Raw genomic sequence first — 144179 nt, 5'->3', positions numbered from 1 at the left:
TTCTACCACCAAACCACTGTGCCCAGTCTTCAGGTCAGGTGGCTCCTCTGGCCTGACCCAAATGGGTATAACGGCAAACAACGCACTAGGACTGTCAAGACCACTGCAGGCTTTGATTTGTAGTTCATAAATTGAGATACAGTTTTTTTCAAGCACGCAGAAGACACTATTCCAGAAAAAGCCAGGTTTACATGTAGCATAATACCCTGTTTAGCTGTCCATGTTACAGCGAGTAGGCCTAAGGTAAATAGCAAGTAATTGTCTAAGAATAATTAGACTATTGTTATGAATACATTCTATCATTATTATTATTATTATTATTATTATTATTATTATTATTATTATTATTATTATTAGTTACTATTATTATGCTTTCAAAGGTGGGCCCGTCTACCACATAAGGAGAACAGTGAGAAATGAATGCATACAACCAAGTAGGCTAGTCTTTCTGGTAGGCCTAGGCTACACACAACGTTTGCCACATGTGTGAAGAACTTTAAAATGTAAAATGAAGTGTAAAAAATACCAATGCACTATCATCAATACATTTGTTTTCTAGGCAGTCGCCTAAGCTTTTGGTTTGATGCTAATAAGATACCTGGGGCACCGCAGTTTGCTCTTTGAAGTTGTATAGGCAGGATACATTGTGACCGCATTCTTTCTCACACTGTGAATACTGGTACACCTGCACACAAGGTGCGAACCGCCTCGGGCGCTGATAGGTCCGCTCCTTCATCGCCAGAGGGAGGGGTCACGTATGGGAATTCGGCATTCGTTGAACAATAAAATACCTGTTGTGTATTAAAAAAAAGGGAAAAGACGGAAAAACGGAAAGGGCTAAACCAAAGTCATCATACCGAGGACGAGAGAAACACCAGCTGGAGAGTAAACTCCTTCGCTCAAGGCAGACAGTCGTCAAGAAATTTGAACCATGGATCCGAAATATTTTAGACTGCTGAAATACATGTTTTTAAGTTTCGGACTGTGTAAGGTAAGAATGTCATCTGATATTGGTGATTCACGGTAGATTTTCAGGAGAAACATTTCTGGAAGAGTATTGTTATGTCGTTGCCTAGACCTTGGGGAAATTGAAAAGAGAGAGAGAGAAGAAGACAGAAAGAATTACGCGAATCATTGCAAAGCATGCATTTTTTTACACAGTCGAGTTCTAAAAAAAATGCATGTAGGGGCCTATGCAATGTGTGCTACATTGTTTAGCATAATTCGGTAGCCTACAAGATGCAGCTCAATGTGTGGTGCATTGGTGTAGGGTGTAGGCTGTGCAACTTTGAACTTGACATTGGCTAAGCTACATTTAGGCCTATTAATTATAGTGGCAGATGGAGATTTCCACGGATTCTGTAAGAATGTATAGTCAGTTCCTGCATACTATTTTAAAAACCTCTATTAGGCCTACAGAATAAAACATAGGCTAGGCCTACCTACAGAATGACAAAATTAAAATTGTTCTCCGTTTAATTTCCAGATATGTGCTGCCCAAAATGGTATGTTGTTGTTCTTATTATTGTTGTTATTATTATTATTGTCATTATTATTATTATGCCTATTATTATTATTATTATTATTATTATTATTATTATTATTATTGTTATTATTATTATTATTATTATTATTATTGTTCTTGTTGTTGTTGTTATAGTGCAATATTATTGTTAGGGATTATTGTAGGATAGTGATAGTTATTGATGGTGGTGGTCTTGGTACTTATTTTCCCAAAACACAATAACATCAACTCTATGGTAAAATAATGACTTAACTTTGCTTCTTTTTAGACTTCACTGTAAGTGTGTTTACGGTCACATCGAGAAGTGTGACTGCACGCTGGAGTACGTACCCTGGAGCCAACTCTTACAAAGTCACAGCCACCCCAAAAAACTCAAACGAGGGACCAGTTTTTGCAACTTTTGGTGGAAATATCGTGATGGGTTCAGTGAGATCACTTCAACCAAACACCATGTATATCGTACGCGTGGATGCCATGGACAACCACAACTTGTTGAACAGCGCAACGCTCGAGACACTGACAGGTGCTTTTTTCCCCCTTTAACTTACATGAAATTCAGTTGGAATTTAACTTGAATCTTAAAGTGGCTTGTTTTCACACCTGTGCCCTTGTGTTTACCCTATGCCCTTGTGCTTGTGTGTTTGGTAGCCCCGGAGGTGCCAACCATTAACCAGGCCTACTCCAAGCACAGCGACAGCATCACAGTGGAGTTTACAGAGGTGACTGGAGCCACCGAGTACGTCCTTCGCGCTCAGACGCTGGACGGACAGTTCTTCAAAGAGATGTCAGTCGGTAGCTCCCCGGGCACCATCATTGGACTCGAACCCTACACCGAGTACTCTCTGAACGTTCTGTCTGTCAACGGGGGAGGGAGAAGCCAGCCATCAGTGCCCCGTGTTGTCAGAACAGGTACGTCTTTATTTTATCAGGATAAACAGATTGTTTCCGTATCTCTATGGGAACGCGTCATCATCACAACTTTTTAAAAATAGTTTGACACGTTTCATAAAGGCTTCATGTACTGCTTTTACATTTTTTAATGGTTCTCCCTTCTAACCTTGCCTTAAATGAAATCATAATACACCAAGGTAGATATGAATCCTCCATCTTTGTCTGAGTGATAAAGAATAAGCAACTTTAGACCTCATGTGAAAGCACGGTATTATGTCTCCTCTCCATTGTGGGCAGGAAGCCTAACACCTTATTGGCCAACAAGGGTAACTTAATCCACAGATGCGCTTTGCACATCACACAATAAGGAAAGATAGACCCTGAGAACTAGGTTGTCTCCTGTCCCCAGGGATGCCTTGATGTAATCTAAGATGGAGATCATTGATTTCATTTCACACCCAATCACTTTTTTCACACTTTTATCTAGAAGCACTGACTGATGTGTGCTGTAAAAACATTCATTTAGTATGCTTAATAATGTATGCATCAATGTTTAATTCACAAGTGTGCTTTTTGTCATCCATAATATCTATTCTGTGTAACCTCAGGTGGTTCATAACATCTGCCTCAGTTTCTATTCAGTCCCTACTAGCATGTCATTTTTTTAAAATCCGCATTTTTTCACCCAACCTGTTTGACTCCACTCTCTCCCAGTGGTGGAAGCCATGGTCATGAACACCACCTCCCCCAGCAACAGCACCATCTTTGTCAGCTGGGAGCCCGTGGACCACGCGGTGCTGTACAGCCTCATCATCATCAGAGAGGGCTCGGATAGCCGCATGAAGGTCAACACCACCAGCACCGACCACACCTTCTCCAACCTGGAGCCCGGCACACGCTACTCCATCAAGGGCAACGGCTGGGACGCGGATGGCAACATGGGTGACGAACGGACCGTGTACCAGATCACACGTAAGGAGGATGTAGTAGTAATATGCACTCCACATACACGAGTGTGCAGAGGTGCAGACAAACGCACAACACACACACACGCACACACACACACACACACACACACACACACACACACACACACACACACACACACACACACACACACAGACACAACACACACACACAACACAAACACACACACACACATTCTACCTGTCAAGCCCAGATACATGATGAGCAAAAGGTAGAACACCTAACATGGCAATTATTCAATGGTTTGAACATTTTTTAAATGCATCATGAATGTGAGTATTCTTTTGCATTCTGGTATTCTTCTATGTTTTTGCATGTCAACAGCATGGTGCAACACTGCCTATTCAAAGGCTTATCTACCATTGTCTTTGTTTGTCAACCGCTCTGTCTCTCTCTCTCTCTCTCTCTCTGTCTCTGTCTCTCTCTCTCTCTGTGTATCTGTCTCTATCTATCTCTGTCTCTGTCCCTCTCTCTCTCTCTCTCTCTCTCTCTCTCTCTGTCTCTCTGTCTCTCTCTCTCTCTCTCTCTTTCTCGCAGGCCCCCTCAGTCCAGATGATGTGAGCTTGTCCCTGACACCTGGTCGCTTCATGGGCATGACGGTGGCCTGGGCGGACGTCCGCGGTGCCGAGATGTACCAGGCCCGCACCTCCATGGAGCAGAACTGCAGCTCCGACAACGAGAACTACTGTGTCATCTCCTCGCTCACCTGCGGCCAGAACCTCACCGTCACCGTCACGGCGGAGAACGACGGCGGCCCCAGCATTCCGTCCGAGCCCGAGGAGTTCATCACCTGTACGTAATCTGGCCCACAATGCATCACCTGCTGTATACATGGGTTCTGAGTGTTATGTTATGAGGAGGGGCAAGACACTGGCAGCCAACCACGTGAGGGAGTTTTTTGACCGACAGCTGTTTCCAACAATCAGAGGTTGAGTTGTGCGCAGCTAGGTTTGTGCAGTAAGGTTATAAACAAAATTTAGAACCCATGTATACAATCCGGGGTGTGTGTCTCGACAACATCGCTGCTAACTAAGTTAGCAACTTACTTGGTTGCATTGCAATTTCCAAGTCAAGTCAGGTGTACTTTATTGTCAAAAATCTATGTAACAGGGTTAGCACAGATATTTGAAATTGCATTTGACCAGTGTCCAATGTGCAGTTGAACTAAACATACAAAAACCACACACACACACACACACACAGACACACACACACACACACACACACACACACACACACACACACACACACACACACACACACACACACACACACACACACACACACACACACACACACAAACACAGACACACACACACACAATGTGGCTGGTGTTCCCATTGGAAACCTAGTAAGTTGCTAACTGGTTAGCAACAATGCTTTCGAGAAACAGGGTCTTGACCTACAATGCATCACCTGTACGTCCCTATCACAATGCATTCTCACTTTCTCTCTTTCTCCCACTTTTCCCCCTCTGTTTCTTCCTCTCTGTCTTTCCTTCTCTTATTGCCTGACTCTCTCTCTGCCCCCCCACTCTCTCTCTGTCTATCTCTCTCACTGTCTTTCTTTCTCTCTCTCTCTGCCTCTCTATCGCTCTCTCTCTCTCTCTCTCTCTCACACACACACACACACACACACACACACACACACACACTTAAAATCCTCACCAGATGGTAAATAATGATGTCACCCCTTGTCATAGTCCCGTGCCCCCCTGACTCCATCTGGGTGGAGGAGCGCGAGGCCGGCGTGTGCTCGGTCATGTGGACTGCGGTGGACTACGCCGACTACTACATGGCCTTTGTGAAGAGCGACGACGGCTCAGAGGAGCGCTGCAACACTACGGGGACCGTCTGCCAGTTCAGCTGCCTGTGCGGCTTCACCTTCTTCCCCACCGTGTTCGCCCACAACCAGGCCGGCGTCAGCGCCCCGGGCCCCGTGCTCACCTACACCACAAGTACAGTACAGGCTCACCTACACCACAAGTGTAGTTCAGGCTCAACGACACTACACATCTGTATAGTACAGTGCTTGCTCAGCTACACACCACAAGTATGTATAGAATAGCACACGCTGAATACCTCAAGTATGTAGTATAGTACACGCTGAATACCTCAAGTATGTAGTATAGTACACGCTGAATACCTCAAGTATGTGTAGTATAGTACACGCTGAATACCTCAAGTATGTAGTATAGCACACGCTCAACTACACCACAAGTATATACTTCAGGCTCAACTACACTACAAATCTGTATAGTACAGTACTTGCTCAGCTACACACCACAAGTATGTATACTATAGTACACACTCAATTAATCCACAAGTATTTATAGCATAGTAAAATCTCAACTACGTTACAAGGATGTATAGTACTGACTCAACGAGGCCTACACCACAGGTATGGTACTACGGTCTGTTGTTGTTGCCGCTGATTTCACGACACAGGAAACCCAAGACCACAGAAACTTCATGTACTGTATACTGCATTTATTTGTAATTGTGTGTATTGATGTCAACATGTGTTTAATACATGTTCCCTGTGTTTTCAACCTGCGGTCCAGTTCCTTGTTGTCCAGAGGACGTGTTTGTGTCCCTGATCTCCACGGAAACGCTGGAAATCCAGTGGTCAGCGGTGCGAGGGGCGGAGCTTTATGAGACGACGGCGGCCGACCAGACGGATCCCATCATCCAGTGCAACGACACGGCGCCGGTGTGCGCGCTGTCCGACCTCACATGCAACAGGCGTTACAGCGTGGTGGTCAGGCCATGCAGCGAGATCCGGGGCTGCAACAACACCTGCAGAGCACATGTACAGGAGACAGGTGACACACACACACACACACACACACACACACACACACACACACACACACACACACACACACACACACACACACACACACACGCACACACACACACACACACGTGTTTGTGTGCGCAAACAGAACATACTTACACACACACACACACACACACACGTGTTTGTGTGCGCAAACAGAACATACTTACACACACACACAAACACCTGCAGACCACATATACAGGAGACAGGTGAAACACAGACACACACACACACACACACACACACACACGTGTTTGTGCGCGCAAACAGAACATGCATGCAGTATACACATTCATGGACACCTGGACATAATGGCATAGACACAGAGGCACAAACACATACACACACTTGACTTCACAATGACAATGGGTTAATGGGTTGTTATGGTTTTAATAGCACACCAGTATCCACATACTCTGCTCCTCACAGATTACTGTGGAATTATACATTTAGACAGTCCATGTGTTGCAAATTACTGGGGGCTTGTGAAAATTCACTTGATTTGAGTCTCTTTCTCTCTCTCTCTCTCTCTCTGTCTCCCCCTCTCTCTCTCTCTCTCTTTCTGTCTCTGTCTCTCTCTCCTTCTCTCTCTCTCACTCTCTCTCTCTGTCTCTCTCTCCTCCAATCTCTCTCTCTTTCTCTTTCTGTCTCTCTCTGTCTCTCTCTGTCTCTCTCTCTCTCTCTCTCTCTCTCTCTCTCTCTCTCTCCTTGCTTTCTCTTTCTGTCTCTGTCTCTGTCTCTCTCTTTTTCTCTCTCTCTCTGTCTCTCTCTCTCTCTCTCCCTCTCTCCGCCCCACCCCCATCAGCTCCTTGTACCCCTGAGATCTTCAACATCACCCAGCTGGGCGTGTCGCAGGTGCGTGTCCACTGGACGGCGTCCAACGCGGAGGCCAACTACACGGTGAGTGCGGTGGGCCGCACGGACACGCACCAGTGCCACGCGTCGTCGGGCTCGTGGTGCGACATCTCCAACCTGCCGTGCGGCACCACCTACGAGGTCAGCGCCTACGCCACCACCTCCGCGGGCCGCAGCCTGCCCAGCTACTCGCAGACACTCGAGACAGGTGGGCAGCACGCACACTTATGGCACAAACACACCAAAAGCAACTAAAGTGACAACGGTGACGGGATGAATTGACTTTAGATGGAGAGGCTGATGACAGAAGAGCTGAAATCGATTTGGGCGACAAGAGGCGATTTGAGCGAGTCGACGACTCGAGCGATAGTTTGTGTTGAACTTCAGCAAATGTTACGCTAATGAGCTATGATGTGGTGCACTTTCACAAACAGTCATATCACATATCACAAAACACTACTCACAGATAAAAGCTACTCACAGATACTGGAGGCAGGTAGGCACCTTTGTGTATAGACACACGCATACACATAAGGTACAGTGTATGCTCAAAGGCACACAGACACACAGAGCTATTCAAAAACACTGTAGATTCCTCACTCCCACACACACACATAAGAAAATAGACCCCCTTAAGTGGACTTAAAGGAGTTACTGTACGTATATTAACAAAGCAATTTTAAATGAAATTAAGTATGACAGTATACAGAGTTGCCACGGCCATGTCATCGGGAATCCAAATATGTAAGTCACAACACACACACTGTACTATGAAGCTGGACACTTCCACAAGTCAGTTTTCACACATCTTTGCAAAGTATTTACCATACACAGTGCTTTTTAACAACAATAGCAAAAAAATGCATCGCGTTACATGACATGCAACAAGAAACCAAATATGTCTACAGCGAATGTGTGACAATAACTGAGAGTGCAAGAACATAAAAGTAACAGCAGCTTGGGCCAAGAAAGCACCTGGGAGCGCTTGTTAGGCATGTCTGATGCACATATCGGATCACCTCAGCCACAATGAGAGTGTGGCCAACCTTTGGAGGAGATGTGTTCCGCCACATGTATGGAGCGTGTTTGAGCAATAAGGACAGGTTTCTGTTGTTGTTGTTGTTGTTGTTGTTGTTGTTGTTGTGTTTGTTGTCGTTGTTGTTCAGGGCCAAATCACATCTTGAGGATTTATCAGGTTAACCATCTTATGCAGAGCCTCTATTATAAGTTTGCTGCCATCGAAATGATAATGGCAAGTCTTACATGTAATCTTGGTAATGTCATAGCGATATAGTTTAGCTTTTCCAGCAAGTCTGATCTCTGAGTATCCCTGCTGTACTACATGTAGTAAAATCTCAATTCAGTGTACAACGAACATACAAATCACACCAAAAGTGCACAACACACCCTCTGCACAACATCTCTGATACCTCTTAGTTGTTCTCCATTAGTAGGTGACAGCTAACTATTCCTCCATGACAAGGAGGAGTGGCTTAGTACCACAGTCAGAGGCACATCTTGTCACCAGGCTAGGCAGGCAGCCGCTTGGGGCCCCCAAGCCTATGGATGGTGAATAACAGCATAGCCAAGACTTTAAACTACAGTAGTGGTGATTTGTTGTGAATGTTCATTCTTTTGAATTTTTGCTTGGGGCCCCAACTTACCCTAGAATCGCCTCTGACCACCGTGCTCAGATGGCAGCGTCTCTAAAGCCACAGCACATTTCCAGTGTTTTTATCTCCACTTCTTTGATTGTTTGTTCATGAGTAGTGTACTGTAGAAAGGAGTATCGACAACCTTTTCCCTCTCTGTCCATCTGCCTGCCCCACCTGCTTACCTGCTTGTGTACCTGTTTCTCCCTCTGTCTCTCTGTCTCTGCCTCTGTCTCTCTGTCTCTCCCTCTGTCTCTCTGTCTGTTTCTCCCTCTGTCTGCTTGTTCCTCCGTCTGTGTCCCCCTCTGTCTTTCCCTCTATCTGTGCGTCTCTCCATCTGTCTGTCTGTGTGTCTGTCCCACTGTCTGTCTCTGCTTCTGTCTGCGTGTCCAGAGCCCTGCTGTCCTAACGATCTGGTGGTGGAGCAGGTGACGCAGGCCATGTCTCGGGTCACCTGGTCGACGGCCACGGGCGCTCGCTCCTACATCACGTCGCTCACCTCGCCCAAGGGCCACGCCAAGTGCCACACCATGAACACAGAGTGCATCATGGGATGCATCACCTGTGGCACCAACTACACGGTCACCCTCGAGGCCATCAGCAAAACGGGCCACAAGAGAGAGTGCCAGTACCAAGGCTTCTCGTCAAGTAAGTGCCCAGTCCTCTTACCTAAGGCACCTCGGGGCATTTGAGACGTTAAGACAAGAACAACACAAAATTGGACTTTGTCCACCTGAACACATTACACAATCACATTACACAATCATCAGTCATTGGTTCATGTATTCATTTATTCATTCAGTCATCTGCTTGTGTATGTGTGTGTGTGTGTGTGTGTGTGCATGTGCATGTGTGTGTGTGTGCGTGTGTGCACATACGTGTGTATGTGTATGTGTGCGTGGGTGTGTGTGTGTGTGTGTGTGTGTGTGCATGTGCATGTGTGTGTGTGTGCGTGTGTGCACATACGTGTGTATGTGTATGTGTGCGTGGGTGTGTGCGTGGGTGTGTGCGTGTGCGTGCGTACACGTGTGTGTGTGTGCATGTGTGTGTGTGCGTGCGTATACGTTTGTGTGTCTGCGCACATACGTGTGCATGTGAGTGATTCTACGATTCCCCTACGCTTTTGGCAAAAGCAAAATGTCAATTATCAGTATTTTTTTTCAACTAAATGACCTAGATGTTAACATAGTGTATATATTTAAGTTTCCAAACAAACAAATTGCCAAGCCAAACATATATAAAAAATACTACAGAGTTGAAACAATATATGTTTGAAAGTGCTTATGTCCCTTAGCAGTAATGTTGTCATTAATCTGTGCAACTGATATAGAAAATGTGATTATTGAGCTTCATAAGTAGGATTTTATGAGTCACTGTGATACAGACTGACACATTTTTCATCATAAATCCCTGTAACGTCTGATTTGAATATAGTCACCCTCCTTACACAAGACTTCCTTCTCCAGAGATAATCCCTAGTGTATGTTCATAGGATTTTTCCAACACATAAGGGATCAATAGCGCAAAAAACACTTTCAAAACAGTCAACCGTGTTACTCAACTGTGTTACGGTCAACAGTGCAGGGAAACAAGTCGGCACTTTTTTAGGAGAAAAAACAGAGCAGACAAACCCATCTCCCTAGAACACAAATTATTTTGTTTGTTTGTCTGTCAATATGGATATAAATTGGCAAAAACATACTCCTCCTCAACTGTCATCTGTGTTGCCAGATTGGGCTGGTTCCCGCCCAATTGGGCTGCTTAGGATGGCCGTGTGCGGGTAAAAATGGCATCTATCAGAAAAACCTTCCCACTGCCATATAAATCAATAGAATTGGGCGGGTTTTTAGGGCGGATTTTGATCATTTTTTGGGCTGGAAATCATCAGCCTCATCTGGCAACCCTGACTGTCATACTTAATTGTAACACCATTGACGGTAACACCGTTGACATTTCAGCCATTTTTATGGTGCTGTGCTAACTGAGGACCTCAGAAGTTCCACCACAACATTTTAATCAATTCATGTATCTGTATGCTTTATCTGTGTTTTTCTACATGTGATTTCTAATTCAGAATCTTATGAATATGTTGATAACACAGTTGACAGGCAATTTTCCCGCTATGAGAACATGAAAAAGAATGGATTAAATTATGGAAGGATGGAGCTCAAAATTTACCAAAAAGTCTTCCCGTATCCTGCCAAAGAGGTTATGACATCACGTGATGTTATTCGTATGGCCTAAGACCAAACCATTACTGATTTATGGAGGAGGTTTCGTGGACACACACAAAATGGCAAATTTCATGTATAATGGAAAGGACAGTGGTCTTTCTGACAGTTTTGTCATATTGTGATGATTACTGTGAATCAACATTTGCAATCGTCTTCGGCAAAACAAGTTTCTTTACATGCTAATATGAAGACAGGACGGCATGAAAACGCCCAAAACCAGTATTAAATATTCATTCTTGCTGAGGGAAATAATGCTATGTCTACACTTTCTGTATTATATGAAAGATAAATGTTTTCTAATGTCCAAAACATCATTGGATGCAGTTAATAGTTAGTGGAATTGCCAAATAAAATCCACGGACTTAAAAGTGTAGGCGAATTAGAGAATCACTCATGTGCGTGTGTGTGTGTGCGTGCGTGCGTACACGTGTGTGTGTGTGTGTGTGTGTGTGTGTGTGTGTGTGCACATACGTGTGCATGTGCGTGTGTGTGTGTGTGTGTTTGTGTGTGTGTGTGTGTGTGTGTGTCCAGAGCCCTGCTGCCCCTCGAGCGTGAAGCTGTACCGCATGGCTAACAACACTCTGCGGGTGTACTGGCGGTCGTCGGGCAGCCTGCACAACCACGTGGCCGACCTGTACGGCACCAGCTCCAACTACACCTGCTCCCCGCCCGCCGGCTCCAACTACTGCGACGTCTCCGAGATCATCTGCGGAGAGGTGTACACCGTGGTGGTCTCCCCGCTCGCCCAGGACGGAAACAAGATCTCCTTCTGTCCCAGGAGGATGTACTCTGGTAGCGTACTTTCAATTCAATTCAGTTCTAATTTGTAACAGACACAAGTGTATGGTCCATATCAGCATAGAAATACAATGTACACAAGTTAAATAAAAGACAGACAAGGGTAAAAGAAATGAAAAGACAAGTACAACCATAGGCACTTTCTCCAGTGTCGCCTGATCTTAGAAAAGAACCTTACAGAGCTCTTGGCTGGGTTTACTAGAGATTATACTATTTTTTGAGCAATTCAGTCCCATGAATTTATACATTAGATTTGTCAGGACTGCATTACACCAATCAATGTCAAAAATCTATGTGACAAGTTAGGGCTAGCAGAGAAGATTTGAAATTGCGGTTCACCATTCTCCAATGTGCAGTTAAACTACAGTAGATTATAAGACATTTACATTAATAACACACATGCGTACTTGCGCGCGCGCGCGCACACACACACACACACACACACACACACACACACACACACACACACACACACACACACACACACACAGGGATTACATAGAATGGGGGGGGGTCACAGAGGTCATAGAGTAGGTAACATACAGTAAACACACACATGCAACTGGATTTAGTAGTTTTTGTGGTTGTGATGGGTAATTCATCAGCAACTGGGCGGGTGAACGAATGGTCATGTGATATAGGTAACAGCTTCTTCCTGTTACCCATATGTTACCTGATGAAGATCCAGGGTAATCAAAACGTTGCTTTTTAAATAATTGAGTTTATTTTTTTGAGTTTATTGGCAGTGTGCAGACCTACATCCTTTAATCATTACATATGGGACCTCTTTTCTCTTATCTATTAGCATTCTTTTGGAGCAGGGCTTGTGATATTCTGAAATCTGTAAAATGTGAACATTTTACAGACTCCAAGTGAAAAAAAAAAGTATTGGGAATGTGGATTCTCACTCAGTTTTCTTTCCTCATGTTTCAGTGTCATGCTCAGGAAATACTCTAGGAATGGGTAAGTGGCGACTAGGAAATACTACATCACACTTTTAAATGAGTCTTGGAAGAGGCATGCAATTCATCCACTATTGTGTTTACAAGAGACAGTACACTGTATGTGGGTCAAAGATGGGTTTTTTTGGGCTCAGACATCAGGGGGCTCAACAGTACCTGATGTGTGCTACTGCTGAAACGCCACTGACCCATGTACGACTTACATGCTGATATATATAACTTCCTCTCTCCTATTGCAGTGATCTATCGAGGAAAGCGGAGTGTGGATTAACCAGAAGTTAAGTGAGTAGTCACTGGTTCAAATGTTTCTTGTAGATCAACAGCGTGCATGAGAGGATGAGGTTAGAATAATAGGGGTAGTAGTTGCTGAAGAAGGCTAGCTATCCACTATTGCCCAAAATCGCCTTTAAAACGCCCATTATCCCCTGCCCATTATGAATAAGGGCCTTGGTTACCCTATAAAGAATTAGTTCTGAAAAAAGGTGTGTGTTTGTGTGTGTGTGTGTGTGTGTGTGTGTGTGTGTGCGTGCGTGCGTGCGTGCGTGCGTGCGTGCGTGCGTGCGTGCGTGCGTGCGTGCGTGCGTGCGTGCGTGCGTGCGTGCGTGCGTGCGTGCGTGCGTGCGTGTAGTGCGGTGGGTGTGTGTAGTGTGGGTGTGTGTGCGTGTAAAACAATCAGGGTCACTGTACTTGAGATGTGTCATAGTGTTGGTTATATTACACCCCCCAAGTGTAAAGAAATCCTGAACACTGTCCATTCCATCATCCAACTTTACATAACGTTTCGGTTGTCCCACCTTCCTGTCCATTCCCCCTACAAACTGGAATGGACAGTGTGCTGGATTTCTTTACACTTGAATGACAACCCCACTGGGATATTATCCTACGCACCTGTCCAACTACAATGGTGTGCAAGAGTGTCATTTTGAACTATATTTACACCCCCACCTGGCACAGCAGATAAAGGAAGATCATATTGGTTGGGTGGGGAATATGCCCATATAAAAATGGCGACTTTTGCAGCGTGTAACAAGAGACAAACAAGACAAAATAAATGGCGTCAGAAGATGGCCAAAAACACTTAAGATGTCTCCTCAGCCATCTGTATGTGACTCCTCATGATGGGGCTTGCATTACCTGGGCCTTTTGTGAACTAAGAACGCAATGAACAGTATCATATCCCATCACAAGCGCCGAGAAATTACGTGGGGTAAAGCCTTCGCAACAATAACATGGCATCCTCTTTCAGAGTCCATGGCCCTGTGTGTGTGTGTGCGAATCTACATTTGTGAGGCTACTGCTAATTGGAGCGCACCAACAAGGTGGGGCCCTTGTCCCATGTGGGCCCAAATCCTGAACCCCACATGTTTTAATCCCTTTTACTGGGGTAGTTTTGTTGTTACCAGTAAAAGTAAAAGTGTAAAACATATCCTCACGCGCAGGTTAGGGTTAAGGATTGTTTTAGTTTGGGCACAGTTTAGCCTTTTTTAGGTATTGTCAGGATTAACCCATTGATGCCTGATGTTGCCTTGCGCAACATTAGCCCTGGCGCCTGGAGCTGCATTACGCAACATTCAGGCTCATGAGATTTGAGACAACTTTATGAAAAATCTCTGTTTGTTTGAGATGAATGAACACATTCTAATGAAAGATGAGGGTCTTAGCGTTTAAATGCAACTTAGTGCATATTTTTATGTGCTTCAGAAGCTGAGATATTTAGGTTTTTATAGGCTGAGGGCAGCTTTTCTTAAAAAGGGCTCAGGCATTCAGCTCCCTCTTTTGCAGGTGCCTTAGGCGTCAATGGATTAATATGAATGGAAGGCCCCCACAAAGATAGGAAGGGCCCCACAAGGGCCCCAGCCCCACAAAGATATAAAGGTTGGGCTGTGTGTGTGCGTGTGTGTGCGTGTGCGTGTGCGTGTGTGTGTGTGTGTGCGTGTGTGTGCATGTGTGTGTGTGTATGAATGTGTTTGCGTGCGTGCATGGTGATGAATATACCGATGTAACATGCAAGCAGGTCATGATGCAGCAGTGAGCGTGGCTGGGAAATCTTTAGAGCTTCACTCTGATTCACATGTAGTGCAGCCCATCCACTGCGTGTGACTGGAGCACAATGGAAACATGACGCAGGTGTTTCAGCAAATTTGATGGATGCCTGCGCAGGTGACAGGTTTATGGGCAGCTGAAGAATTCTGTGTTGTGTTGTGTTGTGTTGTGTCAAGCATTGGCTTGAGGAAACACTAACCCCTCAGAGCAGATGACTAACCAAGGCCAATAGAGGACCAAAGGAGAGGACCACTCTACCACTCTTTCACTTATCAGAGCATACATAAACTCCTTTTAGCAATGCAATGTGAGCACGTCCCTCTTCCAAAAGGAAAAAAAGTCAGACAGTCCATACTTTCATAGAACAGTGCTTTAAGTCATACACCACAAGAGTTTTATAGTGGAAGCCACATATGCTACCATGAGCTATACAGCCTGGGAACAAAAGGCCACGATGTTGTACATTTCCCCCACGTGTTGGGTTTCCCCACACATTCTATGACCTCTTTTGTCTGTGTCTGCTAGGTGTCGTGTAGGGCAATTTTATTGTAATTAGTGGACAGGTAATTACATGAATCATGATGTTCCTGTTGCTTCCCTGCTGGGACAGTAATAGTAATGAATGAAGAAGCTGACCAAGGGTTAATGAGAGCCTTCTGGAAGCCAATCTTGTCAGTAATGAGTGTCTGAGAGGAGCAGTTCATGACTTGCCTAGGATGATGAAAGCCATAGGATAAAGATAAGCCTATATACATACAACATTATATTTTAAAAGTATAAAAGTAAAATAAATATTATAAAATCTTATATAAGAAATGGACCACTTTTACAGTCTGTACCATGTAAGTAGGCACTCAGTCCATTCTACAACGTGTATATGTTTCAGTGCATGGAGTGTGTATGTGGACCCGGAAAATGAGGAATGGACCACTTTTACAGAAGGCTATGTGCCATATAGTCCATATGTGAAGCATGTTGTAATGTCTTTTCCATATGGGAATAGTTTGCACATAAAAGTCCTGACAGAAAAATACCACAATGATCTCAAGACTATTGTGGTGATATGAGCTGTAAACCAAAATGGATTGTGAATAAAACTTTTAAATAATGATAATGATAATATGAGAGTTGTATGCTTTTGTCAACAATCACATGTCCTTTCATTGAATAATAATACTGTTAAATCTCTTCTCTTTTTTTGCTTTAGAATCCAAGGACCTGAATGAAGAAGAAGCAATTATTTTAATAGTCATGGAATCGAATAATCGTTTTTATTGTTTTTAGACACTTCTCCTATTGGACACACTGTAGCCGTTTTGTTTTCTGAAATGAAATATTAATATTGTCTTGTGTTGAATCCTTAACTATTGGATCATCATTGGCATCATGTTCTACATTTTATTTGGAGTCCATGGTAACGTTAGGCTACTATCTTAATGTATCTTTCATCTGAGGATGTCTCTTAAAAACTTTTCAAACAACCTACAAGTGGGCTACAAAGGTTTTTGAAAAGCAATTGTTTATGATGGCCTGTTTAAATAAAATCAGAACTTGGCGAGAGGAGTTTTTTCGCGGAACTGAACTATTTTCTCAGTCTCGGTATCCCCTGCTGCTTTTGCTGGGAAGAATCTCTTCTCAGAATAATCTAATTTCAGATACCAGTTGGATTATGAATTTTGTTGTCAAACTAGCTCTAAATTATGCAACTTTACTTACTATGTGAAAACAAATGTGGCCCAGGTTGTTAGGTAAATTCAGGAGTCAGGATGACCAATTTCATATACATGTATACTGTGGACTAAACAACAACAAATGTTTACCCCAAGTCAAGTGCCTCCTATAGATGATTTGACGTGGTGTCTTTGAGGTGTACTGTGATTCTGAAAAAAAGGTTTGGGTGAACACAAAAACAGCTTGCCTGCCATTTCTGCATCAGTACCAGTTAGCCTGTTGATGCCCATATCTTTAGGATGTCTTCAAATGTATGTTGACTACTGCTCCACAGCAGTCTTATCTAAATAAAACATACACGCTTGCATTAATTACGCTGTGTGACTCGATCCTTCGTCTAATCACTTCTCAAGACTATACAATGTAAAAAGGCGAATAGTTCGTAGAGGTAGTGTAGAGTATGTCATATTTAGTTGTTAACCTCCAGAATTCATGCTGCCCATACACAAATGTTTTTCCACCACCATTAATTTGTAGGTATTCATTATGACTGGGAAAAATATATTTTTCATACACAAAAAGGTGGCTCTTCTGTGTGTCCACGAGTTTGAATTTCTAATAATAGATGGGTAGATGACGTGACGTGTACATTTTGCTGTCGCAGGCTCTTAAAATTAAGTAAATTCATGCTTTCAAAATTGTCAATGCTTTAAATGATTAAACCAATGTCGTTGTTGTGAAAAAGTAATGTGTAATAAATCCAGAGTATACTTAATTTTGAGTCAAATGTCACACTTGTCCTATGGTGTGACTGAGGCAAGCCTGGTTCTCCATATTAAAACATTTTTAAATAAATAATCAAAGCTCAGTCATTTGTCTAAACAACCCTGGCATGTTTTGCAAGGTGTCTATTTTAGCAAGTGGCAATGCTTAATTTTTTTCCTGTTTTTCTGAGACCGTATGGACTTATGAAACTTTGTCGCAGAAAATAATGTCCTGTGGTGTGACATCATTTTTTGGTTAATTCTGTGGATAATTATCTATTGTTGAAGCTCCAGCGGTACATAAATTGTGACTTTAGACCCTTAAGAAGCCAATGGTAAGGGTGGATTTTAGATTTTTCTCTCAGAGTTCTTCAGTCAATCAATTATGTTTTGCTACCACAAGATGTATTAGTTTTGTAGTCCTTTGGTGTGACAGCCATAAAATACATTTTGACAATAGTGTATATTTTTCATATTTTTTTCTTATGTAGATGTATGAAAATGCATCTTACTAAAGGTGAAATTGTATTTCAGTTGGCAACGACATGGCTTTAAATGAACTCAAAAGCTGAAAAGTCCTATGGTGTGATGGTAAAAGTCCTATGGTGTGATGGTAAAAGTCCAATGGTGTGACACTTTGGAGTATCACACCAAAGAACAAACAGGTCACACCAATGGACTAGATATTTGAGAAATAGCTTTTAAAACAACTGGTAGTGCATATTTTTGTTTTGTTTTGTTGTTTGACTAGATACATATTGCGTATTCAAATGAACTTAATCCTTTATTGGCCTTTGGAATTTATACTTTGATGCATTGTTGATGAATATTTGCTGTTGATTTTAGATACTGTCAAATGATATAAAATGTCATCAATGGTGCTTTGAAACCATACAGTAAAATATAACAGTAACAGTGAAGGAAAGATCAGTGAGAGAGTATATAGAGGAGTATAGATGAATAAAGTATGCTGTGGAGAGCTCAATATACAGCATAAATGTGCTGTCCAGCTTGAGATACCAAACAGGCACTGGCCACTACACACTACAGGTTCAATGGTGTGACAGTCATAGCATACCTACAAAAGTGTGATGGTCATGCCAAGGTCACCCTTCAGTATGAGTCTTATGAGCTCTGCAGGTTACATTCAATGACCGCATGGCTGTCATTAAGAGTTACAATAGGCTGATAATCGACAATTCAAAGACGTATAAGTGTAAAGTGTAGGTCCATATTGACTACATTATACTATGATCAAAAGACAAAATAATCATGTTGATATATTTGTTTCTGGCTCAGTTTTGCATTTCTGTCCTTTAGCGTGACATGAATGTCCTACAGTGTGACATGTTTTAAACGCTCAAATATTTGTTTGAGCTAAACAATATGTTTGATAAGCACTGAATATTGCATTAGGGAAGAACAAATTATCGTCCCTGAAAAGTTAGTATAAATTCGGACAATTTTGAACATTTAAAAGAAAGATATCCCTGTTTTTCCTCGAAGGTTTCTAATAATCTCACATCTAATGGGAAAAAAAATACTTAAATGGTAATTTCTCATTAAATTAAGACTTTAAAAAATTGCATAAATTCGAAGAGTGTAACAATGTTCATAAAACTCCATCAAGCCATTTCTACATTACTTAATATATTTATTTCTTAACGTCACACCAAAGGACATATTTTCAGCAAATTGCTTTATCAACGTAAATAAATAATCAATGAATAGACCAACATTGTGACCACTTGGATTTTTTGAAAGATTAATTGCTGCACTACGTAGACATATACTTTTTTCCCTCATAAACAATGTTTTGTGAAAAAAATGTTTTTTGCTGCCTATCCGTCATCTACCCAGATACAAAACTTACTTTGGTCAGACCAGTAGATATGACTTTACTATTTAGTAAATATTAATGAAAAGATCAAATCTGGGAATAGGCAGCATAATTGCAATGCCTTTTATGGCCACAGTCCAACATACTCTATCTTTAAGTTCAATGTTTGTGACAAAAATATCATACATGCTGTCTGAATGCTAACCAGGGCTCTAAATTACTCTGTAATTTACTCTACTCTGTAAATTACTCTAAACACCTGTCAACGAGCCAAATGAAGATGATTTAGTTTGGCTGGTATCAGAAAACTCATTAGCCACTTTAGGCTCTTTTCCACTGCCATTTTTCTGGTAGGCCTACAGCTCGACACAGGCCGCCCCTTTTTGTTTTTTGATTCGGCACGACAAAGCTCAATTGTAAGCAAAAAGTGTCCGCTGAGTCGCACTGTGTCGAGCTGTAGGCCTACCAGAAAATCGTCAGTGGAAAAAAGCCTTTAGACTTACAGTTTAGTGAGTGTATGTGTGGCTAGTAAGATTAACATCTATAAGACAAATTTACTAGTGATGAAAAAAGTTCATCTATAGCCCTGGCTATAACACCATATAATTCAGCATGGTGCATGAGATGAGTAGAGGAAAAGATTAAAGTATAATTTATTAATCCCAGAGGAAATTGTGGTGTCTAGGAGCATATAAATACACAATACAGAAGACATTATACAAATATTTCACAACATATTACCGGTAAACATAAAACGTATTAACACATTAAATGTAAAATAAATAGCACACTTTTACATACATTTGGCCATTGGCAGATCACACACACGCGCACGCACACACACACACACACACACACACACACACACACACACACACACACACACACACACACACACACACACACACACACACACACACACACATACACACACACACACACACACACACACACACACACACAAATCCGTGGTTGGTGATGTACAGTACAATACATAAGCATATACGAGTGGGTCATCACCTGTGCCATAGCTGAGTGGAGCATTAAGTAGCCAAATAGTCCAGTGAAGCACACTGTGCATGGTCCAGAATAAAGCCAGGTCAAGTATCCATTGAAAGAGGCAAGGAGAGAAAAAGACAACGCACAAACACACACACACACACACACACACACACACACACACACACACACACACACACACACACACACACACACACACACACACACACACACACACACACACACACACACACACACACACACACACACACAGCTCTCAGTCAACAGACCCATTGCTAGTGGCATAAAAAGTGATTCTCCTGTATGAGACAACACTCAGTTAACTCAATGAAACAGTAATAACCTGCAACTAAAGGCTCAGTTATGCTTCCTACTTGTGCAGAGTGAGCTTGACGCAGCCATGATGCAGTTAATTCTTGTTTATGCCCTGTTTTGAAGCACGGTCTGCGCGATGTCATTCCACGCTGAAACTGCCTTCAATACAAAGAGTAAACTAGACGTGTCGGTTGTTTTTTAGCATCACAGACTAGACGAGAATGAAAATGAAACATTACATCTTTATATCACGTGCATGTTTGATCGCACTGGCAGCCACAGTAGTAGTTTGGAACAAAGAAGTGGCTCATTTGTCGAGGACGAAGCGGAATGTTTCCTCGACCACGGAACCACTGTTCAACTGTCCAAATAACTTCAGCGTCGTAACTTGCAAGCGCATGTGTTGTGGTTGGTTCGTGTAAATAAATCAAACAACAAAGCACGGGCAACTTATTTAATGAAGAGCTCACAGTCCGTAGACCGACGAAGGTTAGAACAAGGAAGTAGCGCTTGTTCTCGACTCGAGGACAGAGCAGGCTGGTCGAGAGGACCAATCAGAGACCTATTTTCGCCCTTTCACGCCGTCGCTCCCTGCGTCGAGACACAATTTTGGGGAGGTGCCCCAGAGTACCTGCGTGATGGGGGGGGCTTCACTACGTTAACTGCGCGGCTCACTGCATCATGATGCAGTGACGCTGATCTCGAGGCATAAACCACCCTTTAAAGGCTCAGTTATGCTTCCTACTTGTGCCACAGAGTGAGCTTGACGCAGCCATGATGCAGTTAATTCTTGTTTATGCCCTGTTTTGAAGCACGGTCTGCGCGATGTCATTCCACGCTGAAACTGCCTTCAATACAAAGAGTAAACTAGACGTGTCGGTTGTTTTTTAGCATCACAGACTCGACGAGAATGAAAATGAAACATTAAATCTTTATATCACGTGCATGTTTGATCGCACTGGCAGCCACAGTAGTAGTTTGGAACAAAGAAGTGGCTCATTTGTCGAGGACGAAGCGGAATGTTTCCTCGACCTCGGAACCACTGTTCAACTGTCCAAATAACTTCAGCGTCGTAACTTGCAAGCGCATGTGTTGTCGTTGGTTCGTGTAAATAAATCAAACAACAAAGCACGGGCAACTTATTTAATGAAGAGCTCACAGTCCGTAGACCGACGAAGGTTAGAACAAGGAAGTAGCGCTTGTTCTCGACTCGAGGACAGAGCAGGCTGGTCGAGAGGACCAATCAGTGACCTATTTTCGCCCTTTCACGCCGTCGCTCCCTGCGTCGAGACACAATTTTGGGGAGGTGCCCCAGAGTACCTGCGTGATGGGGGGGGCTTCACTACGTTAACTGCGCGGCTCACTGCATCATGATGCAGTGACGCTGATCTCGAGGCATAAACCACCCTTAACACAAACAGACTGATGTTAACTAGCCGTAGGCAACTTCTTTTTATAGTTTACAAAGTTTTCATCTTTTAAACTTTTAGACTTCATCAGCTCTTTCTGCACACTGCTTGCAAAAGACTTAATTTATTGGGAGCAACGTTTCGATCATAGATCTTCTTCAGGCGTCTTGAATTAAGTCTTTTGCAAACAGTGTGCAGATCCTTACCCCGAACTACATAACCTTACTGTCACTAAAATTGTTAAGACCCAGTCTTAATTAAGGCTCTCGCTAATGACAAAGCAAAGTTATTATGTAGTTGAGTCTTTTCAGCAATGACTTATCGGCCCTGACAGGTGGCCCATCTGTGCAGTAGAGGATGACATTTTTCGAGAATTCCTGTGGGAGTTTAAATGTTAAAGATGAACAGGATTGGGAATAAAGATGAATGGTAGCGGGCAGGAGTGGGAATAAAAATGAACGGAAGTGGGAATGCCAAAATTAGATAATAATTTTCAGCATATTTGAAACAACCAACTACACCTGTCCATTGTTACACAGTTTTACCCTGGCGATGAGGTGTGCTATGACAGACGACAGTGTCTTTTAAAAAAAAAAATTAAACAATACAAACAGTAGTGGGAGGGAGTGGGATTGATTTTGAGTGGGAGTGGGCGGGAATGGAGTGTGGACAGGATGGGATTTGTTTTTTTGACTCCAGCCCGGGATGGGACGGGATGGGATTTTCTTTCAGGGACCGGGATGGGACGGGAGTGAAAATCCACCCCTGTGTCATGCTCTACTGTGCAGAGATAGAGTAGTAGAGTAGAGTAGAGTGCTTTTATTGTCACTATATACAGTGAGATTCTGTTTGGTAGCAACCCACAAATGCCCACAAAATAAAAGATATATTAACAGTAAATAAATAATGTATCCATATGCATCTCACAGTATCGATAGTCCTGAAGTATTGAGGGGGGGTAGGTGACGTATTGAGTTCAAAAGTCTAATGGCAGTAGGATAGAAACTGTCCTTCATTCTTGTAGTGCGGGCACGCAGAGTCCTAAAGCGCCTGCCAGATGGTAGCATGGTGAAGAGCCTGTGACCAGGGTGTGTGTGATCTTTAAAGATGTTTAATGCTAGTAGGCCTATGTGTTTTGATGCCTTCTTCATCTGCAGCTGTAGGCTAGTGGGTAAGGAGATGGGCATTAGATCAGAGGGGTGCAGGTTCAAATCTCACTGTTCCACTCCCTATTTTCACTCCACAGCTGAGGTGCCCTTGAGAAAGGCGCAACCGCACTAAACCCACACACTGCTCCTGGGACTGCAATCAATACGCTATACTAAAAAGAACGGTAAGCTGCTTTGGATAAATGTGTAAGCTAAATATATGTAGGCCTAACATAATGCAGGCGTCAATGACTGGACCTCAGCACATTAGTAGTGTGATTTCTTTGAGTGCTGGGGGTTCTAGCCCCCAATGTGTTGGAACAAAAAATTGCAGATTTCGTCTTACAACCACATTTCCACTACAGTATATATTAGTTACAGTCCCTGGGGAAATGTGGGGTATAGGTGCCTTGCTCAAGAGCACTTTAGCTATGGATGGAGATGGAGGGAGAGGTAAGAGTGGGATTTGAACCCGCAACCCTCTGATTTTAAGTCTACTCACTAACCATTAGGCAACAGTGGCCCCATATTACCAGGCACAGAGCAAAATAGTGGATTAACAAGAAGTGGATGCTGAGAGTCCACATATAATATGTTTGAACTATATGTGCTGTCTGCATTCCCAAAACAAATTGTTGAAATAAGTAATTAAATAAATCACAGCGTTTCCTATGCAACTGGACAATTTGCAATCAAGGCTCAAGCAACAGCTAGCAAAGCCGGTCTCAGACTCAGTGCTGGACCACTGAAATGAACTGAACCTGGCTGCTGTACAGCAATCTTTGAAAAAGGAAGAAAAACAGGTTCCAGAGCAGCATCAGAGGACAGAAAGAGTAACTCATAGCCTGAAACTCCTGGAGAGCAGAGCTTGGAGCTCCCCTGAATGTGCCATCTGATACTTGTCGTTCAGGGGTGACAATACAATACCTCATCCAGCTTTTAAGACAAACACCGAGAGGTAAAGAGAAGAGACATGAGGAAGTGGGAAGTCTCTCTCTCTCTCTCTCTCTCTCTCTCTCTCTCTCTCTCTCTCTCTCTCTCTCTCTCTCTCTCTCTCTCTCTCTCTCTCTCTCGCTGTGTGTGTGTGTGTGTGTGTGTGTGTGTGTGTGTGTGTGTGTGTGTGTGTGTGTGTGTGTGTGTGTGTGTGTGTGTGTGTGTGTGTGTACTCAGGGTATGGGTGTGGGAGAGAGAGATAGAGTGTGATAGAGAAGGCACTGGAGGGGCTGTTGGTGCATGAGCACATATTGTGTGAATGATACCTCTTTCCCAAATTCTCTACAAATTGCTGCTACACCTCACCGTATACATTGTTTTCTTAAATATCAGTGAGTGAGTTATGAAGGATGTATAAGCTTGCTGTGTTATTCACTATTATGATTTATGCATCTTCTTGAATCAGTAAAAAAACCTTCTTGAATCAGTAAAAAAAACCCTGTTCCTCCAAACCCAAATTTAACAGTGAAAATTTCTGCTAAACAACCCAACACCACCAACAACCTCTGTGTTCAGTTATTATACCGAACACTATAACCCTATCTAAGAATTCACTGTTAGAAGAAGGAAACATGCTTGTTGCGAAGTCAGTGACTGAATGAAGTGGCGGGCAACTTTGGCAGGAGCCAAATAGCAAAAAACATACTTGAAGAAAATAAGGGGGAAAAGATGTAGGTCTGTTATCAAAACATTGCAAATCTATCCCCCCCAAAAAAACAGTGACTTTGACAAAAAATTAAAGTATAATGGATGTCATGCTAGGCTCCGGCGGCACTTATGGCAATTTTCTTTTTTATTTAGTCGCTGGGTGTGAGAGTGCGTGGGGTGGCTTAGGTTTCAGCTCCTGAATTACAGTGGCATATTCGCTTTCCCAACATGACTTGTTCACGGTGTGTCCTCTTGAAAAAGGCAGACACATTGTGATGCTTTTGTCATGAAACAATGACACTCATCTCATTAATGTCTTTGTGCTCATGACGCAGAGGTAAATAATGTACCTTTACTAAAGCTAAATCCCAGAAACACAAGACATATTCAGACAAATATTATGCCATCCCGACAATTAAAATGGAATGCTTGGACACTTGACACTTGACAGTTACGCCAGCGACCTGGGTTTGATTCTGGCCCGGGTCATTTACCGATCCATTCCCATCTCTTCTCCACTTCTTTCCTGTCTCTTTCCCACTGTCCCATCTACAAAATGGCATAGAAAAAATGAAATGCTTGGCACATGATTTTCATAATTATCATACAAATTACTTTCCTGTCTCTCTCCCACTACAAAATGGAGGCATAGAAGCCAAAATAACATCTTTTAAAAAAAAAAAAATGAAATGCTTGGCACATGATTTTCATAATTATCATACAAATTACATGACATTACATAATTCGCATACGAAATGCTAAATATCACATCATCAGCAGCAGCAGAAAATGTAAATGAATGGCGTATTAAAAAAGATTTCGGCCTGTTTTTGTCCGAGCTTGGTAGCACTCCTGGTGCTGCTCAGTTGATGGCTTGTGATGACTGTAAGTGCAAGAAAGGAAGTTATTAAGTAAGCACTGCATGTACCACACATAATATGTGCTATGCATGTGTTGTGGAATTTTGCATGTCAATAAATCATTCTGAAAACTGACCTCCCTGAATTTGAGCTGAGAATTGCCTAATGCAAAACCATTCAAGTAGCCTATGACTTCTGGTAAAACCTGAAAACAGAAGGACTAGCCCTGCCCCAGCACTGTATTTCCTGCTCAGCTCAAGCTCTTGTTCTTTCCACAGAAGAGCTGTAGCCGGGGGTGCCAGTCAAACCTTTGGTTGGAGCATCTCCCAGCCCCCCAGATACACCCCCCCCCCACACACACACACACACACACACACGCACAACCACCTTCTCGTTATCCCTCCCGTCTCCCCGATGTGTTCATTCTATCTCACAGCCACAGGCACCAGGATTCCACCTGTCCTCATTCTGTGCTAAGCTGTGATTGGCCAGTCCATTATAGACTACCTGTGTTGCTGCTAAAAGATTCCAGAACTGCTCTTCTGCTGGGACCTTTGGCTTATTCTGAATGTAAAGAGCATCACTGCACTCAAAGCCAACAGGATTACCTGTAGCCATGGATTCGTTGAGAGGATTATTTATTTCAGTATTGCTGGCATCCGTAACCCAAGTAATTACACAGATTTTCTTTCTTTAAAAAATGCCATATTATATGTGTTGATATGCAGAAAATATTTTACCATTATTTATAATGCTTATTGGCTCTATCACAATGTTTTTTCACCTGCTTGGTACATAACAGTGACAATTACATATTGCATATACATTTGTTCTTTATTTTCAGATCCAAAATGTTCTTGCAGGTAATCAAAACCTTATTAATTTCTGACAAAATAAATGATTTGATTTGCATTGCAAGTGAATGTCTCATTTCTTATTTTGTTAAAACTTTTGTTGTTGTTTACCTTTCCTTTAGATTGTAATATAGCTTCAGTCACATCACCCTCTGCATCCACCATGAAAGTCAAGTGGATGCCCTATGCGACAGCTACGAAATACATGCTGGATTTACGCATTGTAAATGACAACAGTTTCGCTCCAGTTGTGGTGACGATAAGTGACACAACTACCACTGAGAGGTTGGTTCAGGGACTAAGACCGGGGAGACTCTACACCGTGTCTTTCAAGGTCTGGTACTTTATGACCATGGTGTGCTCTAACAGTACAGAATATTATACAGGTAAGTTAAGACCGACCGACCGACTGACCGACTGACTGGACTGACAGATTGATTGATTGATTGATTGATTGATTGATTGATTGATTGATTGATTGATTGGTGCTGACACATCTCTATTCATTCCACATTCAGTTCCAGCTACACCACAGCTAATAGTTTCTAAAGGAATATCGAGCACGGCAATAAATTTGCAGTGGTCAAATGTGACCGGCGCCACCAGTTATCTAGTAGTGGTAGAGAAACAGGCGGATCCGACAGACCGTCACACCACTACCACCGGGTCACTAAGCGCGCAGGTTGATGGCCTTCAAGATGACACAGCTTACAACTGCTACGTCCAAGCATCCAATCCAGGCGGGAGTGGTGGGGAAAGTACCGTCAGGACTGTTTCAACGCGTAAGTCGGTTATAGGCCTATCTTGGCCTAACATATTCATCATGCGTCAGAATAAATGGCTTGGTCTCCCCTAACTTGACATTTATTTTCTGGTTGTCTTCAGTGATTCCACCGCCAAATGGCGTAAATGTTGTGGCAACGGGAAGAACCTCTGTGCGGATATCATGGACCCTCCGTCCTGGCGTGATAGTGTATGGAGTAACAATTACGCGGAATGGCGACTCAGGAGCAACACCGGTCACCATAGAATCGTTCTTCAGTTATGTGGATTACTCGGGTCTTGAGCCATGCTCTACATACACAATAGGAGTATCATCTAAGAATAACTTTTTGGAGGCTGGCGAACCTTCGGAGTTCAATCACACAACAAGTTGTAAGTGATGCTACACACACCCCTCCCCTCCCCACTCACATGTGTATTTTGTGTTGCATTAGGTAGGCCTAGGCCTAACTGTACAGACCGCTCAGAGCTTTCTGATGAGTTTTTTTCTGTTTCATCCTCACCCCTACTCACAGCGATTGGGTCAGTAACGACAGTATCAGCGAGTTACTCATGCAGCACTGGCATGGCCACGGTATCGTGGGACCTGGTGAGCGAGGCGGACCGCTACAGGGCTACGGCGACGGGCAGCGATGGAAGCGTTCGGACATGCAACTCTACCTCGACCAGCTGCGCGATAAACTCGCTTGCATGCGGCCAGCAGTATGTGGTCACAGTCACAGCCATCACGGATCAATGCGAGAGCATCTCCAACGTAACGCAGTTATTTGAAACAGGTGAGTCAGGCGAACATTTGCGCCTGTGGAATTTCCCTGCCCATTAAGTTCATAGACGCAAATAAACTGTCTGAATCTGTCTCCGGGGACAGGCAATTGTTATTCATCTGGAAGTTGAACTCGGGTTGCCATTCACAGGTAATAGAACACACCCAAGCAGGGCCGCTGACAACTTTGACCGAGCCCGGGACAAAATCAACTCAAATAGTTCCCCTGTAAATAGCCTACCAACAGTGCTATGAGAATCGACCCCCCCCCCTCTTTCTCCCTGGGCCAGGGACAACTGCCCCCCGCCCTCGGCTTCCCTGCACCCAAGCGTTTGTGTGTGGTCAGGGCTGCCCAATGGGATTATGCTCTGTGCGTGTCACACTAGACCATTGGCAGTGTAGAATGGGGAGGATGACTGACTGTAAAGGTCAGCGTTTCAGGTAGCACTTTTTTCCCTCCTTGAAGAACTGACAGCATCTGTTATCTCCCTGTCATTGCAAGGCAAACAGCATTAAAACAAATGCCTGTCAGTTTCAAACGTTTCAAAATTGCAATTGCTCATGCCTTTGTTATAACTATTATTAACTAGCAAATGTAGCCTACTCTCCTGTCTCAAATGTAATCTTAATCTACCTCCATATCTCAACTATTTTAGCCCTGCTCACATGTCTTGGTCTCTTCTGCTCCTGTGCCATGGCCCTTTGTATGTCTTCCTGAATGCATGTTTCCCCCCCTCCTAACAGTGCCTTGCCCCCCTGCTGGACTTTCAACATACCATGAGTGTGCCAGCAATGTCATTGCATTTTCATGGAACGCCACCAACAACACAAACTTCTACGAAGCCATATCGGAAGATGAAAACGGTTTGCAGATAACATGCCGGACAGCAGCGACAGCTTGCTTCTTTACCAGTGCAACCTGTGGTCAGAGCTTCTCGTTCATCGTGCGCTCAGTGACAATATCTGGGACAGAGTTGTGCAGGACACCCTACAGCATCTCCATCGACCAGGAAACAGGTATGGTTGAGTTGCTTGGACCAATGGCAGATGGTAGCGTACTGATATACTGTGTATCGGCTTGTGGCCCTTGGTGATAATAACTGCTGTATACGTGTGCTTGCGGATGACTCCCTATCGTCCTCCTGACCTCATAGTTTCATCACCAGCTCTTTGCTTAGATATGATGTGTATACTGAGAAGGGTGACTAGAGGTTGGAGATCGATGCAATAATCTACCCATGTATGTATTTATGTTTTGTGCGACGGAGCGAACTTTATGTCCATATGCTTTTCTACTGTGAGACCAAAGACAAATTTCATGCTGGCATGACAATAAAGTCAATTCTATTCTGTTCTGTTCTATTCTATTCTATTCTATTCTATTATATTATATTATATTATATTCCAGCTCCCTGCCTGCCTACGAATGTGCAGACACGTAGCGACTGCCAGACGGGCATGCTAGTCAGTACCTGGGACCCCACCCCGGGGGCCGTCTCCCACACAGTGGAGGCCATCGGCAACCTCGGGCAGACCTTCAACTGCTCCTCCACGTCCAGCAACTGCAGCATGCCCGCCGTGCCCTGCGGCGAGGTGCTCAGCATCTACATCACCGCCACTGGCAGCGAGTGCATCACCGAGCGAGTGATTGGAAATCCGGCTGAGACCGGTGAGCTGCAGCTCCTGTCTGCTTGTTTGTGCTCGACTCCTTGCCCCTCTCTCTATCTGTCGGTTCTCTCTCCTCTCCTCGACTGGCCATGAACTAGCAGCAGCAAACAGAGAGAGAGAGAGAGAGAGAGAGAGAGAGAGAGAGAGAGATAGTGCAGACATTGCATTTACATTTAATGAATATCTATCTAATGAAACTGTATTCCTTACATTGGTGCTTCTATCCCGATGCAACCCCAATTATTTTAGTTAAAAGGATACTAGTAGTTCCTGAACTTGCATCAATGGATGAGGGAGAGAGAATTTAAGATACATTTTCAATAGAATGTGATTGAAATGCACAGAGAAAGATAGATCATTAGATAGATAGATAGATAGATAGATAGATAGATAGATAGATAGATAGATAGATAGATAGATAGATAGATATCTGTAGATAGATAGCGAGAGAGAGAAAGAATATTTCACTAAATGCCATTTTGTTACCATTGCCTCTTCCCCTAGTGCCTTGCGCACCCACCAACTTCACGCTGGTCGAAAGCTGCAACGTCGCCGGAGTGTCGCTGGACTGGGAGCCTAGCAACGGCGCCATCTTTTACATAGGCATGGCGGTGGACTCGAGCGGCAACACCCACGACTGCCTCTCCATGTCCAGCGAGTGTGAAATCACTGACCTCCAGTGCGGCACCACCTACGACACCTATGTATTCGCCACCAATGGAGTCTGTAACAGCACGGAGACGCATCGCATTACTGCCACTACAGGTGAGTGTGTGTGTGTTGGGGGTGGGGGAGGGGGGGGGTAGCAAAGGGGTTGAGGGGTTGGTCCTTAAACTAAGCTTCATTTGGGAACCCTTTTCTCCATGTGTCATGAAGTTGAAACTATGGTGTGAAGAAATAAATTGATTGATTGATTGATTATTGATTGATTATTGATTGATTATTGATTGATTGATTGATTCATTCAAAGCATCCAGGGGCCTCCAGGGTACGAAACATGCAGCCATGATGTACTCACAGTGGTGGAATGCACACAGTAAAGAAAATGTTTTTTTTTAAGTAAATGCTCACAGCATTAGTCATGTGCTTGATCTCTATCAACTAACAAGTGCCAGTTCGACAGTTCCGATTAATTTGCAAAGCAGGAGTTTGTTGCTATGATATGAAGCACGAGGAGAACTGTGTCTCAAATTATGTACTTCCATTTTTTTTTTTAAATTTAGATATTTTTCGGGCTTTGAAAATTGACATGTGGAGGCTTGGCTGGGCCTCAGGGCCTCTCTTGGGGGGCCTGGGCCTGGTGGGCCTGTGCGGTAGTCCATCCTTGTGTGCTCTGCGTAACATATGGCCAGTAGCCTCCTGCTGCTGTTTAGCAATGTCTCCTCTCCTGCGTCCCCACCACACCATGCACGTTTACGGCAATGTGCAATAATGTGTAGTAGGTCTGAGTGTACCTGTGAAGCGCGATGCGAAACGCGTTGTTCACCTAAATAAAAAACAGCTAAACTAAGTCCACCAGTGTGCGGTGATCCTTCTTCTTTACTATGGATTACTGATGACTGCACTTCACCAGCACCTGGAAACTGGCTGTGCGTAGGAGTTCCAGATCTTTGAATACTAGGTCTGAGTGTATGTTTTGCATTTGTGTGTGTGTGTGTGTGTGTGTGTGTGTGTGTGTGTGTGTGTGTGTGTGTGTGTGTGTGTGTGTGTGTGTGTGTGTGTGTGTGTGTGTGTGTGTGTGTGCCATTTTTGCTATGTTTACTGCAATGTGCAATAATTATGTCTTTGTGTACTGTATGTCTTGTATTTGTGTATCTATGTAAGCTGTCAGACACCTTAATTTCTCTCAGGATTAATAAAAGTACTCTACTCTACTCTACACCAGCCCCCTGCCCGCCCATCTCTGTGCAGGCGACGCGCGACTGTGCCAACAACGCTGCCCTGGTGTCGTGGCAGGCCCTGGGGGCCGGCAGCACCTACACGGCTGTGTTGGAGGACCAGGAGGGTCAGCTCCTGAACTGCACGGCCCCGGGCACCAGCTGCACCATCTACCATCTGGAGTGCGGGCAGAACTACTCTGTGACCGTGCAGCGCTCAGACGGGACCTGCACCGGCCCGTTCTCCAGTCCCACCTACATGGACTCAGGTAATGAAACAGGAGCAGAGGACAGAGAGATGGCAACCTGCTGGCCCCCTTTGAGAAGTGCATTTGAAGAGTTCAGATGCAAACCCCCCTAACTCCATTTCTGAAGACCTGCACTTCTATATTTTCAGAGAACCCCGTTGTTGGTTTGGTTTACATTCATCTACTTGATAATACATATAAATACTTATATTACATAAATAAAATTAAAAAAATATGCAATTTTCATAGCTTTGTATTAAATAGAAATGAATTAAGATTATTTTCTGAAAAGCCACTTAGGGGGTTTTGCATCTGAACTCTGCATTTGTGCATTGAGAAGGATTCAGCTTCAGCTCATTAGTCAATTAAATTTTTTTAACGCAGTAAGACATGGTCCCTGTTATAAATTACGTGTTACCAGAACGGCAGTGACCAATTTGCATTACTAAAGGCCCTGTGTATTGTCGTAGTGGTGTAGTACTATAGTAGTTACGTTTTTGCAGTCACTATTACAGAGTTCCACTGGTGGAATGGCGTGCATTAAGGGGCTGCTACTAAGGGGGGTGTTCTTGAGGTCAAGGGTGCGTTAGGGGGCTTATGATGAGGGCAAGTGGGCATCTCGTTGCTTATGATGAGTGTAAGGGAGTGCTGGGGGGCTTATGATGAGGACAAGGGGGCATTAGATTGCTTATGATGAGGGTAAGGGGATGTTGGGGGGCTTATGATCAGGTCAAGGTAGCGTGAGGGGACTTATGATGAGGACATCTTGTCAAATAAAGGCAATAAAAAGCCCCAAAAAAACCTATGCGAAGCAGTGCATGCTCTATAATGCTTTCAGGAACAACAGAAAAGTCATGCGGTTGCTGTTGGTGTTGTGGTTGTCGTTTTAGTGCCATGCGCTCCTGAGGGTCTCCTTGGCAACGTGCACTGTGACACCGGCGCCTTGACGGTGAGCTGGAACGCCACGAGCCCCCTGTCGTCGCAGACCTACTCCGCTACGGTATCCACGGCCGGAGGGCAGCCCGTCACCTGCAACTCCACGGCGACGCGGGACTGCACACTGGAGGGCCTGGACTGTGGCCGCTCCTACACGGCATCAGTGCAGGCAGTGCAGGCCGGATGCCACAGCCTGGCCAGCCAACAGATCACAATTGAGCAAGGTGACACTGACACATGCACACACACATAAGGAGGCATGCACACAAACATGCACCCACACGCACAGGCAGAGGCACACGCACAGGCACAGGCACACGCACACACACACACACGCACACACACACACACACACACACACACACACACACACACACACACACACACACACAAACACAGAAACATGGAGGAAAAAAAATGGCACCATGTCCTTAAGAGACACCATCCTGATTCTCATGCAAAAAGGAAATTGTAACATTAGGGCTCTATGGTATATAGTAATTCCAAATTGTTTTGGGGCAGCCGTGGCCTAGTGGTGAGGTAGTTGGTCTTTCAATCTGGGGGTTGTATGGTAGGCCCGAATCCCACCTGACTTCTCCCTACACCTCCATCCATGGTTGAAGTGCCCTTGAGCAATGCACCTAACCCCACATTGCTCCAGGGACTGTAACCAATACCCTGACAGATAGTAAATGTAAGTTGCTCTAGATGAAAGCGTCAGCAAATGTAATGTAGTGTAACTTAGGACACACATACACACACTTCACACTCTTAGAATCTGAAAGGAACATGCATGAATATTACCCATCTCACCAGGCGATGTGACCCCCCAAGTAATCCACGATCCTGTCAAAAGTGTTACACTGATTAGATACACAGTGCACAGCAATGATGAGCTGAGCACACCCCTTTAAAAAAGTAACATTTTGAACAATATGTCAAAAGGGGTGTGCTCATTATCGGTGCGCACTGCACATCTACAATGGGTCTCACAATGGATGTGTCTGCATCCGTCAAGGCAAGTCAAGTGTACTTTAGTGTCAAAAATCTATGTATCTTGTTTAGCACAGAAGTTTGAATTTGCATTTGACCAGTCTCCAATGTGCAGTTAAACTAAACATAAAAATGAGACATTGACAATAATCTCTCTCTCTCTCTCTCTCTCTCTCTCTCTCTCTCTCTCTCTCTCTCTCTCTCTCTCTCTCTCTCTCTCTCTCTCTCTCTCTCTGTCTCTGTGTGTCTCGCTCACACACACGCACACACACAAACACACACACGCATGTCTGTAGCGCCATGTGTTCCCACTGCCGTGAGTGCCACTCCCAACTGTGGGGACAGCTCTGCAGAAGTGACCTGGACGTCCAGCCTGGGGGCCTCGTCGTACCAAGCCCGGGCCACCATGGACGGCCACAGCGCCACACCCTCCTGCACGTCCAGTGGCACCTCCTGCACCCTTCCGGACCTGCTGTGTGGCCAGCGGTACAACGTCAGCGTGTCGGCTGTCAATGATGTCTGTCCCAGCCATCCCAGCTCAGTGGTTGACCTGCAGACAGGTATGGGTCAGTGACAAAAGAGGTTTGTACAATGAGAAATTGTATGATTCAAAACGCAAGTCTAGGCCTTACTGTGGCCCGGTTGGGCACTCTTCTGCCATATGGCTGACCAGGGTTCGATTCCTGGCCCGGGTCATTTGCCGATCCCTCCCCGTCTCTCTCCCCTTTCACTTCGTGTCCACCTCTACTATCCTGTCATTATTAAAGTTGAAAAAGACCAAAAAATATCTTTTAAGAAAAGCATCAGTCTAAATGTTTATATCAGATTTTCTAAATTTTGTATTTTCTATTTTGTTTCATGATATGTGAAATAGCTTTTAAACCTTTATTTTACAAAATCAATGTCTGGTTGCCCTTGAAAATGTTAAATAGCACAACAGCATTGAAACATGTAATATTATTGGCTATTTTCAACTACAGAAATGTGCTTGTCAAAACAGTGTGGAATGGATGAGGTTATTTAATGCTAAATTTATATCTTTTTCTTTACTACATACCTATACAGGTATGTAGCAGAATTGGGATGGCCAGACTGTCTACACATTCATATTTGTATTTACTTTACGATTGCACTCACGGCCGTAAAGTATACCCCCGCAGCCCCCGCGGTGCGGGGGGGGCTCTGCTCAGGTGGGGGCCCCTGGCTGGGGGTAGTTCCGAAGAGATTTAAGGCGGGGCTCCCCTTACGCGAGACAGGGCCATATCTGTGTCGTCAACACTGAGCTGATGGACGCTCCGTGTGAATTAACGCTTTCTGGCATGGTCTCTGTTATTGAACTAATAACTTTTAATTGTAAAATCCGTTAAATAAACGGTCCGCGCACACAACCTCCGCAAAAAAAACTCTCAATTTCGCTAACTGTCCGCGAGCGCCGTAGGGTGGGATTGCACAAGTTATCAATTTAAGATACAGAGGACAGCGTGCGTCTTTTCCCTCAAGCGCAGCTCTGTCATAACATCGTAGCCTAGCCCTGATGAGACCACACGCTGGTTTTTATGGGGTGGAGACTCAAGAACAAGTCAGCAACACATTTTGCAGTATTCAGAAAAAGAGAAACTACCAACCAGTGCGTTGCTGCATAGCTGATTCGGCGACATCTTCTGCCTCGTAATATCCTCACGCTTCTTCATAAACGTGCGATTCAAAGGTTACTCAAAATAATTCTAACCTACTGAATCTTTAGGCCTATCTCTTATACTATCCCAAGAGTCCCAAACCCTACACTCCTTTCACCTTTTTCCTTGATACTGGAAAGTTGTCCGTGTTTACAACACAACACGGCCGGCGTGGAGAATCTGTTCACTCGCATCACGTTTGCAGATCAGTAAAAAGCGTCTTGAAATTACGGTCAGTCGGCCTACATTCATTACAATCGCAAACTTACAGCTGTAACGCAAACGTAGAGCTGGAGAGGCATTCAAATGTGTGAACTCAGGTTTGCTACACGGTGAATGGATTTGATGAGTGAGAAAGTAACTTCACTAATAGCCTAGCCTACTATTTATTGATTGATTGATTTAGCCTATGTATTTATGATTGCAGTGTTGGTTTTTATATTCATATGAATAGGCCTGTGTGTGTGTGTGTGTGTGTGTGTGTGTGTGTGTGTGTGTGTGTGTGTGTGTGTGTGTGTGTGTGTTTAGCCTATATATATTCATATAGTGTAATATCTATATACATAGACCTTTACATAGACCTGTAGGCTAATATATAATATATATTATTAGGCCTACATTATATTATGATAATAAAATACATGGGTAATTATGTAGCCTAGTGGGCACCGGGACACTCTGCCGTGAAAAAAATGGACCTCTACTTGAAAAAGTTAGTGGAGGAGGCCGTGGTGTGTGTGTGTGTGTGTGTGTGTGTGTGTGTGGGTGGGGGAGGGGGGGGGGGGGGGTTGGGGGGTTTGCATGGTTCGGGGGGGCCCACTCTAGTATCTTGCAGGGGGGCCCGAAGTGTTTGTGTTACGCCACTGATTGCACTCAATTCTATGATACACACATTTTCTGTATGTATGTGTCTGTTTGTAAGGTATGTCCTCTACCTTTTGCACAAGTTGTATGTATGATACTGCTGCAACACATGAATTTCCCCACTGTGGGATAATAAAGGGCATACTTATTTACTAACCTTCTTTCTCTCTCTCTCTCTCTCTCTCTCTCTCTCTCTCTCTGCTACAGCACCCTGCCCTCCGGCCAATATCCAGGGCTCGGTGGACTGTGCCAGTGGCTCTGCCTCCCTGACATGGGACGCCACGGCCAGTGCGGTGCAGTACAATGGGACAGCGGTGGGAGATGACGGCCATGTCCTCAGCTGTCAGCCCTCTCACCCCACCTGCCAGCTCCACAACCTGCACTGTGGCACTTACTATAACTTCACTGTGTCAGCCACGGACGGCGTCTGCGCCAGCCCACACAGTTCGCCCCACAGGCTGGACTCAGGTATGGAGATGACCCAAGTGTGGGGACCAGAAGCTGCACTGTACACTGTACCCTGTAAACACGTCGCACATTGTAATTTCACTTGAAATGTAAGAAAAAAACATGAAATGCCATTTGAGACAAGTGTTCGATGGAATAAATAGTGTAGCCAAAAAAATATTTGTAAATATTAAAAGATATATTATTAAACATTTTTTTTATATTTAAATATTATTTGATTGTTTACACAATGCATTTTACATTTATTTATTCATTTTTTCTGATTAAAAGTACCCTTGTAAACGTGGATAATGTCTACTTGTGAAGCTATTGTATATTATAGTGCAAACCAGAGCTAAACCTTATCGACCTGATATCCTGTTAATCTCTGCACCTCAGTTCCCTGCATTCCATCGTCGGTCTCTGCATTGCTGAACTGCAACACCCAACAGGTCATTGTCAACTGGAACCAGGATGACCAGCAAGGCGTCAGCTATATAGCAAATGTCACTGACAGCCTTGGCAACGTTGTGTCCACCTGTTCATCCATCAGCAACACATGCTCTCTCAGTGGCCTGTCATGTGGACCAGAGTACAACGTCACCGTCATGGCACACGCTCATGGCTGCAGCAGTGACCCAAGTCCACCTAAACCAATCAGCCAAGGTCAGATGACATACTAAGTCACTCATGTCAAATACAGTACCCTCTGCCACTCAGACTGCTCCATATAACAAGGTATACAATCTAAAGGAATAGAGCCAGACTGAGTTCCGCCACAGCACCGAAACGCGCTGGTATTTTTTAAATGCATTTGCCCTTTAAATAATGTTTGGTTTTTTTACCACATTAACCAACTGAAGTGCCTGCATCAAGGATTTTTCCCCTCAATCTTTTTTGAGTTCCATGATAGTTTCCATGATAGATTTTACTATTACTATGCCTAAAACCTCAACATGAAAGCAGTTCTCAGGCCGGCATGGTTGTAGTGTGTAGGGTGATCAGCATAACAGTCAAAGTTAAACCAGTGCTGTGGAATGATGTGGTCAAGAAGGAGATTGTGAATAGCAAAATGTTGGGGGCCAAGGGCAGAGCCCTGAAGAACGCCATGCAAGAGAGCAGTTAGTTTACATTTGTACTTTCCAATTGAATCAAGCTTATCCGTTTTTGTAACAGTGTAGTGCTTTTAGTGATCTTTTTTTTTGGCAATAGTTAAAGGAGAACTCCACTTTTTTAACATTAAGGCCATTTTCTGAGTGGTCTGCAATGTTTTAGAGTCCCCCTCACCGTTTATTTCATGTTTGCTGCGGTCTCAGTTATTTGGCTGATTTGGATTTTATCTCAACCAGCTTTAGAATGGCTGTCTATGGGCACCTGCAATTCTGTTCTTAAAATCACCTTAAACATTTGTTTTCCAAAGTCTACAGCTCACAAAGTGGTTAGGGGTGTTCACTAGCAGTCCCTAACAAGTTTCAAGGCGAAATATGGTTTCTGTCATTTTTTATTTGCCATTTTGTGAAAGAAAGTGAAAGTGAAAGTGAAACTTAATTTACAAATCTCTACATAAAACACACATAAAACACGACAGATGCCATATTTCGCTACCAAAATTGTTAAGGAACACCTGTGAAGACTGCTGAACACTTGGTGAGTTGCATATTCTTGACAACAAATGTTAAAGGTGATTTTAAGAACAGAGTTGCAGGTGCCCATAGACGGCCAAGCTGGTTGAGATTAAATCCAAATAAGCCAAATAACAGAGACTGGAGCAAACATGAAATAAACGGTGAGGGGGCCTCTTAAACATTGCAGACCACTCAGAAAATGGCCTTAATGTTCAAAAAAGTGGAGTTCTCCTTTAAGTTCTTGCACCATGTACATTGTTATGATTTGCTGCACTGTATGTGGTCCTGAGGATTGAAGACCTTGCTCTACTTCCTCCTCTACAGCCTCTTGTGCAGTCAACCTGACGCAAGTGGACATTATCTGTCAGTCGAACTCAGCTGATGTCATGTGGACTGCTGCGATCGCTGGAGAATACACAGCAGTGGCAGAGGATAGCGATGGAAACCGCCTGAACTGCAGCTCAACTACCTCTTCCTGTCAGATCAGCAACTTGCCCTGTGGTCGGCAATACACATTCAGTGTCACAGGGACAATCTGTCACAATCAGATAAGCAACATAGTGCGGGAACATTCAGGTGAGACACTTCAATGCTGTTGCAGCAGAGAATATAGTCTTAGATCCTTGGCTGAGGTGTGGAGCCAAGGGGCACAAACTGTTCAAGTATAATTTGGTTATTTTCTTCTTCTGAAGAAAGCCATTCTTGAGTGTATGTCATTTCAGATGATGATAAAAGGAAACAGACTTTACGCAGACCTGAATTGGGTGGCAGGCCTACACTAGTGTTGAGCTGTGATGATGTCAAATTTGAGTCTGTGGTGTCGATACATTTCTCACAGTACACAAGACGTACAGGGACTAAATTCCAAATAACAATGCAAACATAAGACTTTTAACAATGCTAAACTAAGTATTTTAAAACATTTGAAAAGAACCAGTGGAGATGGGGAGAACAGCGTTCAGAAATGAATGAAACAAACCGAGTCTCCATATCTGGGCCAGCTGTTACTGATGTTTCTGTTTAGTCCTTTGGTGTCCTTATTTTATCCTTTGATCTTTTCCAGCTCCCTGTGTCCCGACCAATGTGGCGGTGAGTCCAGCTTGTGTGTCAGGCACAGCCTCCATATCATGGAACCCTGCAGATGGAGCGCTAAGCTACCTGGTCACCATGCAGACCACCAATGGAAGTCCACTCTCCTGCAACAGTAGCAGCACTTCCTGTAGCATCAGTGACCTGCAGTGTGGCACCCTTTACCATGTGTCTGTTACAGCTTTAGGCAACAACTGTAATATCACCGACGGCGCCCTGAATATCTGGACAGGTGAGATGGCTACATGGACTTATTGTAAGGCGTGTATTTAACTGACTAAAGTAACACCACTACATACAGTACATAGGTTTGACTTTGACTCTAAAGCTATTTGCAGCTGTCTGCCTGAATGCATTAGCAGTATAACCCTACTCATACGTTACCCTCATAGCTGTATTATTATGTATGGAATAACGGCCGACGAGGTGTCCCGATATCAAGGGCAATAATGGACGAGACGTGGCGTTCTAACAGCCCGACAGCGCAGCCGAAGGGCTGTTCACTTCGCCAAGTCCATTTTCCCTTGATATCGGGACACCTCGAAGGCCGTTATTCCGCTTATCACCCGGTTACCAGCATTTAAGTATTGATTTATTAATATGTTGATCTAAGGCTTCGTGAGAAATTCAATTAACCACTGCGCTTGGTACGTTGCTATGGGCACCCCTTCCTAATCTAGTGAGACGCGCCTCTCTCGGAGGCATGCAAGGACGCGCGCATTACGTTGGGGTGACCGGACGACCAAATGCGATGGAATTGACGACTGGGTTTTTGACTTGACAACCAAATGCGATAGAAGTAACGACGGGGTCTTGGCTTGACAAACAAAGGCGATAGAATTAACGACGGGGTCTTGGCCATAGCAACCTGCAGTTTAGAATTAGTAACGACACTTCGCCAGAAAGTTAGAAAAGAAGCAACTTAGACGCCGCATGGCAACATAGGTGTCCTGCTCTGGGGGAATAAAGGACACCTGCTCAGCCAATCAGAAGACGTTGCGTCTGCTCACCGGGTGATAAAGTGTCAATAACAGTACAGATGTTAACTTTATGTCCTGTTTATCTCTCAGTTCCCTGCATTCCATCGTCCGTCCATGCATCGCTTGACTGCGACACCCAAGAGGCAGTTGTCAGCTGGAATCAACGTGGGCAGCAAGGGGTCAGCTATATGGCGAATGCCACTAACAGCCAGGGCGCTACTTTGTCCACATGTAATTCCTTCAGCGACAACTGCACTCTCAGTGGCCTGCACTGTGGACCAGAGTACAACGTCACCGTCACAGCCCACGCTCATGGCTGCAGCAGTGACCCAAGTCCACCTAAACCAATCAGCCAAGGTCAGATGACATACTAAGTCACTCATGTCAAATACAGTAGCCTCTGCCGCTCAGGCTGCTCCGTATTAAAGGTGTACAATCTAGAGGAATAGAGCCGGACTGAGTTCCATGATAGTTAGACTCTAATATTACTATGCCTCCAACCTCAACATGAAAGCAGTTCTCAGGCCAGCATGGTTGTAGTGTGTAGGGTGATCAGCATAACAGTCAAAGTTAAACCAGTGCTGTGGAATGATGTGGTCAAGAAGGAGATTGTGAATAACAAAAAGGTTGGGGGCCAATGGCAGAGCCCTGAGGGACGCCATGCAAGAGAGCAGTTAGTTTGCATTTGTACTTTCCAGTGGAATCAAGCTTCTCTTTGTTTGTAACAATGTAGTGCTTTCAGTGATCATTTTTTTTTCCAGTTGACTTTTTTGGTAATAGTTAAGCTATTGCACACCATGTACATTGTTATGGTTTGCTGCACTGTATGTGGTCCTTTTAGTCATGAGGATTGAAGACTTTGCTCTCCTTCCTCCTCTACAGGCTCTTGTGCAGTCAACCTGACGCAAGTGGACATTATCTGTCAGTCGAACTCAGCTGATGTCATGTGGACTGCTGCGATCGCTGGAGAATACACAGCAGTAGCAGAGGATAGCGATGGAAACCGCCTGAACTGCAGCTCAACTACCTCTTCCTGTCAGATCAGCAACTTGCCCTGTGGTCGGCAATACACATTCAGTGTCACAGGGACAATCTGTCACAATCAGATAAGCAACATAGTGCGGGAACATTCAGGTGAGACACTTCAATGCTGTAACAGCAGAGAATATAGTCTTAGATCCTTAACTGAGGTGTGGAGCCAAGGGGCACAAACTGTTCAAGTAGAATTTGGTTATTTTCTTCTTCTGAAGAAAGCCATTCTTGAGTGTATGTCATTACAGATGATGATAAAAGGAAGCAGACTTTACGCAGACCTGAATTGGGTGGCAGGCCTACACTAGTGTTGAGCTGTGATGATGTTGTGGTGTCGATACATTTCTCACAGTACACAAGACGTACAGGGACTAAATTCCAAATAACAATGCAAACATAAGACTTTTAACAATGCTAAACTACCGTATTTTTCGGACTACAAGTCGCACTTTTTTTCATGGTTTGGCTGGACATGCGACATATACTCTGGTGCGACATATATATGTTTTTTTTCTTCACGGGAGAGCACTATGTGCGCAACTAGGCCTATGTTGTGTTGCCTAATACCACTGATAGAAAAAATGTTACAACTTAGCCTACCACAACAAAAAATAGCATTTACAATGACGACTGAATAGAAATATACCACCCAAAAGAAGTTAATATAGCCTACTGCTGAGTTCAAGCTGAAAGTAATTAAATATGCAGCCGAAAATGGCGATAGGGCAGCTGAACGAAAGTTTGGATGCAATGGAAAACTGTTTGGGGACTGGAGAAAAGCGGAGGAAAATGTGCATGTTGTGAAAAAAAACAAAAAAGCTATCTGAAAGTTCAAGGCCCACGTCTAGAAGAAGAGCAGGATAAATGTGTTCTCGAACAACGCGCGCGCTGCGAGTCAACGGTCTTGTTACGGGCTCCATGACATTGCCAAAGAAATGAATAGGACTTTTTGCGGAAGTCAGGGACCTCGTGGATTTATCGCGTTATGCAATGCAATCCCCATACCTGCAAACTCGTCACCTTTTGGTGACACTCACCTTTTTCCCGGCCAATTAGGTCATTCACGTGAATAGAAATAGAACCCCTGCTGTACACTGTCACCTTTTTTTCTTTGACGAGTTTGCAGGTCTGCATCCCCTCTCGTGGATTTATTTGCGCTATGCAACGCAATCGCCTCTCTATCCGAGAACGAGCGTCTGTGTTATTAAAGACAGTCAGCCGACTTCCAGGTGAAAATCGGTCATTTCCTCGAGTTTCTGACAAAAGAGCACAACGTGACACTACCATAGGCTACACAACAAATCCCCCTCACCTTTGATACCGTCATTTGCTGAAGTCTCAGAAAAGGGGGTAAAGAAAGGCGTGCTCTGGAGACGGAACAAAGTTGCCTCGAACCCTCCCACGGTCCAAACGCAAAACAATGCCGAAAATTTAATGTTGTTCTGACTACAGGGCAACATGGCGCGTTATCACTGTTTCTTCTTTTTCTTTTTGTGGTTTTATGGCGGTTGGCAAACCATCTTAGTTGGTGCATTACCACCACCTCTGAATGCGTTGCCACTGCTTCAGATGCTGGTTTATAAAACAATGCCGTCTTTGAGCAGCAGCTTACCATGCGCCAGTTATCACAACATAGATTCCATGGATAGAATAACCTTTCAAAAATGTGCGACGATTAGTCCGGTGCGACGTATATATGTTTTTTTAATCTTCAAAATGCATTTTTGGGCCGTTGCGACTTAAACTCCGGAGCGACATATAGTCCAAAAAATATGGTAAGTATTTTAAAACATTTGAAAAGAACCAGTGGAGATGGGGAGAACAGCGTTCAGAAATGAATGAAACAAACCGAGTCTCCATATCTGGGCCAGCTGTTACTGATGTTTCTGTTTAGTCCTTTGGTGTCCTTATTTTATCCTTTGATCTTTTCCAGCTCCCTGTGTCCCGACCAATGTGGCGGTGAGTCCAGCTTGTGTGTCAGGCACAGCCGCCATATCATGGAACCCTGCAGATGGAGCGCTAAGCTACCTGGTCACCATGCAGACCACCAATGGAAGTCCACTCTCCTGCAACAGTAGCAGCACTTCCTGTAGCATCAGTGACCTGCAGTGTGGCACCCTGTACCATGTGTCTGTTACAGCTATAGGCAACAACTGTAATATCACCGACGGCGCCCTGAATATCTGGACAGGTGAGATGGCTACATGGACTTATTGTAAGCCGTGTATTTAACTGACTAAAGTAACACCACTACATACAGTACATAGGTTTGACTTTGACTCTAAAGCTATTTGCAGCTGTCTGCCTGAATGCATTAGCAGTATAACCCTACTCATACGTTACCCTCATAGCTGTATTATTATGTATGGAATAACGGCCGATGAGGTGTCCCGATATCAAGGGAAATAATGGACGAGACGTGGCGTTCTAACAGCCCGACAGCGCAGCCGAAGGGCTGTTCACTTCGCCAAGTCCATTTTCCCTTGATATCGGGACACCTCGAAGGCCGTTATTCCGCTTATCACCCGGTTACCAGCATTTAAGTATTGATTTATTAATATGTTGATCTAAGGCTTCGTGAGAAATTCAATTAACCACTGCGCTTGGTACGTTGCTATGGGCACCCCTTCCTAATCTAGTGAGACGCGCCTCTCTCGGAGGCATGCAAGGACGCGCGCATTACGTTGGGGTGACCGGACGACCAAATGCGATGGAATTGACGACTGGGTTTTTGACTTGACAACCAAATGCGATAGAAGTAACGACGGGGTCTTGGCTTGACAAACAAAGGCGATAGAATTAACGACGGGGTCTTGGCCATAGCAACCTGCAGTTTAGAATTAGTAACGGCACTTCGCCAGAAAGTTAGAAAAGAAGCAACTTAGACGCCGCATGGCAACATAGGTGTCCTGCTCTGGGGGAATAAAGGACACCTGCTCAGCCAATCAGAAGACGTTGCGTCTGCTCACCGGGTGATAAAGTGTCAATAACAGTACAGATATTAACTTTATGTCCTGTTTATCTCTCAGTTCCCTGCATTCCATCGTCCGTCCATGCATCGCTTGACTGCGACAGCCAAGAGGCAGTTGTCAGCTGGAATCAACATGGGCAGCAAGGGGTCAGCTATATGGCGAATGCCACTAACAGCCAGGGCGCTACTTTGTCCACATGTAATTCCTTCAGCGACAACTGCACTCTCAGTGGCCTGCACTGTGGACCAGAGTACAACGTCACCGTCACAGCCCACGCTCATGGCTGCAGCAGTGACCCAAGTCCACCTAAACCAATCAGCCAAGGTCAGATGACATACTAAGTCACTCATGTCAAATACAGTAGCCTCTGCCGCTCAGGCTGCTCCGTATTAAAGGTGTACAATCTAGAGGAATAGAGCCGGACTGAGTTCCATGATAGTTAGACTCTAATATTACTATGCCTCCAACCTCAACATGAAAGCAGTTCTCAGGCCAGCATGGTTGTAGTGTGTAGGGTGATCAGCATAACAGTCAAAGTTAAACCAGTGCTGTGGAATGATGTGGTCAAGAAGGAGATTGTGAATAACAAAAAGGTTGGGGGCCAATGGCAGAGCCCTGAGGGACGCCATGCAAGAGAGCAGTTAGTTTGCATTTGTACTTTCCAGTGGAATCAAGCTTCTCTTTGTTTGTAACAATGTAGTGCTTTCAGTGATCATTTTTTTTTTCAGTTGACTTTTTTGGTAATAGTTAAGCTATTGCACACCATGTACATTGTTATGGTTTGCTGCACTGTATGTGGTCCTTTTAGTCATGAGGATTGAAGACTTTGCTCTCCTTCCTCCTCTACAGGCTCTTGTGCAGTCAACCTGACGCAAGTGGACATTATCTGTCAGTCGAACTCAGCTGATGTCATGTGGACTGCTGCGATCGCTGGAGAATACACAGCAGTAGCAGAGGATAGCGATGGAAACCGCCTGAACTGCAGCTCAACTACCTCTTCCTGTCAGATCAGCAACTTGCCCTGTGGTCGGCAATACACATTCAGTGTCACAGGGACAATCTGTCACAATCAGATAAGCAACATAGTGCGGGAACATTCAGGTGAGACACTTCAATGCTGTAACAGCAGAGAATATAGTCTTAGATCCTTGGCTGAGGTGTGGAGCCAAGGGGCACAAACTGTTCAAGTATAATTTGGTTATTTTCTTCTTCTGAAGAAAGCCATTCTTGAGTGTATGTCATTTCAGATGATGATAAAAGGAAACAGACTTTACGCAGACCTGAATTGGGTGGCAGGCCTACACTAGTGTTGAGCTGTGATGATGTTGTGGTGTCGATACATTTCTCACAGTACACAAGACGTACAGGGACTAAATTCCAAATAACAATGCAAACATAAGACTTTTAACAATGCTAAACTAAGTATTTTAAAACATTTGAAAAGAACCAGTGGAGATGGGGAGAACAGCGTTCAGAAATGAATGAAACAAACCGAGTCTCCATATCTGGGCCAGCTGTTACTGATGTTTCTGTTTAGTCCTTTGGTGTCCTTATTTTATCCTTTGATCTTTTCCAGCTCCCTGTGTCCCGACCAATGTGGCGGTGAGTCCAGCTTGTGTGTCAGGCACAGCCTCCATATCATGGAACCCTGCAGATGGAGCGCTAAGCTACCTGGTCACCATGCAGACCACCAATGGAAGTCCACTCTCCTGCAACAGTAGCAGCACTTCCTGTAGCATCAGTGGCCTGCAGTGTGGCACCCTTTACCATGTGTCTGTTACAGCTTTAGGCAACAACTGTAATATCACCGACGGCGCCCTGAATATCTGGACAGGTGAGATGGCTACATGGACTTATTGTAAGGCGTGTATTTAACTGACTAAAGTAACACCACTACATACAGTACATAGGTTTGACTTTGACTCTAAAGCTATTTGCAGCTGTCTGCCTGAATGCATTAGCAGTATAACCCTACTCATACGTTACCCTCATAGCTGTATTATTATGTATGGAATAACGGCCGACGAGGTGTCCCGATATCAAGGGCAATAATGGACGAGACGTGGCGTTCTAACAGCCCGACAGCGCAGCCGAAGGGCTGTTCACTTCGCCAAGTCCATTTTCCCTTGATATCGGGACACCTCGAAGGCCGTTATTCCGCTTATCACCCGGTTACCAGCATTTAAGTATTGATTTATTAATATGTTGATCTAAGGCTTCGTGAGAAATTCAATTAACCACTGCGCTTGGTACGTTGCTATGGGCACCCCTTCCTAATCTAGTGAGACGCGCCTCTCTCGGAGGCATGCAAGGACGCGCGCATTACGTTGGGGTGACCGGACGACCAAATGCGATGGAATTGACGACTGGGTTTTTGACTTGACAACCAAATGCGATAGAAGTAACGACGGGGTCTTGGCTTGACAAACAAAGGCGATAGAATTAACGACGGGGTCTTGGCCATAGCAACCTGCAGTTTAGAATTAGTAACGGCACTTCGCCAGAAAGTTAGAAAAGAAGCAACTTAGACGCCCGCATGGCAACATAGGTGTCCTGCTCTGGGGGAATAAAGGACACCTGCTCAGCCAATCAGAAGACGTTGCGTCTGCTCACCGGGTGATAAAGTGTCAATAACAGTACAGATGTTAACTTTATGTCCTGTTTATCTCTCAGTTCCCTGCATTCCATCGTCCGTCCATGCATCGCTTGACTGCGACACCCAAGAGGCAGTTGTCAGCTGGAATCAACGTGGGCAGCAAGGGGTCAGCTATATGGCGAATGCCACTAACAGCCAGGGCGCTACTTTGTCCACATGTAATTCCTTCAGCGACAACTGCACTCTCAGTGGCCTGCACTGTGGACCAGAGTACAACGTCACCGTCACAGCCCACGCTCATGGCTGCAGCAGTGACCCAAGTCCACCTAAACCAATCAGCCAAGGTCAGATGACATACTAAGTCACTCATGTCAAATACAGTAGCCTCTGCCGCTCAGGCTGCTCCGTATTAAAGGTGTACAATCTAGAGGAATAGAGCCGGACTGAGTTCCATGATAGTTAGACTCTAATATTACAATGCCTCCAACCTCAACATGAAAGCAGTTCTCAGGCCAGCATGGTTGTAGTGTGTAGGGTGATCAGCATAACAGTCAAAGTTAAACCAGTGCTGTGGAATGATGTGGTCAAGAAGGAGATTGTGAATAACAAAAAGGTTGGGGGCCAATGGCAGAGCCCTGAGGGACGCCATGCAAGAGAGCAGTTAGTTTGCATTTGTACTTTCCAGTGGAATCAAGCTTCTCTTTGTTTGTAACAATGTAGTGCTTTCAGTGATCATTTTTTTTTCAGTTGACTTTTTTGGTAATAGTTAAGCTATTGCACACCATGTACATTGTTATGGTTTGCTGCACTGTATGTGGTCCTTTTAGTCATGAGGATTGAAGACTTTGCTCTCCTTCCTCCTCTACAGGCTCTTGTGCAGTCAACCTGACGCAAGTGGACATTATCTGTCAGTCGAACTCAGCTGATGTCATGTGGACTGCTGCGATCGCTGGAGAATACACAGCAGTAGCAGAGGATAGCGATGGAAACCGCCTGAACTGCAGCTCAACTACCTCTTCCTGTCAGATCAGCAACTTGCCCTGTGGTCGGCAATACACATTCAGTGTCACAGGGACAATCTGTCACAATCAGATAAGCAACATAGTGCGGGAACATTCAGGTGAGACACTTCAATGCTGTAACAGCAGAGAATATAGTCTTAGATCCTTAACTGAGGTGTGGAGCCAAGGGGCACAAACTGTTCAAGTAGAATTTGGTTATTTTCTTCTTCTGAAGAAAGCCATTCTTGAGTGTATGTCATTACAGATGATGATAAAAGGAAGCAGACTTTACGCAGACCTGAATTGGGTGGCAGGCCTACCCTAGTGTTGAGCTGTGATGATGTAACATTTAAGTCTGTGGTGTCGATACATTTCTCACAGTACACAAGACGTACAGGGACAAAATTCCAAATAACAATGCAAACATAAGACTTTTAACGAGGCTAAACTAAGTATTTTAAAACATTTGAAAAGAACCAGTGGAGATGGGGAGAACAGCGTTCAGAAATGAATGAAACAAACCGAGTCTCCATATCTGGGCCAGCTGTTACTGATGTTTCTGTTTAGTCCTTTGGTGTCCTTATTTTATCCTTTGATCTTTTCCAGCTCCCTGTGCCCCTACAAATGTCGCGGTGAGTCCATCTTGTGTGTCAGGCACAGCCTCCATATCATGGGACCCTGCAGATGGAGCGCTAAGCTACCTGGTCACCATGCAGACCACCAATGGAAGTCCACTCTCCTGCAACAGTAGCAGCACTTCCTGTAGCATCAGTGACCTGCAGTGTGGCACCCTGTACCATGTGTCTGTTACAGCTATAGGCAACAACTGTAATATCACCGACGGCGCCCTGAATATCTGGACAGGTGAGATGGCTACATGGACTTATTGTAAGGCGTGTATTTAACTGACTAAAGTAACACCACTACATACAGTACATAGGTTTGACTTTGACTCTAAAGCTATTTGCAGCTGTCTGCCTGAATGCATTAGCAGTATAACCCTACTCATATGTTACCCTCATAGCTGTATTATTATGTATGGAATAACGGCCGACGAGGTGTCCCGATATCAAGGGAAATAATGGACGAGACGTGGCGTTCTAACAGCCCGACAGCGCAGCCGAAGGGCTGTTCACTTCGCCAAGTCCATTTTCCCTTGATATCGGGACACCTCGAAGGCCGTTATTCCGCTTATCACCCGGTTACCAGCATTTAAGTATTGATTTATTAATATGTTGATCTAAGACTTTTTGAGAAATTCAATTAACCACTGCGCTTGGTACGTTGCTATGGGCACCACTTCCTAATCTAGTGAGGCGCGCCTCTATCGGAGGCATGTAAGGACGCGCGCATTACGTTGGGGTGACCGGACGACCAAATGCGATGGAATTGACGACTGGGTTTTTGACTTGACAACCAAATGCGATAGAAGTAACGACGGGGTCTTGGCTTGACAAACAAAGGCGATAGAATTAACGACGGGGTCTTGGCCATAGCAACCTGCTGTTTAGAATTAGTAACGGCACTTCGCCAGAAAGTTAGAAAAGAAGCAACTTAGACGCCCGCATGGCAACATAGGTGTCCTGCTCTGGGGGAATAAAGGACACCTGCTCAGCCAATCAGAAGACGTTGCGTCTGCTCACCGGGTGATAAAGTGTCAATAACAGTACAGATGTTAACTTTATGTCCTGTTTATCTCTCAGTTCCCTGCATTCCATCGTCCGTCCATGCATCGCTTGACTGCGACACCCAAGAGGCAGTTGTCAGCTGGAATCAACGTGGGCAGCAAGGGGTCAGCTATATGGCGAATGCCACTAACAGCCAGGGCGCTACTTTGTCCACATGTAATTCCTTCAGCGACAACTGCACTCTCAGTGGCCTGCACTGTGGACCAGAGTACAACGTCACCGTCACAGCCCACGCTCATGGCTGCAGCAGTGACCCAAGTCCACCTAAACCAATCAGCCAAGGTCAGATGACATACTAAGTCACTCATGTCAAATACAGTAGCCTCTGCCGCTCAGGCTGCTCCGTATTAAAGGTGTACAATCTAGAGGAATAGAGCCGGACTGAGTTCCATGATAGTTAGACTCTAATATTACTATGCCTCCAACCTCAACATGAAAGCAGTTCTCAGGCCAGCATGGTTGTAGTGTGTAGGGTGATCAGCATAACAGTCAAAGTTAAACCAGTGCTGTGGAATGATGTGGTCAAGAAGGAGATTGTGAATAACAAAAAGGTTGGGGGCCAATGGCAGAGCCCTGAGGGACGCCATGCAAGAGAGCAGTTAGTTTGCATTTGTACTTTCCAGTGGAATCAAGCTTCTCTTTGTTTGTAACAATGTAGTGCTTTCAGTGATCATTTTTTTTTTCAGTTGACTTTTTTGGTAATAGTTAAGCTATTGCACACCATGTACATTGTTATGGTTTGCTGCACTGTATGTGGTCCTTTTAGTCATGAGGATTGAAGACTTTGCTCTCCTTCCTCCTCTACAGGCTCTTGTGCAGTCAACCTGACGCAAGTGGACATTATCTGTCAGTCGAACTCAGCTGATGTCATGTGGACTGCTGCGATCGCTGGAGAATACACAGCAGTAGCAGAGGATAGCGATGGAAACCGCCTGAACTGCAGCTCAACTACCTCTTCCTGTCAGATCAGCAACTTGCCCTGTGGTCGGCAATACACATTCAGTGTCACAGGGACAATCTGTCACAATCAGATAAGCAACATAGTGCGGGAACATTCAGGTGAGACACTTCAATGCTGTTGCAGCAGAGAATATAGTCTTAGATCCTTGACTGAGGTGTGGAGCCAAGGGGCACAAACTGTTCAAGTAGAATTTGGTTATTTTCTTCTTCTGAAGAAAGCCATTCTTGAGTGTATGTCATTTCAGATGATGATAAAAGGAAACAGACTTTACACAGACCTGGATTGGGTGGCAGGCCTACACTAGTGTTGAGCTGTGATGATGTAACATTTAAGTCTGTGGTGTCGATACATTTCTCACAGTACACAAGACGTACAGGGACTAAATTCCAAATAACAATGCAAACATAAGACTTTTAACGAGGCTAAACTAAGTATTTTAAAACATTTGAAAAGAACCAGTGGAGATGGGGAGAACAGCGTTCAGAAATGAATGAATCAAACCGAGTCTCCATATCTGGGCCAGCTGTTACTGATGTTTCTGTTTAGTCCTTTGGTGTCCTTATTTTATCCTTTGACCTTTTCCAGCTCCCTGTGCCCCTACAAATGTGATGGTGACTCCAGCTTGTGTGTCAGACATGGCCACCATATCGTGGAGCCCTGCAGATGGAGCGCTAAGCTACCTGGTCACCATGGAGACCACCAATGGAAGTCCACTCTTCTGCAACGGTAGCAGCACTTCCTGTAGCATCAGTGACCTGCAGTGTGGCACCCTGTACCATGTGTCTGTTACAGCTATAGGCAACAACTGTAATATCACCGACGGCGCCCTGAATATCTGGACAGGTGAGATGGCTACATGGACTTATTGTAAGGCGTGTATTTAACTGACTAAAGTAACACCACTACATACAGTACATAGGTTTGACTTTGACTTTAAAGCTATTTGCAGCTGTCTGCCTGAATGCATTAGCAGTATAACCCTACTCATACGTTACCCTCATAGCTGTATTATTATGTGTGGAATAACGGCCGACGAGGTGTCCCGATATCAAGGGAAATAATGGACGAGACGTGGCGTTCTAACAGCCCGACAGCGCAGCCGAAGGGCTGTTCACTTCGCCAAGTCCATTTTCCCTTGATATCGGGACACCTCGAAGGCCGTTATTCTGCTTATCACCCGGTTACCAGCATTTAAGTATTGATTTATTAATATGTTGATCTAGGGCTTCGTGAGAAAGTAGATTAACCACTGCGCTTGGTACGTTGCTATGGGCACCACTTCCTAATCTAGTGAGGCGCGCCTCTATCGGAGGCATGTAAGGACGCGCGCATTACGTTGGGGTGACCGGACGACCAAATGCGATGGAATTGACGACTGGGTTTTTGACTTGACAACCAAATGCGATAGAAGTAACGACGGGGTCTTGGCTTGACAAACAAAGGCGATAGAATTAACGACGGGGTCTTGGTCATAGCAACCTGCTGTTTAGAATTCGTAACGGCACTTCGCCAGAAAGTTAGAAAAGAAGCAACTTAGACGCCCGCATGGCAACATAGGTGTCCTGCTCTGGGGGAATAAAGGACACCTGCTCAGCCAATCAGAAGACGTTGCGTCTGCTCACCGGGTGATAAAGTGTCAATAACAGTACAGATGTTAACTTTATGTCCTGTTTATCTCTCAGTTCCCTGCATTCCATCGTCCGTCCATGCATCGCTTGACTGCGACACCCAAGAGGCAGTTGTCAGCTGGAATCAACGTGGGCAGCAAGGGGTCAGCTATATGGCGAATGCCACTAACAGCCAGGGCGCTACTTTGTCCACATGTAATTCCTTCAGCGACAACTGCACTCTCAGTGGCCTGCACTGTGGACCAGAGTACAACGTCACCGTCACAGCCCACGCTCATGGCTGCAGCAGTGACCCAAGTCCACCTAAACCAATCAGCCAAGGTCAGATGACATACTAAGTCACTCATGTCAAATACAGTAGCCTCTGCCGCTCAGGCTGCTCCGTATTAAAGGTGTACAATCTAGAGGAATAGAGCCGGACTGAGTTCCATGATAGTTAGACTCTAATATTACTATGCCTCCAACCTCAACATGAAAGCAGTTCTCAGGCCAGCATGGTTGTAGTGTGTAGGGTGATCAGCATAACAGTCAAAGTTAAACCAGTGCTGTGGAATGATGTGGTCAAGAAGGAGATTGTGAATAACAAAAAGGTTGGGGGCCAATGGCAGAGCCCTGAGGGACGCCATGCAAGAGAGCAGTTAGTTTGCATTTGTACTTTCCAGTGGAATCAAGCTTCTCTTTGTTTGTAACAATGTAGTGCTTTCAGTGATCAATTTTTTTTTTCAGTTGACTTTTTTGGTAATAGTTAAGCTATTGCACACCATGTACATTGTTATGGTTTGCTGCACTGTATGTGGTCCTTTTAGTCATGAGGATTGAAGACCTTGCTCTCCTTCCTCCTCTACAGGCTCTTGTGCAGTCAACCTGACGCAAGTGGACATTATCTGTCAGTCGAACTCAGCTGATGTCATGTGGACTGCTGCGATCGCTGGAGAATACACAGCAGTAGCAGAGGATAGCGATGGAAACCGCCTGAACTGCAGCTCAACTACCTCTTCCTGTCAGATCAGCAACTTGCCCTGTGGTCGGCAATACACATTCAGTGTCACAGGGACAATCTGTCACAATCAGATAAGCAACATAGTGCGGGAACATTCAGGTGAGACACTTCAATGCTGTTGCAGCAGAGAATATAGTCTTAGATCCTTGACTGAGGTGTGGAGCCAAGGGGCACAAACTGTTCAAGTAGAATTTGGTTATTTTCTTCTTCTGAAGAAAGCCATTCTTGAGTGTATGTCATTTCAGATGATGATAAAAGGAAACAGACTTTACACAGACCTGGATTGGGTGGCAGGCCTACACTAGTGTTGAGCTGTGATGATGTAACATTTAAGTCTGTGGTGTCGATACATTTCTCACAGTACACAAGACGTACAGGGACTAAATTCCAAATAACAATGCAAACATAAGACTTTTAACAATGCTAAACTAAGTATTTTAAAACATTTGAAAAGAACCAGTGGAGATGGGGAGAACAGCGTTCAGAAATGAATGAAACAAACCGAGTCTCCATATCTGGGCCAGCTGTTACTGATGTTTCTGTTTAGTCCTTTGGTGTCCTTATTTTATCCTTTGATCTTTTCCAGCTCCCTGTGCCCCTACAAATGTGATGGTGAGTCCAGCTTGTGTGTCAGACATGGCCACCATATCATGGGACCCTGCAGATGGAGCGCTAAGCTACCTGGTCACCATGCAGACCACCAATGGAAGTCCACTCTCCTGCAACAGTAGCAGCACTTCCTGTAGCATCAGTGACCTGCAGTGTGGCACCCTGTACCATGTGTCTGTTACAGCTATAGGCAACAACTGTAATATCACCGACGGCGCCCTGAATATCTGGACAGGTGAGATGGCTACATGGACTTATTGTAAGGCGTGTATTTAACTGACTAAAGTAACACCACTACATACAGTACATAGGTTTGACTTTGACTTTAAAGCTATTTGCAGCTGTCTGCCTGAATGCATTAGCAGTATAACCCTACTCATACGTTACCCTCATAGCTGTATTATTATGTGTGGAATAACGGCCGACGAGGTGTCCCGATATCAAGGGAAATAATGGACGAGACGTGGCGTTCTAACAGCCCGACAGCGCAGCCGAAGGGCTGTTCACTTCGCCAAGTCCATTTTCCCTTGATATCGGGACACCTCGAAGGCCGTTATTCCGCTTATCACCCGGTTACCAGCATTTAAGTATTGATTTATTAATATGTTGATCTAAGGCTTTGTGAGAAATTCAATTAACCACTGCGCTTGGTACGTTGCTATGGGCACCACTTCCTAATCTAGTGAGGCGCGCCTCTATCGGAGGCATGTAAGGACGCGCGCATTACGTTGGGGTGACCGGACGACCAAATGCGATGGAATTGACGACTGGGTTTTTGACTTGACAACCAAATGCGATAGAAGTAACGACGGGGTCTTGGCTTGACAAACAAAGGCGATAGAATTAACGACGGGGTCTTGGTCATAGCAACCTGCTGTTTAGAATTCGTAACGGCACTTCGCCAGAAAGTTAGAAAAGAAGCAACTTAGACGCCCGCATGGCAACATAGGTGTCCTGCTCTGGGGGAATAAAGGACACCTGCTCAGCCAATCAGAAGACGTTGCGTCTGCTCACCGGGTGATAAAGTGTCAATAACAGTACAGATGTTAACTTTATGTCCTGTTTATCTCTCAGTTCCCTGCATTCCATCGTCCGTCCATGCATCGCTTGACTGCGACACCCAAGAGGCAGTTGTCAGCTGGAATCAACGTGGGCAGCAAGGGGTCAGCTATATGGCGAATGCCACTAACAGCCAGGGCGCTACTTTGTCCACATGTAATTCCTTCAGCGACAACTGCACTCTCAGTGGCCTGCACTGTGGACCAGAGTACAACGTCACCGTCACAGCCCACGCTCATGGCTGCAGCAGTGACCCAAGTCCACCTAAACCAATCAGCCAAGGTCAGATGACATACTAAGTCACTCATGTCAAATACAGTAGCCTCTGCCGCTCAGGCTGCTCCGTATTAAAGGTGTACAATCTAGAGGAATAGAGCCGGACTGAGTTCCATGATAGTTAGACTCTAATATTACTATGCCTCCAACCTCAACATGAAAGCAGTTCTCAGGCCAGCATGGTTGTAGTGTGTAGGGTGATCAGCATAACAGTCAAAGTTAAACCAGTGCTGTGGAATGATGTGGTCAAGAAGGAGATTGTGAATAACAAAAAGGTTGGGGGCCAATGGCAGAGCCCTGAGGGACGCCATGCAAGAGAGCAGTTAGTTTGCATTTGTACTTTCCAGTGGAATCAAGCTTCTCTTTGTTTGTAACAATGTAGTGCTTTCAGTGATCAATTTTTTTTTTTCAGTTGACTTTTTTGGTAATAGTTAAGCTATTGCACACCATGTACATTGTTATGGTTTGCTGCACTGTATGTGGTCCTTTTAGTCATGAGGATTGAAGACTTTGCTCTCCTTCCTCCTCTACAGGCTCTTGTGCAGTCAACCTGACGCAAGTGGACATTATCTGTCAGTCGAACTCAGCTGATGTCATGTGGACTGCTGCGATCGCTGGAGAATACACAGCAGTAGCAGAGGATAGCGATGGAAACCGCCTGAACTGCAGCTCAACTACCTCTTCCTGTCAGATCAGCAACTTGCCCTGTGGTCGGCAATACACATTCAGTGTCACAGGGACAATCTGTCACAATCAGATAAGCAACATAGTGCGGGAACATTCAGGTGAGACACTTCAATGCTGTTGCAGCAGAGAATATAGTCTTAGATCCTTGACTGAGGTGTGGAGCCAAGGGGCACAAACTGTTCAAGTAGAATTTGGTTATTTTCTTCTTCTGAAGAAAGCCATTCTTGAGTGTATGTCATTTCAGATGATGATAAAAGGAAACAGACTTTACACAAACCTGGATTGGGTGGCAGGCCTACACTAGTGTTGAGCTGTGATGATGTAACATTTAAGTCTGTGGTGTCGATACATTTCTCACAGTACACAAGACGTACAGGGACTAAATTCCAAATAACAATGCAAACATAAGACTTTTAACGAGGCTAAACTAAGTATTTTAAAACATTTGAAAAGAACCAGTGGAGATGGGGAGAACAGCGTTCAGAAATGAATGAATCAAACCGAGTCTCCATATCTGGGCCAGCTGTTACTGATGTTTCTGTTTAGTCCTTTGGTGTCCTTATTTTATCCTTTGATCTTTTCCAGCTCCCTGTGCCCCTACAAATGTGATGGTGAGTCCAGCCTGTGTGTCAGACACGGCCACCATATCATGGAACCCTGCGGATGGAGCGCTAAGCTACCTGGTCACCATGCAGACCACCAATGGAAGTCCACTCTCCTGCAACAGTAGCAGCACTTCCTGTAGCATCAGTGACCTGCAGTGTGGCACCCTGTACCATGTGTCTGTTACAGCTATAGGCAACAACTGTAATATCACCGACGGCGCCCTGAATATCTGGACAGGTGAGATGGCTACATGGACTTATTGTAAGGCGTGTATTTAACTGACTAAAGTAACACCACTACATACAGTACATAGGTTTGACTTTGACTTTAAAGCTATTTGCAGCTGTCTGCCTGAATGCATTAGCAGTATAACCCTACTCATACGTTACCCTCATAGCTGTATTATTATGTGTGGAATAACGGCCGACGAGGTGTCCCGATATCAAGGGAAATAATGGACGAGACGTGGCGTTCTAACAGCCCGACAGCGCAGCCGAAGGGCTGTTCACTTCGCCAAGTCCATTTTCCCTTGATATCGGGACACCTCGAAGGCCGTTATTCCGCTTATCACCCGGTTACCAGCATTTAAGTATTGATTTATTAATATGTTGATCTAAGGCTTCGTGAGAAATTCAATTAACCACTGCGCTTGGTACGTTGCTATGGGCACCACTTCCTAATCTAGTGAGGCGCGCCTCTATCGGAGGCATGTAAGGACGCGCGCATTACGTTGGGGTGACCGGACGACCAAATGCGATGGAATTGACGACTGGGTTTTTGACTTGACAACCAAATGCGATAGAAGTAACGACGGGGTCTTGGCTTGACAAACAAAGGCGATAGAATTAACGACGGGGTCTTGGCCATAGCAACCTGCTGTTTAGAATTAGTAACGGCACTTCGCCAGAAAGATAGAAAAGAAGCAACTTAGACGCCCGCATGGCAACATAGGTGTCCTGCTCTGGGGGAATAAAGGACACCTGCTCAGCCAATCAGAAGACGTTGCGTCTGCTCACCGGGTGATAAAGTGTCAATAACAGTACAGATGTTAACTTTATGTCCTGTTTATCTCTCAGTTCCCTGCATTCCATCGTCCGTCCATGCATCGCTTGACTGCGACACCCAAGAGGCAGTTGTCAGCTGGAATCAACGTGGGCAGCAAGGGGTCAGCTATATGGCGAATGCCACTAACAGCCAGGGCGCTACTTTGTCCACATGTAATTCCTTCAGCGACAACTGCACTCTCAGTGGCCTGCACTGTGGACCAGAGTACAACGTCACCGTCACAGCCCACGCTCATGGCTGCAGCAGTGACCCAAGTCCACCTAAACCAATCAGCCAAGGTCAGATGACATACTAAGTCACTCATGTCAAATACAGTAGCCTCTGCCGCTCAGGCTGCTCCGTATTAAAGGTGTACAATCTAGAGGAATAGAGCCGGACTGAGTTCCATGATAGTTAGACTCTAATATTACTATGCCTCCAACCTCAACATGAAAGCAGTTCTCAGGCCAGCATGGTTGTAGTGTGTAGGGTGATCAGCATAACAGTCAAAGTTAAACCAGTGCTGTGGAATGATGTGGTCAAGAAGGAGATTGTGAATAACAAAAAGGTTGGGGGCCAATGGCAGAGCCCTGAGGGACGCCATGCAAGAGAGCAGTTAGTTTGCATTTGTACTTTCCAGTGGAATCAAGCTTCTCTTTGTTTGTAACAATGTAGTGCTTTCAGTGATCATTTTTTTTTCCAGTTGACTTTTTTGGTAATAGTTAAGCTATTGCACACCATGTACATTGTTATGGTTTGCTGCACTGTATGTGGTCCTTTTAGTCATGAGGATTGAAGACCTTGCTCTCCTTCCTCCTCTACAGGCTCTTGTGCAGTCAACCTGACGCAAGTGGACATTATCTGTCAGTCGAACTCAGCTGATGTCATGTGGACTGCTGCGATCGCTGGAGAATACACAGCAGTAGCAGAGGATAGCGATGGAAACCGCCTGAACTGCAGCTCAACTACCTCTTCCTGTCAGATCAGCAACTTGCCCTGTGGTCGGCAATACACATTCAGTGTCACAGGGACAATCTGTCACAATCAGATAAGCAACATAGTGCGGGAACATTCAGGTGAGACACTTCAATGCTGTTGCAGCAGAGAATATAGTCTTAGATCCTTGACTGAGGTGTGGAGCCAAGGGGCACAAACTGTTCAAGTAGAATTTGGTTATTTTCTTCTTCTGAAGAAAGCCATTCTTGAGTGTATGTCATTTCAGATGATGATAAAAGGAAACAGACTTTACACAAACCTGGATTGGGTGGCAGGCCTACACTAGTGTTGAGCTGTGATGATGTAACATTTAAGTCTGTGGTGTCGATACATTTCTCACAGTACACAAGACGTACAGGGACTAAATTCCAAATAACAATGCAAACATAAGACTTTTAACGAGGCTAAACTAAGTATTTTAAAACATTTGAAAAGAACCAGTGGAGATGGGGAGAACAGCGTTCAGAAATGAATGAATCAAACCGAGTCTCCATATCTGGGCCAGCTGTTACTGATGTTTCTGTTTAGTCCTTTGGTGTCCTTATTTTATCCTTTGATCTTTTCCAGCTCCCTGTGCCCCTACAAATGTGATGGTGAGTCCAGCCTGTGTGTCAGACACGGCCACCATATCATGGAACCCTGCGGATGGAGCGCTAAGCTACCTGGTCACCATGCAGACCACCAATGGAAGTCCACTCTCCTGCAACAGTAGCAGCACTTCCTGTAGCATCGGTGACCTGCAGTGTGGCACCCTGTACCATGTGTCTGTTACAGCTATAGGCAACAACTGTAATATCACCGACGGCGCCCTGAATATCTGGACAGGTGAGATGGCTACATGGACTTATTGTAAGGCGTGTATTTAACTGACTAAAGTAACACCACTACATACAGTACATAGGTTTGACTTTGACTTTAAAGCTATTTGCAGCTGTCTGCCTGAATGCATTAGCAGTATAACCCTACTCATACGTTACCCTCATAGCTGTATTATTATGTGTGGAATAACGGCCGACGAGGTGTCCCGATATCAAGGGAAATAATGGACGAGACGTGGCGTTCTAACAGCCCGACAGCGCAGCCGAAGGGCTGTTCACTTCGCCAAGTCCATTTTCCCTTGATATCGGGACACCTCGAAGGCCGTTATTCCGCTTATCACCCGGTTACCAGCATTTAAGTATTGATTTATTAATATGTTGATCTAAGGCTTCGTGAGAAATTCAATTAACCACTGCGCTTGGTACGTTGCTATGGGCACCACTTCCTAATCTAGTGAGGCGCGCCTCTATCGGAGGCATGTAAGGACGCGCGCATTACGTTGGGGTGACCGGACGACCAAATGCGATGGAATTGACGACTGGGTTTTTGACTTGACAACCAAATGCGATAGAAGTAACGACGGGGTCTTGGCTTGACAACCGAATGCGATAGAATTAACGACAGGGTCTTGGCCATAGCAACCTGCAGTTTAGAATTAGTAACGGCACTTCGCCAGAAAGTTAGAAAAGAAGCAACTAAAGCTGGGCTTACACTGTGCGACTTTTGCCCCGATTTTGCCCCGGTTTGACACTCGCAGGTCAATCGTGAGTCTCGCATCGTGCAGTGTACATGGGGTAACGACAAGCGATTTCGCCTCACGATCGTGCAATCGCAGGGTCGCAAGAAAATCAAAACGGTTTGAAATTCTGGTCGTGGCTCGTGCGTGAATCGCACAGTTAAAGCAGTGCTACGACCCGATTTGACACTTCACATGCACAAATTAATAGGGCCATGCGATTCGCTGTTGAGCGCGACCTCATCTCCACCTCAGGTGCGCATGTTCCCTCCTCTGCAGACCGGGGAAACATGCCTGTCGCGTCGTACGGTGGAAGCATTTCGCTCGCATCCGACTGTCGGCTCGTGTAGTGTGAGGACGTGAGTCTTGAGTTGTGAGCAGTGTGAGCAGAAGCTTAAGACCCACGAGTGAAAATATCGCACAGTGTATGCCCGGCTTTAGACGCCCGCATGGCAACATAGGTGTCCTGTTCTGGGGGAATAAAGGACACCTGCTCAGCCAATCAGAAGACGTTGCGTCTGCTCACCGGGTGATAAAGTGTCAATAACAGTACAGATGTTAACTTTATGTCCTGTTTATCTCTCAGTTCCCTGCATTCCATCGTCCGTCCATGCATCGCTTGACTGCGACACCCAAGAGGCAGTTGTCAGCTGGAATCAACGTGGGCAGCAAGGGGTCAGCTATATGGCGAATGCCACTAACAGCCAGGGCGCTACTTTGTCCACATGTAATTCCTTCAGCGACAACTGCACTCTCAGTGGCCTGCACTGTGGACCAGAGTACAACGTCACCGTCACAGCCCACGCTCATGGCTGCAGCAGTGACCCAAGTCCACCTAAACCAATCAGCCAAGGTCAGATGACATACTAAGTCACTCATGTCAAATACAGTAGCCTCTGCCGCTCAGGCTGCTCCGTATTAAAGGTGTACAATCTAGAGGAATAGAGCCGGACTGAGTTCCATGATAGTTAGACTCTAATATTACTATGCCTCCAACCTCAACATGAAAGCAGTTCTCAGGCCAGCATGGTTGTAGTGTGTAGGGTGATCAGCATAACAGTCAAAGTTAAACCAGTGCTGTGGAATGATGTGGTCAAGAAGGAGATTGTGAATAACAAAATGATGGGGGCCAAGGGCAGAGCCCTGAGGGACGCCATGCAAGAGAGCAGTTAGTTTACATTTGTACTTTCCAATGGAAACAAGCTTCTCTCCAGTTAAAATCTAGTCAAATACCAAAGATGCCATTCAGTGAGTTAGGCATTTAGATTTTAATGAGTGGTAAGATTTTGAGCTTAGTATGATTTTGAGTGCTGACATATTTGCAACAACTAAGTACTTTCAGTGATTTATGAATGAGTGTATATTTTTTAGTTGACTATCTTGGTAATATTTAAGCTAGTGCGCCCCATATACCTTGTTATGGGCTGCTACACTGTAACAGGGTTGCATGTTGTCCTTCTAGTCATAAAGATTGAAGACGTTGCTCTCCTTCCCCCTCTGCAGCCTCTTGTGCTGTCAACCTGACGCAAGTGGACGTTATCTGTCAGTCGAATTCAGCGGATGTCATCTGGGAAGCTGTGATCCCTGGAGAATACACAGCAATAGCCAAGGATGCCGATGGGAACAGTCTGACCTGCAGCTCAAATACCTCTTCCTGTCAGATCAGCAACCTGCGCTGTGGTCAGCTGTACACATTCAGTGTCACAGGGACGATCTGTCACAACCAGACAAGCAATGTAGTGCGGAAACATTCAGGTGAGATAATTCAGTGCTGTTGCAACAGAGAATATAGTCTTAAGGCTCTTTTCCACTGCCCGTTTTCTACCCTGTACAGCTTGAGACAGCATGACTCGGTCACCATTTTTCCCTTTTCGATTAGTCAGATAGAGCATGACACAAACGAAAACCAGCCCTCATTTTTTCGGCCGGCTGACCGAGCTGAGCGGGTCTTTCGCTCCCTACTACCCAGAATCCTTTGCGTCAGCTGGTCGTCACCGGTGAATCAAAAATAATCATGGCGGCCACCAGATCAACTCTGTTGGAGTGCTCTTTAGTTTGACAATGTATTACTTTGATGTTAAAATCGAAGGCAGAAATTAAAATTGTAGTGTCCAAATATGATGTCGCTGAAACTGTTTATAGCCTACTTCGATAGAGGAGCTATCTGACTGTCGTCCTTTACCTTAAGTCAACTAGCTTACATAAAGTAATGCTACGTGACAACCATAAAAAAACATAACTCCAACCATACTTCGAGTAACACGTTACCATGTTACCATTCAAACAAAACGTTTATGTACCTATCATAGAATATTAGCACACAACATTTGGTACAAATCTATCAACCCTTTTTGAAAGTTATCATTTTAACAAGAAATATATGTGGAATGGCAGCAGTGGTTGGGGTAAAGCAATTATATCTCAGATAAACTGTGTTCCAGGATATAATGAAAAGTCATACCGGTATTATAACAACACATACAGTAACAAAGGCTGTTGAATCCCAACAGCAGTGCATATGTGCTGTAGGGAATTCAGTCCATGTGAAACCTGCTTGTGCGTCTACCCCCATTCTTCCTGTGCAGAGCCGTGCACGCCTGTAAACGAGACAGTGGTGTACAGCCCACCGGTGGCAGAGGTCAGCTGGAGTGCCAGCAGGGGGGCCACCTACTACACCGCGGAGGCCCTGACACAACACGGCCATGGGAGCAACTGCAGCACCAACGCCACTTCCTGTGAGCTCCAAGACCTTCTGTGTGGGCAGACCTACGACATCTCCATCACCGCACACAACCAGGTGTGCCCTGAAACCACAGAGCCGTTCCAGTTGGAGACAGGTGAGGGGACAGGAGGCGACACGCCCATGAGATTATTGTTCTAATTATCAGGGTCGGATTAACGCACAGGCTAGATATGGCTGCAGTATAGGGTCCCCCACCTGCCAGAATTGTGACAGGATGCGAAATTGAAAAATTCATCTGTCGTGTTGAGTACAGCTGGTAGACCTGTTATCCTTAAATCCTAGCTCGGAATTATAATACTGTCGACGTCAATTTGTTAAGAAATTTGCCTTCTTGGGGGGCCCACAGCAACCAGTAGCCTTTAACCATGGGTTTTTATTGGTCTTTACTATTACACACCTAATTAAAAAGGGATTGTATTTGGGTGGGGTAACAAATTCTTTTTGTAACATCGGCTTGAAATTCAGTGTGCTTCAAGAATTACTGTGATTTTGAATAGCACGTTTTGTATACATCCACATCACATCAATGTGTGTGACATTCACTGAGATGTCTTGTGGACAGGTGTTAAGAATTTAAAATGACTGTCCTGTAATGTGTTTTCCGCGACAGGAGAAGCTTGAACATCTTTATTTATATAGCACATGCATTGTACACTTGCACTCCACCATAACCTGGCGGCGTATGGTTTACAACAAACTTGAAATCAGACTGTTGAAATCACTGTGTGTGCAAGGCTGGAAAGCTCAAAGATGACCAAGACTGCTGTAAAAAAAAGTTTGAGAACAGCCCATGGTACCACTGAGACTAACTGTCCCTGACTCTAACACAGTGTTTCCCAACCAGGGGTACGTGTACCACTAGGGGTACACAAGCACACTGCAGGGGGTACTTGGAAATATGTAATGTTAACAAATGTATGGAACTTAGTTTCATTGAGATGGAGAAAGCGACATAGAACTTGACTGGGGGGTACTCCTGGCACACCGAAAATGCTTAGGGGGTACACAAGACAAAAAAGGTTGGGAAACACTGCTAACCTGGTGTTTTTCCATCGATCCCCCTTAGAGCCATGTCCGCCACAGAGCGTCCACTCCAGGGTGGACTGCATGACCAACACGGGTCACGTCTCCTGGGAGCGTAGCCTGAATGCAGTGAAATACTCTGTCATCATGGAGGACCTGAATGGGAATGGTGTTCCAGCCGCCTGCGTCACCACGGAGACGTTCTGTGCTGTGAATGGCCTCTTGTGTGGCACAGCGTATACGGTGGCCGTTGTGGCCATTGGATCCCAGTTCAACAGCTCTGTAAGCAATGGAGACAACCTGGAAACAGGTACAGTACAAGGGAGGATCTTACTGGTCAGTGTTGAGATGTAAAGAGTGACGTGAAGTACAAGTACAGTCTGCTTTGTTTTTATTTGTATTGTTTTTATTTTATTTTCAACTGTCAGCATGTTAACTCTTTATGTTCATTTTATGTTCATGTTAACTCTTTTTATGTTTATTTGTTAACATTTTATGTAGAACAGCTAGTTTATTACAGAGAGTGTTTGTGTGCATGTGTATGCTTCTGTGTGTGTGTGTGTGTGCGTGTGTGTGTGTGTGTGTGTGTGTGTGTGTGTGTGTGTGTGTGTGTGTGTGTGTGTGTTTGTGTGTACGTGTGTGTGTGTATGGGCGTGTGTTTTTATGTCTGTGTGCATGCATGTGCGTGTGTGTATTTTCTGCATGTGTTTGTGTGTGTGTGTCTGCATGCGTGTGCTTCTACGTGTGTGTATGCAGTATGCTCACACAGGCATGTGTTTTTTTGTTCTCCACAGCACCCTGTCCACCGCAAAATGCAACCCTCCAGCCAGACTGTGAGCATGCCTCGGCCACGGTGAGCTGGATGAGCAGCGGTGCGGGCATGTGGGCGGTGAACTACACCGTGACAGCACTGGGCGCCGGGGGCCTGCGGGCCTCCTGCACCACCCAGGGAGACCGGTGTGACCTGGAGGGCCTGGCGTGTGACGTGACCTATAACATCTCCATCACCACCGACAATCGCAACTGCGACCTCACCACCGACACGGGACTCACCTACTTCCGTGCGTACTACAGTAGTACTGTGCCACGCACACACACTGATGGACCTACAACGATTTTTTTTGTGCTTTTTTTTGTTTGTTTTTTTGTGTATATGTGTGTACGTGTGTGTGCTTTTTCACAAATACATTTTACATAAAAATATGCACATCACTACCCACATTTCACACAAAGGGAATGTAGGAGGATTTGTTTTCTTGACTATATGTCAAACTCTCTTGACAGTACCAAATAGTGCATTGCAGAATTAATTTCAATAATGCCTATTATTTCTTATGTGCAGGAAATGGTCAAAAAAGGTACTGCAACTATGCTGCTCATTGAAACGGGTGCCTAGTGCCAAATTTGATATTTTCATGGAAGTTTACTAAGCTAATATTTTCTAGTATGGCAAAAGTACAGTCATTTTTGCAGCTAAAAATGGCTATTTTTGGAAATTCAAAATGGCGGACCATGGAGAAGATCCCCCTTTTCATGTATGAAAAGTGCAAATTTTCCAGTCATATTGAATACTTAGAATTTGATGGTGGTGGCAAGTATTCATGAAAAAGGTTACACTAATGGACGGGTAGCATAAATTCTGGAAATAAACGACTAAACATCTTGCACAGTGTACCTTTAAAAATGTCTATATTTCTCGAATGTCCCGTCCACAAGCTATTGTTTCCAAGCTTCTTGACAATGCCCATCAATCTTCATCATCGCATTCATGTGTGTCACTTACCTCATTTCTCTGTTGTTTATATACAGTATGCCTGTGACCTTTGCCCCTCTCCACAGGTGCCTGTGTCCCATCTTCTGTGTCGGTGCATCAGCCATGTGGCTCCCTCAGTGCCACTCTGTCCTGGAGGGCGGAGGGCTTAGACCTGACCTACATGGCGATGGCCACGCGAGTGAGCGATGACCACAAGGACACGTGCTTCTCTAACACCTCCTCGTGTGTGTTCGACGGTCTGGACTGCGGAGAGCTCTACGCGTTTGACGTGTCTGCCCACGGCCAACAGTGCCCAAGTAACGCCAGTGATCCCGTGTACAGCCATACTGGTGAGTCAATTAATGTCTGCATTAACACGCTTGCTATGTTTACATGACGGTTTTAATTCCGATTGAACTCCATTCAATTCTGAATAAAGCTTAATTACGCTTTGAAAACACCATGTAAACATTTCTTAATTCAGAATTAAATGAAAGTAAATTCAACTGAACTATTTAATTCTGTATTATTTATTCGGAATTGAAACCATCATGTAAAGGTAACAATTTATATAATACTGGAAATGTGCTCAGAGAGTGCATGCACCACCGCCATATGGTGGACAGAAACACACACGCACAGCGAACGAATGCGCAAACACATGAACAAACACAAATTGGACGATCACATAACCTCCTTGGCGGAGGTTATTATTACATTTTATTTGTTGTACAAAGCCTTTTCCCATGTGACAAAGACATACAGGTATGTAAAGCCAAACAAAATGTGTTATAAGTGTTAAGTGTCTAAGTTTCTAAGATATGTGAAAGTGGCCCATTCCTCATTGTACGGCTCACACACATTGTATATGGAATATGTGAGAGTGCTTACACAAATACCGTAAATCCTCTAATATTAGCCTGTATTCCATTACTGGCCGGGACTCTAATATTGTCCGATCTCGCTGGCAGAGGAGGTAAATAATGATCGGACTCTCAATGTAATTAGAACCAACGACAGTCTAGTCAATGTCAATGACGTTGCCTCGCATCTCGAGGCCATAAGCACAAGCCGAGGATAGGAGGAAAGCCAAACAGAGGGACACACAGACATTGTAAACAGGTCCTAAAAAGGGACTGATAGTCACCCTAGTCACACCTTACCGTAATGCAATTGTAGCCTACTTTATCAATAAATGAACCAAGTATTTTATAGGTTCAAATAGACACAAAATATTGTTTTTATTCATTCCACTGCTAGTCTGTTTTGCTCAAATAGAAATAGAGGCCTGCCTCTAATTCTGTCTTTCTTCCAATAATGGCCTGGACCAAGATGCACAAGAGTAAAATAAAAGCCCCGGCCTATATTAGAGGATTTACGGTATATTCAGGGCTCTAAATCAGTGTTTCCCAACCTTTTTTGTGCCAAGGCACACTTTTTCCCTTGAAAAAATCTCGCGGCACACCACCAACCAAAAATGATGAAATAATGAAAACAAATTATTCTCTGATAAGAATGACTATATTGTTAATATAGGCGGCTACAAAGTGTCTTGAATAGCAATCAAATAAACACAAAACTGTATATTTTTAGTCATATTTTATATTTCCTCTTTCAAATAAAAAGTGCACTTAATGTTCACTTCTTAAAGAAGCTATAAACTTCAAAGTAGGCCTACAATTTACAAATTGTTATTCTGTCCAAAAGCATTCTATAAGCAGGAATACAGAAAATAATGCTTATTCTGACAGTAGCAACATTTGGGAAATATTTCACTGAAGATGCATAGGCTATGTACAAATATCAATCTCTGTATATTTTACTCCTTTAATCTCAATGTGAAACCTATGCGTCTTTCACCTTTGGCTAAGGCCCGCCCTAAAATGCAGTTTGACCACAATCACAGCGCTGCAAAAGGACGACGAGGAGAAGAAATTGGACAGTTTGACAGCGCTCCATGAACTCAAAGCGGAAATCTCATGTTTTCAAATGCAAGATATTACGGTCATATTATTATTAAAAACTGATTGGAAATTGTGCCTGGGGTGTTTGTGACAAAGGTGCAAGTTTCCCCGCGAGGTAACAGGAGGTAATCGCTTTCCCCTTTCCCTAAAACCGGGCTAATTATGCTTACCAGCAGTTGGATAGTCTGGCTTGAAGGGTCTCTAATTACTCGGCATCCTCACACTCGACTAGAGAGCACGCGGACCAACAAACTACGTTTTGTGCTCAATCATGCCACCACCTCACTCGTTTAACTTTTCAGTAAGGTTGTAAGCAAAACACAAATCTTTCAGGGTAGGATTTTGGTTTTCTGACCTAATTAATGAAGAAACAGCGCTAGCAAAGTTAACTATCAGTCACCTTCAGGAGGATTGTTTTGACTAGCAGCTGATGGACGTTTTTTGTTGGGCAATTCGCTACCTGCTGCCACCTAGTGATAAGGAATTATTTAATGCTTAGGACGCCAGTCAACAGCAGANGCTACTAGAAAATGACATAGGCATTATGTAAGGGTTAACGTTCGGCGAGAAGGTCGCTACGACGCGGAGCGGAGGGGTCTTGTTCTCTCTGAAGTGCTGCTATTCCACAAAGCGACCGACTCGCCGAAAGTTAACCCGCTTATTATATGGATAAGTTATACTTAAATGATTCACACATGGCAGGGACATTTCTTTAGGCCTATTTAATGCTAAGTCTATTATAGTTTTTAATGTCAAAAGATTGTTGCTGCGCAAAACAAAACAGTGCCGTTGTGGAACACCGCTAGGCAACAGCTAGGTAGGCAGGACAACAGGTGTTGTCTATCACAGCAGCTGATTAGAGTCTTGTTGAAAAGTCGCTTTAGCAGTGAAAAGTCTTGTTGCCATTGACAGCGGTCTGTTATAGACCAACCCGTCCGTTATCGAAAAATAACAGACGTGCGAACGTTGGGGAGCCCGTTGAAATGAATGGAGCATTCGACCGATGACGTCACACCATATAATAATTGCTGATAATAACGATGAATGAAAAAAAAAAAAATCCCAAGAATTTTCCACGGCACACCTGACGATCTCTCACGGCACACTAGTGTGCCGCGGCACAGTGGTTGGGAAACACCACTCTGAATGGTAGTGAATGTATGCTTTGCTAGTACCGTACGATTAACATCTACTAGCCAAATTTGGCCAGTGATGAAAAATGTTAATTTATAGCCCTGGTCACATTACTATAAAGTGGCCTGTTTTGTTTATTCCAAATATAAGGTTTGTATGGCATGCAAAACCAAGTTTTTAAATGTGTTTTTCCCCTATGGTGCTGTGAATGTGTACAGCAAGCATAGAGTGCATGCGTGTGAGTAGGTCTCCATCATTTAATAACCTGGTAATCAATCGTGTGGCTTCCGTGTCTCAGCGCCATGCCAGGCTGGTCAGCCGAGAGCCCAGGTGGCCTGTGACAGTGACAATGTGACACTGGACTGGCCCAGCACCAAGGGAGCCATGTGGTACATCCTCACCATCTCTAATCCACAAGGTTAGATTTCCTCAGTCAATACTGAGTTTTTCCCCAAAAATCTTAAATAAAATGAAAATAGAAAATGTATTGGTAACACTTTATAAGAAGGGATGCATAAATAGCATTATGAAGACTTAGTAAACAATTAACCCATGATGAACAAAACATTGAAAAAAATATTTTATTTGTACTGTATGTACATTATGATTATTACTTTAATATTGTTGTTAATCTATCTGTTAAGCACATTGAGCTGCATGTCTTGTATGAATTTTGCTATACAAATACAGTTATTATTATTATTATTATTATTGTTACACTATTATTATTATTATTATTATTATTATTATTATTATTATTATTATTATTATTATTATTAAGGCTACCAGGTAGACTTCAACACTACGGCCTCTCAGATGGAGGTCAGCCTGCCCTGTGGCCACAGCTTCAGAGCCACCATAACCCCGCATGACGCCCGCTGCCCTGGCCCACAAAGTGAAGCCACAGAGTTCAAGACGGGTACTGTACACGTTTACATTACATTCATTGCAGTGCATTTTGGCAGATACTTTTTATCCAAAGCAGTACAACACAAGGACATAATTGTGGCATACAACATTTGCCGCAGAGTCTACCACTGGTATGGCCCATCTAAGGCATCAGTGCAGTAAAAGTCATGAAAGAGAGTCTTTACTTGCTTTTTGAAGGTTGAGAGAGATGACCCTTGTCTCGTCAATTCAGGAAGTTTGTTCCACCACTGAGGGACAATGACAGAGAACAGTTTTGACTGGGATCACTTAGATTGAGCAGGGGAATGGCTAGGTGGTTTGTGTTGGGCAGCTCACTCAGCAACATAAGGCCTTAGTATGTCCATCAGATAAGCTGGGGCTGTTCCTGAGGTTTTGCAGGTAAGGGTCAGGGCCTTGTGCTTGATCCGGGCAGCCACCAGTACTAGCCAGTGAAACTCGATAAATAGAGGAGTAACATGGGACCTTTTGGGTTGAGTGAATATCAAAAGCGCCACTGTGTTCCGAACCATCTGCAGTGGATTTATTGCACAGGCAGGTACCGTAGGCCTGCCAGGGGGGAGTTGCAATAATCCCTGCGGGAGATGACCATGGCCTGAACCAGTTGTTATGCTGCACGCTGGGTCAGGTAGTCAAGTACATGTGAAAATACTTTTTATATGTTCACGTTTCTCTTGAATAGTAATCAAAATACTGTAATATGGTATACGTATCTTCTTTATCTGTAGCATAAATGACAATGGCGTGGACGCCATCCCACTTGTGCAATGTGCAGGTATACATATCCATACAAGTCAATCCACTGGCAGAGTGGCAAAGAGTATGCCTTCTGCCAATGTGAGTAGCCTCTTAGTGGAGATGGGGTCGCCGGCAGGCCTATTCACTATTTGCTGAAAATACTCAACTACATAATAACAACATTGCTATGACAGTACCCAGAGCCCAGTAACCCAGTGCCCAGTAACCCAGTAACAGATTGTGACATAGCCATTACAATTTTCGTGTCAGTAAGGTTATAACATAGGCTCTGCGCTAAGGGGTTAAAGTCTCAAAAACAAAATATTTTTGTAGTGACATTTTAGCTGTGTCTCAGCCTAACTTTTGGCCAATCCCCATAGCCCCATGCGTCCCTGCTGATGTCACCGCCTTCGTGGAGTGTGAGCTTCACGTGGCATCAGTGAGCTGGTCCGAGTCCAGCGGTGACGGAATGTTGATGTATAATGCCACGGCAACGGCAAGCGATGGTCAGATGCTCCCCTGTGTGACGAACGAAACATGGTGCACCTGGGACAACCTTCAGTGTGGCGAGCGCTACACTGTCAGGGTCACAGCTAGCGATGGCAACTGCACCAGCCCACCCAGCAACACCACTACCATACACATGGGTAAGACATACGCATATACATACAGTGTACTGTACTACGGTATGTCTGTGTATGAAGTTGCGGCTGTAGCTTTGTTTTTGTACTCCAAAGTTGCTCTGGATAAACATGCTTGCTAAAAATAAATAAATAAATAAAATAAATAAATAAATAAAAAACAAAAAAAAAACAATTTGATTAGATTATGCGCCTTAGAATATCCCTTTTAAGTAATATTTAATTTTGCATTGCCCACAATTGAATTAGCAGTGCTAAGGCTGAAATCTGGTTTCTGCACAGCACAGTGCTAGTCACTGTAGATTTTCCAACTCTTTCTCCTGCTTTGTCCTCAGCTCCGTGCATCCCTGAGCCTCCTATGGCCACGTTCGATTGCATGTCCAAAACCGCTTCTCTGCACTGGAGCGACAGTGCTGGGGCCCAGACGTACGTTGTGAGGGCCGAGGCTCCATTCGGGCACCCGGTGGCGCTGAGCACCAACGACACGAGCGCCCAGCTCTCCGAGCTCACCTGCGGCCAGAACTACAGCCTCACTGTGTCAGCACTCAACAGCAGGTGCAGAGGCGAGTCTACAAGCGAGCCCACAAGTCTCCAAACAGGTGTGTTCTTGAAAAATTATTTTAGAAAGGTCGGTGGTAACACAACAAACAAAAAAAAGACATGTAAATGACTTCATAGTCTATATGTGTATTCAAACCACAAAAATCCCTGATGAGTTCAGCATGTAGGTGCTGATTGTGAATCATTAGCCTTGGTCTCATTAGCCGCGCTTCAGCGGCCCGGGGCCGCCCGGGGCTCAGGAGAGTGGCCGGCTCGGAGCTGCCGGCCCCGGGCCATTTTTTGCCTGATCGGACTCATAGCCGACCCCAGGCACATTCAGGTACACGCCTTGTTTGTGAAACGTCAGTCGGGCACAGCCCACTTTCGCCCCAAAATGGAGCAAACTCTGCTGGAGCAGGTCGCCGTTTGGCTCGTAGCCTACGGACAAAGACGACAAGAACTGCAAAGAAAATGGCTTGCCTTTCAAGAACAGTTTTATTACATGGCAAAGTTGTCGATTCAGAAGCTGTATGGGACGCAGCGCATGTTAAGAAGACAAAGACGCATGAAAATACGAGCAGCTCGACAACTGAGAGTGAACAGAAGGAGACGTGCGAACATGCCCAGTTAATCCCCCCAATAGCGCACAGAAGCATGAGCCCCGGACATAGCGAGACATGAATGTGCAGGTAATTGAATAAGTTACCATGTGAAAGGAGACCAAATCCCGGAGACATAGCACCTTCATCAGTTGCTATAGAAAATTATGAGCCCCGGACATAGCGACACACCCCCTCGTTGCGGCGTGCCACCTGTCTATTCATGGTGAATGTGCAGGTAATTGAATAAGTTACCATGTGAAAAGAGACCAAATCCCGGAGACATAGCATCTTCATCAGCTGCTATAGAAAATGATGAGCCAGGGGAATAGCGACTATTTATTAAAGTAGCCACGGAAGTAGCGTAGCCTACAAGTCGTTCAATCTGCATAACATCGGTGTGTGTCCTGCAGGGAATTCTAAGTGTGCGCACTATGGCACATGTCTGCAAAACGTATGCCTATGGTTTAGTATGTCTGCAAAACATGAGACACTAGGGCAGCAGAGTGAGGATGATTTTAAATAGGCCTAAGTCAATAACAGCTGTGCTTTACTGTGTAATAATGTGGCTGCATGGGGGACTTATCGCTAAATTCTGGGCAAATTATTTCTTATGGCATAATTTCATAAGATGCAACTTTGGCACTTCTGTTTGTGTTTTTAAAGTTATTTAGCCAACATAACTTTTTTGTTGTTATCAGGGCATCATGGGCACCACTACACTTAAACTTGGGATGTCATAGCTAAGTCATGTCGGCTTTTTTCTGCTTTTAGCCGCCAACTCTTGTGCCATTATCGTGATTTGGCATGCTTTCCACTGGACACCAATAAAAAGTGTCTCACAAATACTCACACATGACATTTATGTCGGCTTATTTAGCTTTTGCGCTATTATCGCCGAAGGTCTGGTAGGCTATATCGCACGTGGGCTATATCGCCCGAGGTTGACCCCGCCTCCGAGCCTCGGCGGTGCTTGCTGGCCCATCGAATTCGACGGGCCAGGGAAAGCGGCCCTTAGCCCCACAACCTGGCCCGGCGGCCATCTTTAGCACCTAGCCCCCTTTTGATGAGATCACCGTCAGCCCCCTTTTGTCCGGGCCAGCCCGGGGCTGGCCCTGCAGTGAGACTAAGGCTATTGTGTGTTTTTTTCTTCATTTTTCAACATTTAGAGCCGTGTGCACCCACACACGTGTCCAGCTCCATAGATTGCCTGAGCAACATTGCTATGGTCAGCTGGGTGGAGAGCAATGGCACAGAGTACTACACAGCCATGCTCGAGGCTGGTGGCGACGTGTACGCTTGCATGTATCCCACCAACGAATGCAGTGTGACGTCGCTGCCGTGTGGACAGAGCTATGCGGTGTCTGTCACGGCTGTCAACAGCCAGTGCAACACCACAGCTACTGGGGCACCTTTGACTGGAGGTAAATTCTGGGAGTTTTGAAGACATAGCTAACATGAGAACGTTGTTTTGGTAATACCTTAGTTAAATCATTTCATTCGTCACTTGTCAATACCACCATACTCATGTATGTTTGTTCTTTGCACACTCACTAATTATCTTAATGTAATTTGTTCACACGTGTTTGAAGCTATTTGAAAAGCTTTTATTTTAACACCAGTATTGATTCGACTTTTAGATGGTTTATTTTGCACTCATGAATGTCCTCCATCTTCCTGCAGTGCCCTGTGTCCCTGAGGATGTGTCTGTGGAGGTGGACTGTACCAACAGCAGTGCCGTTGTGTCATGGGGCCACAGTGAGGGGGCGCAATCGTACCAGGCGTTTGCTATCAGTAGCCAGGGCAACGTCACCTGCCAGGACAATGGGCATGAGCACAGCTGTACTCTCAGAGGTCTCAGCTGTGGAGTGGACTACAGCGTTCAGGTGGTTGCTACGGGCAGCACATGCTCCAGCACTCCCAGCCAGCCAGTGGACTTGGAGCCAGGTAAGGACAGAGGCTGAATGCTGCATCATGTCAGAGATTTCCAGTCTCTGTGATCATGTTCTCCTGAGATTTCTGTAAAGTCATTTGGTGTCCTTATTTAATCTTTGACCTTTTCCAGCTCCCTGTGTCCCTACAAATGTGGTGGTGAGTCCAACTTGTGTGTCAGATACGGTCTCCATTTCATGGAACCCTGCATATGGAGCGCTAAGCTACAGGTACCTGGTCACCATGGAGGCCACCAATGGAAGTCCACTCTTCTGCAACAGTAACAGCACTTCCTGTAGCATCAGTGGCCTGCAGTGTGGTACCATGTACCATGTGTCTGTTACAGCTATAGGCAACAACTGCAGTAGCACCAGTGACACCGAGAATATCTGGACAGGTGAGGTGGCTACATGGTCTTATTGTAAGGCATGTGTTTAACTGAGTAAATTAACAAAACTGCTTATAGTACATATAGATTTGACTTTAACTTTAAAGCTATCAGCAGCTGTCCACCTGAATACATTAGCAGTATACAGGTAACTCTACTCAGGCTGTACCCCAATAGCTATATTATTATAGTGTCAATAACAGTCCAAATGTTGACCTCATGTCCTGTTTATCTCTCAGTTCCCTGCATTCCATCGTCTGTCTATGCATCGCTGAACTGCATCACCCAAGAGGCACTTGTCAGCTGGGATCAACATGGGCAGCAAGGGGTCAGCTATATGGCGAATGCCACTAACAGCCAGGGCGCTACTCTGTCCACATGTAATTCCTTCAGCGAGAACTGCACTCTCAGTGCCCTTCCCTGTGGACATAAGTACAACGTCACCGTCACGGCCCACGCTCATGGCTGCAGCAGTGACCCAAGTCCACCTAAGCCAATCAGCCAAGGTCAGACAGCATGCTAAGACACTCATCTCAAATAGAGCTGCCTCTGCAGCTCAGGCTGCTTCATAGTACAAGAGGTACAATTTAGTGAAATAGAGCCAGACTGAGTTACCTTATTGTTAGATTCTACTATTACTATTCCTCCGACCTCAACATGAAAGCAGTTCTGCATGGTTATAGTGTGTAGGGTGATCAGTAGAATAGTGAAAGTGAAATCAGTGTTGTGGAATGATGTGGTCAAGAAGGAGATTGTGGATAACAAAACGATAGGGGACAAAGACAGAGCCCTGAGGGACGCCATGTCAGAGAGTAGTTAGTTTACATCTGTGCTTTCCAATGGAAACAAGCTTCTCTCCAGTGAAAAACTAGTCAAATACCAATGATACCATGGAGTGAGTTAGGGATTTAGATTTTAATCAGTGCTAAGATTTAGAGCTTAATATGATTTTGAGTGCTGACATGTTTGCAACAACTAAGTACTTTCAGTGATTTATGAATTAGTGTATTTCGAGTTGACTATCTTGGTAATAGTTAAGCTAGTGCGCCCCATATACCTTGTTATGGGCTGCTACACTGTAACAGGGTTGCATGTTGTCCTTTTAGTCATAAAGATTGAAGACGTTGTTGTCCTTCCCCCTCTACAGCCTCTTGTGCAGTCAACCTGACGCAAGTGGACGTTATCTGTCAGTCGAACTCAGCGGATGTCATGTGGGAAGCTGTGATCCCTGGAGAATACGCAGCAATGGCCGAGGATGATGATGGGAACCGTCTGCCATGCAGCTCAAATACCTCTTCCTGTCAGATCAGCAACCTGCGCTGTGGTCAGCTGTACACATTCAGTGTCACAGGGACGATCTGTCACAACCAGACAAGCAATGTAGTGCGGAAACATTCAGGTGAGACACTTCAGTGCTGTTGCAACAGAGAATATAGTCTCAAGGCTCTTTTCCACTGCCCGTTTTCTACCGGTACATGTCGACACAGCACGACTCGGCCGCCATTTTTCTCGTTTCGATCAGTAACGGCACGACACACCATGACACAGCTCGAAAATCAGCCCTCGTTTCTTTGACCGGCTGAACCGAGCTGAGCGGGTCTTTCGCTCCCTACTACCCAGAATCCTGTGCGTCAGCTTGTCCTCACCGGTGAATCAAAAATAATCATGGCGGCCACCAGATCAACTCTCTTGGAATGCTTTTTAGTTTGACACTGTATTACTTTGATGTTAAAATCGAAGGCAGAAATCAACATTGTAGTATCTAAATACGAAGTCACTGAAACTATTCGTAGCCGTTAGATGGGCTATCTGACTGTCGGCCTTACATGAAGTCAACTAGCTTACGTAAAGTAATGCTATGTGACAATGTGAAAAACATAACGCCAACCATACTCCGGGTAACACGATTTGTAATAGAAACAAATCGGGCTGGCTTAACAGCAACATTCAGCTCGACACGACACGGCACTGCACAGCCGTGTTGCATGTGGATAAAAGCCTTTTGATCCCTGACTGAGGTGTGGAGCCAAGACGCACAAACTATTTAAGCAGAATTTAGTTCTTATCTTCTGAAGCTTAAAGCCATTCTTGTGCATGTCATTTCAGATGATGATAAAAGGAAGCAGACTTTACACAAACCTGAATTGGGCGGCATGCCAACGCTAGTTTTGAGCTGTGATGATGTGACATATTAGTCTGTGGTGCATATACAGGTATATCCATAACCCACTAGTGTTGAAACTGAACTAAGTATTTTCGTATATTAAGAACCAATGGAGATGGGGAGAACAGCATTCAGAAATGATTGCAGCAAACAGATCCTCCACATCCGATTCTAGTGCTGTTCTTCTGGTGGTTGTGTTCAAGAGTCAGAGCTGTCACTCTGCATGTGATGGCATATATTTCAAACCTATGTCATGTTCTTCTGAGTTTTCAGTTAAGTCCTTTGGTATCCTTACTTTAAACTTTGACCTTTTCCAGCTCCTTGTGTCCCTACAAATGTGGCGGTGAGTCCAGCTTGTGTGTCAGACACAGCCTCCATTTCATGGGCCCCCGCAGCTGGAGCGCTAAGCTACCTGGTCACCATGGAGACCACCAATGGAAGTCCACTCTTCTGCAACGGTAGCAGCACTTCCTGTAGCATCAGTGGCCTGCAGTGTGGCACCCTGTACCATGTGTCTGTTACAGCTATAGGGAACAACTGCAATAGCACCAGTGGCACCCAGAATATCACGACAGGTGAGAGGCTACATGGACTTATACTTAACTAAGGCAGTAAGCCATAGTATGTGTTAATTGTTTTAGAGCAACAAAGCTTGTGGTTTGAATTTGACATTTCAGCTAGTTTATACCAAACTGCTTCAATTAGGATTGTTATAGTAAAGATGTTTACAGCATGGGTCTAAACAGGTTTTGCTGCAACAACTGTTTTATGCTGAGCCCATCTCTTGCTAATCTTTTAACTTTAGTTTAGGGATGCAAATTATCGATTAATTCATTAATCATTAGTTTATAGTCTTATCGATCGACTTACGATTAATTGATGAGGCGTTTTCCTCCCAAAATCTCAATGTTTCTCGGAAAAAATTGAGACAAAATACCACATTTAAGTTGATTCTATTTCAATTCTTTAATCCAAAGGTGATTTATATATTCCCACTATTCACACCCCTATTCACACACACTCTTCACATGCCCATTTCACCTGGGTCTCTTGTCAGTCTAATTGTTGATTAATTGTGATTAATGTGTTTATTAATGCATTGATCGATTAAAGTCGATTAATCGATTAATCGTTTGCATCCCTACTTTAGTTCCATGCACTCCATTTTCCATCTACCGGTATGGTTCGCCCTTTCAATAATGTGTCAAATGGAAAGTGGTGAATATGTTCTGTGCGTCAGAAACTACGTCTGCAGTCCATTGATGGTCCCTTAAAATACTGAGGTTCAACCCCATCTCATGAATGTCCTCCTCCATCTTCCTGCAGTGCCCTGTGTCCCTGAGGATGTGTCTGTGGAGGTGGACTGTGCCAACAGCAGTGCCGTTGTGTCATGGGGCCACAGTGAGGGGGCGCAATCGTACCAGGCGTGTGCTATCAGTAGCCAGGGCAACGTCACCTGCCAGGACAATGGGCATGAGCACAGCTGTACTCTCAGAGGTCTCAGCTGTGGAGTGGACTACAGCGTTCAGGTGGTTGCTACGGGCAGCACATGCTCCAGCACTCCCAGCCAGCCAGTGGACTTGGAGCCAGGTAAGGACAGAGGCTGAATGCTGCATCATGTCAGAGATTTCCAGTCTCTGTGATCATGTTCTCCTGAGATTAAGGACTGAGGCTGAAGCTAAGCTTAGTCTTTTTGATAAAGAACCACTGGAGATGGAGAAAACGGCATTCAGAAACTAATGAAACAAACTGGATTATCAATATCTGGGTCAGAGCTTTCACTCTGCATGTGAAGGCAGACATGTCAATAGTGCTTCATGTTCTTCTGGGATTTCTATAAAGTCCTTTGGTGTCCTTACTTTACCCTTTGACCTTTTCCAGCTCCCTGTGCCCCTACAAATGTGATGGTGAGTCCAGCTTGTGTGTCAGACATGGCCACCATATCATGGAACCCTACAGATGGAGCGCTAAGCTACCTGGTCACCATGGAGACCACCAATGGAAGTCCACTCTTCTGCGACAGTAGCATCACTTCCTGTGGCATCAGTGGCCTGCAGTGTGGCACCCTGTACCATGTGTCTGTTACAGCTATAGGCAACAACTGCAATATCACCAGTGACATCCAGGATATCTGGACAGGTGAGATGGCTACATGGACTTGTTGTAAGGCGTATGTTTTACTGACTGTAGATACAGTAGCATTAAAACACTTGCTGAGCCCAAGCCCATCTCATGAATGTCCTCCATCTTCCTGCAGTGCCCTGTGTCCCTGAGGATGTCTCTGTGGAGGTGGACTGTGCCAACAGCAGTGCCGTTGTGTCATGGGGCCACAGTGAGGGGGCGGATTCGTACCAGGCGTTTGCTATCAGTAGCCAGGGCAACGTCACCTGCCAGGACAATGGGCATGAGCACAGCTGTACTCTCAGAGGTCTCAGCTGTGGAGTGGACTACAGCGTTCAGGTGGTTGCTACGGGCAGCACATGCTCCAGCACTCCCAGCCAGCCAATGGACTTGGAGCCAGGTAAGGACTGAAGCTTAAGATATGCTAAGTTTTAGATAGAGAACCAGTGGGAGATGGGGGAGAACAGAATTCACAAATGAATGAAACAAATAGATTCTCCATGTCTGGGCCACTTGTCACTCTGCACCTGAAGACATTTGAAATCTGCATCATGTTCTCCTGTGACTTCTGTAAAGTCCTTTGGTGTCCTTACTTTAACCCTTTGACCTTTTCCAGCTCCCTGTGCCCCTACAAATGTGATGGTGAGTCCAGCTTGTGTGTCAGACACGGCCACCATATCATGGAACCCTGCAGATGGAGCGCTAAGCCACCTGGTCACCATGCAGACCACCAATGGAAGTCCACTCTTCTGTGACAGTAACAGCACTTCCTGTAGCATCAGTGGCCTGCAGTGTGGTATCATGTACCATATGTCTGTTACAGCTATAGGCAACAACTGCAATACCACCAGTGACACCCAGGATATCTGGACAGGTGAGATGGCTACATAGACTTGTTGTAAGGTGTATAGTATTTTATTGACATAGAGATTCAACTTTGACTGGTCTTTAAAGTCTTGGCAAGCTTGGTTGATACGTTTTGTGCAGCAGGAAATACTGCATGGGCAGGCCAGGTAATGTTTTAGTAAAAGTCCTGCAATTGACACATTTATAACTGAAGATCTCTGCACTATTAGTTCACTCAGGACCTGCTAATATACCTTATGTTGTGCAAAGTGGAGTATAGATGTGTAACTTGTGTCCTTTCCATCTTGCAGTTCCATGCATTCCATCGTCTGTCAATGCATCCTTGGACTGCGACACCCAAGAGGCACTTGTCAGCTGGAATCAGCAGGGGCAGCAAGGGGTCAGATATATGGCGAATGCCACTAACAGCCAGGGCATGACTGTGTCCACATGCAATTCCTTCAGCAATAACTGTTCTCTCAGTGACCTTCCCTGTGGACCAGAGTACAACGTCACCGTCACGGCCCACGCTCATGGCTGCAGCAGTGACCCAAGTCCACCTACGCCAATCAGCCAAGGTCAGACAGCATGCTAAGACACTCAGCTCAAGTACAGTTACCTCTGCAGCTAGGGCTGCTCCATAGTACAATGTCTACAATTTTTAATTCCTACAACCTCAACATGAAAGCAGATCTCAGACCTGCATTGTTATTGAGTGTAGGGTGATTAGCACAATGGTCAAGTTAAACCAGTGATGTTGAATGATGTGGTCAAGAAGGAGATAGTGAATAACAAAACAATAGGGGCCAAAGGCAGAGGCCTGAAGGACGCCATTTGAGAGTTTAAGTAGTTCACATCTGTGTTTTCCAATGGATCAGTGATCTATAAATTAATCTCAGTTGACTGCTTTGTGGATACTGAAGTCAGTGCACCCCGTACATACTGTTATGGCCTGCTTCATTGTAACAGAGTTTTATGTCATCCTTTTAGTCCTTTAAGTAAAATTGAAGACCTTGCTCTCCTTTCCCCCCTACAGCCTCTTGTGCAGTGAACCTGACACAAGTGGACGTTATCTGTCAGTCGAACTCAGCGAATGTCATGTGGGAAGCTGTGATCCCTGGAGAATACACAGCAATAGCCAAGGATGCCGATGGGAACAGCCTGACCTGCAGCTCAAATACCTCTTCCTGTCAGATCAGCAACCTGCACTGTGGTCAGCTGTACACATTCATTGTCACAGGGATGATTTGTCACAACCAGACAAGCAACATAGTACAGAAACATTCAGGTGAGACACTTCAATGCTGCTGCAGCAGAGAATATAGTCTAGAAAACCACCCTGTCACAGTTTAGAGCTAAAGCGGTGAACTTTTTTAGAAGCATTTTGGCAACTTACTGGTGAAGCTGAAAGTAATTATTAAGAATATACATCTGAATTGGGTGATACAAGCATATGCAAGTGTTGAGCTGTGATGACACTGTTAAAAATAATGGTTCCTCAAAGAACCCTCGTATTCATATCACTTGCCATCGTGGGTGAACCACCAAAGTTTCTTTGATGAACATACTAGGTGCTTGGAAGAACCCCACAATTTTCTAAAGGGTTCCTCGGAGAGTAGAGTAGAGTAGAGAGTAGAGTATCGTTTATTGATCCCAGGGGGAAATTAAGGTGTCAAGTAGCATACACACATAAATAAAGACATAAAGACATTGTCCACAAGACATAACACACATATTTACACATAAAATAAAATAATCATATATAGCTCGCTGTTGCATACTTATTGCCAAGGCATCTCTCTCTCTCTCACACACACACACACACACACACACACACACACACACATACACACACACACACACACACACACACCAAAAATATAAAGTGTAAAGTGTCCAGTGTTCACATGTGCCTTAGCTAAGTGGCACATAGTAGCCAAGACAAGGTGGCCATAAAGTGTCCAGGAGTGTCCATAGTCTCTTTCCTAGAACAATGTCCATTGTATTCCTTAGAAAAAGAGATGGGGGGTTAAACACAAGTCACCCCCTGTGTCACTCCACACACACACACCCACACACACACACACACACACACACACACACACACACACACACACACACACCAAAAATAAAGTGTACATAGTCCAGGAGTATCAGTAGTCAGGGGGGTTACACACATCGCAGACTGAGTAACTACCCACACACACACACACACACACACACACACACACACACACACACACACACACACACACACACACACACACCACACACACACACACACACACACACACACACACTCAGCTGTGCATTCCGCTGAAAAGGAGTCGAAGGGTAGAGAGTCCAGGTAAAAAGAGTATGCAGGAGTGGGATCTGTTTATGCAGTCCAGTCCCCTATGATGATCTCTCTTTGTGTGTCCTTCTGTGCAGTGTTGAAAAGCTGAATGGCCCTGGGTACAAAGGACTTCCGCAGCCTGTCTGTCTTGCAGGAGATGGCGCGCAGTCTGTAGCTGAACAGGCTTCTCTGGTTGTTGAGGACTGGGTACAGTGGGTGCTTGTCGTTGTCCAAAATAGAGTCCAATCTGCCAAGTGTCCTCTTGTCGGCTGTGGTTGTGAGGGCGTCCAGTTCTGTGCCTACAACAGACCCTGCTTTCCTCACCAGCCTGTCGAGCCGTCCAGCATCTCTTTTCCTAATGCTGCCACCCCAGCATGCCACAGCATAGGAGAGCACACTGGCCATGGCAGACTGGTAGAACATCTGCAGGAGTCTGTTGCAGACATTGAAAGATCTCAGCTTTCTCAGAAAGTAGAGTCTGCTCTGGCCTTTCTTGTACAGTGCATGTGAGTTGGCAGACCAGTCCAGTTTAGAGTCCAGGTGAACACCCAGGTACTTGTATGTGGAGACTGTCTCCACAGTCTCCCCCTCGATAGAGACAGGCACCAGGGGTGGGGTGGTTCGCCTGAAGTCAATCACCATTTCTTTGGTTTTGGTGGTGTTCAGCCGCAGCTGGTTGGTTCTGCACCATTTGACAAAGTTCTCCACCAGTCCCCTGTACTCCCCCTCCTGCCCATCTTTGATGCATCCAACAATGGCCGTGTCATCCGAGAACTTTTGCATGTGGCAGGTCTTCGTGTTGTAGTTGAAGTCAGTGGTGTACAGGGTGAACAGCACGGGGGAGAGCACCGTTCCTTGTGGAGCTCCAGTGCTGCTGACTACAGTCTCTGATGTGAGGTCACCTAGTCTGACGAACTGGGGCCTTCCTGTGAGGTAGTCTGTGATCCAGTTCACCAGCCCAGTCTCCACTCCCATCTGCAGTAGTTTGTTTCTCAACAGTAGTGGCTGTATTGTGTTGAAGGCGCTGGAGAAATCAAAGAACATGATTCTAACAGCACTGCTTCCTTTGTCCAGGTGAGAATGCATTCTGTGCAGCAGATACAGAATAGCATCCTCAACTCCCACCTTCTCCTGGTAGGCAAATTGTAGTGGGTCTAGTGCGTGGTGAACTTGGGGTTTCAGTATGTTGAGCAGAAGCGCACGCTCGAATGTCTTCATTATATGGGATGTGAGGGCTACCGGTCTGTAGTCGTTTAGTTCTTTGGGGTGTGGCTTTTTTTTTTAGGGGTTCCTCCACAGTGGTTGTATTACAGACTGAAGCTGGGCACTTTAAGTGCAGATTAGTGATTTTTCCATTAAAAAGCTGATATGCTTTAACACGACAAAGAAGATAGAGCAGCGTAACTCCCCCCCCCCCATCATGTGTCTTCTAACGCCAGTTTTGTCGCTCAACTTTAATTTGCTCACAACAGACGTTTTTTCTAAAGTTTTGTCAATACTAGTTGATGGAAAAAGATTTAAAGCAATATAGAAAAGAGGCGTAGAAGCTATGACTGGACCTGGCTGGAGAGTTCCAGCTCTTACGGTTTGTTTGAACACCTGATGATGACAGTTTATTTTGCGTCTCTCGCAGGATATTCTCTTTCCTACATATTAATCACAAACTGCATTCTACTCCGCTAACATGTTGATGGAAAATCATTTATCAACCCGGTTGATTGTGACGTCATTTATTTGCTGTAGCTATAATCGTCCTGTGTATGGAAAACCAAGCAAAGTCATATGTATTGCTAGAACTTGATGCACTTTAATTTAAAATTCACTTCAGAAACTGATGGGCTATTGACTAACTGGCTCAACCATATAACCTTTATATATATATATATATATATATATATATATATATATATATATACACTGTACATACACACACCTATATTCATATAACCTAAATTAAAAAGTCTTTGTGGTGGTTTTTGGTGCACTGGTCTGACTGATTTTTTGTTTGTTTGTTTTTTGTCCTTGAATCTTTTTACCATTTGCCATGAAATATAAGATCTTTTGGGTACATTTACAGGTCTGATTGTGTAGGCAGGTATCTACAAAATACGAAGGGTACATGGCCGAAGTGTTTCAAGTTTGTTTCAAATATGTGGCGTCCAATTATGTGTTGTCTACTCTTCTTTCGCAAGTTAAAGTTGTTGTAAAATCAGATCTTTTATTATGCTTTTGTTATAACAGTGGGTTATATTCAGTGTCATTCCAACCCAGAGGTTCGGCACGTTGTAGAATCTCAAATTATTTTGCTTCTATTCTTGTTATTCTATTCTATTCCATGTGTGCTTCTCCATGTTCTGTTCTAATGTGGTTTGCATTGTATCTCCGTGTTCAGGGCCGCTGACAGCTTTGGTCAGGCCCGGGACAAAGTTATCTGAAAGGGGCCCTCCCTCAATTCCTACAATGTTATGAGGACCCAATCCTGGGCCCCCGTGCTCCCCTGGGCCTGGGACGGTTGACCCCTTTGCCCCCCCCCCTCTCGGCTTCCATGTCCATGGTCTGTTCTAACTGTGGTCTGTGGTTCTCCATGCTCTGTTCTAACCCTGGCCGGTGTCTTTCCTGTTCCTTTCCTTCAGTGCCCTGCCCACCTGTAAACCTGACTCTGGCTGCGGAGTGCGGGAACAGTACGGCGGTGTTGTCTTGGGCCCCGAGTGTGAGCGCCATTCGCTACTCGGCTCTGGGCCAGGCGGACAACGGCAGCGTGATACCATGTGACAACACGGAGCCCTGGTGCGTGATGGACGGGCTGGTGTGTGGCCTGTTCTACACCTTCAGTGTGCAGGCCTCCGATGGCATGTGCACCTCAGCCCCCAGCCAGCCACTGAACAGCAGTCAAGGTACTCACAAACAACCACACACACACACACACACACACTTGCTGCCAGTACAGCCATCCATCGTGACCTAAAGTAAATCTGCTAAGTGCATTAATGTTGTGTTAATGTCACTGTAAATAAGGGCTGTGACGATAATGTATGGAACCTAAATCAGGATATGCATCGTGGTGCAAGAAGGCGGTATCCCGATACACCCTTTAAAAGTTCTGTTACCCTTCAGTCCAGAACACAAAAGCAAATTAATTAATTAATTACAAAAGATACATTTGAAAAATTGTTGGTTGTATCGAACCGTTTGACAAAAACGTGATACGAACCGAATCGTGAGTTGAGTGGATCATTACAGCCCTAGTGTAAATACATTATTGGTGAGTGACAGAGTTTCAATGTATAGCTTTCTGACCCCCAGATTGCATCAATTATGACAGGGTACTCAGTAGAAAAGTCAATATTTGTTTCAATGTGTCTCCTTTGCAACCTTACCCCTCGCCTTCCCCCCCTCCCCAACCCTACCAGTGCCGTGCGCTCCTGAGTGGCTGCAGGTCAGTCACCTGCCTGCGCAGGCTGACATGCAGATGCTGATGTTTGCGTGGGACCCTGTGGACTGCCCCGGGGCCCAGTATGAGGTGGAGATAACGGGCAGCATAGACGGAGACCCCGCCATGCAGATGGAGGTGTCCTCCTACTGGACCCAAAGGACCTTCTTCGAGCTGCCCTTGCCCTGCAGCTCCACGTACTCCGCCACCGTGTGCGCCAGGAGCTCTCCCAGCAGCGTGGGCCCCAGATCGGCCGCCGTCACTGGCGTCACAGGTTTGGCTGAACCATTGATTGTATATTAGAAACTTCCATTTACACTCAATGGGCTGAACCTTTTGTCACATTCCATGGTCTCTGCGGTACAAAATATACTCTAACTAGAATGTACTGTTTGTACATTCGTGCAGAGCCGTTGACAGTGGTGGCCGGCCCCGAACTAAAGTAATCTGAAAGCTCCCTCCCCAAGGGGAATACGAATACATACAGTACAATGCAATGAGAGCCCAACCCAACACTACTGAATCTTTGCACAAGTGAAAATATGAAAATTTAAAATGTAGCAGTCCATGCATATAAACAGGTTTTGATGCTGATTCATGTGGTATGAAACTTAGTAGGCCTACAGTACAAACACACGTAAAGTGTGTAAAGTCAGCATTAGTACATCTGAAAATGTGTGTGAAAAGTTACTTACGAAGCTTTTATGTGCGCAAGCAAGTTTTGCACATCAGGCCACTGGGGGGGTAGGCTATACTCAGAACATGGTTTAGTGATAAACCAATCTTAGTTGGCCTAAATGGTAAACCTATAGAAAAGCATGCACCTGCAGAATAGAGGACTCAAGGCTCATGAGGACTCAAGGCTCTTCTATTAGATGATTTACCTCTACCATAAGGTGAACTTAACCTAGTTTACCACTGAACCAGCTTCTTAGTATACCCCCCTGGTCCTCCGTAAGTGGTCTGTCATCATCACACTAACTACCTTGCCTTACCTTACTTTGCAGCTCCCTGTCCTACCCCAACGGTGAAGTTCACTGGCTCAAACACGTCCGCTGTGGTGTCCTGGAACGCCTCTGCGTTGGCCACCGAGTACAGTGTCTACGACGTGTCCGGCTCCAACAGGGTGGAGATATGCAACACCACAGAGCTCTCTTGCAGTGTAGCAAGCGTCGCCAGCAATGACATTGCAGTGACGGCCAGCAATGATGGTGGGGAAAGCACCGAGACCAGCGTCACACATGGTGAGGGAGGCACAGCTGCACATTGCAGATGTAAACACACACACACACACACACACACACTGTCGCTATCTCTCTGCTGTGTTTTATGCTTTTTGAAAGTGAATGTATTGTTTAAGTGGTTGATGTGTGTCTTTCGAAAATTCACAAACACAGATGTAACTAATGATCCATTTCTTCGCTATTATTCCTGCAGCAGTCCATCAACGCAGGAAAAGAGATCTAGGTAAGGACTCAGGGATTTCATCATCACTTTACCACATTAAGACGTCGATTTGGTAAAAAATAGAACCCCACCCACATCTATAACTTAAAGGTGTAATATTTTTTAGCAGTTTCTTGACAGAATTCATGTTGCCCTTTCATAAATGTTACCTGTTTCACGAAGTATTCATTATACACTTTTTATGAAAAGGTGGATGTTCTCCATGTCTACCGTTTTGAATTTCTAATAGACATTTTTTTAGCTGCAAAACGTACTATACATTGTCATACTAGTAAATATTAGTTTATAATTTAGTAAATATTCATAAAAAGATCAAATTTGGCAATAGGCATAAGTTTCAATGAGCAGCATAGTTGCAATACCCACTCGAGTCCCCATCCTACACAGTGCACCTTTAATGCAATGGTTCCCAACCTTTTTTGGCTCAAGACCACATTTTGACGCCCCAAATTTCTGGGGATCCCATACACATTACATGACAAACTAACTTGTATGCTATTAAACCTATGGATATTTATTTAAGTCTAAACTTCTATGTGGCATTTCCGTCCAAATATTTACTAGTTATGTTATAATTAGTGAATATTTATCAGTATCCCTTTTCTTTACACCCTAGACCCGATTTGAATTTCAGGTAACTTGTTGAAAAACACTCCTTTAATGCGTGCACTCGTCTCTGGCTGCAGGTGTGCTGCTGGTCCCTGAGCTGACCATCACGCGTGTGGGCACAGACTCCGTGCGGGTGGAGTGGACGCCCGTGCCAGGGGCGTCATACTACACGGTGCGAGTCAGAGAGCAGCTGAACGCCCGCCCGCTGTGGTCCGACGTGGCAACCGTCTACGGCAAGGAATCGGACGTCACTGGCCTGAAGCCTGCCACGTCCTACTGCTTCAGTGTGTCGGCGGTGGTAAACGCCTTCAGCAGCGGCGTTTACTCCGAGCCGACCTGCGCCACCACTGGGGCCAGCATCTAGGATCCTCGTCTACTGCACGCACGCACGACTGCTCCTTGCTCTTAACCAGTGATGGGTTACCTAAAGACATACCTTATACAATCCAGTGCCACATATTCCAAATGACTTGACTTTTGCCTGTCCATTTCCACCAGGTGACTGACCCCCCACTATTTATCCCTGCACCCCTTTCATAACCATAGTCTGGAGTCACTGAAGTGAGTCCAGTGCCGCACAGGGATATATAAAATAAAGATAATAGTAGTAATATTCAGAGATGCAGTAGATTATACAGTAATAATAATAGTTATTAACTAAAGGGAATATTGTTTAGCTTATTTTGGGTTTATTTTGGCATACTAAGTTATTCAATTTATTAAATTAGTTTTTCCTGCCAAGGCTCCCCGCCCGGCACTCACTTTGAAAACCACTGATCTAGGGCAACCACCTGGTTGAACTGGACTGCTGAACAAGGTCATTCGGAAAATGTGGCACTGGATTATAAATGGGATGGATCCAGGTTTCCCATCAAGGCACACACTGGAGAACAACCTCTTGTAGTGTACCAAAACATACTATTTTCTGGGGCAGGGTCAGTGTAGCCTGAAATATCTCTCGAAACTGCTTTGTCAGGGTCATTTAGCCTACTAATAGGGTTGCGGGTGAAAACTGTTTAAGGCCCAGTCATTTTGTGACAAAGGGTTTTGCCATTATGTACAAATGTATCCAGAACGGGGGCTCCACCCCTCTCCCATTATCATACAGATTCATGATTTATGATAATTAAACTTTTATTTGCAATACCTGAATATCCTGATGTATTTTTTTTTTTTATTGAAGATGGAATCATTCCCTTGTAAATGAACAGACTTATGAACATTTCTAATATTCAGCATCATGTGTATTTTATGAGAAAATTACTAAGTTTTATATTGTTAACCTGGCACACGTACCAGGGTTTGTCAGCTGATATTTTTTGCAGAAGGGTTCTCTTAATGTAACACTGAATACAGCATGTAATGTCTCCAGGTTTGTAAATCAACCACTAATGTTGAAATGTGAATGATTCTATATTAAATAAACCCTTCTACTCAACACATACAAATAAGCCAGAGCTGTGCAGCCTGTCTACCTGTGCCTCATGGAATACAGGTCCTGGCCATATAGAATATCACGAAAAAGTTGATCTAATTCCATTAATGTTAAACTTTCACGGCTTGTAGATACATTGCGTATATTTTGAAATATTCCAATCATTCATTTACATATTTTGGCCATCCAACTCCCAAAAACAATGACTTGAGGAATTCACATTATTAGAATAGTGATAAAATCAGCATTATCTTCAGGAAAAAAAAAAAAAGAAATTCGGGTCACATCAATTCAGTTGAAATTTGGTACTTTCTACATAACAGGTCATGTTCAATAGTTGGTTAGGACTGTCTTTGTTTTTAATCACTGCCATGATGCGTTTAATATTGAAGTCAATGGCAGAGGCATTGCATGGGCATTATGGAAGCCCAGAATATAAACTTTTTCATGATGTTCTAATTATATGGCCAGGACCTGTACATCAACATCTATTAATACAATAACAACGAAAACAGAATTTCCCCTTTCACAAAAGTATTTTTTTTATTAGAAAAAAGAATGCAACAGAGCAATGAACCAAACAACACAATATCAGAACAGCTCAGTGCATGGTATAAATTTGCTGTTGCTCAGAACTTTCTGTACAAAGCATTTTGAAAGACTCAAAACAGCGTCATAACAATTAAAAACAGGGTGGGAAATAAACAAGAAAAAAATGAGAAGCTGTTTATTTTCGCCAGTCATAGCTCTTGTGTAGGGGAGGAGACTAGGGGGGGTGCAGATATGTATCTACAGAGGCAGAGCAATGGGGGAACCAGGAAAACAAGGCCCCATGCTACAACACGTAGCCTTCATTTGTCCCTCTCTTTACACTACCATCTCTGGACACCAGGAACGAGACAGGATGATTGACGTTGGGCGGGAAAGGGACAGGATTTTGAGAGGACGTCTGGGACGAAAGCTAACTGAATCGTGGCGAGATGAGGGAGGTGCAAGGTTAGGGTAATCAGCTGTGGTCTGGTCGGAAGAGTGGAAGGGTGGAGGATGGGCGTGGTTGGAGCGGAGAGTTCTGTCATCAAGGAGAGCCGTCATGGCGATGGTCTGGGCTTTGGCTGCGTCTGCTGCGCTCGCGTTCTGGGCTGCGACTGCGTTTGTGAGCACGCTCTCGGTCCCGCTCGCGACTCTGGCTACCCTCCTTCTTCCTGCCACGATCCCGATCCCTGTCCTCTGGCTGCTCATGCCGGCCGCGACTGTGGCTACGCGACCGCTTCTTGCTGGAGCGCTCGGACTTGTGCCTGCGCTCTTTGCTGCGGCTCCGACTTGAGCGCTTGCTCTTCTTCTCCTCCCTGTGGCGTTTGTCCTCGCGGTCGTCTCGATGCCTACGCTCCTCCCCGTCTCCACCTTTGGCCCTCTTGTCCTTCGACCGCTCCCTCTCCCTCTCTTTGTCCTTGTCTCTGTCCCTGTCGCGCTCGTGGTGGTGGTCCCTCTCCTTCCGCCGGCTGCGCTCATTCTCTCCGTCACGTTCCCGCTCTCGCTCCTTCTCCTTGCGATGCTCCCTGCTGGTGCTTCGTCTGCTCCGCTTCTCTGCGCTCCGCTCGTATTCTCCCCTTTCCCCCCGGTCACGGTCTCGGTCGCGATCCCGCTCACCTCTGTCCCGCTCACCCCGGTCCCTTGCCTCGCCCTTGCCCTCGCGCTCCTTGCGTTGGCGGTCTCGCTCACGTTCCAGCTCGCGGTCAAAGCTGGCACCACGACGTTCTCTGTGGTGGCTGCGGGAGCGAGAGCGGTCGGGAGAGCGGCGGGGACTGGGGGTTCTTCGTGGGCTCCTGTTGAAGGAGAGACAGGAAAGCAGGACATATGTCAGATATGTTACTTAACATGCATTTAAAAGCCTAGCTCTTACAACATCGCAGTATCAACGCATGCATTACAGTATACATGCCGTCATTATATCGCATTGCACAAGCCTAATACTTGGTGTACTTATCATATGCAATAAAATAAAGTAAAATAAAAAAGAAGTACAAGAAGTACCACACAAGTAGTACCATACAAGATCAAAAGTCATTTTTAATCATACAACCTCAGATTAATAAGGTACATATTTTGTGCTAAATCCCAATTTGTTTCATGACCAATACACAATCAGTCACTCACACTCAGACTCCTAAACTCATCATTTCCCAACTGTGTCTCAAGCCACCCACCGTCTGCGTTCGCCCTGGTGTGCAGGCTCTGGTGCGGGTTCCTCTTCCTTCTCCTCCTTCTCCGGAACTTTTCGAGGCCTTGCCTTCATCTGCTGATCGATCATTTTCTGTACGGGTACGGGGATACGCGGGAAGAGTGTGGAGAACCACTCCAGCTTGGTCAGGAAAGAACGCAGCATCTCGCCAATGGACATGACGCAACCACCGCCTGCCTTCACGTCCAGCTCCTGCCAAGGGGAAAGCCAAGGGAAAGCCTTCAGTGATTTGGGTCACATAAAATAAAAACCAATACAAAACTGAATGGCTAAGCCCTTGTTATGAAGCTTGTCCTAAAACAGAATTTATTGTGAGATATAAGTATTTGTGATGACCAAGTACTGACACTTCACCTCTGTCTTCATCTAGCTTAATATGGACACAAAAGCAACATTTATAATGGCTGGATAAATTGGGATTGAGAACATAGGCTGAATTAACATTTTTTTTTTAATTCAACTAAACTCAATCCTCTTTCAGATGTGCTTACACTGCAGGTTTTCAAAAAGACAAAAAAAATATCAACCCACCCAAAGAAAGAGAAACCAATCACATAAAAAAGAATTCTTAACATGTCCCCTCCATCTCCTTTAAGCCAATCGGGTCCACAAAATTGTAGTTGAAAATCAAGGTGGGGGTTTGGCCTGGAAAGTGGCAGGGGCATTAATAGGGCTTAATAGTCCTGGTGCGCTACTTTTGCATTGTGTTTGTGAAAACGTGGTGGGGACAAGCTAGGTTTATCTCAAAAGTGGTATGGGCATGTCCCCGAAATCCACAGCTAAAATTACGCCCGTGGTTGAAAAGGAGATTTGAGGGGGCGAGAGGGGAAGGAGGCTGGTCAGAGTGTGGGGGCTCCTGCAGTGCAAGCAATCTAAGAAGAGGAAGTGAGGCGTACACCACCAGCAACATGGAGACCAAGTCTGAAACCACTTTGCACTCACACACGCAAACCGACTGTGTTGAGATACAATATCCAATTCAACTGCTGCGCAACGGCCATCTAAAGGAGAAAACATTGGAAATTAGCCAGGTGGGTGTGGGTTTCATGGGATTAAAGGAAAACAAAAATAAATTAATTTATTAAAAAACTAAAAAAATATGATAATAGGGAAAAAATATATATAAAAAATGCAATTGTGAGTAGGCCTGGTTGCACCACGAGCCAAAGAAACAAAATAAAAGTTGATAGATGGGACAGGTTAGAAATCCTATCACAAGGATTTGGTTATTACTTGTGTTGATGCATATTAGGGAGCATAATATTAAATACGGTTTGTACTTTTTTGAAAACAAGATTCCAGTATGGTTGGCAAAGCTGCTAAATAGGGCAGTCCCGCTCTCCTAACGAGACTGTTCAACAATCACCAGACCGCAGCGATGCCTTTCTAACAAATAAAAATTTACAGTCACACCTTTCTATAATTCAATTGATGTGCCCCATTGTCTCAAATGAAAAGGCCATTCAAGTGTTTATACAGGGCAAGTAGCAGAAATTAAATAATTGTATTAATGGTAAAAATATTGGGGAAATATTGTTTTTTAACCAAAACATATAGGTATACTTATTTACTTGTCGTGCAACAAGTCCTATATACATCTCAATTGAGACAATGATTTCAGCAAAAAAAAATCATGGCATGCCCTTTAAAATTACACGTAACATTCTACATATACTTACCCTGATAAACCTGGATCAGTGCAGCCTTTTATCTATTCCAGTTGCGACAAACTCATTAGGCCAAATGAATGCAAAGGTGAATATCAGCTATGTGCATCACAATACAATACACTACAGTGAATTTATATCCCCATGCGCTACATCCAAAATAAACAGAGAAAAATCTGTAAAACATTACCCGTGTCCACATACCTCCTCATCATCCAGAAAACCATCATACCAGTCGACTAGGTCACTAGGAGGCTGTGTGTACCTGTGGCAAGACAAAAAAACAGATATACTTACACACTGAACCACTGAATCATTTTTAAATTACAAAATGTACTACATAACATCACACCCTGCCTTTACGACATGTGTTCAAAGTGTAAGTGGGTACGAGTTAAGCAGATGCACACCTTATGTACATGAAGCCAAGAGCCCTGATGTAGGGCGAGTCAGTGTGTGTTATCAGGCCCATCACCTGCTTGCGGGTCAGCTTCAGTGTGAACAGCTTGTACAGCAGGCAGAAGGCCGTGGACACGATGCCTCCAGTGCCAACGCCACGGACCTGCAGGACAGGAAGGAGTGCACAAAGATCCTCCTATTAGAGTAAGATACATCAAGCCCCGGCTTTTTCCTGGATCCCTGTGTCGTCAGGCGAGCGCTGGTTAGGAGGCCGAGACTTTAGGCTGAGAATAAATGGAGTTCCCTTAGCGCTGTAGATGGCGGTAGCACATATCTTATGCAAGCCATCAAAAAACACCTCAAAAAGGGAAGACGACGGAGGGGACAACACCCGTTTAGGAGACGAAACTTGATCACACTCCTTTGCATTGTATAGGCGTGGTTAGGGGCATCTTATTCTAATAGACAATTATTTGGAGTGAATCAGAGCTCTACTGCGAGACAGATGCCACGCAAGTCAAACCACTACCTCCCGTACCTTACCTGTAGGCATCTGGCCCTGTAACATGAGGCTCGACGTCACTAATGATTACAGATTTTATTCAATATCTCGCAAAAACACAATTCAATGGTCACTTTCTCATTAGCAATGGGTATATGTTAGAAAGCTTCTCAAATTAATCTGCACAGGTAGACAGAAGGAAAACTTTTATTTAACTTTTTATTCCCCACTGAGGCGGGACCGAGACAAGAGGCCCCAAGTCACAGGAAATGATGGGAAGAAGTACGTCCGACTTGCACCCAAGAACCCGATACACAAGGCAAGTATTTAACTAGGACAGTGTGTATTAAGAACTTGACACACAAGCCATGCATTTAACTGGGACAGCGTGTATCTGCATTCTAACCCAGGGCTGACAGAAAGTTTAAAAAAAAGCTGGTCGATGCACAGCGCACATTGTATAAAATTGCTACATTAAGCTATTAAAAAAATCTACAGTGACCCTGGTTTTAATACAGACATTTTCAATTTGGAAAACCAAAAATTCACACGTGTGCCTGGTGGACGCTGCCATCCGTTACTACCTGACAATGCAAAAATTACATACACAGTTACAAAATTTTGGTTACCATTTTTTTTTTTGTCGTTGGCTAAAAGATGCACACGGAGGTGATGAATGAGGGGTTCTGAGGCACGTACTTCTACTTACCCCGCCGCACATGCCAGTTTGGCCTGCGGTCTTTCTGCTGCCTTTCTCCCAGGGCTCCACATGTGTGACCTGCACAAGACATAACATGGTGATTGTTTAAGATCAGGCATCATGAGAGGCCAAAGCCACATCACCACACACATCCATTTTGTAGGTCAATGCCAGAAACCGATGACACAGTGATGGTTTAAGATCAGGCATCATCATGTAAGTCGCTTCGGATAAAACCGGCTGCCTATTGTTATGTAATGCAATAACGATGGGCCAAAGCCACTCGCAGATCCTTTTGTAGTTCCATGCTAGATGTCACCAGTAGCAAGTCGAAGCTTAACTTCAGCCGGGGTCAAATGACCCAGCAATGCCATACTGAGCCCCGGTGAACACAACAGGTGGCGAAACTGCCATAGACATCACAAGTCATCATGATGAAAAACTTAGATGCACTGTGATTGCTGTCAAGAACTTAAACTCATTTGATAGATTGATAGCATTGGTAGGTCATAATAAAAACAAAATCCAATAAATAACTTTTAAAAATGACAAGTCAACATTAACAGGTCAAGCTAAACCTTGACAGCCACTTTCTGTGCTACACAATTGTAACAGAATTTCTTTGCAGGACGTGAGAATAGCGTTCAAGACCTGCTGCTCAGTTCTTAACCGCCTCCCCTCATTAGATCTTGTGTATGGGGTCGCTCTTAATATACAGTATTGGGAGAAAGGTAGCCGCATCATGAGTTACTCTTCTTTTATGACAACAGCAGCCAAGACTAGGTATTTATGCAGCATAATGGTGTATCATCATGCATGAAAATTGTTTTGTTGGCCTTGGCCCTTCAGTGACCAAACGGTGGGGCAATAGGTTACTACACCAGCGACCCGGGTTCGATTCCAACCTGGGTCATTTGCTCTCTCCCCACTTGTTTCCTGTCCCTCAGTCACTGTCCACTCATTAATAAAGCACAAAATACACCCACAAAATCTTTACAAGAATGACAATTATTTTTGTTATGAAAAGCATGGTTATTCTCTATCTAGCACACCTTGGTGACACCTGTGTGCGCTCTGAAACTGCAACAAACCTGGTAATGTAAATGGACCCGTAAGATCTCCGAAATGGCTTTGTATTTCAGAACTATGACCTAGTGATGCTTCCAATTTAAAATTTCGACCACGTTACATTAGCCTTCCTACCTCAGTGCTCGATTGGGTGACTAGAAGTAGCAACATCTGTACGGTGATATTTGAAAGGGATGCTTATATGCGTCCCTGTCTGCTCTGACACATGTAGGAAATCGTGCAATCATTACCCTGAAAAATGTCTTTGCTTGGCTTCATGGGAATATGGATATATTTAATTTCAAGTGGCATACTTCTATGGCTGGAAAGGGATAAAAGCAATATGACGACGCTAATTGAGCTCGTTAAGATGAGCAAGATAGCCAAGTCAATGACAAGCTGAAGCTGTTGCCGCAGTCCACATCATAGCAACATGGCATGTCGGGCAAAACGTTATAGTTACGTTAGCATGCCGCTAATTTCTTCCGACATAAACCTACTAACCATTGTTCATTTCAAAAACTTGATGTTTCACCATCGATAAACTATACTGTTTAACGAGTCACAAAATATTCAGACAAGAGTCGCATGTATCACACTGTAAGGCAAAAGAGTTAACACTGTTACAAACATTTCAAGTCGGCACATATGTGCTAGGCCGAGCTACTAAGAACAAGTCTTATGTCAAGTATAACATGGTTGGTTCCGTGCTATTTGACCCGAAATGTCTCCTTAAATGGAAAACCAAACATAAGTAAAAACACATTAAGATAATTTACACACTAAAATACAACATGTTAGCATTAGTAAGTTCTATTAGCGCCAAACTAGAGCGTAGACTAGTTTCAATTTGCAAGCTAAAATCGTCGTTAGCCAACTACTGTTTGCCATTTTTCATTCGTTACCTTGAAGTAGATTTCGTCCACAACCTCATGGTATGTCTTTAGCTCATACAACTGAACCTTAAAATATGGCGAAGAAAGTACATTCGTAAGAATCATAGGGTTCAAGTTCATCGTTTTCTCGTTGCCCCAGAGCGGTAAATTATTCCCATGTTTCCCTGAGGCGGGTTTATTCACGGCCTGTTGTTGTTGCTGATTCCCGGCAATTGCGTTGTTAGCCATAGCTGTAGCTATAGCTTTCTCCGTCAAAAGGCAATATTCGGGAAATTAGCAGGGTAGCTAGCAAGCTTGGAAGCTTACACAATCGAAAATTTACGACTCGGACGCCATTTGATTACATTAAAACAAACATATTGTAGCGTTTACGTAAACGAATGGGAGGAAAGACGTGTTCTTCCCTGTAAACGATAGCATCGGTTGTTTTACAACGTGGTGAGGATTGAATTTGTTCCTTCGATGCGCAAGTGGCGGTCGGACAAGATGGCCTAAAACGCGCTGCGCGCACTCGTTTAAGAGAAACGGAAAAGGATGTTGCGTCTGTGTCGAATGCGTCACTGTTCAGGTCAGAGGACAGGATCTGACTGCAAAACAATTCATTTTGTACACCTACATAACGACATAATAATAGCGTAGCTTCAGATGTATTATAATTATTAGTTTGGTTATTGTATTTCATATAGCTCACGGCCTGAGATTATGGAAATTATTTCCAATATCATAGCATTGCTTATTAGGCCTATAAATTGTTAATACAAGTGGGATTGGTGACTATCATACAGAAACCAGGGAGTGTTTGGAGCGTAGAGTTTCCACAAGATATTGTACCTCCTTCACCAGACTGCACATTTCCCGGAATATATAGTCAGGCAAATGATGTAGGGTGCATCCCAATATGTGACCTTGCCTCCTCCACTTGCCTCCTCCACTTGCTTCTCGTCATGATGACATCACTGACAACAGCATTATATTTCAATATCTTGCAAAAGCTCAATTGTAAAGTCTTTTTCTCATTTGCAATTGGGATGGTGAATGAAAAACAGTCCCTCAAAAGTTGTTGTGGCGAGGCTGACAGCTGGGAAACTTTATCGTTTTCTCCACGGAGGAGGGGCCAGGAGGTGGGACGAGGAGACAAGCGCAAGTGGAGGAGGCAAGGACACATATTGGGATGCACCCGTAGTCAACTAGCCTGGTCCTGACCATCCCATAATACTAGTAGTGGAGCCAATCCTTTGGCGGAAGTACGTAGGATGGCTCGCGAGGCCAGTAGTCAACCACCAGCAGTTAAGATGCAGTAGTTGCACCTCAACTATGAGGGACAGAAAGGGGTGGTGTTCAGGTGACCCCATTTGAATTCCAGACGAATGGGGTCCGGACCCCGGTGTGGAAAAACGCTGCACCACGAATAATATTTTTTTGCCCTGAAATATTAATATTCAGTTCAAAGCTAGAAATAACTAGAAGCACTCAGAGAGCGCAGACCTCCGCCAAGGAAGCTGCTTGATACATTTGACCATGTTACACCCTAGGTCTTTTTGCCTTGTTATTGCGCTGTACCCGCAATTCAATTTCTGGTCTCTAAGGGGCGTCTAGATGGTGAAGAATCTTTTGAAAAGTCCTGGTTCCGGTTCGTGATCCAGATCACCACCAGAATTTAATCACTTGTTCCTTGGGTCATTACTAACAGCTCCACAAAGTTTGTCCAAATCAGTTGATTAGTTTTCGAGTTATCTTGCTGTCAGTATGGGGGTTAGGTGCCTTGCTTAGGCGCACTACCGCCATGGAGTGATGTAGGGAGAGGTAAGGCTGGGACATTTGAACCTGCAACCCTCTGATCTTAATGTCACAGGTGGGAGGTGCGCGGTTACAAGTGGCACCCCCTCTTAACCAACGCTACCCTGAGGAACGAACTGAACACCACCAAACAGACCAGGACAAAGAGATGTATTATAAAGTCCTATTCATTAACAGTCTTGATTAAAATAGCCCCATGACGGGTAAGAATCCCAAGATCAGCCCAACCTCCCACCCCACCTTAACCCCTCACGTGAAGTCCATCATCGCAGCCATCCACAACACCCATCCAGGGCCCGGAGTGAGGTTTCACAGTCAAACTCTGACAGTCCAACGGTGACCAGCAAGTGTTTGGGGTGGCTATATGACAGCAGCAGCATTACTAAAAATGGCTACAGTATTGTAAACACACAGATAGTGGGGGACTTCTGTGACACTCATTGATTCGGCACTGCACACCTGAGAGAGAGAGAGAGAGAGAGAGAGAGAGAGAGAGAGAGGGAGAGAGACTTTCACAGCAGGGAGGTACGAATTCCCTATTGGAAGGCCATGGGCTAGGCGTGTAGTAGACACTTCTTCTCCAGGGTGCGCGTTCCACCCGTTTCTCTTCTCCAGGGTGCGCATCCCACCCAGTTCTCTCCAACGTTGCAAACTGCCTGCAGCTCTGTTCGCGGGCCGTCAGTCGGCAGAATGCCATCACGCTTCTTCCAGATCACCGCCAGGTTGCACGGGCCCGGATCCTTAGGATCGTGCATCTTCCCATCTCCCGCCTGCCCATCCGGTTACAGGTGTGGCAACCTCCTGCAGCTGCCATCTCTCCGCAGCGGCCAGTTCTCTAGCGTGGCTCTCTCTTTGCGGCGGACGTCTCTCCTCAGTGTCTCTCACGCCACGCAGTTTCCCCGCCTCCCCAATCTGCAAAAGCTTGTGTAACGGAGGCTAACTAGCACAGAGTTGGCGTGGAACGCTGGTAAACCTCCCTCCGATAGCTTCATACAGTCTCGTGCCGTTGGGCCGAGAGACTAGTCTCTTGGCCCAGCGGTATCGTACTGTGTCTCCCATTGCCGAACCGTTGTAGTTGACGAGGTCGCACGTTCGATCCCCGAGGGGGGTGAACAGGTGCAAGATGACCTCCGTCACACTTGGCTTCTCACTCCTTATGGACCAAACTCCCAACCCTGTGCACCAATCACATTTCCCAAACTGTTCCACTTCTCACCTGAAGTCATTCTCATAATCAGGCCTTGGGCGAGTGCAACTGCATTTGGTAAAAACAGTCAGAGCTGCCTCGTTTAGAAGGCGTAGTCCTTCATTAAAATCTAATCAACACCAAAGGTTTCTTTTCTCTCTTTTTTTCAGATCATTGTCACCCTGTGGCATTAAGACCACTTCCCTAACCATTAGGCCACAGCTGCCCATGTTATTCTTAGTGCGTTCATAATTCACGGCCTGTTATTCACTGTGAATTCACCTACACAGTATGTCTGGGAGCAGTAATCCTACTGAAACAGTAATCCTACTGATGGTGTAGCGCACACAAGACATAACACTTTCATTCCACATGGGGGCACCGCTTGACCTCAAGGCCTGTGGCTCCTATAAGAGGTCTCATGTGGGGGGTCAAGGGGGCGAGACCTTTCAAGGTCATAGGTCAATGACGCTAACGCGAGTTGCCCATGAGCATTGCCAGGTTTTGGATACCATCGGCTGTGAACTCTTTCTGGAATAAGCACAAGGTAGGCCTACAGTGGACTTTGTCAGAGTTCCGAAGGTGCACCGGGGTTTTTACCCTGTCTTTGAAAGTGTGAGGAGAGCCCCAGAGGAAAGGAGAAAAAACATCTGCGCTGGCCCTCTCTGGAATGGACGGAGGAAGCCAGGATGCTACGTTGGGTGAGGTAAAGCGGCGTCCTTCAACACGCATCCATCAATTAGTTCTCATACATGCTGCCAAACACGTTAATGCACACATGATGTGTTCGGATTTAGGGAGTGAGGGGGGGGGGGGGTCGCCTAACTTCCTAATAACACTAATAGAGCAGCACTCTATGGAGTATTAGTGCAGATGAGGACAGAACAAACTCATCCACAGATGTACAACAGGGAACTCCCACTGTCACAACAGTATATTGCTCCACGTGATCTTCTCTAATAGAGCTGTGTGTGTGTGTGTGTGTGTGTGTGTGTGTGTGTGTGTGTGTGTGTGTGTGTGTGTGTGTGTGTGTGTGTGTGTGTGTGTGTGTTTCAGAGCGAGCTGCCAGAGGCTGAACAGGATAATGGGGGATCCACGGAGTCGGTCAAAGAACAAGAGATCACACACACACACGCACACACACACGAGATGAAGTGGACAGACCTGATGTGTCTACACATCTAACACACACACACACACACACACACACACACACACACACACACACACACACACACACACACACACACACACACACACACACACACACACACACACACACACACAAAATAGAGCCGAAGGTAAAATTGAGTAGAGAATTGTGAGAGCTGTGTGTTTCAGCTTGTGTGTGTTCAATACTGTTGGTCCGACTTTGTAACGAGGTGTCTCATTGCAATAAATAGGTTTTTAAATCATTTGAAAGAGTGTCTACCTTCTCTTGTTTTTAAAATGGTCACTATTGACTGCAATGAAAGTAGTTTTCAATAAGGTCACTAGTAGGAGCGACTGTAATTAAAGTTCACAGGTTATTCAAATCCCAGAGAGTACCTCGTCTGTGCCCTTGTGGTGACTGACTGACTAGTCATTTGATGTTTGTACAGATGTGATGAGCCTTGTGTTTTAGATTAATCCTTCCCACAGGCAAAACGGAGAGCTAGGCTATAGCAGAGTTCTTTTTAAAATGTAGTACACTACTATTTAATTAAATTTATGGAAAGTACTGTACTGTACTCTAACCTTAATTTCCTTCGGTATCAATAAAAGTACTCTGCGATCTCTCCCATTTGGCCTGTGGATGCAGAGCCACATTGGCCCAGCAGGTGGCAGTGTGTACAACCACTCTAACAACGGCTCTGCCACGAGCAGCTTGGGTCTCCATAGAGATGCATAGGCTGTAGGGCAGGGTGTCTAAACTTACTTCAGTTCAGGGGGCACAGGCCTGGACTCTCTTTAACAAGAGGTTTCATACCTCAATGGGACTTTCCTAGATAAATAAAGGTCAAGTAATTTTTTTTTTATTTTTTTAAAAAGTCAATTTGATCTCAAGCGGGCTGGACCAGTAACATCATTTCGCAAGGTGGATGTCAGTGGGCTTATCAGGAGCATTGACCAAAAAAAGGTCTGAGATTTCAGATTTTCAATACTTGATAACCAATTTGCCTTTTTTGTGTCTGAATAGAGATTTACTCCCCCTACCCCCACATTTGTCATTTAATCAATTGACTATCACAGTTCTGAGGGTCGTTTCTGATGACAAGGGTATCTGTACATTTTTGCTTACCCAATTTAATATTTTTTCAAGACGATTTTAGGCTAAAAAAATGAGACCACCATACATGGAGTGTGTGTGTGTGTGTGTGTGTGTGTGTGTGCGTACATTGTGTCTAATATTGCCATTGCTATTACATTGCTATAATGTAATAACACATAACAAAGTGTGCGGCTTGGCCCCCCGACAAGACGCTGAGAAACTTATTCATGCCTTTGTCACCAGTAGGCTAGACTACTGTAATGCTCTCTTCTCTGGTCTCCCAAAAAAATTAATTGACAAATTGCAACTCATTAAAAATTCTGCGGCAAGAATCCTAACAAGAACCAGAATGAGAGAGCACATCACTCCTGTCTTGGCAGACCTGCACTGGTTACCTGTCCCATACAGAATCGACTTTAAGATTCTGCTCACAATATTTAAAGCATTAAATGGACTTGCCCCTAGTTATATCTCTGACATGCTCTCTTTTTATGCCCCTGCTCGAGCTCTCAGGTCCACTGATGCCAAGCTGCTAAGGACCCCCACCCCCCCGCAAAAGAATATCGGCGACGCCGCGTTTGTTTGCTATGCACCCAAGAGATGGAACGCCCTCCCCATCGAGATCCGATCAGCCAGCTCTGTCGACTCCTTCAAGAAGCAGCTGAAGACCCACCTCTTCATCCTTGCCAACTCCTAGCTGCCAAGGCGTCATAGTGTCCCAGCTGCCGCAGCGCCCTTACTGCTCACAACCAGCCCTGGCAGGGGGCTACCCTTGGTGGCCGCTGGTCTCTGCCTGAGGTTTCTTCCTGACTATAGGGTTTTTTTTCTCAGACCTCACTGAGCTTTTTTTCCCCCTACAAACTATGATTCAAGCGAAAGGGAGTTTTTCCTCACCCCTGATGCCACCAGGGGCCGCACCTGAGCGCCCAATCTCTGTGTGACTATCTATGACTTATGATAGGCCCAGCCACTATGGACCTTACGCATCTAAGAATCCTAGTCCTAACCTACGTTGACCTTATGACTACAATCTCTGTCTATCTCTTCTTCCTCTGCCTTCCTGCTATTTCTGCCTCTCCTAATACCTCTCCTTTTGAATCCATCTCTAACAATGATGTTTTTTCCCATTTGTTAAGCACTCTGAGTTACATGCCTTGTATGACACAGTGCTATACAAATACAATTATTATATTATTATTATTATTATATAATAACAAATACATGTCTGATATAGTGTAGTCTAGTGCAAAAACATGCAGCAGGGAAGAACAGATTTGGAAGCCTTTGGAAACCAAGCATGCAAATGGGCAGAAATGATGAGTGTCTAATGTTTCTCCTTCAGCTTCACACGTTTTAATAGCCTATGAAAAAAACGGAGCATTCATGCAGCTCAATGTGTTATTTTGTTCTCAATGCCTACCGAAAATGGTGGATAGGCCTACACAATTTTGCAACGAAACTCATTTATATATCGTCTTCATTGGATTCATGTAGAGTGGCCTTGTAGTGTTGCCCCTCTTATCAGGAAATGTTAATTTACAAAAAAATGCCCGTTTGTAGTGTTTCTGTACTGTAATATCTGTCATTATTGATTGTAACATTTTATTGCATTGCAAGTCTAAAGTGTAATGATTTTCATGATTAAAACCTTGAATGTGTTCACCTTTTATTTAATGTTAAAAGTATTATTTCATGGTTGCATTTCATTCTATGAATGATATTTCCCATCCACCCAAGAGGAAAAAAATCTCCTTGACAACAAAAAATGCATTTGGAATTTAAATTTTTATTTTTAAATACAGCCGCGGCAAAAATTGAGAGACCACTTCGAAATGTTTCGTTTTTTTAAATGTTTATTTTGTTATTGATAGATATGGGTTTGAGTAAAACAAACTTTGTCATTTCATTCTATAAACTACCAACAACATTTCCTCCAAATTTCGAAAGAAATTATTGTCATTTGGATAATTTACAGGTCCTTCTCAAAAAATAGCATAATGTGATAAAGTTCATTATTTTCCATAATGTAATAATAAAAATTAAACTTTCATATATTTTAGATTCATTACACACCACCCGAAATATTCTAGGTCTTGTATTGTTTTAATATGGATGATTTTGGCATACAGCTCATGAAAACCCAAAATTCCCATCTCAAAAATGTAGCATATCATGAAAAGGTTCTGTACATGAGCTATTAACCTAATAATCTGAATCAGCAAATGAACTCTAAACACCTGCAAAATATTCCTGAAGCTTTTAAAAACTCCAGCCTGGTTCATTACTCCAAACCACAATCATGGGTAAGACTGCGGACCTGACTGCGTTTAACATTGAAGTCAATGGCAGTGGCATTGCATGAGAGTCATGGAAGCCCAGATATCCTTGATGCTTTGCTGTCAGCTGTTTTTTGTTTCGGTTTTTTTGGTCTGCTGACCCACACTTCACTTTTCAATATACCCTGTAGATTTCCATGCCATGTTTAGGTGATTTGGTGGTTATGAGCATTTCAACTCACCAGAAATAAAAACCCAGTTGAAAAAAATGAATGGAAGGTTATGTCTGGAGATTTCTGGCAAACTAGAATGCCCATAACACCAAAATGTGGTATGGAAATCTATGGGGTATAATGAAGAGGGAAGCGTGGGTCACCAGATCAAAAACACAAAAAACAGCTGACAGCAAAGCATCAAGGATATCTGGGCTTCCATGACTCTCATGCAATGCCACTGCCATTGACTTCAATGTCAAACGCAGTCAGGTTGGCAGTCTTACCCATGATTGTGGTTTTGAGTAATGAGCCAGGCTGGAGTTTTTAAAAGCTTCACAAATCTTTTGCAGGTGTTTAGAGTTCATTTGTTGATTGAGATTATTAGGTTAATAATTCGTTTACAGAACCTTTTCATGATATGCAATTTTTTTGAGATAGGAATTTTGGGTTTTCATGAGCTGCATGCCAAAATCATCAGTATTAAAACAATACAAGACCTTAAAATATTTTGGTTAATGAATCGGTAAATTAATGTAATGAATCTAAAATATATGAAAGTTTAATTTTTATCAGTACATTATGGAAAAGAATGAACTTCATCACAATATGCTATTTTTTGGAGAAGGACCTGTATTTACAGAACATCTCAAAATGGTCAAAATAACACATAAGATGCAATATTTCCAAATCTCAAAAAAGGCAACAAAAAAAAAGATATTAAGTTTAAAACAACATAATAGTTACGTATTAACTTAGGAAGAATTCAGAAATCAATATTTGGTGGAATAAGCCCGATTTGTAGTCACAGCTTTCATGCGTTCTGGCATGTGATCCATTATTCCTTCACATTGTTCTTGGATGACTTTATTCCAGGCCTGGTGCAAGAATTCAAGTTGCTCAGCTTGGGTTGATGGCTTGTGGCCATCCAGCTTTGTCTTGATCACATTCCAGAGGTTTTCAAGGGGGTTTGGGCCTGGAGTTTGGGCTGACCATGTCAGGGTATCGATCTGGTGGTCCTCCATCCACACCTTGATTGGCCAAGCTGAGAGACTGCAGCATTGTCCTTCTCTAAAAAAAACTTGTCTCAGCGTTCGGGAGTGTTGTCAGAACATTAGGAAACAATTTTTGGCCCAAGATAACTTTGTATGTGGTTTCAGAGACAGCACGCTTGCAAAGATGAATCTGACAGATTTCAGCCTTGCTGAAGCTCCCTCGGATAATCTCCTATCCTTGGCCAAGTTTCACATCTAATCCAACACCTGGTCATCTAATGGTTAGCTAGAGACCTGGAGAGGTCTATGAACCACAGTAACTCGCACCTGCAGTGAAATTTGGCAGAGAATAGGTGATTATCTGAGGGTGCCTCAGCAAGGCTGAAATCGGTCAAATTCATCGTTGCAAATGATGTGTCACTGAAGTCACATACAAAGTTACCTTGGGCCAAAATATGATTCCTTCTGTTCTGACAACACCTCTGAATGCTGAGGACAGTTTTTTTTTTAGAGAAGGATAATGCTCCAGCCACTCAGCTTGCCAATCAAGCTGTGGATGGAGGACAACTAGATCAGTACCCTGACGTGGTCAGCCCAAATTCCAGGCCCGAACCCCCTTGAAAGCCTCTGGAATGTGATCAAGAGGAAGCTGGATGGTCACAAGCCATCAACCCAAGCTCAGCAACTTGAATTCTTGCACCAGGCCTGGAAAAAAAAATCCAAGAACAATGTGAAGGAGTTACGGAACGCATACCAAAACGCATGAAAGCTGTGACTATAAATCTGGCTTATTCCACCAAATATTGATTTCTGAATTCTTCCTAAGTTAATACATTACTATTATGTTGTTTTACCGTTAATATCATGTTGTTCTCTTTGCCTTTTTTGGAATATGGAAACATTGCATCTTATGTGTTATATTATTATTTTGACCATATTGAGATTTTCTGCAAGTAAATGAGCTAAATGACAATATTTTCTTTCGAAAATTCGGAGGAAATGTTGTCAGTAGTTTATAGACTGAAATTACAAAGTTTGTTTTACTCAAACCCATACCTATCCATAACAAAATGAAAAAAAAAAAAAAAAACCCAGAACATTTCGAAGTGGTCTCTCAATTTTTGCCACGGCTACATGTATATATAATTTCCAATCCCCCCCACCCCACACACACACATGCACACTCTTTCTGTCTCTCAGCTGTCCATTGTGTCCACTCATACCCCCACACCCCTTATCCCTGGTCTCTCTCACACACACACACACACACACACACACACACACACACACACACACACACACACACACACACACACACACACACACACACACACACGCAAACACACTTTCTTTCTCTCTGCTGTCCATTGTGTCCACTCATGCCCCCACACCCCCATCCCCCTGGTCTCTGTCACACACACACACACACACACACACACACACACACACACACACACACACACACACACACACACACACACACACACGCAAACACACTTTCTTTCTCTCTGCTGTCCATTGTGTCCACTCATGCCCCCACACCCCCATCCCCCTGGTCTCTGTCACACACACACACACACACACACACACACACACACACACACACACACACACACACACTAGTTCTCTCTCAGCTGTCCAGTGTGTCCACTCATACCCACCACTCTCCTTATCCCTGGTCACTAACACACACACACACACACACACACACACACACACACACACACACACACACACACACACACACACACACACACACACATCTGTGTCCCTGATGACCCAGCCCCATGTCCATCACTGCCTCAGGATCCTCCTTGGGGCTACGCTGCCATTGACGTGGCAGCTCTTTGCGGCCTGGGCGGCCGCTCTTAGGACAGGACTCAGGCTGTAGGGTCTCCTGCTGCCGCTGCCTCTGGGGTTGGCGATGCCATGGGCTCTGCAAGGCTCCTCCGGCCTGGAGGGCTGCTGCTGCTGCTGGCATTGCGGCTGCTGCTGTAGTGGCTGCTGTGGCTGCTGCTGCTGCTGCTCCTCGGGCCTGGAGGACTGCTGCTGCTGCTGCTCCTCGGGCCTGGAGGACTGCTGCTGCTGCTGGCATTGCGGCTGCTGCTGTAGTGGCTGCTGTGGCTGCTGCTGCTGCTCCTCCGGCCTGGAGGACTGCTGCTGCTGCTGGCATTGCGGCTGCTGCTGCTGTAGTGCCTGCTGTGGCTGCTGCTGCTGCTGCTGCTCCTCGGGCCTGGAGGACTGCTGCTGCTGCTGGCATTGCGGCTGCTGCTGTAGTGGCTGCTGTGGCTGCTGCTGCTGCTCCTCCGGCCTGGAGGACTGCTGCTGCTGCTGGCATTGCGGCTGCTGCTGCTGTAGTGGCTGCTGTGGCTGCTGCTGCTGCTGCTCCTCGGGCCTGGAGGACTGCTGCTGCTGCTGGCATTGCGGCTGCTGCTGTAGTGGCTGCTGTGGCTGCTGCTGCTGCTCCTCAGGCCTGGAGGACTGCTGCTGCTGCTGGCATTGCGGCTGCTGCTGCTGTAGTGGCTGCTGTGGCTGCTGCTGCTGCTGCTCCTCGGGCCTGGAGGACTGCTGCTGCTGCTGGCATTGCGGCTGCTGCTGTAGTGGCTGCTGTGGCTGCTGCTGCTGCTCCTCCGGCCTGGAGGACTGCTGCTGCTGCTGGCATTGCGGCTGCTGCTGCTGTAGTGGCTGCTGTAGCTGCTGCTGCTGCTCCTCCGGCCTGGAGGACTGCTGCTGCTGCTGGCATTGCGGCTGCTGCTGTAGTGGCTGCTGTGGCTGCTGCTGCTGCTCCTCAGGCCTGGAGGACTGCTGCTGCTGCTGGCATTGCGGCTGCTGCTGCTGTAGTGGCTGCTGCTGCTGCTGCTCCTCGGGCCTGGAGGACTGCTGCTGCTGCTGGCATTGCGGCTGCTGCTGTAGTGGCTGCTGTGGCTGCTGCTGCTGCTCCTCCGGCCTGGAGGACTGCTGCTGCTGCTGGCATTGCGGCTGCTGCTGCTGTAGTGGCTGCTGTGGCTGCTGCTGCTGCTGCTCCTCGGGCCTGGAGGACTGCTGCTGCTGCTGGCATTGCGGCTGCTGCTGTAGTGGCTGCTGTGGCTGCTGCTGCTGCTCCTCCAGCCTGGAGGACTGCTGCTGCTGGTGGTATTGCGGCTGCTGCTGCTGTTGTGGCTGCTGTGGCTGCTGCTGCTGCTGCTCCTCGGGCCTGGAGGACTTCTGCTGCTGCTGGCATTGCGGCTGCTGCTGTAGTGCCTGCTGTGGCTGCTGCTGCTGCTCCTCGGGCCTGGAGGACTGCTGCTGCTGCTGGCATTGCGGCTGCTGCTGCTGTAGTGCCTGCTGGCTGCTGCCACTGGTACCACTGGCGCTGCCAATGCTGGTGCCACTGCTGCTGTTGCTGCTGCTGCTGCTGCCACTGGCGCTGCCACTCCTGCAGCCACTGCTGCTGCTGCTGCTGCTGCTGTGGCTGCTGCTGCTGAGGCCTGGAGGGCTGCTGCTGCTGCTGGCATTGCGGCTGCTGCTGTAGTGGCTGCTGTGGCTGCTGCTGCTGCTGCTCCTCGGGCCTGGAGGACTGCTGCTGCTGCTGGCATTGCGGCTGCTGCTGTAGTGGCTGCTGTGGCTGCTGCTGCTGCTCCTCAGGCCTGGAGGACTGTTGCTGCTGCTGCTCCTCGGGCCTGGAGGACTGCTGCTGCTGCTGGCATTGCGGCTGCTGCTGTAGTGGCTGCTGTGGCTGCTGCTGCTGCTCCTCCAGCCTGGAGGACTGCTGCTGCTGCTGGCATTGCGGCTGCTGCTGCTGTAGTGGCTGCTGTGGCTGCTGCTGCTGCTGCTCCTCGGGCCTGGAGGACTGCTGCTGCTGCTGGCATTGCGGCTGCTGCTGTAGTGGCTGCTGTGGCTGCTGCTGCTGCTGCTCCTCGGGCCTGGAGGACTGCTGCTGCTGCTGGCATTGCGGCTGCTGCTGCTGTTGTGGCTGCTGTGGCTGCTGCTGCTGCTGCTCCTCGGGCCTGGAGGACTGCTGCTGCTGCTGGCATTGCGGCTGCTGCTGTAGTGGCTGCTGTGGCTGCTGCTGCTGCTCCTCCGGCCTGGAGGACTGCTGCTGCTGCTGGCATTGCGGCTGCTGCTGCTGTAGTGGCTGCTGTGGCTGCTGCTGCTGCCACTGGTACCACTGGCGCTGCCAATGCTGGTGCCACTGCTGCTGTTGCTGCTGCTGCTGCTGCCACTGGCGCTGCCACTCCTGCAGCCACTGCTGCTGCTGCGGCTGCTGCTGCTGAGGCCTGGAGGGCTGCTGCTGCTGCTGGCATTGCGGCTGCTGCTGTAGTGGCTGCTGTGGCTGCTGCTGCTGCTGCTCCTCAGGCCTGGAGGACTGCTGCTGCTGCTGGCATTGCGGCTGCTGCTGTAGTGGCTGCTGTGGCTGCTGCTGCTGCTGCTGCTCCTCGGGCCTGGAGGACTGCTGCTGCTGCTGCTCCTCGGGCCTGGAGGACTGCTGCTGCTGCTGGCATTGCGGCTGCTGCTGTAGTGGCTGCTGTGGCTGCTGCTGCTGCTCCTCCGGCCTGGAGGACTGCTGCTGCTGCTGGCATTGCGGCTGCTGCTGCTGTAGTGGCTGCTGTGGCTGCTGCTGCTGCTGCTGCTCCTCGGGCCTGGAGGACTGCTGCTGCTGCTGGCATTGCGGCTGCTGCTGTAGTGGCTGCTGTGGCTGCTGCTGCTGCTCCTCCGGCCTGGAGGACTGCTGCTGCTGCTGGCATTGCGGCTGCTGCTGCTGTAGTGGCTGCTGTGGCTGCTGCTGCTGCTGCTCCTCGGGCCTGGAGGACTGCTGCTGCTGCTGTAGTGGCTGCTGCTGCTGCTGCTGCTCCTCGGGCCTGGAGGACTGCTGCTGCTGCTGGCATTGCGGCTGCTGCTGCTGTAGTGGCTGCTGTGGCTGCTGCTGCTGCTCCTCGGGCCTGGAGGACTGCTGCTGCTGCTGGCATTGCGGCTGCTGCTGTAGTGGCTGCTGTAGTGGCTGCTGCTGCTGCTCCTCGGGCCTGGAGGACTGCTGCTGCTGCTGGCATTGCGGCTGCTGCTGCTGTAGTGGCTGCTGTGGCTGCTGCTGCTGCTGCTCCTCGGGCCTGGAGGACTGCTGCTGCTGCTGGCATTGCGGCTGCTGCTGTAGTGGCTGCTGTGGCTGCTGCTGCTGCTCCTCCGGCCTGGAGGACTGCTGCTGCTGCTGGCATTGCGGCTGCTGCTGCTGTAGTGGCTGCTGTGGCTGCTGCTGCTGCTGCTCCTCGGGCCTGGAGGACTGCTGCTGCTGCTGGCATTGCGGCTGCTGCTGTAGTGGCTGCTGTGGCTGCTGCTGCTGCTCCTCGGGCCTGGAGGACTGCTGCTGCTGCTGGCATTGCGGCTGCTGCTGCTGTAGTGCCTGCTGTGGCTGCTGCTGCTCCTCGGGCCTGGAGGACTGCTGCTGCTGCTGGCATTGCGGCTGCTGCTGTAGTGGCTGCTGTGGCTGCTGCTGCTGCTCCTCCGGCCTGGAGGACTGCTGCTGCTGCTGGCATTGCGGCTGCTGCTGCTGTAGTGGCTGCTGTGGCTGCTGCTGCTGCTGCTCCTCGGGCCTGGAGGACTGCTGCTGCTGCTGGCATTGCGGCTGCTGCTGTAGTGGCTGCTGTGGCTGCTGCTGCTGCTCCTCCGGCCTGGAGGACTGCTGCTGCTGCTGGCATTGCGGCTGCTGCTGCTGTAGTGGCTGCTGTGGCTGCTGCTGCTGCCACTGGTACCACTGGCGCTGCCAATGCTGGTGCCACTGCTGCTGTTGCTGCTGCTGCTGCTGCCACTGGCGCTGCCACTCCTGCAGCCACTGCTGCTGCTGCTGCTGCTGCTGTGGCTGCTGCTGCTGAGGCCTGGAGGGCTGCTGCTGCTGCTGGCATTGCGGCTGCTGCTGTAGTGGCTGCTGTGGCTGCTGCTGCTGCTGCTCCTCGGGCCTGGAGGACTGCTGCTGCTGCTGGCATTGCGGCTGCTGCTGTAGTGGCTGCTGTGGCTGCTGCTGCTGCTGCTCCTCGGGCCTGGAGGACTGCTGCTGCTGCTGCTCCTCGGGCCTGGAGGACTGCTGCTGCTGCTGGCATTGCGGCTGCTGCTGTAGTGGCTGCTGCTGCTGCTCCTCCGGCCTGGAGGACTGCTGCTGCTGGCATTGCGGCTGCTGCTGCTGTAGTGGCTGCTGTGGCTGCTGCTGCTGCTGCTGCTGCTCCTCGGGCCTGGAGGACTGCTGCTGCTGCTGGCATTGCGGCTGCTGCTGTAGTGGCTGCTGTGGCTGCTGCTGCTGCTCCTCCGGCCTGGAGGACTGCTGCTGCTGCTGGCATTGCGGCTGCTGCTGCTGTAGTGGCTGCTGTGGCTGCTGCTGCTGCTGCTCCTCGGGCCTGGAGGACTGCTGCTGCTGCTGGCATTGCGGCTGCTGCTGCTGTACTGTGGCTGCTGCTGCTGCTGCTCCTCGGGCCTGGAGGACTGCTGCTGCTGCTGGCATTGCGGCTGCTGCTGTAATGGCTGCTGCTGCTGCTCCTCGGGCCTGGAGGACTGCTGCTGCTGCTGGCATTGCGGCTGCTGCTGTAGTGGCTGCTGTGGCTGCTGCTGCTGTAGTGGCTGCTGTGGCTGCTGCTGCTGCCACTGGTACCACTGGCGCTGCCAATGCTGGTGCCACTGCTGCTGTTGCTGCTGCTGCTGCTGCCACTGGCGCTGCCACTCCTGCAGCCACTGCTGCTGCTGCTGCTGCTGTGGCTGCTGCTGCTGAGGCTGGTGCTGCCTCAGCTGGCGTGGCGGCTGGTTTGACTGCTGTTGCTTTGGCTGCTGCTGTGGCTGCTGCTGCTTCGGCTGCTGCGGTGCCTGCGATGCCTGCTGGCGTAGCGGCTGCTGCTGCTGCTTCGGTGCCTGCGGTGACTGCTGGCGTAGCGGCTGCTGCTGCTTTGGTGGCTGCGGTGACTGCTGGCGTAGCGGCTGCTGCTGCTTTGGTGGCTGCGGTGCCTGCTGGCGTAGCGGCTGCTGCTGCTGCTTCGGCTGCTGTGACTGTTGTGTCTGCTGCTGTTTTGGCTGCCACTGGTACCACTGGCGCTGCCAATGCTGGTGCCACTGCTGCTGCCACTGACGCTGCCGCTGCTGCTGCTGAGGCTGGTGTAGTGGCTGCTGCTGCAGCTGCTGCTGAGGCTGGCATAGCGGCTGCTGTGGCTGTTCCTGCTTCGGCTGGTTTGGCTGCTGCTGCTGCTTTGGCTGCTGTAGTGGCTGCTGCTGCTGCTGCTTTGGCTGCTGCTGCTGCTGCTTCAGCTGGCTTAGCTTGGAGGACTGCTGCTGCTGCTGCTGCTGCCACTGGTACCACTGGCGCTGCCAATGCTGGTGCCACTGCTGCTGTTGCTGCTGCTGCTGCTGCTGCCACTGACATTGCCACTCCTGCAGCCACTGCTGCTGAGGCTGAGGCTGAGGCTGCTGTGGCTGCTGTGGCTGCTTCTGCTTCGGCTGGTGCTGCCTCAGCTGGCGTAGCGGCTGGTTTGACTGCGGTTGCATCGGCTGCTGTTGCTTCGGCTGCTGCTGTGGATGCTGCTGCTGCTTCGGCTGCTGCGGTGCCTGCTGCTGCTTCGGCTGCTGCTGCTTCGGTGCCTGCTGTGCCTGCTGGCGTAGCGGCTGCTGCTGCTTCGGCTGCTGCTGCTTCGGTGTCTGCGCTGCCTGCTGCTGCTGCTTCAGCTGCTGCTGTGCCTGCTGGCGTAGAGGCTGCTGGCGTAGTGGCTGCGGCTGCTTCAGCTGCTGCTGCTTTGGTGCCTGTGGTACCTGCTGGCGTAGTGGCTGCTGCTGCTGCTTCAGCTGCTGCTGCTTTGGTGCCTGCTGGTGTAGCGGCTGCTGCTGCTTCGGTGCCTGCGGTTCCCGCTGGCGTAGCGGCTGCTGCTGCTGCTGCGGCTGCTGCTGCTGCTGCGGCTGCTGCTGCTGCTTCGGTGCCTGCGCTGCCTGCTGCTGCCTGCTGCTTCAGCTGCTGCTGTGCCTGCTGGCGTAGTGGCTGCTGCTGCTTTGGTGCCTGCGGTGCCTCATGGCGTAGCGGCTGCTGCTGCTTCAGCTGCTGCTGCTTCGGCTGCTGCTGCTTCGGTGTCTGCGCTGCCTGCTGCTGCTGCTTCAGCTGCTGCTGCTTTGGTGCCTGCGATGCCTGCTGGTGTAGCGGCTGCTGCTGCTTCGGCTGCTGCTGCTTCGGCTGCTGCTGCTGTGGCTGCTGCTGTTTCAGCTGCTGTGGTGCCTGCGGTGCCTGCTGGCGTAGCTGCTGCTGCTGCTGCTTCAGCTGCTGCTGCTGCTTCGGTGCCTGCTGGCGTAGCGGCTGCTGCTGCTGCTGCTTCGGTGCCTGCGGTGCCTGCTGGTGTAGCGGCTGCTGCTGCTTCGGCTGCTGCTGCTGCTTTGGTGGCTGTGGCTGTGGCTGCTCCCGCTGCTGGTGCTGCTTTGGTGGCTGTGGCTGCTCCCGCTGCTGGTGCTGGTCCTTCAGCTTGTTAGGCTCGTCATCGTCAGCTGTTAGGAAAAAAAAAGATCAAGAGTCAGGCAAAAGGAGGAGGAGGGCAACACATAGTAGTAGAGGTTTGCTGTCAACATGGGCTGCTTAGTTGAGATGAGCGACAAATGGACTGTTAACATGCCGTCACAGAACAAAACTTAAAGGTGTACAGCAATATTTTTGGTATTTTATTTACAGAATCCATGCTGCTCATTCACACACGCTACTTTTTTTTCCACAAATTTACCACCACCATCAAATTCAAAGTAAGGTATATTCATAATGACAGGAAATTTGCACTTTTCATATGATAAAGGGGATCTTCTCCATTGCCTCCCAGTTTGAATTTCCAGAAATATATTTTTAGCTGCGAAACTTAGCCTACTTTGGACATGCTAGTGAATTATTGGTTTATTACTTACTAAATATTCATGGGGGGTCCCCAATAGTCTAAGCAGGTCAGGTTCAACATAGTTGCAATTAGGGATGCACCGATCTGATCCCGATACCTAAATCCAATCCATACCTAAATCCAATCCAATCCGATCCAATAACAAAACCACATATGCATGCATGTCAACTTGAGGAAGACCCAAGTAGGCTAAATGATCAGAAAAGTAAGTCAGAAGAACAGGAAACCAAGTAAAAAGTTAAAAGTAAGAAGCTAAATTTACTCTGACCACCATTCTGCACAGTGCACCTTTAACCTCTCGGAGCTAGTGTGACAGTGTGTAATATGACGCCCTTCGTTTCGCTAAAAGCTGATCTGTGAGACTAACTACTAACTTAGTGTTGTTTCGCTGAAAGCCAGTCTGTAAGATTTGCTTTATTCAGGTAGCCGAGGCTACATGGCATTTTTCGTGGTTTATACAGCACATAATGTTATAAACGTGGACGTATGTCAAAGATGGCCGCGGCCTATTGATCAGACAAGAAGTGCGTTTTGTCAGCGTCTTGACAAATAGTGTAACTTACAATTCACAATAAAGATGGAATTAAACAGAGACAGACTTTCAAGGTCCTTACAGGTAGCAAAACGAAGGACGACAATGCTACACGTCCGGATCGTGCAGATGGTGCGCATGTGCAGATAGGATAGTGCAGAAAAATAAAGGTGTACTTAGAGTCCCCCCCTACCCCCCAATATTTCCGTTTGTATTCATATTTCTATGCTTTACATGTCCTCTTCCCTGTCTCTGTATGCTGTGGAAAGTGGTATGTTTCGTATGCTTTTGTTCGTATGCTTTTCCTAATCTTACATAAATCTTCTTTCTCTTCTGTCATCCATCACTTTTATCACTGTAATCCTGAACACTATTCCATGTATTAGCCTACCCCTGGTTTCATGTATTTTGATTCGTTAGCGCCACCCGGTGTAACATAAGGCGGTGGCATCGTGACCATCCTTTAGCTTAGCGTAGCTAACGCTAGTCGCGATTATGTAACACTTCTTATTCTTTTCAGGAGTGGGAAAGCAGCCCCAAGCCCCGTGGTGACAGTCTATGATGTGTTGAAATTACAGGTGTGTGTAATTGTCGTTATTTGTGTATACTGTGTTTAAGAATAGAAATGTAACCCTGGCAACTTATATATAGCTAACTCACTCGTTATGCTAGCGGAGTTTTGCTAAACTAAGCTGCCATGTTTAATTATTAATGAGAAGCGCAGGCTAGGTTTTTGGTAGCACTTGTCTCTTAATGTAGCGATTTTATTTGTTTCTTTTTTGTTTGTTTTTATTTGTTTATTTGTGTCTTTTCACCATGTTTACTGTTACTGTTAAATGTGCTAATTGTAAAAAGTATTGACTTGGAATGGCCTGTCTCTGTATGCTGTGGGAAGAGGAGTGGGAGAGCAGCACCCAAGCCCCATGGTGACTGTATACTGTGTCTTTAAATTACACAGTCATCATAAATCTTTGCATGGATCTTCAATCGTGTCTGGAGTCATCTTTATAGCATCTCAACTACAACACATGAACGCAGAGTTAAAATCCAACCGGTTAGGCTACACTAGTATGGTAGGTAGGCCGACCTTATGGTGGGCTAATTGGGCGCTATCACCACGGCAAGTGAGTAAAGTGGCGATGGTTGACATTCTTGACAATGACTTACTTAGCTTGCTACTGACTCTCCACTCCTCCAGGACCTTCTTCCTCTGTTCCTCCACCTGGTCTCTCTCCCTCTCGCTCCACACAGGCAGCCCGATCCAGACAAGGGTGCAGACACGTACGCCGTCGCGCCGCTCATCCTCCAGCTGATGCTGCAACCTCTTCACCTCCTTCCGGAGTTTCTTCGCGCTTATTGAGGAGACCCGTCCTCGGAAATACCGTTTGAAGATGTCACGCAGCCTCATCGTCGTTAGTTGCAAATGAAAGTGAGAAGATTTCACGGTGCATTCCAGTTTTAAGCCCAATGAACGTTCTACACTTTTCGTCACAGTGGTTGCCTTGTGATTTAAATCAAAACTTTTAGAATGCTCACTTCCCGGTTGCAACTTGAACTAGGCCTAGATCTAGCCTAGGCTACTGTTGAGAGAGATGCTCATCATCATCATCATCAACACGTTTATTAGGAGGACCATGAGCAATTAAAATAAACATAAACGTTTCCATTTCATGCATCACAACCAGATTTAGCCTTGGGCTAGTTTTCATCAGTAGGCCTAGTCCTTGAGATTAAAAATTAAATAGTATACAATAGAATAATAAAGTAAAGCAGCAGTCAAAAACAAAATGAAAATACAGATAAAAACAATAGAGTAAACAAATCACTCATGTCCCCTGTACCCCCCACCCCCACCCACACAACCACCCGCACCCACCCAAACAAAACATAAAATTATTTTTTAAAATAAAAACATCTCCCATTGAGCCTCACATCAACAAGATAACAAAATCTGCTTTTTCCATCTTAGAAATGTCAACAAAGTGCGCGACTTGGCCCCCCGACAAGACGCTGAGAAACGTATTCATGCCTTTGTCACCAGTAGGCTAGACTACTGTAATGCTCTCTTCTCTGGTCTCCCCAAAAAATTAATTGACAAATTGCAACTCAAGATACAAGATACAAGATATTTTATTTGTCATGTGTATATATATGAAACATATATATATACAATGAAAAGCTTCCCTGCTCTGGGAGTCCCAAAAAAAGGTTAAAAAGAATGTTAAAAAGGAAAAAGAGAGAGAAAAAAAAAAGTAGGAAAAAATATATATTTAAAAAGTTGAAAAATTGGCAGGTTGGAGAAAGGGGAGATGTTATGAGCAACTCATTCAAAATTCTGCAGCAAGAATCCTAACAAGAACCAGAATGAGAGAGCACATCACTCCTGTCTTGGCAGACCTGCACTGGTTACCTGTCTCATACAGAATCGACTTTAAGATTCTGCTGACAGTATTTAAAGCATTAAATGGACTTGCCCCTAGTTATATCTCTGACATGCTCTCTTTTTATGCCCCTGCTCGAGCTCCCAGGTCCACTGATGCCAAGCTGCTAAGGACCCCCACCCCCCCGCAAAAGAAGATGGACGACGCCGTGTTCGTTTGCAATGCGCCCAAGAGATGGAACGCCCTCCCCATCGAGATCCGATCAGCCAGCTCCGTCGATTCCTTCAAGAAGCAGCTGAAGACCCACCTCTTCATCCTTGCCAACTCCTAGCTGCCAAGGCGTCATAGTGTCCCAGCTGCCGCAGCGTCCTTACTGCTCACAACTAGCCCTGGCAGGGCGCTCCCCTAGGTGGCCGCTGGTCTCTGCCTGAGGTTTCTTCCTGACTATAGGTTGTTTTTTTTTTTCTCAGACCTCACTGAGCTTTTTTTCCCCCCCCTACAAACTATGATTCAAGCGAAAGGCAGTTTTTCCTCACCCCTGATGCCACCAGGGGCCGCATCTGAGCGCCCAATCTCTGTGTGACTATTTATGACTTATGCTAGGCCCAGCCACTATGGACCTTACGCATCTAAGAATCCTGGTCCTAACCTACGTTGACCTTATAACTCTACAATCTCTATCTCTTCTTCCTCTGCCTTCCTGCTATTTCTGCCTCTCCTCTATACCTCTCCTTTTAAATCCATCTCTAACAATGTTTTTTCCCATTTTTTAAGCACTTTGAGTTACATGCCTTGTATGATTCAGTGCTATACAAATACAATTATTATTATTATTATTATTATTATTATTATTAAATTATTAAGATATTGGTATCATTTTGTGTCAATGGTTACAGGTGTGGGTCTGTTTAAGAGCATATATACGTTGTAATTTAAAGTTCTTGAAAGAGCCACAGCTCTTCAGGTTACCTGGAAGAGCATTCCATTTTAATGTGGCCTTGTAGGAAAAAGAGGACTGCCCGAATGCGGTGCGATCTTATGGATCTAGCAGGGTGATGACATAAACTGCAAAAGACAAGGTGGGGCAAGACCATGTAAAATCTTATATACTAAACAGAGGCTTGAAAACTCTCTAAAATGTTCAAAACTTAATAAATTATGTTTCTCCAAAATATTGCAGTGGTGGTAGTGAAGTGTTTTTTTGTCAAGAATTTTTAAAGCTTGTGTAAATTGTGATACTAATGGACTTCTGGTAGATTCATTGGCCTGCCCCCAACAGGTGATGAGAAAAGATGAAACCATGCATGAATGTTTTGGCTACATCCATGGTAAGTGAGGATCTGATATGTCTAAAATTTGCCATGTTATATTTTATTGTTTTTGTCATTTTGTATTTGGTTTTTAAAATTGAGATTTGAGTCAAGTGTAACACCGAGATATTTAAATTCAGTGACTCTCAATAGATTCATTTTTAATTTTAATGTTTGCTGTTGGAGTCTGCCCCTTGTTTTTATAGAAGAACATGCCTTTTGTCTTACTGATGTTCAGAGTAAGACAAGACTGCTCAAGCCATTGGGCCACACCGTCCATAGCGTTTGTTAATTTCTCCGCTGCCATCACAGCATTTTTATCATGCACATACAGGACCGTGTCATCTGCATATAACTGTACATCCACTCCATTACAGTGTTGTGGCAGGTCATTGATGTACAAGCTAAAAAGAAGAGGTCCCAGCACAGATCCTTGTTAATGTGAGAACTTTAATATATTGAATGTATATAGGAATTTTTAATTTAATTTAATTTAATTATTTCTATTCTGCCAAGACTTTTTATTTTTACTTGAATACTTTTTATGTTTGTTTTTAGTCTTGTCCTTGTGTAATGTGGAAATTGTCTGTATTCAAGTGTTCCCAAAACGCAAAACAAATACCCCCTGGGTAAATAAAGGTATATTCTTGTGGCACACCCATTGTGTTTGTTGCATAAGTGGAGTATGCATCTTTGACTCTGACACATTGTACCCTATTTGAGAGATAAGAGGACGGTCATGTCAGTGTTTGTGTTGACAGATTAAGATGAGAAAGCTTGGAGCACAAGGACATTGTGATTGACCGTGTCAAAGGCTTTGTGTAAATCTAAGAATACAGCCCCTACAACACCCCCTTTTTCGAGCTGTACTCTGATTTTTTCAGTAAAATATAGAACAGCTGTTTCAGTAGAGTAGTTCTTCCTGAAACCAAATTGCATATCGTTCAGACCAGTGTTGCAGGTGTTTAGGTGTGTTAACTGATTTATGACTACCTTCTCTGCAACCTTTGAAAGTACTGGTAATATACTTACTGGTCTATAATTGTTAGGTTCACAGGGATCTCCAGACTTGAAAATGGGAGTGATAACTGCCCGCTTCCAGTTATCAGGAAAACAACTTTGTGTTATAGAGAGATTGGGAGTGTTAGAGTGATCAGATGTTTCTTTATGAGCATACTGTCCATATGAAAAGCGTCTCTACTTTTAGAACTTGTTAATGAACCAACAATCTTTTTAATTTGTGCTTCATCAGTGATATTCAAACTGAAGCCAGAGTCACTTTTAGTATGTAGGCTAACAGGCATAGTGTCATTTTTCTTGAATGATTGCCTAACTCATAGACAGACTTGATAAAATATGTATTTCAGACACCTGTAATTGAGCCATTGTCTTTAATTCACCTTGAGATTTAAGTTGAATGTCTTCAACTTTATGTCCTCCTCGTCCAGTGAGGTTATTGATATTTTTCCATATATCTTTACTGTTTCCTTTAGCCTCGTTTAGTGCTTGAATATAAAAACTTGACTTTGCTAATCGCATTTCTTTAACCACCTTATTTATCAAAACTTTGTAAATTAAAATATCAGAATCTCTTTTAGATTTAGTGGCTTTTTTCAGTGCTAAATGTCTTTGTTTCATCAATTGCCACAAGGCGCCATTAAACCAGGGTAAAGTTACTCTCTTCTTCTGCTTTTTCTTGGACTGTATTGTATACTTTTCTCTAGCAGAATTTAATTAGCCTGCAAACAGATCACAGCCGTGGTTCAAGTCCTCTGTAGACAAGACATCCTCCCAGTTCATACCATTTATCTCACTCTCATAAGCAGATCGTTTTGTTTTGGGTATATGAGATATCATTTCTGAGTGATGTGGGGTGCTCTGAAATCTAGTTTTAGTTAATTTCCTTGCTATTAAAGTAAGATTGTGATCAGAAAGTGCAGTGAGTAGATTGTAACTTTTTGTTATCCTTTCTGGTTTGTTAGAGAAGACCAGATCCAGCATTGTGCTTGACCTCTTTGTTACTCTTGTTGGTCCTTTAATTAGTTGTTGCAGGTTGAATTTATCTGTGTATTTATCTGTGTTCAGTTTTTTCCTCTTCCCCTTGTCCTCCCAGTTTAGATTATAATCCTCCATAAGAATGACCTCTTTGTTTTGCTTACACTGTTTTAACATATTAGCAAGAATATTATAAAATGAATAATTTGCTGATGGTGGTCTATAAAAAGCAATTAAAATGAAAGACATTTGTTGAGATAATACAATGTTAATGGCAACATGTTCTAATGTGTCTGCTGTATCAAACTTAATGCGCTTACACTTAACATAGATCATCATAACCCTTCCTCCCCTCCCTACTCGGTCTTGGCGGAAAGTCTGATATCCAGGTACGGAGAAAACACTGACAGGGGTTGATTGTTGTAACCATGTCTCAGACAAGCATAAAAAGTCCAAGTTAGAACTAGACAAGTGAATCAGCTGGTCAGACTTATTGACAACACTTCTAACATTTAAATGTCCACCAAAAAGCCCCCTAGGTTTCAGTTTTGGATCCCATATGACCTTTGCGTGATTGACAGTCTGAAATAAGTAATGATCATGATGATGTGTGTGTGTGTGTTATGGTATCTGTAATGGATGGCACCATGCCACCAGGAAGTCTTAGGCTGCAATGTCGGACCTGTCCCCCTGCTTCCAGATCAGTTTAAAATAAGTTCATTCAGTGAATGCAATTATTGCATTGCTCTAGCCCAGAGGTGGGGTACCTATCTCTCGAGGGCCCTTTGAGGCCGTTTTATCCGCCCCCCCGATATAATTTTAATGTTATGCAGCTTCACATGAAGTATGACATATTTTGTAAATGAATCTTAGAAATTACATTTCTAATGCAATGAAGTTATTTTCAGGGGACCGAGAGAAGGTGGGGACTGTTTTAAAGGTGTCTACCTTCAATGTAGGCCTAAATTGCACAGGGAAACCCTGATTTGTGTTCATAGTACGGCCCTTGTAGTGGCCCCTCGAATGAAAAAGGTTCCCCACCCCTGCTCTAGCCTGAACTATAACTGTTGTTAACAATCTGTTGAACAATTTATAATACTCCCCACTTCAAGAGGGAACATGTATGAGGTTCAGAGGATTCAGAAAGAAAAAAAAAATCCACAAAATATTTCAGTTTTTCTTTTTTTTTAATTTCAGAACGGTCATTGCTTGTATTGTATTTTAACACAGAGAATAAAAGAAAAAAGTCTGGTATTTAGAACAAGGGCAGGCACTTAATTATGGTAATTAACAGCTGCAAGTGACACAAACATACACACACACGTATCCCTATAAATAAATAGATAGAGACAATGAGATGTGCTGATATCCACAATGAACACCTGTAGGTTCAGGGGCACTTTCAAATGAACTGTTAAGATATGTAAATCTAACCTCTTAACATTTCAATTCACTATGTACAAAAAAACATTCTGAAAAGACAGACTGAGTCCGAAAAATGGCATTCATGACATGAAATATATGCAAATCCAATGGCACCCAAGGATTTTGCGGTCTGTGAAAATATGACCATTTAAACTAGACATCATGTTCGGAAGTAAAAAGGCACATCCGCTTTGACTAATAGAGCCTTTATGACCGGCATAAAGGGTTGAGGCAAGAGGGTTTTTTTTTACTGGATTATGAAAATATACCGAAAAATAAATTATAAGATTATTACTGGAGTATGAAAATATACAGAAGAATAAGTGATGCGATTTATGGTCCACTTTCATAAATATAAGTTGAAACAGTGAAAAGAAAGAGGTCATAAAACTTACACTCTCAAAACGTTCTCTCAACCACCTGGATGCATCTTGTGTAGGGAAGCGGATATCTCCTTCTAAATAGATTCACTCCAGACTTTCGGCAAATGGGAAATGTGTTCCTAACAAGAACTCTTTCAGATCAAACTTTCCATGCACTCTGTCAAAAACAACAAAATAAACCCATGTTCAACTAACCTTATCATTTCACATGGCATGTTGTTACAGTATTGATATCTTGTATTACAAAGGCAGGATCCTCATCACTGTCTGAATGTCTGCCAGTCGTATAATACTCTTCCTAAGTCCTCAGTCTGACTAAAGAAAGCGATGTTAGCATGTCATGTCATGGTACAGCTGGCTGTACATCACCCACACTATTTAACCAGAACATTAACTCCAACATTGCGAAAAGAGGTTTTTAAACCATTTAGCAGCAATCATAGATTTCATACCCAACACCAAATATTTACAGATTCTTTCTTCACACATTCATATAAAACAATATGACCAGAGCGCAGTCCAGACTTTTGATCTGATTGCAGGCTTCTTAGATCCATCCTCTCATAACACGTTGCTGTATGCTGTGGACAGAGACTCAGCTAATGCGGCATGGCCAGCTCCAGGTCTCTGCAACGCTGGGAAGTCCATGGGAAGAAGTTGCCCCAGCAATGAATGTCCTCAGGCTTCAGTCAGCGCTCCCCATCGCCCTCTGCTGGAGGAGGAGGGATAAAGTGCAGCTTCACGGAGCTCCATGACGGGCGGCCATTGCTCTGAGTCTGACTTCCCGTCTGCTGCCTGTGTGGGTGTGTCCATCTCTCAGCCTGGACTCATTATAGTGGTGCTGCTGAGCTTCGTAACTCCCCTCGATGGCCCTGATGAGCCTAGCGCTTTATCACCACCTGTTCGTAAGGACCCACGCCAACCCTGAGGAAGAGACAGAGAGAAACACAAAAAAATACAGTTTTTAGAGAGTGCAACTTTCACCACCATCACCTAAAAGCACACAAGACCACCTTAAGGCACTGCCACTCTGCTTTGCAAGTGAATATTTTTAAATGATCAATACTGGTAATGCTTAAATTTCTCTCTTCCTTTTCTCCATAGTTGTGTAGACACACAGTGTACATTTCAAGGTGAGATGTTACCAGAGATGGGACCAAGTCACTAATTTGCAAGTCGCAAGTAAGTCTCAAGTCCTTCCAATCAAGTCCAAGTCAAGTCACAAGTTACGACACATTTGACCTAGTCAAGTCCAAGTCCCAAGTCGTGCCAAAGCCAAGTCAAGTCCAAGTCTTATTTTTTCCAAGTCCTTAACAAGTCACCTTGTATTCTATGTGCAATATTGACAATTACTTTTGGTCATAAATTCATTACCTCTCCACACTGCTTTGCATGTACCCCTTTGCCAGTCATGTCCCGTACGAAAATCATGGATGGAGGTGTAGGTAGAGGTGGGCCTAAGGGTGGGATTCAATTCTGCAACTCTGTGATCTTCAGTCTAACTCCCTAACTATTACACGACGGCTGCAAACAAGTTTCATGTTTTTTTGGGTGACCATGCAATCCACAATTAACCATAAACCACAGACACAAATCATGCTGAAAAAAAAAACCCATGAGACCTTAGAGAGTTTTACTACAGTAAAACCATGGAAGATTTTCGTAAGGGGTTCTAAACAAAAATAGTAGGCCTACTGGTACTGTTTAAGGGTAAATCATTTAGTTTTTCTTTCTTCCATTCATTTTTTTTTCACACACAAATGTAAAAAATGTTTATATTCAGACTTGGAATGCTATTGCACGTCATGGCCAGCTAAAACTGTCAAGTCAAGTCAAGTCTCGAGTCAATAGCGCACAAGTCGAGTCAAGTCACAAGTCATTCCTAATATTGGCAAGTCAAGTCTCAAGTCGAGTCATTCGTTACTCAAGTCACAAGTCAGTCCAAGTCACAAGTCACAAGTCACAGGTCCACATCTCTGGATGTTACAATTGTCTATGTGACTAAGAAATCAATCTAATCTTAATATCTATATCTACCTTTCTAACCAGCTACAGATCTATGCAAACCATCATAATCAGTATATGTAAGCAGCAAGCTATATGATATAATATCAAAACACAGCACAAGTGTATCCTGAAGTCAGAAAGTCAGTTCCCAGCTACTTCCTATATAAAATGTATTGCAGCAGTCCCACACTGGGCTCACATTACATGACATCACCCCAACAGAGGACAGTAAAGGGTGCCAGCTGCAGAGCTGACCCCTGTGCTGTGTGTGAGTGTGTGTGTGTGTGTGTGTGTGTGTGTGTGTGTGTGTGTGTGTGTGTGTGTGTGTGTGTGTGTGTGTGTGTGTGTGTGTGTGTGTGTGTGTGTAAAAGTTACATAAGAGTGCCCACCTGGTGTGCTGGCTGCCGAGGGCTGTGCTGCCACCGGGACCCACAAACAGACGCAGACCCTCCTCTGCAGAAAAAAAAACACACAATACATATAGCATGTTCAATGTAACCATTGTACACAAGCAACAAAACACAGATTTATGCCAATCAATTAAGTAAATGGTTGCACCAAAATACAACATTGTGATTATTCTTATTCTATACATGTCCTCCAGAGAGTAAAAGAAATAAACAGCAATAAAAATAGAAGTGTTAACATGAAGGATTATTTTTGATGCCGCCACCACCACTACTGTCAACAGTTTATGAATGCCAGGACCAATGAAATATCATCAGTGGGTCATTATGTTCACTTCATAGATCAAGAAGGAAAGTCCACACACTGTTGCGGCTCAGTGATTTATTTAATACAATGTTTCGACCTCACACGGCCTTCGTCACAAATGACAGACTGTATGAGGTCGAAACATTGTGATGAATAAATCGGTTGAAAAATGTGTTGTTGAATAAATTGGTGAGTAGCAACAGTGTGCGGGCTTTCCTTCTTCTAGGCGTCTTTGTTTGATTTAGCACCTGTTTTACTGGATATGCACGCACACTGCTTTTGCCCACTGCTTTTGCACTTCATAGATCACACAGACATAGAAGGTATTGGTCAGACATTGATAATCATTATCAGGTATAAAATGATTTCTTCTAAGTCGTAGGGGCATGACTACTATCCCTCAGTAAAAGGGTAGTTGAATATCTCGATATCTTTGCCGCTTACGTGGTATGGTACATGTCAACATGTAGATTCTTGGGAAAGCAGAAGCTAATCGTATCACTTGGTTTGTTCCCATTCTTAACACTGCATATGCAACATGCAATGCTTGCCATTCATTATCAGTTTATCATTCCTCCACGCTGTTGTTCACAAAAGCGACATTTGAATCCATTCTGTGGCGCATGTTGTGAGCTCAAGAATCTCTGCCAAATGCATCATTTTGGAGCGCGAGCACAAGAGCACAAGCGTACAAGCTGCTTCGTCCTCCCACGTCCACACACGACTCCAATTCTATTCAGAGAACATGTGTTGTCTTTTTGTTTGATCGCCATGGTTACCCGTGCACTTTGGGGTTTCCTTGTGGTAAGCTATGACTAAAGCACCATCAGAACTATGTACGTTAATTCAACAGTCATTCGCTTCAGTGAATCATAGTGGTCAGGGTATAGCCCAAAAAAGACACCTTCTTGAGTTGACCCGTGACAATAGAGCCAACACATGTACATGAAATGAAAGAAATGTCAGCACACCATTTTCATCCTTCCACCCGTGATGATTTTACTTGGAATATTCGTATTCGTCCCAAAAATGTTTATTGCATATTTTTTGCCTTATTTATTGTGGATAGGGCAGAGAAGATCTTGACCGGAGGAGAGTGGGAAACCAAGATGGAGGTAAGGTTGGGAAATGATGGTCCTGCCGTGGCTCTAACGGTAGGGCACTGGGCTGCTACGCTGGCGACCTGAGTTTGATTCTGGCACAGGTTATTTGCCGACCCCTCCCCATCTCTCTCCCGATTCGTTTCCTGTCCACATCTCATACTGTCCTATCATCATTAAAGTTGAAAAAGACGTTTTAAAAAGGCTGGGAAAATGGCGACCCAGGCCAGATTCGAACCTGCGTCTCCAGTCCATTCATAGCACAATGCATTAGCAAGATGCACCACTTCATCCCCGCACTACACTCTGTAAAGAGGAGGCAACTCACCCTCGGCACTGGAGTCCAGCAAGCCGTGGCTGAAGTCTTGACTCTGGAGGATCTTCTCCACGATGTCATCAGCGTCCACCCTGGTGGCGTCAAACCGTTTCAGTTGGGATTCCACCGAGTCCTGCTTAACCGGATGTCTTGCAGAGGGAAGTGGTAAAGCATGTCTTCAACCACAAGACACGACACACAAATGTGTTCAGCATCAGATATACATATTTCTTAAGATAAGGGAAATTGTTGGAAACATATGGCAATCGTAAAGAGACGTTTAGAGAGACAGCATTCCCTAAGACGTTACCATAGAAGTCAAGTCAGCACTGCCTTATACCTGAATATTTGTCATTTTGAATGCGACCTGTTCGTGATTACAGACACAGTGATTTGTATTACATGATGTGCTACTGTTGCCCTTCTCCTGTCTGTGGAGGCATCTTTCTCAGTCTATTCCACTCTGTTCCCTTCATTTCCATTTTACTTGCTCACCTGTTTAGCCTGTCCATTGAGACACTCATCTGTGGTGTGCTCATGTGCTCTGGCACAGCAGCACTGGCAGCTGAGGTTGAGGGTTTAGGATCTCTCTCCTCTGCGGCCTCCGGCATGCTGCCCACACCTGTCGAGGCACTTCCCACAGAGGTGCTCCGCTTGTGAGTAAGCTCTGATAGGCTGGAGGACCTTGAGTGACCTGTGCTGTAGCCTATGGGAGACAAGCAGTAGGAGAAGGCGGTGGGAGTCCACACGTGAGCTTTGAGGAATCATTACAGCTTAAATAGTCATATAAATTACAATAATGTCCTGAGAGGAAGTGGTACTACATAACTAAAAAGTCCTGGGGAACACATGGATAACTTATGCGCAATAACTGAGGTTACATTTTAAATTGCAAAGAAGTTAGTAACATAGTGATGCATGCTTTTTGTGCCGCGTCTACATGAAGGGGACTGTGAAAGACAATAACCACAGAGACAAATATAGTATATGCATAACAGAAAAATCAATTCTCCAGGACGATATATTAAAATACCAAGGTCACACTACCAGGGTTGGTTGTACTGAGTGGAGGATCTACCAGGCAGGGCTTGAAATCAATGTCGAAACATAAAACTTCCAGCCATAAATCTTTGTGCAGGCAAATTTTCACAAGCACACAAACCCACACACATCCTTCAGGGCATGTCTGTACCGGACGCGGGTGAATGAGTGATGTCACTTTTGGGTGAGTCGTATTTCCCCACCTGAGACTTTGGACTGTTGGCTGGCGTAGCTCGACGTTCTGGAGTGGCCGCCTCCCCCGACTTCTTCCGGAAGGGAACCGCACTTCCTGGGGTGCTCCACTGGAATGGCGACACAATAGGACAGCATGAGTCTGGCTTTTTTGGCTTTTATTACCTTTATTCATGATAGGACAGTTGAGTGAGACAGGAAGCAAGTGGGGAGAGAGAGACGGGGAAGTGTTGGCAAATGACCCCGGCCGGAATCGAAACCTGGGTGACCGGTGTAGCAGTGCAGTGGCAAGCTGTTTGAGCCACGGCTTTTTATTCGTCAATGATTACCAAGTCACTGCCTAATTGGTTAGGGTGCCATAAATGAATCACAGGGCTTATGCCGGGTCTTCCATCTATCCCCATACAATGATTGCCTTGTCTAGTTTGGCGTACACAATGATAATTCAGCTCAACGTTAGGCTCGTGCTGAAGTAGACTGATGAGACAACTTAAATCATTTACCCAAAATCTATACAGGCTTTAACTAACTGGTCAATGATGTGGATGCTTTCCTGCATTCTGAAGAAAGCTCTATTCTTTTCAGCCAAGGCAAGAGGCTATTCAAACATTCACGGCAAGTTCAGTTGATAAGAACAGTGCTGGGTGGGAGCTGCTGCTTAAAGTGAATAATAAATGTCCGCAACACTGCTAATAGGCGAGTACATCTATGCAAAAAAAAGACCTAACCCCCAAAAAATTGATACAAAAGGTTTTTCAACTGATTTCGTTACCTCTAAGTGATCTTAATAACACACTAAAAATCTAGGAAAATCTGACTTCAGGAAAGGTGTCATTTTCATGATCAAAGTGTTTTAAAATAAAGGTTACTACATGATAATTACATTGGCATGAACTAACATGTTTTCAGGATCTGTTTGTTTGGAGTGCTGTTTGGGTGGATAAAGACACTACTGCTATGATAATATCCATGTGCTGTTTGTCAGGGCACATCATCAGTGATGAATCATGGTGTCACTAGGTATTTTGGGTCTTTCAGCAGCTGAACTGAATAGACAGGAGCCACTACATGTGTAAGTGGAGGGCAAGGTGAAACGGTTGGTACTGGAGACAGACAATGTCCTGAAAGGACATAGGGCTTTAGCATAGCTTTCTGGTAAGCCAGAGTAGGGCCTGTTGTAGCTTCATAGGCAAGGGTCAGGGCCTTGTATTCAATTAGGGCATGAAAAAGAGGACATGGCTGGGAAACTGAGGCTATGTGGTCAGAGAATGATAGATGGTCATCAACAATGACACCTAGATTTCTTGTGGCCTTATTTGAGGCAACAGTAGCAGAATCCATATGGGTCATTTCACGTGAAATCAGACACTTTGGGACCCGACCGACCCGGATTTCAATCATACTTGGTGTGCCTTTTCAGTAGCAAGGTAGCACCCCAGAACTGCATTGGTTTGAATCTGACACTAATATTAAGGGAGAAACAGACTAGGAAAGGTTCACATGTGAGGGTAGGACACTATACATTCAGCCTTGAATATATCAGTCAGTGTTAGTCACAAAAAGATGCCTGTGGTGTTGTTTGAAAGCTCTTTTCGGGCTCTACATATTACACAATCACCTTGGAATACAACTACTCTCAGAATATGAATTATGATAAATTGAAAAATTAAAAATTGAATATCTAAAAAACTTATATTTTAAAATGGCCAGTTCCTTGTCCAAACTTAGCCGGCAATGTCATGAGCAGCACCTAAAATGCTGGTGTTCGGTTTGTTATTCATTTCAGAGAGAAGTTGACTCACAAATATGGCATCATACAGACCACTTACTAATAATATGGTAATACCATAGTAGCATCACATGACAAAAAAAAAACAAAACAAAAATGGTCAGTGTCCATGGTCCCAGGTTTCAGAAACTAAGGCAGATGTCCATTTATACACACCAAATGATGATATGTGAATGTTTGAACATTCCTTCTCTGTGTACCTGTGCCATCTTCCCTTTACCGTACTTTAAAGAGATAATCAATGGCTACACTCTCATTTTTTACTCTACCAGTGCATTTGAAGCAGCAGCTGTGTCTTTTGTAGATAATTTATAAGTACGTCCTGTTGCAGTTACAGGTTCCACTACCAGAAGCACATCCTGATGATCCATGACAAGTCTATCTGGTCTGAAGGGAAAAGTGAAGGATGGAGATGGTCCATGAGAATGCAGGAAGTTCAGTTTCACCTCTCCAGTGCTCGGCATACATTCCTCAGCACATGCTAGCCACCAGTTGCCATCATATACAGCTACAACATACCCTTTGATGCTTGAAAATGTAACACAGCAAGCCATTTAACTGTCCCTCCAACGCCATCACATGGACCTTTGCCATGTGATGTGGCAAAAAAGTGCCACTCTGCAGGTATGTGAAAATCTGCCTCGTGGTGGCACAAATTTGTTGTGTTTTTAAGGTTCTTATATTGTGCAGGAAGTCTGCAACGTCCTATTGACAATTAAATTGTAACGCCATACCAACTGTTTGAATTTGTCAAGGATAATGTCAAGAACATCCATTGCCAGTTTGCCACAACAGAGATGTACCATCATGAAGCTGAGAACCTGTTGAAAAGGTTTGAATCTGCAAGAACTATTCCAGGTACTCAAAAACTACACAGCTTCTGCCCATTGTCAATGGACACAGTGGAAGTTAGGCCATTTTGAGCATTCAGAGAAGGCAGAGTTGAAAGAGTGAGCTCAGTAAAGGAATGTGTTACATTTTCAAGCATCAAAGGGTATGTTGTAGCTGTATATGATGGCAACTGGTGGCTAGCATGTGCTGAGGAATGTATGCCGAGCACTGGAGAGGTGAAACTGAACTTCCTGCATTCTCATGGACCATCTCCATCCTTCACTTTTCCCTTCAGACCAGATAGACTTGTCATGGATCATCAGGATGTGCTTCTGGTAGTGGAACCTGTAACTGCAACAGGACGTACTTATAAATTATCTACAAAAGACACAGCTGTTGCTTCAAATGCACTGGTAGAGTACAAAATGAGAGTGTAGCCATTGATTATCTCTTTAAAGTATGGTAAAGGGAAGATGGCACAGGTACACAGAGAAGGAATGTTCAAACATTCACATATCATCATTTGGTGTGTATAAATGGACATCTGCCTTAGTTTCTGAAACCTGGGACCATGGACACTGATCATTTTTGTTTTGTTTTTGTTTTGTCATGTGATGCTACTATGGTATTACCATATTATTAGTAAGTGGTCTGTATGACGCCATATTTGTGAGTCAAATTCTCTCTGAAATGAATAACAAACCGAACACCAGCATTTTAGGTGCTGCTCATGACATTGCCGGCTAAGTTTGGACAAGGAACTGGCCATTTTAAAATATAGGTTTTTTAGATATTCAATTTTTAATTTTTCAATTTATCATAATTCATATTCTGAGAGTAGTTGTATTCCAAGGTGATTGTGTAATATGTAGAGCCAGAAAAGAGCTTTCAAACAACACCATAGGCATCTTTTTGTGACTAACACTGACTGATATATTCAAGGCTGAATGTATAGTGTCCTACCCTCACATGTGAACCTTTCCTAGTCTGTTTCTCCCTTAATATTAGTGTCAGATTCAAACCAATGCAGTTCTGGGGTGCTACCTTGCTACTGAAAAGGCACACCAAGTATGATCGAAATCCGGGTCGGTCGGGTCCCAAAGTGTCTGATTTCACGTGAAATGACCCATATTGAGCTTGATATCATGGCAACCTAAATCTTTGGCTGGGATCACCAGCAGTGCATTTGGGCGAGGCTCAACTGAAGCTTGCATTCCTTCATACTTGTGGATAGTTCAGAGAGGCAAGCGGAAATGTGTGTGACCGTGGAGTCATCTGGCACAAAGTAACTATGCTTCATCGGTGTAACAGTAGTATGAGAAGCTGTGAGAACAGATAACATGGGCCAGTGATGTGGTGTACATGGCAAATAGGAGTCCCAGCACCAGCCCTTAGGACACCTCTGTGGAGAGGCTATGATTTGAGGACAGCTGACCTTGCCCTTGATACATGCTAAGAATGATACCACCAGACTCAAAGAATGTCTGGAAGAACTTGAGAAACACAAAACTCAATTATTTATCTAAGAGAGATGTTAAATAATCATGTTTTGAAAAAAAAATGCTAGCTGGTGTGTCTGCACAAAGATTTTCAGATTTACTACAAAACAGAAAGGGATGTCCATAATCTCTTCTGAAGATATCTTCTGGTTTACTAGAAACAAAATAAAAGAGTAATTTTGAGCTTGGCTTTTTCAGATTTTGAGGTTTTGCATTTTGAAATTTAATGCATATTTAATTAGATATAGTCCAATTACCATATTAAAACATAACATTTCAGAAATCTTGCAATACATTTTTTTCTCACAAATATGTGAGTAATCACCGGATTAAGTTTCATGGTGATATCGGGAAGGTACATTTTTTGGCCTATTCACGTGGAGTGTCTCTTGACCCTTAAAATAAGATTTTTAGTATGTCATTTAGCAGGTCCAATAGTAATAGAATCCATAAAAAAACCTTTTGTATCAATTTTTTTGGGGTTAAACCCTAAATGTACTCGCCTATAATGCTCCCAGTTGTTTCATGCCATGATGTTTCAGATCTTAGGACTAAGGTCTGAAATGATGTGCCATTAAATTACTGGGAGCATTAACAGTGTTGCAGGCATTAATTATTTTCATTATTTTGTTTCGTCCAGCACCTGTGCCACTGATGTTCGCATATTCTCTGCTTTCTTGGGAGCTGCTGCTTACCTGATGCAGACAAGCATGGCCTTGGCGTCTCTCCCTTAAGAGACTCGTGCAGATGGTCTGCCTCTCCTGGGATCCCTATGGTCATGGCGGTGGACGGAGCCCTGTGACACATGCAAACACAGAGCTGTGATTGGCAATGCCACAGAAACGAATATACAAAGCACACTGTGTGTTACAGAATTTGTGTATTGTTGTGACAATGAGTTTTTTTATATACAGTAGTAACTTAGATTTTTATGTTGGAAAATCAATTCCTCCTGATTTTGTTTGTTTGTTTTGTTTACACAGGTCAAAAACATGGCCTTAGGTACTCATTAGACCTGTGAGGCACAACCTAGGCCAAAAAAAAGGCATCACTGCAGACAGGCCGTGTCTCAAATGCCGCACTTGTGCACTTCGGGCACTGTTTTTCAGTGCCTAGGGCGCTCACGCTGAAAATGTCAGTTGAGCCAGTGCACTGAAAGTGCCAAGATAATCCCCTAACAATGGCGGAAAATGCAGTGCTTGAATAATGGACACTGCACGCACTAAACGGCGGCCATGTTGACAATGACACAGAGAAAATGTGGCATTCAGTTCAGTAGAAGAGTTTGACCAACAGTCTCCTAATTCTGTAAGTAATGTTGATGGGACACCAACCTTTTCATGTCAACCAAAGTATTGTATGTGTAATTGTTGTCCTTTGGGGTGAAGGACATGGAAATAGAAGCACCAGATGCTGTGCATTGCAAACAGTAGCCAACTCATATTTTGGCGAGCTAATGCCATGCTCAGCCGTCACTTCCAGCCAGGGCACAGTGCTCAAATTTTTCCAGGACACTATGCACTAAAGACCCCAGTGCACTGTGCACTGACTGTCAGTGAAACTGACAAAAGCGCGTCATTTGAGACATAGCCTCAGTCTAACTATCGTAAAAGGCCTTCTAGGCCAGCACCTGGCGCGTAATCACAGGCCGAGGCTGCCTGGACTCCACCTGATGTCTCCAAGGACTCCCTTTGTTCAGTGCAAGACGCCAGTGCACAGCTGCCACTGGGTCACCGATCCCAAACACACGCACACTGCTTTGACGCATGTGCAACCCCGACCCCAAACACACCAGTGTGCAGGCGTACACAGACAACAAACGCATGTTGCACCTGCTTGCACGCATGCAGACACACGCACACACGTAGCATTTGTTTTCCAAACACTCCTGCGCATCACAAGCCCCTCCATGGAAAATCTCTCCCTTTGCCCCTTTGCCACTGACACTTTTCTGTTCCTTGCCCAGTCACAGAGGCGCAAGAACTGTTTTGGTAAGTGTTAACACTGGTGACCACAAATCACAGCTTCTGCATGGTAGGGGAGCCCCTTTTTCAAACACAGGAGCTAGGTGCACTCTCACACTCATACTAGTGGAGCTGCTAATTTGGCATTACTGTAATGCATTGCCTAGTAGCTTTCAGGCATCCCCACATGGAGTTGGTCTTTAATAATAGCACTGCGCTGGAGCCAAAGCTGGAACGTGAAAGGGCATCTTAGGTGATGGGTTAATTAACATCTCGATTGTTTACGAGGTCTAATCTTATCTTGCTGTCTAAGGGGTGTACAGTATGAGAGCATAAAACATCACACCTCTTGACTCACTCACTACTAGGGGTGTAAATCACAGCCTCCATGACGATACGATTTGACATTGATTTCTTAAGGCAGTGATTCGATTATTTTCGATACTTAAGAATGTCCCACGATACGATAAAATTTCATTTGATTAGATTTTTTTTCCAATTACTTTTCCACTTCTGTTGTGTTATGGAGCATTGGGCAGGGGCCAGTGCGATTCTATTATTTTCGATTCTTAAGAAAGCCTCACGATACGATACAATTTTATTTAATCGTTGGCCTTAGGATCGATACATATCGATTATCATTTACAACCTTACTCACTACTGGCACTACTTGGTAAATGTCATAGTGTATCTCAATTGGGACCTCCCTGGTTGAAATACAGGACAAATATAATGTTATTTGGGGTCACGCAAATATAGCTTGACACCAGAGCTTGACATGAACTTTTTTGCTCACCAGTCTTTGTGGCTAGTGGTTTTCCTAAATCACTAGCCAGCCTTTCTACTATCCACAGTTTAGTTTGTCAGTATTCTTCCTTCACCATGAGACATCTGAATATGAAGTGCTAAAGGAAGATCAATCCAATGAAATAGTGAGAATATTTTAGACAAATAGAATCTGAGTGTGATCATTCTTGAACTTAAATATAACAAACTGATATAAGGGCAGAAAATTATAGGATAAAAACTGTGTGTGTAAATATACCCAAGAATAAGTTACCTGTCAACATGGCTAGTGAGTCTGAACTTATCACTAGCTACAGCCAAGTTTTACCCATTTTTGGCTGGTTGGCAGATGCCAGTGTCAAGCCCTATTTGACACACAAAAACGTAAACAAACATGTTAAGGCTGCTAGTCTAAATGGGCTTTTAGACTGTGATGTAGCACAACACTTAACTGTGCTTTCACCACATGATAGAAAGCGAAAGGCTAAGCTGGAGACCTTACTGGTTCTTTTAGACCACCTGCTGAATGCAAAGGAAGTACTGGTATGCATCGAATCCTCAAGATAGATGGGCCCCCCCCACTACAGAGCAACAGCCTCAAGTAGAGCCTTCAGGCTGACAGACAACCATACCAGGGCTGGTTCAAGCACCCATTCTCAAAACGACCAATATGTAAGAGCTGAAAATCAGAGCATTCAGGGGGGGCTAACAGTAGGAGGGTGATGGGAGTTGACTCAGTAGCATCTTGAATGCTTTGGGTTTACAGCACAACGCTGCAGAGAGGGGTTGGCAGGGCTTACTACAGTGTGCAGTGATGATGATGATGACGATGATGGGCGTTCTTGCGTAATAGCTGTGCGTATTCCGAGTGCTATGTAGGGCTTTCCCAAGGCCTCTGACGGCATTAATACCCACAGACTACAATGAGTGTGACTGATTTAGGCGTTGGTGGATTGGCTCCTTTGGCAAACACACAAAACACTATCTTTATCTTGCTCACACACAACCGTACGCAATTTCGGTCCCACTTTCCCCCAATGCATACACATGGGTCAACACACTCATTATGTTTCCCGAACACGCGCTGACAACGCTACTCCCACTCTCCCATTAGTTATACTGCAGAGGGTAGCTGCCAAACTGAGAGACGGGGAGTGCGTGGGTGCCTGATGCTTTCTCCTGTCCTGCCAACCCTTGCTGACAACCCCACAACGACTGCTGACATCACATGCTCCCTCTTACATGCCACATCTTAAAATGTTGAATTGTGTGTGTGTGTTTGTGTGTGTGTTTGTGTAAATGTCTAGCCTCCTCTGTACCAATCCGTACCATAACTGATTCTTCAGTTTCTCCAAAATGTTTGGGAAGTTAAAAAACAAAAGCCAACAAATGAACTTCTAGCAAGCTTCCGTGTCAAGAGTGGAAGAACGTGACAACAGAATCAGCTGCTTGCAGGATTCAGCCCTCACTACCACTACTTATGTGATGACTGGGCCGTGTGTTGCCATAACAACACAAGAGGGGAATACTGTTGTCCGGGCCTCCCCTGTGACTCAGCTGTTCCTCTTAGACCTCAGCACATGGCACGGGGGGGGGCAAGGCACACAGCTGTCTTAATGCCAGCACTATGGAGCGGTGTGTGTGAGTCAGCGAGAGAGAGAGAGAGAGAGAGAGAGAGAGAGAGAGAGAGAGAGAGAGAGAGAGAGAGAGAGAGAGAGAGAGAGAGAGAGAGAGAGAGAGAGAGAGAGATTGTGTGCGAGTGCAAGATTTGAAGAAACTAAAAGAGAAAGGAAAGACTGAAGAGGCATGGATGTTTGAGAGGAAATTAATGTGTGTGTGTGTGTGTGTGTGTGTGTGTGTGTGTGTGTGTGTGTGTGTGTGTGTGAGAGAGAGAGAGTGAGAAAGAAAGAAAGATAGAAAGAAAGAAAACAGTAATGAAAGCGATACAGAAAAACAAGGGTGGCGGGTGCAGAGATTGTGTATCAGCCACACACTTCATAATAAAAAGCACAATCCAACACATATTCAAGAAGTAGAGAACAGTTATCAGCCTGCTCTATTTATGATGTTGGGAAAGGCCACTTTATAACTACACACAAAGCTGACAACAGTGCATCTGTGGCCTTGAAACACAGGAAATGGAAGTAGATGAATACAGCGTGGTAAGTCATTCACCATTCACATTTTTGACAAGGCCACAAAAGTCTTTGGGACACCCTTTCAAAACAAAGCAATGCCAGGGGATGTTTAAAGTTCCTCACTCTACTCAACCTTCTATACGTAGCAGACACATTTTTTTTTTTTTTGCTTCTGGTGTTATAAACTACACTCTGTTTTTCTCTGACGATGGTTGATTCAGTATCTCCATCAGTGGCAGGATGTAAGCCAGCCACATCATTTCCTCTGCGAGACATGATGTCGTGAGGGGTTTTTGCGGTTCAGCTCATTTCAGACACACACATCAAAGGGTAACGATACTGCGCATGGATGGTCTGGAACTTGCTACGTGAGTGTGTGGTCTGCAACTCTAGCGAAACAAAGCTAGTGCGAATATAAGCTCGATCGCACCAAGTCTTCCACTTCCAAATTTTTGAAATCTCAGCTATTCGCGTACTATGGGTTGTTTTACTTTTGTCAGAGGGATGCAAGAAATGCATGAATGCATTACTGCATTTGAGGCAAATTAGATTATATAAAGTCTCTAAACCCTCCTGAAGTTCACTTGCCCCTTCTCACTGGGTGATTTAATAAAACAATAAAGAAAAACAAAGACAGCGGAAAGTGACGCAACAACAGTCAGTTACTGTAGAGAGAATACGAACCATTCATTACACAACACTATTGCAAAGATTAATGTTACCTGCCAATTCAAGTTTACTGGTTACACAAGAATTGTGCTCAGGGTAAGATGGGGAGAGGAAGGGTGTGCTTGAGTTTACTTGCGTAAAAACAGACAAATGTTGTATTCAGAAGAACTTAATCTTTGTCTTAATCCATTCATTACACAATATGAATGCTTGTGTGTGTGTGTGTGTGTGTGTGTGTGTGTGTGTGTGTGTGTGTGTGTGTGTGTGTGTGTGTGTGTGTGTGTGTGTGTGTGTGTGTGTGTGTGTGTATTGAAGAAAGTAAAACTATTACAAGGTACTGCGGCTTACGTTTTGAAGCAGGGGTCTCCTGACATCAGTTGCATATTGATCATCACCTGTGGAAAAGCAGAGAGGAATGGGGACAGACAGGTGAGCACACACACATCTGATGACAGCTCAGTCACGGCACTGACATTCACCCACAAACACAGTGTGTGAGTGTGTGTGTGTTTGTGAGTGTGTGTGAACACAAACCACATATAGAATGAGCTCCATGAAACCAGACACCGCATCCTGTTAGCACTCTCAGCGCCAGGCCCACTGTTCCACCAATCAAAACCGCCGCAGATGCACAGCACACAAACAAACACAGCCAAGTTCACAGCACTCCACAAATAGCTAGCATACATACGGCAGCAGTAAAGATACATTCATTTCTATAACAACTCAGACTGAGGGCGAGGAATGGAGAGCCAGGTGTAAGGTGTTGTTACAGTATTGTTATTACAGAAAGAATAGATTAGAATGACACAAAATATTTGGAAAAAAAAACTAAGAACAAGTGTTATATGAGCACTGTGAATAGCACTGTAGAGGTGTGTGTGCGTGTGTGTGCCGTTGTTGTGAGGCCGTTACCTTGAGGATGGAGTTGTCCTGCCGAGTGTTTTTGGTGTCGTAGCCCTCCAGTAGACAGCGGCGGGTGGTGTTTCCCGAACCAGCGAACTCAGCCAGGTTCAGATCAGCAAACCCAAGCTGTGCCATCACACAGGAGAAAATGTTAAGAAAGAAGAGCTCATCAGTCTGTTAGTTAACATGTGTCATGTGGTTTCAGTGTGCTGCTGCACTACTCAGTATGCTGACTGAATTACTAGTGTGTGTAAAATTAGGTGTTTTTTTAAAGGTTACCTTTGCAAAGGTCTTCCCGCCTTTCAGCTCCTGCAAAACACCAGGCATAAAAACAGCTCATTCCACCGGAGAGAAGTAAATATGTCACTTAGCCTACTGCCATTGTGTGTAAATTAGAGATGAATTATTGAAACACAGTGACACACGACACACTCAATAGCTTACCTTCCGCACAGACACTCTACACACACATGGGTCCAGCACGCCAGTTCCTGCATTGGCACTCATTTTGCACGGAAAGGAGAACCTTTTCCTCCAGCGAACACAGTTGGCCTGAACTGCTTCCCTGGGAAGACACACAGATGGACAGAAGACATTTATTTAAATTTCATTCAAGAAAACCTGAATTCTTTCCTGAATCTGTGTGCACAATGAGGCTTTCACTTTCACTTCTTTCATGAATACCTGGTAACATCCGTAATACCTTTACTTAATGGAAATGAAACACAAAAACACACAAACTATTTTTCTATTCAAGGCATCTGATAACTTAAGACGGAACAGCTCAAACACGTTGCTAAATGATACATTACGATTTACCTGGTCGTCAGTTAAACCCAAAAGGGGTTTTTTTCATTCCTTTGAGGAGCTTCCACTTAACTTAATCAGTGTTAGTCAGTTTAATACCTAACGTAATCAGTGTTAAAAGTCCAATCGTTTTCTTCAGAAACAAATAGGAGTGCTGGGCAGCTGTTCGCTTGCTGTAAAAAAAAATGTGTGAAAGATACCGACACAGTGGCACAAAGGCGTCACAGACCTTGCACTTAACCTCACTAACACATCCACCCAAAATGTAGCAGATTGCCAGATTAAATGATTAAAAATAAAACAACTAGCGGGAAATACAGAAATGTTTGCATAGAACTAAAACAGAGATAACAGAGTCGGTTGGGTTGAGTGAAGTTATTTCAATGGAGCTACTTGCAGGAAAGAAAGAATGAGAGGATGTGAGGTTTGTTTACACATTTGGAAAAATGCAAGTGGTTGCCATGTAGCAGGCATCTCCACAAGAATGTGAGCCGTTAGGAGTGACCTAACCGGAGCACATGATGCCAACAAGTCTCTCTCTCTCTCTCTCTCTCTCTCTCTCTCTCTCTCTCTCTCTCTCTCTCTCTCTCTTCTCTCTCTCTCTCTCTCTTTCTCTCTCTCTCTCTCTCTCTCTCTCTCTCTCTCTCTCTCTCTCTCTCTCTAACACCTGGCTCTGCTGTCCAAAGACAGTAAGATGCTCCATCTTATGGCTACTGGATCCACTACCTGGCAGGTTATCAACCTTGCACTGTTAGTACTACAGGATCACAAGACAGCTTTCAAACTGTATAGTGGTGATTTTGTCCACATCATCTGAGTACCAACTCTCCAGCGGTTTACAAAGCACAGAGATAAACATCAGAGTAGCCCTACCTATGCAACAGTGTAATTTGTAAGCCCCATCCGAAGGCTTTACATTGACATGCAAACCTTGAATAGGATGTTTGATTTTTTTTAAAGTCAGCCCCTACTCATTGGAGTTACTGCTTCTGTTATTATTATCTGATGAGAAACAATCCAGGCCATCTGATAAAGTCTCTATTTTTCTAATCAGTGATATACACTTTGACTTTGACAGTTGTCATTATCAGAAGATAAGACATGATCCACGACAGGGTCAAGTCAAGTAATATTGGGGGAACGTCTCCTGCATTCATGAAGGAAAGGAAAAAGTCTTGGGGTGGCAGTCCCCAACAAAGGCAGGTCACGCTTGACAATGACAACAATCACGGTTGTCAGCGAGAAGTAGACTGGGCTTACAGTCAGTCGGTGACACTTGCTTAAAACTCAAACGCCTGTCTGTCTAGAATAATGTTGACGTACGTGACAGTTATGCCAGCAATGCAGTGTGATGCTGAAGCAGTTTACAAAAACTAAGGACAATTTTTTGCCCATGTCTCTAGAATCTGTGCACGAGGCACATCTGATTTCATGTAGGTGTCTCGTAGAGATTATGGGGGTCCCGTAAAATATACTTCTCTGTCTCTGGCTGTACTGTTCACTGTAATAAACTAGACGTGTCGCCAAATCTTGTGCTAGAGGTACAGCAAAGTTCTCAAAACTCAGTAGCAATACTAGAAACCAACAGGTAGAAAGAAGCGTAACCTCTGTAACATACTGCATAATTACAAATACAGACACTGTAGCTAGCTGGCTGGCTGCCTGGCTAACTACATTAGCTATGCTAGCTAGATAGATAACAACAGTAACGACAATGCATTCTGACAGACATTCTGACAGACCTGTGCGTTTTGAGAACAGACTTACACATGGGATAAATAAATCAAATATCTTAAGTAAGTTTGGGTTACAAATATAGTTACCTTGACGATTCTTCCGTGAAGCCACCATCTATAAGTCTGACTTTGCAAAACAGGACTCCGTTGACAAAGGGAACAGAGGACAGTTCGTCTAACTCAAAGTCCACTTTGAATTTGAATTTCTTTTTCTTCATCATGATGAAAGACATTACTGGCTAATGTTAAAGAACAATGAATAAGTCACTATTGTGGGGGCGCCGTTAAACGGTGACAAAATCCGCTTGTAATATCCAAAAGCAACCGATGACAACTGATCTGGTGCTGGTGGACGTTGCTACATATTTGGTTCAAATAATTACGCCCCCTCTGATTCCTCCACAACCCTCTCTCCGACTGGCTAGAAAGAAGACGGAAGCCGTTATTTAGTGATCCATCCCATGTAGGGAAGTGTAGTTTTAGTGCTATTACAGCTGGTGCAATAAATCTGCTTTTATTCATGATTAAACTTGTGTATAGTTTTACACCCATAATAATAGGCCTGATACATAGGCCTAATAATAATAATAATAATAATAATAATAATAATAATAATAATAGTACTAGGCCTACTACTACTAGGCCTACTACTACTACTACTACTTCTACTACTACTGCTACTACTACTAATAATAATAATAACAATAATATGGCTAGTCATGATTTGAGTTTTACATATGTATGCAAACTTATCATGTTCTTTCATGTTTACATTAATTCAGCAAAACAATGCGCACATCTGTTTTAATTGGTCCAGTGGCTGGCTGAGCCCATAAGCTGTGTGACAACTTTTTCACACTTTTCAACAGATTGGGCAAAATAGACAATTTGAGCCTTCTAACATAGTGTCAAATTGCCCTTTGGACACTGTACTAACACTGGAGTACCCCAGGGAACTGTGCTCTCCCCTGTCTTATTCATGTAGTGGGCCTATGCGGCAGACTTTAAGGACAATAAAGGCAACTGAATACAGACAACTGGTTCCCAATCTCTGATTTTGAAACGGACTTCTGTAGTCAATATGATCAGAAATATATTTTCTGAGGGTGTTCTGTTGGAGTGAATAAAGTACAGAAAGGAAGGACATTATTACTTTTCTGTGTTGAGATCAGAGGTCATATAGATTTAAAAAAAAAGAAAAAAAAAGAAAATGCTACTTTGAACATTCATTTAGGCAACTTGCTGTCAAAATCACATGTGTCACTCACTCCAATACTAAACACATGCATAACAAAGCTAACCGCTCATCTCTAATCCTGGGCACTAACTTGCACTACCCTTAATACTGTAGTCCTCCAGTCTTTATTACTCTTCTAAATCCGTTCCGCATTACTTGTAGACTGCTGTACTCTTGATCCCCACACTCTCTACTTGCTTGAATGTCCTCATTGTAAGTCACTTTGATTGAACATGTCTGCTAAATGTAATGAAATGTAATGTGATGCAACCTGCGCAAAGTTGACTGAAAATGTATAGCACTTCACAACAGTTTCTTTTAATAAAACATGATGATGTGTAATGTAGCTACCACTTAGAAGGTGAGAAAGTGGATCACTCTCGGGTTCTTCTTTTCTTCTTTTTATTTTTTATTTTTTACATAGCAGCAGAAGTGTAGACAAACATTTCGGCTGTTGCCTTCGTCAGTGTCTCCAATGTAGCTACCACACCAGTACTTTGTGTGAGGAAAGAATTCAATTCATCACAACGTGGCAACAGGCCCAGGTATAAAAGCCAACAACTGTACCCTGGGAAGACTCCATGGAGGAGGCATTTGAGTGAAAACACCTGCGGTATTCAGAGTTGGCCGCGGAAGTATGAAGTCCGCCCAGTTGAGGTTGGGTGCAGAAGCTTTGTGGGAACATCTCCCACAAAACTCCTCAAGGACTTGGGAATCAGGGGCCAGAACCTGCACACAGCCATCAAACCTGCAAGAGGAGCGACCCGCATTGGGCCCTCAAGTAGTGCCACAGGAGGTATGAGGTCAGCCATAGGCCTGGCTCGGGGAACCGGACGCCCCTGCCATGCTTTGTCCTCTGAGATGTCTGCCAACAAGGTGACTTTCATGGCTAAATAGGCTTGGTAGTGTGATGAATAGGCTTGGAACACAAGGCTGAAACACCCTATCAGGAGGAACACTGATGTACCCACAAGTAAAATTTCCCTTCGGACCCCTAAATACAACTCCCCTTCAAGTCCACCATCCACTATTGAATGAATGAATTAATGATTCATTTCTCTCTTCACACCGTCATTTTGACGTTCAGTTACACATCTCATGAAAAGTATAATAGTATGGAGAGAAGGGTCCCCAAGTGAAGATAAATAAAAGCTTATAAGCTGGGGCCCAGTGGTACATTAGGCAAAATTGGTATTGTAGTAAAGATAAAGAAAAGATAATCAGGCATACAATATGCAAAGTAATTATAACAACCTGCATTCACTCCCAAACATAATACATGTTTTCAAAGACATAAAAGACACATTCAAGTTCACGAAGCGTATGTGCTCGCAAAAGATTAAGAATAAGAACACCTCATTCTGTGTTTCTGGAATCTGTTGCATCCTTGGAAATACCTTCACCTAATAGGCTATCTCTGTTTGCTGACACAGAGGGCTACACAATGTAAAATTGTGGATGGAAATGGAAATACAAATATGGCCCTTTTTCCCTGGGTTTGGGACAACTGACCTCTTTCCACACCCACACCCAGCTCTTTGCACTCCCTGGGGAGGGGGGAGGGGGGGGGGGGGTGGAAAGAGACTCAATGCAGATGCAGATGCCAATTGCAATGTCAGAGGGCCTCTATTCTCTAGGATCTTATAACTACTCTGTTATGGCATATCTGAAGCTAACCGAGAGAAAAGGGTGATGTGAATTGGGCAGAGGGGACAGGGACAGCAATCAGAAGGCCCGTGGGCCACGGGAGGCCCATTGCAAACTCTTGGCTCTGGGACCCAGACCTCACCATAACCCGGTCCTGCCACCACTTGCATATTTAGTCAGACATGTGGGGCCCACTCATACCTCTACTTACATCAGTTCAACAGGCAAGGCAAGGCACATTTATTTATACAGCACATTTTCATACAGGGCAATTCAAAGTGCTTCACACACACAAAAATAAAAATAGGAAAGAGCCATTATACTCTAAAAATGTACATTTAAAACAATACACCGGTAAATAGAGTTTTAAAAGTATATTTCAATAAAAGGGGTATGCCACTATTTTGGGGCTTAATACAGTTAAAATCGTTGGCTGGGGTTTATAAAGTAAAGTGTCTTATTTTTCATGTTAAGCGTTGTCTTGCTTTAAGACAAGTTAAAAGAGGGAATATGTCGCTAAGCTAGTGAAAGTCAATGGATCCGTGTAGCATTGTAGCATGCTACACGGATCCATTGACTTTCACTATCTTAGCGACATGCTCCCTCTTTTAACTTGTCTTAAAGCAATGCAACGGCTTACATGAAAAATAAGACACTTTACCACCTTTATAAACCCCAGCCAACGATTTTAACTGTATTAAGCCCCAAAATAGTGGCATAGCCCTTTAAGGAGACAGAAAGATTGAATAAAACCATAAAATCCGTAAAAACAAAACAGAATCCTTGAAACCAAGACGCGTTTGCATAATGTAGAGGGGGAAGACATGTAGGGATGAGAAGACTTAAGGGAGGCAAGGGAGAACAGGTGCGTCTTCAGCCTGGTTTTCAAAACAGTTTGTGGTTGGAATGGAGCCGTTCTTGTATTCTCCGGTAAATAGTTCCAGCCTTTAGCAGCCTCTCT

The 144179-nt window shown here is 45.0% G+C and overlaps 4 protein-coding genes and 1 pseudogene across 5 annotated transcripts in view; 2 read left to right on the top strand and 3 right to left on the bottom strand.

Annotated features, from left to right (window-relative positions):
• The window catches only part of fndc7a (fibronectin type III domain containing 7a), a 19208-nt gene extending 2418 nt beyond the window's left edge, over nt 1-16790 (top strand). The window contains exons 2-14 of the mRNA XM_063219871.1: nt 697-755; nt 1794-2048; nt 2174-2434; nt 3131-3388; nt 3941-4195; nt 5106-5360; nt 5967-6227; nt 7053-7310; nt 9148-9402; nt 11520-11780; nt 12720-12749; nt 12988-13030; nt 15999-16790. Of these exons, the coding sequence (XP_063075941.1) occupies nt 697-755; nt 1794-2048; nt 2174-2434; nt 3131-3388; nt 3941-4195; nt 5106-5360; nt 5967-6227; nt 7053-7310; nt 9148-9402; nt 11520-11780; nt 12720-12749; nt 12988-13019 (2440 nt within the window). The 3' untranslated portion in view covers nt 13020-13030; nt 15999-16790. The remainder of the gene's footprint in view (nt 1-696; nt 756-1793; nt 2049-2173; nt 2435-3130; nt 3389-3940; nt 4196-5105; nt 5361-5966; nt 6228-7052; nt 7311-9147; nt 9403-11519; nt 11781-12719; nt 12750-12987; nt 13031-15998) is intronic.
• Nucleotides 16791-26374: 9584 nt separating this feature from the next.
• LOC134465972 (uncharacterized) lies at nt 26375-88921 on the top strand (the record flags this gene model as incomplete). The annotated part of the gene is made up of 61 exons (XM_063219870.1): nt 26375-26699; nt 26832-27095; nt 27199-27468; nt 27612-27872; nt 28604-28876; nt 29268-29528; nt 30032-30292; nt 31413-31673; nt 32543-32812; nt 33935-34141; nt 36329-36589; nt 36968-37234; nt 38530-38769; nt 39257-39514; nt 40353-40619; nt 41157-41321; nt 43228-43485; nt 44324-44590; nt 45116-45367; nt 45843-46100; nt 46940-47206; nt 47731-47982; nt 48470-48727; nt 49567-49833; nt 50359-50610; nt 51098-51355; nt 52195-52461; nt 52988-53239; nt 53727-53984; nt 54824-55090; nt 55618-55869; nt 56357-56614; nt 57454-57720; nt 58246-58497; nt 58985-59242; nt 60559-60825; nt 61476-61727; nt 62558-62809; nt 63782-64048; nt 64533-64814; nt 65578-65841; nt 68888-69007; nt 70635-70901; nt 71231-71494; nt 73204-73458; nt 73718-73981; nt 74148-74363; nt 74594-74860; nt 75502-75753; nt 76836-77093; nt 77845-78108; nt 78400-78657; nt 78776-79039; nt 79256-79513; nt 79797-80063; nt 80522-80698; nt 84454-84714; nt 85231-85524; nt 86258-86494; nt 86688-86717; nt 87404-88921. Coding segments are annotated over 61 exons (15375 nt in total), but the record flags the coding sequence as incomplete, so codon positions are not given.
• A 357-nt stretch (nt 88922-89278) lies between these two features.
• On the bottom strand, nt 89279-96742 carry prpf38b (pre-mRNA processing factor 38B). The gene is made up of 6 exons (XM_063218582.1): nt 96242-96742; nt 94278-94346; nt 93078-93229; nt 92872-92932; nt 90966-91192; nt 89279-90584 (listed from the first exon to the last, which is right to left on the bottom strand). Exons 1-6 carry the CDS (start codon nt 96458-96460, stop codon nt 89837-89839), a joined length of 1476 nt encoding a protein of 491 aa, XP_063074652.1. The 5' UTR covers nt 96461-96742; the 3' UTR covers nt 89279-89836.
• A 9908-nt stretch (nt 96743-106650) lies between these two features.
• LOC134465120 (trichohyalin-like) lies at nt 106651-116138 on the bottom strand (annotated as a pseudogene).
• Nucleotides 116139-121205: 5067 nt separating this feature from the next.
• LOC134465114 (EEIG family member 2-like) lies at nt 121206-140723 on the bottom strand. 2 transcript variants are annotated; one of them, XM_063218573.1, is made up of 11 exons: nt 140422-140723; nt 138236-138356; nt 138071-138100; nt 137801-137917; nt 137234-137280; nt 132024-132124; nt 127221-127319; nt 126472-126682; nt 125989-126152; nt 124236-124299; nt 121206-122763 (listed from the first exon to the last, which is right to left on the bottom strand). In XM_063218573.1, the coding sequence occupies exons 1-11, from the start codon at nt 140565-140567 to the stop codon at nt 122721-122723; spliced, it is 1143 nt and encodes a 380-aa protein (XP_063074643.1). In that variant the 5' UTR covers nt 140568-140723; the 3' UTR covers nt 121206-122720. The 2 variants fall into 2 exon arrangements, with proteins under 2 accessions (XP_063074643.1, XP_063074644.1); XM_063218574.1 differs by having other exon boundaries at nt 125989-126125.
• Between the last annotated feature and the right edge of the window lie 3456 nt (nt 140724-144179).

Source organism: Engraulis encrasicolus, chromosome 16 (assembly GCF_034702125.1).
Source record: "Engraulis encrasicolus isolate BLACKSEA-1 chromosome 16, IST_EnEncr_1.0, whole genome shotgun sequence".
NCBI lineage: Eukaryota > Metazoa > Chordata > Actinopteri > Clupeiformes > Engraulidae > Engraulis > Engraulis encrasicolus.
The sequence above is the reverse complement of the archived record's forward strand: the minus strand, read 5'-3'. Positions and strand labels throughout refer to the sequence as shown.

Coding starts and splice junctions, on each gene's coding strand:
- prpf38b (XM_063218582.1), bottom strand. CDS start 96,460: ATGGCTAACAACGCAATTGCCGGGAATCAGCAACAACAACAGGCCGTG. Junction 93,230..94,277: donor AAACTGGCATGTGCGGCGGG/GTAAGTAGAAGT, acceptor CCTGTCCTGCAG/GTCCGTGGCGTTGGCACTGG. Junction 92,933..93,077: donor CTTGGCTTCATGTACATAAG/GTGTGCATCTGC, acceptor GTCTTGCCACAG/GTACACACAGCCTCCTAGTG.
- LOC134465114 (XM_063218573.1), bottom strand. CDS start 140,567: ATGTCTTTCATCATGATGAAGAAAAAGAAATTCAAATTCAAAGTGGAC. Junction 138,101..138,235: donor GTAGAGTGTCTGTGCGGAAG/GTAAGCTATTGA, acceptor GGTGTTTTGCAG/GAGCTGAAAGGCGGGAAGAC. Junction 137,918..138,070: donor GCGGGAAGACCTTTGCAAAG/GTAACCTTTAAA, acceptor GTGATGGCACAG/CTTGGGTTTGCTGATCTGAA.